Source organism: Dipodomys merriami, unplaced genomic scaffold, assembly GCF_024711535.1.
Source record: "Dipodomys merriami isolate MVZ:Mamm:240054 unplaced genomic scaffold, mDipMer1.0.p SCAF_11, whole genome shotgun sequence".
NCBI classification, from domain to species: domain Eukaryota; kingdom Metazoa; phylum Chordata; class Mammalia; order Rodentia; family Heteromyidae; genus Dipodomys; species Dipodomys merriami.
In genome coordinates this window covers 39,008,892-39,141,604 of record NW_027202382.1, presented here as the reverse complement: position 1 = coordinate 39,141,604, position 132,713 = coordinate 39,008,892, and the positions used below count along the sequence as shown (strand labels likewise).

General features: G+C 40.2%; 1 protein-coding gene across 5 annotated transcripts; it reads left to right on the top strand.

Annotated features, from left to right (window-relative positions):
• The first annotated feature begins 17,007 nt into the window (after nucleotides 1-17,007).
• On the top strand, nucleotides 17,008-131,846 carry Strbp (spermatid perinuclear RNA binding protein). 5 transcript variants are annotated; one of them, XM_070013236.1, is made up of 18 exons: nucleotides 17,008-17,024; nucleotides 64,864-65,033; nucleotides 70,736-70,956; nucleotides 78,120-78,285; nucleotides 80,470-80,614; nucleotides 90,786-90,877; nucleotides 91,396-91,491; nucleotides 92,551-92,662; nucleotides 93,264-93,361; nucleotides 93,545-93,656; nucleotides 104,150-104,242; nucleotides 105,380-105,579; nucleotides 111,833-111,991; nucleotides 115,922-116,056; nucleotides 116,249-116,389; nucleotides 120,972-121,095; nucleotides 125,167-125,211; nucleotides 130,710-131,553. In XM_070013236.1, the coding sequence occupies exons 2-18, from the start codon at nucleotides 65,031-65,033 to the stop codon at nucleotides 130,802-130,804; spliced, it is 2,037 nt and encodes a 678-aa protein (XP_069869337.1). In that variant the 5' UTR covers nucleotides 17,008-17,024; nucleotides 64,864-65,030; the 3' UTR covers nucleotides 130,805-131,553. The 5 variants fall into 5 exon arrangements, with proteins under 5 accessions (XP_069869337.1, XP_069869336.1, XP_069869345.1 ...); XM_070013235.1 differs by lacking the exon at nucleotides 17,008-17,024 and adding an exon at nucleotides 17,437-17,580; XM_070013244.1 differs by lacking the exons at nucleotides 17,008-17,024; nucleotides 130,710-131,553 and adding exons at nucleotides 17,438-17,580; nucleotides 131,568-131,846.
• The last annotated feature ends 867 nt before the right edge of the window (nucleotides 131,847-132,713 follow it).

The window sequence follows — 132,713 nt, the reverse complement described above, 5'->3', positions numbered from 1 at the left end:
GTCTGGCTTTGAACTGTGATCTTGCAGGTCTCAGCTTCTTGAATAGCTAACATTACAGGTGTGAACCACTGGTGTCTGGTTGCTTTTAGTGTTTTCCATTCCTCAGAGCTTCAGACTCTCCACCTGCATGCAGGAATAATAATCTTTTTATTATTAGGGTTTCTTAGTTACAGACAACCAAACTTTCCTCTGGTTTGTGAGTAAAAAAGGCAGTTTATTGGAATTGTAGATGTTAATTGTATTGTAGATGACTGAACTTGAGGGGAGGACCAGACTCAGTAAGAAAAGGCCCAAAGGGCAAAATCTGAAGGAAATATAACTGGGGAGCTGTGTAGAGACTGAGGAAATCTGTGATCCCTCCAAGTCAGGTTGCCTGGTTTTGAAATGAAGCCAGCTCTGCCCATCAAAGCCATGCAACTTCACTTGATTGGCTCAATTTACCCATGTATTAGACCGGGAAGATGAGCATTTTATCAGCCACTACTTCATAGGGTTATTGTAAAGAGTGCTATTGTGAAGAGTAGTTGGAGGAATATTTTTACAGTTTTTTGTTGTTGGTGGTGGTTGTGGGGCTTGAACTTAGGGCCCGGGCGCTGTGGTGAAGTAGAGATAAGAGTCTCATGGACTTTCCTACTTGGGCTAGCTTCAAACCTTGAGATCCTCAGATCTTAGCCTCCTGGATAGCAGGATTACAGGCTTGAGCCACCAGCAACCGGCTTATTTACAGCTTTTATCACAGTGCCTCTCAACATTGAATTTTGCTTGCTTCTGAGATGAGTCAAGTCTAGTCATTTTTTTCTCACCATCCATGGCTGTGTTCAAGATGCAAATCCCTACCAAGTGATGCCAGAGGATATGGCATAGTGCATTCATTGCCTGGCATGCATAAGGTATTGGTTGGTATGTAGCACCGTGGGGCAAGACAGTATCCCTAATGAGTATGGGGGACCAGGCAAGGGACCTTCAACCATGGCCCAGGGTAGAGGCGGGGAAGAGCACCTTCACTGACAGTCCTGCTAAGACCCCATGGAAAGAACTTGTAAGAAGAGGAGGAGTGGTTGGCAGCACTAGCTCAGCCTCTCTAAGATCAAAGATTCTGTGAGCACACAGTGGGTCCTCAGCTTTCTCTATTAAGAACTCTGGGTTTTGCAGGAACATTGCAAGATAGATTTAGAAGGACTACAAAGGATATTGAACATCTTATGAAGGTGTCTGAACTTCATTCTGAGAAATGAGCAGGGAGACCATCTCCTAGCAAGTCAAGTCTATGCCAACTCCTCAAACCTTGCAGCTGTGCAACAAGTTAACACCTCCAGGCCTCAGTTTCCCCAGGCATAAAACATACATTTTGTGTTGCTGTAGAGGCTTACATGAGATGGTATTTGCAAAGAAGGAAGAGCAGTGGTAAATTCTCAATAAATGGTAGCAGTTATCACGTAGAAAATGAAGCTTCAAGGCTCTACTCACCAGGTTGATGGGAGATCAATTGGGATCAAAGAGGAAAGAGCACTTTGCACACATTGAAAAAAAAAATGCCACGTCCCATAGAGATCTCCCCCGTCCCCTTGTGGTCACAGCTGGCAACCAAGCCACCTTTCATCCAGTTACCATTCTGTTATGAAATTAAACAACATTAAAGGCACACACTTTAATGATCAGATAAGCCTGGTCTAAAAAAAGAAACATTAAAAATATGGAAAGGGTGATTCTTAGAACTGAGGAAATAAAATATTGCTAAATTTAATGTTTCAAATAATGAAGATTATCTCATAGAGAGTATCACCAATTTCCCAAAACTTAGCACGCAATATCATGGACTTAATGTGAAGAGGGCACTAAGGAGAATTTAATCTTTCCTTGAAGCTTTAGAATTTCCTTGAAGGCAAGATCAGCAATTTTCAAATATACTTTAGCTGAATGGTTCCTAACTCTGGCTATGCATTAGCATCCACTTGGGAGCTTTAAAAAATATTTTTCTTTTTTTGCCCGGGTCCCATTTCAAACCAATTAAGTCTAAGTCTCTAGGGGAGGAGCCTGAGCACTGGAATTTTTTGAAATTCCCTGGGGCGGGGGGGGGGGGGGGGGGAAGGGGGGGCGGCGCGGGGTTGAGGTGCAGAAAATGTTTGAGAGCTGCTCTGCTCAGCAGAGGCCTAACCCACACAGGATGCCAACTATATGTAGAGGGGAGGCCTGAGAGGTCACAGGAGCCCTGAAAGGTTCCCCCCCCCTTTTTTTGTTGTTGTTGTTGCTGGTTGTGGGCTTGAACTCAGGACCTAGGTACCGTCCTGTCCCTGAGCTCTTTTGCTCAAGGTTAGTGCTCTACCACTTTGAGCCACAACTTCACTTCCAGTTTTTGAGTGGTCAATTGGAGTTAAGAGTCTCATGGAGACTTTTCTGCCTAGATTGGCTTTCAACCATGATCCTCAGATCTCAGCCTCCTGAGTAGCTAGATTATAGCCACTGGCACCTGGCTAGGAGTTTAGATTTTATTTCAGTCATAAAGGGAGAAGCCATTGGAAGACTGTATGCCTGACTGACCCTGATCTTGAATTTCAAAAAGCTTATTCTAATCTCAGGTGTTGGTGGCCTATGTATGTACTCCTATAGTACAAGCTCCTTAAGAGGCTGAGATCTGGAGGATAATGGTTCAAAGTCAGTCCAGGCAGAAAAGTCCTCTAGATTTCATATTCAAAACTAACCACCATCAAAGCCAGCACAGGCAGGAAAGTCTGTGAAACTCTTAGCTCCAACTGGCAACCAGAAAAACCAGAAGTGGAGCTGTGGCTCAAAGTATAGAGTGCTAGCCTTGAGCAAAAAGAGCTCAGGGACAGTGACCAGGCCCTGAGTTCAAGCCCCAGAATTGACAAAAACAAAAACAATGCAAAACAGCTGGGCTGGAGGCATGGCTCAAGTGATAGAGCATCAGCTGAGCAAGCAAGCACAAGGCCTGAGTTCAAACCCTTCTACTAGAAAAATGGAAAAGAACAAAAAAGCTCATTCTAAGTGTTGGGATGTAAAAGATTGAAAGCAGAGAGACCAATTACAAGGTTATTGCTAATTTCCTGCTGTATTTGTAGCAGTGAAAATGATAATTAAGAGTCAGATTATAGGTATATTTTGAAAGCAGAATGAATAGAGTTTCTTGAATTATTGGGTGTGTTACATGGTGAGGAGACAAAGGAGAGATCCAATGCTCTTGTCCTGAGCAACTGGGTGAACTGAGGTGCCCTTTACTAAGATAGGGGAGACACTGAGGAAAGAGTAGATAAGTAGGGGAAATCACAAGCTTGGGTTTTGAATATCATAAATTTGAGATGCCTGCTAGACCTGTAAGTGAAGACACAGAGCAGGCAGTTAGCCATAGAGTCTGGAGTTAGGTTTGGTGTGGATAGAAATTTGAGTGTTATCAATGATTACATCAAATCACGAGGCTGGGTGGATCACTCTGGGAGTGAGTTTGATACTGAAAGGGTCTGAAGTCTGAACCTGGGGCCCTCTGACAGGCAGAGGTAAGGAGGAGGAAGAAAATCTAGCTCAGGCTTGAAGAGGGGCCAGCAAAGCAGGAAGGCAGGCCTTCGTGCCTGGAAAAAGAGAGAGGGTTCATGGAAGTAAATAGTGCTGCCTCTGCTGAGGCATTCAATAAGCTGAGACATACACAGAAGAGATCATTTTGAAGTGGCAACATAGTGACCTTGACAAGATGAGACAGAGCAAAGTGAGCGGGACACAGTGGCTTGTGGCTGTCCTCCCAGTTAGTTAAGACAGAAATTGGGAGGATCATAGAATCCAGTTAGGCAAAAAAGTTAGTGAGCTTCCCCCATCTTGATCACCAAGTCAGGCAGTGTAGTGTGTGCCTGTTATCCAAGCTATATGGAAAGGCAGTAGGTAGGAAGCTGGCCTCCAGAAAAAAACACAAGGCCCTACCTTAAAAATAACTAAAGCAGGGGCTGGGAAGGTGGCTCAGTGGTAGAGCGCTTGCCTTGCATGCATGAGGCCCTGGGTTCGATTCCTCAGCACCACATAAGCAAAAAGAAAAAAGCCAGAAGTGGCGCTGTGGCTCAAGTGGTAGAGCGCTAGCCTTGAGCTGAAGAGCTGAGGGACAGCGCCCAGGCCCAGAGTTCAGGCCCATGACCGGACCCAAAAAAATAAAATAACTAAAGCAGCTAGGTGCTGGTGGCTCATGCCTGTAATCCTAGCTACTCAGGAGGCTGAGATCTGAGGACTGTGGTTCAAAGCCAGCCCAGGCAGGGAAGTCTGTGAGACTCTTATCTCCAGTTAAGCACCAGAAATCCAGAAGTGCTGTGGCTTAAAGTGGTAGAGTGCTAGCCTTGAGCAAAAGAGCTCAGGAACAGCCCAGGCCCCAAGTTCAAGCCCCAAAACTGACAAAAACAAAATAAAACAAAACAAAAAAACAAGAAAGAAAGAAAAAGCTGAGGATGTGACTCAAGTGGTAGAACACTTGTCTAGAAGTGCAAGACCTAGAAGTCTAAACCTAAGTTTAGACCCTAGTACTGCCAAGGAAGGAAGGAAGGAGAGAAAGAAAGAAAGAAAGAAAGAAAGAAAGAAAGAAAGAAAGAAAGAAAGAAAGAAAGAAAGAAAGGAAAGAAAGAAAGAAAGAAAGAAAGGAAAGAAAGAAAGAAAGGAAAGAAAGAAAGAAAGGAAAGAAAGGAAAGAAAGAAGAAAGAACGGAGGGAGGCAAAGGGTGAACAAATGTAGCAGTGGTACTCACTAGACACCATGTTGTAAATTAACTATCCAACTTATAGTTGGGAATGGGAGGGAAAAGCTGGGAGAGAATGAGGAAGGGATGATAGTGTTCAAAAAAGAAATATGCTGGGGGCCGGTAGCTCACACCTGTAAATCCTAAATACTCAGGAGGCTGAGATCTGAGGATCATAGTTTGAAGCCATCCCAGGCAGAAAAGGCCACGAGACTCTTTTTTTTTTTTTGGGTCCGGTCGTGGGGCCTGAACTCTGGGCCTGGGCACTGTCCCTCAGCTCTTCAGCTCAAGGCTAGCGCTCTACCACTTGAACCACAGTGCCACTTCCGGCTTTTTTCTTTTTGCTTATGTGGTGCTAGGAATCAAACCCAGGGCCTCAGGCATGCAAGGCAAGTGCTCTACCACTGAGCCACCTTTCCAGCCCCAGCCATGAGACTTTTACCTCCTATTAACCACCAGAAAAATGGAAGTGATGCCATGGCTTAAAGTGGTAGAGCCCTAGCCTTGAGCAAAAAAAGCTCAGGAACAGCACTCAGGCCCTGGGGTCAAGCTGCATGACCAAAAAAAAGGCCCAGGCCCAGAGTTCAGGTCCTATGACCGACATAAAAAAAAAAAAAAAAGGAGGGAGGGAGAAAGAAATTTGATTGGTTGTGAGAATAGTTTACAAGAAAGGGAAAATTATCAGCTATACAGGAGAAAGAGTGAGGGATAACTTCCTGAACTAAAGACCTGAACCCCCAGGACAGAAGATGGGAAGTTAGGGGGCAGAGAGGGCAGTACTCATTGTCTGTGAGTGGAGGCTGAGTGTATAGGATCAGATGCCAGGAGATTGAGGATTTGGCAGTAGAAAAGGATGGAGAGTTAGGAGCCATTTGGAAAGTAAAGCGATTAGGATTAAAGTAGTTACTTCAGTGTTTAAGCAACTCGTGGGAGCCTGGAGACCATTCCTTATCCACATGCCCTTCCAGCACCTGCTCAAAGCCAGGCAGAAGGAATTGCAGGTGATTCACCCACTGTCGCTGCAGATGAGAAGGGCGCAGTCGAGGAAGGGAGACAGACCTATAAAGTAGCAATGTGCTAATCATGAAGATGTGTACCAAGTGTTTTGAGAACAAAGAGTGTGAAAAACTGTGCCTGGAGGGTTCAGAGCAGTCTGTACACAGGTGACATGGAAACTTCAAGAGGGACCAGAACAGGACCTGGCCTGCTACTGAGGAAGGTCATTCAAGGTGGGAGGACTAGCATGTGAAAGCCACACAGATGGGAAAGGGTGCTTTTCTCTTTGTTCCACCTGCCTCTTTTCTTCCTGCTGCTCCCCCCACCCCACCCCGCCCCTTCCCAGGCTGTCATCTCTCCCGCTTCTTTAGTTCAAGAGGAAACATTTTCTTTTTGGAAAGTTTAATAAACTTCCGTTCAGCCTGTACTGAGTCATGACAAAGGTGTGTTTCACACTTAAACAAACGTCTCAGATGTTATTTTTTGCACTTGAAGAACGAGCTATTTTTAAAGAAATTCAAGCTTGCTGGGACTCAGCAAGGACGAGTCTGTGACCTGTTTTGAAGAGGCGAGCTTTGCAAAGGAACATTGTGAGCAGGGGTGGCAGAACCTGAGGACCTGGCAAATCTTTCTTTTAAATGTTTCAGTGAGCCAGTGAGCAGTTTCATCTTACTCACTTGATCATTTGATCTTTGCTATCTGGTCTTCCGGAAAATTTTCGGGGAGTGTGCAACAACTAGCCAGTGTCAGAATGCGGGGAGTTAAGGGCCTATTTTCCCAGAGGTGGACAAAGATAATGGCAGAAGAGATGGAAAGCAAGGGATGGGTGTGAGAGACACTTAAAAGATGCAGTAGAGCTGGTGTGTAGCTCAGTGGCAGAGCATTTGCCTAGCATGCGCAAGACCTTAAGTTACATATCCAATACCATATTTTAAAAGCAAGGGATGGGGAGGAGGGCATAACCGGGTACTGGTAACTCATGCCTGTAATCCTAGCTAATCAGGAGACTGAGATCTGAGGATTTAGGCTTGAAGTCAGCCCAGGCAGGAAAATCCATGAGAAGCTTATTTCCAATTAAACACCAAAAATCCAGAAGTGGAGCTGTAAGCTCAAGTGATAGAGCACTAGCTTTGAGCACAAAAAGCTCAAGAACAGTGTCTAGGACTAGGACCAGCACACACACACACACACACACACACACACACACACACACACACACACACACACACACACGATGGGGCAGGAATAAAGCAAAAGGAAAAGGCATTTCTCAGTGCTTACACACACACACACACACACACACACACACACACACACACACGATGGGGCAGGAATAAAGCAAAAGGAAAAGGCATTTCTCAGTGCTTACACACACACACACACACACACACACACACACACACACACACACACACACACACGATGGGGCAGGAATAAAGCAAAAGGAAAAGGCATTTCTCAGTGCTTCCAAAATTGTCATGGTCCCTGTCTGTGGAGCTTGTCTCCTCTCAGTATGGGCATAAGTTTTTTCCCTCCATTGGGCATCCCCACTGGGTCTGTTCTTCCATTCCCATTCAATCTGAGCTGCCTGGTGACTACTTTGACCAAGGGAACATGGAAGTGATGATAGGCAGTCCTAGGACTAGTTGTTAAGAGATTAAGAGGCGTGGTAGCTCTGGCTGGGAGAAGCCCCAGACATCAGAAGAGGCCACCTGGAGGTAATCCACTTGGCATTTCAGCTATATTTCTTTGCAATATGGTTCTTAATGGGCAGCTGAGTACTCAACTTTTTTTTTTCCTTTTAGAATATTCTCTATTTTTTAAATCAAATTTCTGAGACAGGATTAAACACCTTTTTCCAGAGCAGCTACCTTGCCCATTTAGTGACCCTCAAAGTGGAGGCAAAGTCTCTCTGCCCTGGGTCTTATGAAGTTACGCTATAAAAGGGGTTTTTACTTTGTAAACTGTACAGCGTTGAAAAAAGCCACTGGTATTAAAATGCTTTCCCCCATTAATGCTTATCCCCTGTGTGAGTGAGAGACAAGAGACAGACAGACAGACAGACAGACAGATGGGGGTGGGGTGCATGGTGAGAGCCAGAAAGAGTGAGAAAATGGCAAGAGGGAGAGCAAGAAGCGTAGGAGAGGCTATATATTCAATCCCAAACCTTGTACGTTCTAGACAAGCACTTTGCCACTGAACCACAACCCCAGTCCTCTCAGTCCCTGGGGCTGGAACTCAGGGCCTGGCCACTGTCCCTGTTCAAGACTAGCACTGTACCACTTTGAGCCACAGCTCCACTTCCAGTTTTCTGGTGGTTAATTGGAGATAAGAGTTTCTTGAACTTTCCTGCCCAAGTTAGCTTTGAACCTTGATCCTTAGATCTCAGCCTCTTGAGTAGCTAGTATCATAGGCATGAACTACCAGTGCCCAGCTGATTAACTCTTCAGTAATCAATTTTTAGAAAAACAAGTTGGTGCCTTAGAAGCTCCCAGTGGTACCTAGGGGATAATTTTATCTCTTCCCTTTAAAACAACAACAGAATCATGATGAGTCTATGACTATGCCTATATTCAAGGTTTTTTCATTATGGTTTGTACTTATTCTTTGTGAGGACCCCATTGCCTGGTCTTTGTCAGGTGAGAGCCATCCTTAAACTGACTTTCAGTGTGTCCTAATTTAGCACCTGAGGGCTTCCTTACTTTCTGTGGAAAACATGTCCCAGGTTAATCTTGTACATTTCTGATTGTGATTAGTGGCATGAACTGTGTCTCTAAAGAGTCCTGGCCCATTTCAGGATAGAACTTTTTTTCTTGTATGGTCATATTCTGATCCTCATGTAAAGCTTTGTTCATGTTTTTATTTTAGGGATTATTTAAAATTCATAAGATTTAATGATTTCAATATTTGCATGAATCATTTATGTGGGTTCGAAGTCAAAGCTATCTTTGACTTCATCTCATTCAGAGAAGCCTCATTTGCAATTCTTTCTCCTCCACACTATGGGTTATGCTGCTAGAAACCCTTTGAAAGTCTGGTTTCTTAGCTATTATTAACTTTTCAGGCCACAATATTCTTTGGTCTGGGAAGCTGTTGCATTGTAGTATGAGTAGCAGCACCCTTGGTTTCTTCCTATTAGATGGCAGGTGTATAACTAAAAAGCATCTAGATATTATCTAAAGAAGTGGAGGAGGCACAAAGTCACACCTGTTTGAGAATCACTTTTTTGGGGGGGAAAGGGGCTGGGCCTGGGTGCTGTCACTGAGCTTTTATGCTCAAGGTAGATGCTTTGCCACTTGTGCTCCACTTCTAGCCTTTTGTGGTTAATTGAAGGTAAGAGTCTCACAGAATTTCCTTCCTGTACTGGCGTTGACCTGTGATCTTCAAATCTCAGCCTCAAGTAGCTAGGATTATAGGTGTGAGCCACCTGCACCTGGTGAGATCACTGTTTCAAAGGAAACTACTGCTTGGTGACCCCTGAGAATGTGACCTCCAGTTTAGCATAACTATACTTGATGCCATACACTGTCGCTCAGTACCAACACAATCACTGAATTTTGGATGCCAGGAGTAATATGGTATTTTTTTCTGGTGACTTAGAATCTGGTCATGTCATCATTATTTGTAAGTGAAACCAAGAAACACACAGAAGATTCTCTTAGAACGTGTGGGCCCCTGAAAATATACCCATTCACAGATCTACAGATATTTTAGCATTTCCCCTGTTTTGTGAAATACTAGGGTTAGGGGATTTCTTTGAGCTTTCTTTGTTGTCTGAAGCCCTTTCTGTGCTGAAATTCTAGGAGCTTGTCTTTCAAACTGGAATAAGCAGTAAGTACAGTGATTGAGAGCATTGGGTTGAATCCTAGGTCTTCCATTTATCTTCACAGAGCCTTGGTCTCCTCATCTATAAATTAATAATAAATTGTACCTACTTCATAGTAGTGTTGAAAGGATAAGAGACGCATATTAGGGCTGGGGTATAGCCCAGGGCAGAGTGCTTATTTTGTGGATGTCTGGTTGTATGTGTGTGTGCTTGTACTGAATATTGAACTGAGGCCCTGAGTACTGTCTCTGAGCTTTTTCATTCAAGGATACTAGCACTCTACCACTTGAGCTACAGCTCCACTTCTGTTTTTGTTTTTGTTTTTATTTTTTTACTAATTAATTAACTCTCATGGACTTTTTTTTTTTTTTTTTTTTTGCCTAAGCTAGCTTTGAACTTCAGTCCTCAGATCTCAGCCCCCTGAGTAGCTAGGATTACAGGTGTGAGCCACGGGCACTTGGCATTTTCTGGGTTTGGATTGAGCATATGTGTGTTACTGCACCTCCCCCCCCCATATAATGTACACTGTCTTGTACTTAGTAGATGCTTAATAAATGTTAGCTGTTACTATCATTACCAAAAGGGATAGATTGGCCAGGAAACAATAAAAGTCACAGGGTAAGTGTGGAATGTAAGATATTCCAGAAATATCTTTGATGAGCTGGGAAAACAAGCTTTGCTTCCCCGCTCCTAAAATGTAGTGATTAACATTATTATCATGTTAAAATGATCATGGGAATAGAAAGTAAAACTTTGTATGGCTCTGTGTGTGTGTGTGTGTGTGTGTGTGTGTGTGTGTAGGGGGGTCCTGGTGTTTGAGCTTAGTGCCTAGTACTGTCCCTGAGCCTTTGTGTTCAAGGCTAGTGCTCTACTACTTGAGCCACAACTCAGCTTTTAAGGGTTAATTGGAGAGTCTCATGGACTTTCCTGCCTGGGCTAGCTTCTCGCCGCAATCCTCAGATCTCAGCCTCCTGAGTAGCTACTAGCATTACAGGTGAGCCACCAGCCCCTGGCTTTGTATGACTCTTAAAGTTAAAAAATGAGATATCAAACAAGTTTTATGCTCGAGTCTGATGACTTAGGCCCTCATCCTCAGACCTCCAGGGAGGCTAATTGACCCTTCTGCCTGGACAGTACTTTGTTGGGGAAGGGTAAGCAGTAGCTGTGTTGTTTTGTATGTTGGACTGATAGAAGTATCTGGAACACGAGAAGAAATTCTGAAAGGAGTGGGGGATCCCTAATCACTAGTCTTTACTTTCTTCTTGTAGATTCCTCCCCTACTAAATAACTTTGGGACTTGTTACAGATATTTCTTACATGAATACTCTATGCCTGGCAGTAATAGCTCTAAGAGATACAAAAACAACAACAACAAAAACTTGTCCACATAGAATCCACAGTGTACTAATTAGTTAGTGCCCATAGCTACTAAAACCTGCAGGGGGAACTGAAATGGGGAACAACAGGGAAACAGTTTGGAGTTTTTAGAGGGAAGATCAGGAAGTTGTGGACAGTTGTGCAAATGAAACATCCAAACCAATCCAAATCAGGCCACTGAATGAGAATCTAGAACCATGATTCTCAGTGGGAGCTTTTAGACATTTGTGGTAGAGTTGGGCAGTAATAATAGTTTTTTCTTTCTTTTTTTTCTTTTTGGTTGGTTGTAGGGCTTGAAATCTGGGCCTGGGCGCTGTCCCTGAGCTCTTCAGTTCAAGATTAGCGCTCTACCACTTGAGTCATAGCACCACTTCCAATTTCTGGTGGTTTATTGGAGATAAGAATCTCACAGACTTTCCTGCCGGTGTTGGCTTTGAACTGTGATCCTCAGATCTCACCTCCTGAGTAGCTGGGATTACAGGTGCTATTATGCTGGGTGCCAGTGGCTCACGCCTGTAATCCTAGCTACTCAGGAGGCTGAGATGTGAGGATCACAGTTGAAAGTCAGCCTGGGTAGGAAAGTCATGAGACTCTTATTTCCCATTAAACACCAAAAAGCCAAGAAGTAGAGCTGTGCCTCAACTGGTAGAGCATGATCCTTGAGCAAAAGAGCTCAGAGGACAGTGCCCAGACCATGAGTTCAAGTACACATAACAACAACAACAATAATAATAGCACTTTTTTAAGTGGGAGAAGGCCAGAGGTGCTGTACGTTCTGTACCACATGGATAATATTGTGTGACTCCTGAATGTCCCACTGGTCACTACTATAGGTGAAAATTCTGTACCCAATTGTCCAACAAGTCCATTTTTCATACAAACACAAATTCTATTCTAATATGATTTTACTATTCCAGGGAGGTAAATACTATGCAAAGTGAATAAAGATTATACCTTGTTTTGTTCAGACTGTACTAAGGGTTATTCACCATTTCAGGGCATCTTGTCAGCAACAGTAATTCTACTGTGGTATTGGAGACTCTGATTGGCATCTGGAGCTGTTGAATTTGGGTCAATGCTTCTCAAACCCTAGGGTGCACGTGAGTCACCTGGGGATCTTGTTTCATTTTTTTTTTTTTTTTAAACAATGGAAGGGACTGTTTGGGTAATAGTGGCAAAGATCCAATGGTGAGAGACTGAGCATATCAAAGAAGGACAAGCTAAGGAGTGACTTCTCTTAGAGGGCAGGAAAGGAGGGCATCTGGGCGTCAGGAAAGAACCTGGCCTTTGTTAAGAACAGCTAGTTTTGTGAAAGGAGGGAAGGAAGACAGAATGGCTTGAGATGCAGGGCGATTTAGAATGTCACATTCCCCATATCCTTCCCCTCACCTACAACATAACTAGACACTTTTCTGTCTTCAGCTTTTTTCTTTAGAACTGGCCTGGAGTTGTGGGGAAGGGTGGAAAAAGAGAAGAATGGAGGAGGTCAGGACAGGGCCTTTGGAAAATAATATGTAAGTAAAGTACTGCTGTTACCATTACTGCTGTTATTATTGTTCCTCTGGGTCAGTGCTGACCAATAGGACTTCTGCAGTAATGGAAATGTTTTCTATCAGTGTCATTCTATATGATGGCCACTAGCCATATGTGGTTATGGAGCCCTTTTAGCTGTGCCTAGTGCATCTGAATTTAAAATTTTATTTAATTTTAAATAAATTTAAATAACCACATTTGTTTTTATGTGGAGATGAGCTCTAGGTTTACATCTTCTGTCAGTGTGGCTTTTCAGAATATAACTTTGTAAGCTTGCTGCCAGTGCCTTATGTCTATAATCCTAGCTATGCAGGAGATCTACTAGAACCTAGCTACTGGGATCTGATAATTGCAGTACAAAGCCATCCCAGGTGGACAAAAAGCAAGACATAGATACTAATTCTCTAATTAAATTTATTTTATTTTTTTGTCGGTCATAGGGCTTGAACTCTGGGACTAGGCGCTGTCTCTCAGCTCTTCAGCTCAAGGCTAGCATTCTACCACTTGAGCCACAGTGCCACTTCTGGTTTTCTGGTGGTTTATTGGAGATAAGAATCTCATGGACTTTCCTGCCTGGGCTGGCTTTGAACTGTGATCTTCAGATCTCAGCCTCCTGAGCAGCTAGGATTACGGGCGAGAGCCACACTGGTGCCTGGTGTTTGAATTAAAATTCTTAATTCTTGAATTGAAAAAGCCAGACTGTTGGTGTGGCTCATGTGGTAGAGCATCAGCCTTGAGAAAAAAAGCAAAAGTTAAGGAACACCACCAAGACCATGTGTTCTAGCTCCAGTACTGGCACACACACACACTCCCTCTCTCTCTCTCTCTCTCTCTCTCTTTCCTATACACTGTCTTTTCCTATCAAAAGCTTTGGACCAGGGTCTATCTTCAGGTGTGCCCTTTCCTGGCTGTATGACCTTGAACAATGAAGCTCCTTTTCTGGAACTCAAGGTTTTGTGTTTCCTTCTCTGAGAAGGGAGATGAAAAGTGTCAAATAGACTTAAAGGTGTGAAGGCAGCAGGAATTGTGAAGGGCTGAACAATGTTATCAAATGAGAGACAGCCCATCTCTCCTTACCAGCTGCCCTTATCAGAATGGCTCAGTGCTAGGCCAAAGACTTGTGCTCCAGATGTGCCTTCTGAACAGCCTGTGAGGACCTGGTCCTTCCCCTTCTGTGTGAGTGGCCCCTGCCCTCATTGTGGGCCATTTAATGTAATTAATTGATATATTTTCCTAACCCCTGAGGGTAGGAACAGTGTGCTGGCTAGGTGCTTTTGCATCCCTGGGGACTTCTGAATTCCTCGGTATTCATCTAATATTTGTGCAATTAGTGGGTAAAATGGGGTGCTGGCCTTTGAAATTAAGGGTGATTACAAAGTATTTTGAGCTCAATAGCTTTACAAGATCCATTACCTTTTCTTTTTTATAATAATGCAAAAATACTGGAAAGGACCAAAATGCCATAGAAAGCTTGGTGTAAATGATTACTTTTTGTTGTTGTTGTTGGTTGTGGGGCTAGCCCCTGAGCTCTTTTGTTCAAGGCTAGAACTCTATCACTTTGAGCCACAGCACCACTTCCAGTTTTCTGATGATTACTTGGAAACAAGAGTCTCATAGACTTTCTTGCCCAGGCTGGCTCTGAACCATGATTCTCAGATCTCAGCCTCCTGAGTAGCTAAGATTACAGGTGTGAGTCACCAGCACCCAGCTGATTAAATGATTCTTTTTTTTTTTTTTTCCAGTCCTGGGGCTTGAACTCAGGGCCTGGGCACTGTCCCTGAGAGTCTTTTGCTCAAGGCTAGCACTCTACCACTTGAGCCACAGTGGCACTTCCAGCTATTTCTGTTTATACAGTACTGAGGAATCGAACCCAGGGCTTCATGCATGAGAGGCAAGCACTGTACCAGTAAGCCACATTCCCAGCCCTAAATGATTCTTAAGGTACATTATTCAGAGGAGTACAAAGAAGAGTAAAAGCACAAAGAGATCTTTTTACTTTGTATTAAGTAAAAAAAAAAAAAGAAAGCTGAAGGTATCTAATGATCTAATGGTGAAGAGATATATAAATGAATGTATATGTATATATATATATATATATGCATGGAAAAAGACAGGGACAATTCCACATGTACAAAGAACAGTAAAACTACTAGGTGAGATACATTTTTCTCTTTCTAAAAGGTCCATTTAATTAAAAATGTATTAAACATTTCTAGGAAAAGCAAAAATGGAGACAAAGCACTGAGGGTGTGAATGGAGAGGAACAGTAAAATGTCATTTATGAACGGAGGTTCATAAAATATTCAAAACTGATTCATGTTGATGTAGTACTTGGTAAAAATTACTATTAAAATCATTAAGTTGTACATTTGAAATACACACTTATATGTTTGTATCTTTAAAAAATAAAGCATAAGTATTTAGTCTTCGTGTGTGTTGGTCGTGGGGCTTGAACTCAGGGCCTTGGGTGCTATCCCTGAGCTCTTCAGCTGAAGGGGAGCGCTTACCACTTGAGCCACAGCACCACTTCCCATTTTCTGGTAGTTAATTGGAGATTAGAATTTCACAGACTTTCCTGCCCCAGCTGACTTCAAACCATGATCCTCAGATCTTAGCCTCCTAAGTAGCTAGGATTACAGGGGTGAGCCACCAGCGCTAAAGTCTTTTGTTGTAACACCCAATTCTACTTTCCAGGTGCTATTTGGTCTTTCTTTCTGGCTTGTTTCTATTCAGAACTCAACATTATTATAGATACATCCTTTTTGTAACTTTCTTCTTTCTGTGAGTAGGTCATAAGGGCCATGAAAATGTAACTTATCTGCTGTGGGAATGAGATTGGGGTAGAAGGAGTTGTAATGGGGCAAAGAGGTGGAGGGACACTTTTTTTTTTTTACATTTACTTTACTTTTGTGTCTTTTTTTGTCATGAGTGTTTAGAGTTGTAAACAATGAAGATTTCAAAATATGAGATACTATGGAATCCTTAATGCCATGAAATCTTCCTATTCTAATTAAAATTGTTTACCCAGTGCAGGATACCATGCTTGAGTCCTCCTCAATCTTTTTTTTTTGGGGGGGGGTCCGGTCGTGGGGCCTGAACTCTGGGCCTGGGCGCTGTCCTTCAGCTCTTCAGCTCAAGGCTAGCGCTCTACCCCTTAAGCCACAGCGCCACTTCTGGCTTTTTTTCTTTTTGCTTATGTGGTGCTGGGGAATCGAACCCAGGGCCTCATGGCATGCAAGGCAAGCGCTCTACCACTGAGGCACCTTCCCAGCCCCTCCTCCTCAATCTTTGTGACACTTCGTGTCACACACAGATCTTTGTGGCAATACTACCTCTTCCATGGCAGATGAGTACACTAAGACCTAGATTTGCCTGAATCCCACTGCTAAGTGCGTACTGAATCAGGATCCTCGCACCGCGTCTTTTCCCTTGATGGCCTTGTGTTCATACGACAAAACCAAACTTTTAACACTCTTATCTCCTGGGCACAGAGAGTCTTGTCCAGCCTACTCAAGTACAAAAATGCCCCAGGTGTGGTGCCACAAATGTAGATCAGTGTTTCAGGCAACCGAGGAGCTCCAGAGAGTGTGCTCTGAGTTGAAGAAGGTGATGAAGATGATGAATAGATGAGGTGGGAATCTGGTGCCCAGCACCCACCTCAGGAGGCTCCCAAGTTACAGACGATGGAAAGGACAGTTTTGTAGATCCGTGTGCGTGAGGGTCAAGCTGGTCTGAAGGACAAAGGGGAAGAGGCGTGCCTTGAAGCTGAAGGCCAGATGGTCAAAGCCTTCTTCTCACTGGAGTGTTCACTCTTCTTTTTCTTCGGTCAGGAAACGGAGCTGTTGGAAGAGTCGAGCTTCCTAGGTCCCTCCTTGGCCTGGCCCCGGAATTGGACGGTCAGATCCGTGGCCTCAGGCTGGGACTTGCTTTGGGGTAAGGACCTGGTGCCTCTCACCAGTGAACCCCAGAACCCTGCCCTGTGCCTGGCACACGGGGCAGACTCAGCAGGGCCTGAAGGATGCTGGGCACCAAGAAGGTGCCTGCCACCAACCGTACAATAAAAGGTGAACCTTTACTGACTTGGCGACAGGCCTCAGGAACAATACCCCGTCGGTGCTCAGACCCAACCCTACGGAGGAAAATAAGTCCCGGGCCCAAACTGCACGTCTGGGAGCTCCACCAAGGGCGCAGACGACGCTGACTTCGGTTAGGCGCCAGGAGAATTCACACCTATTGTTTCCTGCCTTCTTCCCGACCGCTGCTACGTTACAATCGCAACTGTCCCAGTTTCTCCGACGTGGAAACTGAGGCTCAGAGTGGCTCCGTAACTTGGTCAAGGTCACACAGCTCGCGAGTGGGCGGGGAGCAGAGGCTGGCGAGGCGGATCCGGTAACCAGTCAGAGCACGGGGCCGCCCCTCCTCCACCCGGGAGGCCTGGCGGCGCCTCCCCCCCCCCCCCCCGCCCCAACCCCCTCCTTCGGCGAGGCGGCCGGGGCAGCGACGCGTGCCGCACTGGAGCGCGAGGTTTGGGGAGGCCCGCACGCCATCGCCACGGCCGCCAGCCGCTCCCAGGTTCGGAACTTACGAAGTTTCCGTACACTTCGTTCGCCTCCCAGCGCAACTCGAGGGCGCTCCCTTGGCGGTTACGCCGCCAGCGCAGCGGGGCTCAGGTGCTGCGGCGGGCGGGGGCCTAGCTCTGGGAGGGAGGCTGGGACGCAATGTACGTAAGGGTCCGCTTACAGGTGCATGCGGCCGCCGCCAGCGTGAGCTTCCTGCGCGCCCCAAGGTGCGCAGTTGGCGCAGGCGGCGGCGGGCGCTGGCCGGCTCTCTCAGGTGCGGCAGTGCGCGCGTGGAGGGGGCGCGCGGCGAGCGAGGGGCGGGCTTTCCGTTCCCCAGCAGCCGCGGGGCCCGCCCCTCGACCTGGCCAATGGGCGTGCTCGGCGGCGTCACGTGCTCACCGCCGCCGCTGCCGCCGCCGGAGCGAAGACCGGAGCCGCGAGCGCCACCAGGGCAGCAGCCGCCGCAGCCGCCGCCGCTGGGCAGAGGAGCCGGAGACGCGGACGGTCGAGGTGGCGGCGGCGGCGGAGCAGGAGCGGGGACTGGGCGCGGGCCGAGCGCGGCGGCGCGGGTAGGCTGCGGCGGGGAGCTGGCGCCTGCGCGGCGGGCCGTCCCGGGCGGGCGGCGGTTGAGGCGGCGGTTGAGGCGGTTGGCGGAGCCGGCCCGGGCCCCGCATTGTTTGTTGTGCGTCCTTAGCAGCGGCGGCGGCTGAGGCGGAGAGCCGGGCGCAATCCCGGCCCCGCGGCTCCGGCTTTGTGGCCGCCGCCGCCGCCGCCGCCGAGGTGCCCGGACCGCTTCGGGCAAGGACAGCGGGCCGCCTCCCTCACCTTGGGGGCGCCGGGTCCCGGTCCCCAGCCGCGGGAGGGCGTGGGCAGCGTGCGGGGCGCGCGCCGCCGGCCTCGGGCGGGCTGTGGGGCCGGGGGCTCCGGGCAGGTGTTGGAGGACGTTGAGGGCAGGAGCTGGCGGGGCGCGGGGGGGGGGAGTGGGCTGCGTGTAGGGCGGGCAGAGGGCGTGGGCAGAATTGGGGAGATTGGAGGGTGAGGAGGCTCAGGCCCGGAGGAGGAGGAGAAGCAGGATCTCCCGGCAGGTCTGGGGGAACCCCTGGGGGCCAGGGCGTGAGCCGGAGAGATGGAGGGCATTCCGGTGAGAAGGGGGACAGCGTGCTGGGTTTCCGAAGGGTGTGAGGGGACTTTGGGGGAGGGAGGGGGGAAACACAAGGGCAAGTGGGATGGGCACGGAGGGAGAAGACGGGGGACTCGAGGCAGACATGGCAGGAGCTGATGCCCTGGTTAGCACTGCGCGTGGGGAGGGGCAGGGAGTGGGGCGGCCACGGGACGCGTGGAGGGGGATGGTGGAGGAGGCGGTCGGCAGGGCCAAGTGGGGAAGTGTGGCAGGCGGGCTGAACACCCTGAGGGCCGGGAGGTGTTTGAGGGTCTCTGGAGTGATGCTGAAGGAGATGAAGGGTGTTCAGGCAGGAGATGTTGGGGGGGCGGGTAGGCCCAGGACTCCCGGAGTCCTAGGGAGAGATGTTTGGTCAGAAGGTGGAGGTGTGGAGGGAACTCGAAGGGGGTTGACTTGGGAGGGGAGAATGGCAGGTACCCGTCCTGTTAGTGCTCTGGGGACAGAGGTGTAGGGTGGAAGGGGGAGGGAGGGTTATTGCAGCAGAAATACCCTGGTGATGGAGGACTTTGGGAGAGAAATGGGGACAAGGAGGTAAGGCGATTTGAATGGATAGAAGGCGTCAGGTTAGGAGGTGAGTGTGGGGCGGTAAATAGGCAGCAGTGAATGAAATGGCGGGTAGGCGTGTGGGAAATATATAGATGAAGGCGTGGGGAGCAGGGGAGGGAACTTTGAAGTTGGGAGGACACTGGAGGGGAAAGATGTGGGGCTGGATGGAGAGTGTGAGGTGTGGGCTACCAGGGGTGGAGGGGAAGTAGAGAAATGATCTTGGAGTGGCAGATGAAATGTGAGAACAGAGGGAAGGAAAGGTGTCTGGGGCAGGAAGTGTGGAGAGAAGTTGGGGAGGAGGAAGAAGATGGAGGGTGTGTGTGGATGTGTAAAGGTGTACTGATATGGAGTACCATATGTGGAAGGAGGGGGCACTGTGTGGAAAAGGGACTAAGTAGTGGACATAGGGAAGGCAGTGGGAGAGATGGGATATTTTGGGGTAGAATCAGTAAAGGAATGCACAGTACTTATACTGGGTAAGGGTATATGAAGGCAGACATGTGTGGTCATATCTGTAACTAGAGTGGGAGGGTGGGGGGAGTAAGAAGCCCAGGTTTAGTCCAGGAAATTACTATTACAGTTGTAGGGAGTATGGGGCTTCCAAGTATGGAAATGTGGAGAGACTGGGACATTTAGAAATGTTTAGGTCACTGAAAGTATAAGGAAGGGTATAGTGCAGAAATTGGAGGGAAAACTGAAGAGAGGTAGTGAATTCTAGACTTACAGTAATTGCAGATTGGATGCAAGTGAACAGGGCTGGTAGATCCTGGAATGATGAAAGTGGAGGATATTCAACTGTACTACATCAGAAAGTTTTATGCTAATAGGATCAGAGATAACAAAGCCTGATTTTTAGCTCTGGAATCAGTGAATGGGAAAGGATAAGCAAGCGCTGTGTGCTCACTCTGAAGTTGGTAAGAGGTGTGTGGTACAAGTCCTTGTAGCATAACTATCTGATGAGCGAACACTTTATAAGAGCCATACAGGGACATGAGGAGTGAACCAAAAGAATGGAAATGGCATTATAGCAGGTGCAGGACAGATGTCTTTGTGAATCTGCAAGACAGCAGGGCCTAGCGGCCAGTAGCGTTCAAGGACTGTGTGTAGGAGAGGGAGGAAGGGATACCTTGGTGCAGTGTTTCAGATACCCTGGTGCTTTCTGGGTAATGGGGCATTATTCAGGCATTGGATGATGTAATATCTGAATGCCATGTTACAGGCTGACAGAAATGTACACCTGGCTCCTAAAAGTAGCAGACATAGAGCTTTTGGATTTTCAAAATTCTTTACAAGTATGACTAACTGATACTGGGCTGTTGAGGTTCCCCCCCCCCCCCCCAATACATGTAGGTTTTTGGTGGAGATTTTCTGGTATTTTGATCTGCGTTGAAATGTGTGATTTTTTTTTTTTATTGAGGAAAGACAATTTTGGGGTTGGGTTGACATATGGTCATGAGCTTACCAGACATATGGAAAATAACCTTTAGGAGTTTGAACATAGACATTTCAATGCCTGTCTCATTCAGTGGTTTGTGTTAGATTCTTTGGGATTTGGAAGGATTAAGCAAACTATACTTTGAAACAGCTTCAGTAAAGCAGGGTTTCCTACAGTCTTGGAAAATGATTTCCCTTTTGCCAGTTGAAAATTTAGTTTTGTCAAATGTTGCTAAAAATTAAATTTTATTATATTAACAGAAGTAACCTCATGGGGCTAGGGAGGTGGTTCAGTGGTAGAGTGCTTGTCTTGCATGCATGCATGAGGCCCTGGGTTCGATTCCTCAGCACCACATAAGCAAAAAGAAAAAAGCCGGAAGTGGCCCTGTGGCTCAAGTGGTAGAGCACTAGCCTTGAGCTGAAGAGCTGAGGGACAGCGCCCAGGCCCAGAGTTCAGGCCCCAAGACCAAAAAAAAAAAAAAAAAAAGTAACCTCATATATTATCTTTCTGTTGACTTAATTGGCTTAATTAGTGTGTAGTCTGGTATCTTACTACTATTTCAAAAAGAAGTTCTGCCTAGGAAACTTGGGGGTTTTCTTCTTTTGTCAGTTTAGGAAGTATCTTAATGCACACCCATTCTATATTCAAATAGTACATTTGGGTGGGAAGTGGAAATCTTGCCTAAACATAATGAGGACTGAAGAGAATACTAAATTTTAAGTAGTCTGAGTGTAAATATAAATATTTAAAAAATAAACTGGAAGCTAATGTTTTCAAAATCCATATTTAAATTGCCAAGCGGGCGCAAAATAATGCCCAGAAGGAATTGCTACAAGATTTTATTTTTGGAGGGAAAGATTTTAAAGTACAAAAGATCCTCCTCCCCCCCCCGCCCCCCCCCTTTTTTTTTTTTTTTTGGGTACTTGTCCTGGCGCTTGAACTCAGGGCCTGGCTGTCCCTGAGCTCTTTTACGCTAGTGCCTTTGAGCCACAGCTCTACTTCACAATTTCCTGCTCAGACTGGTTTCAGATCTCATTCCTCATATCTCATCCTCCTGAGTAGCTAGGATTACAGGCATGAGCCACTAAAGGCAGGCTGCCAGATTCCTTTGATTGAGGCTCTTGGAATATTTTGTGATATGATGTATATAACAACATACCTATAAGGGGCATATCTGGCCCCCTTTTGCTAATGCAGAGAATTCCAGCAGTAGAATATAAGGTAAATATGAAATTCTCTCAGAATGGCCATTGCTTTCTTATATTTTTAAAACCTTTTGTATTATTATAAAGGGGATGTGTGTGTGTGGCAGGGTTTACAGTTATGTTTCCTTACATTTTCAAAAGTCTATTAATTTGGGTAAGCAGAACTTTCTTCCTCAGAATACTAAATTATGACACATTGTGTAGTGGTCGGATACATTGTCCCATGAAGTTCTATAGTTTAAGTAACTTCAAGGCATTTTAAAATAAGAAGTTTGTGAGTCAAAGAAGGCAGGTTATTTAGACTTTGTCATCTGAATAATTGAATTCTGGTTTTGTTTTTGCTGGTCACTTGCTTGAAAAGATACTTTATCCCTTTGTGTTTGTTTCTCTTTCAGAAACTTGACTCTTTATCTGCCTTGCATGAGTATTGAGATGGTTTCTATAAAACAAGTTTAAATCTTTTGGAAAACTATGAATATAGAATGTAGAATAGATGTATATATATATATATATATATATATATATATATATATATATATATATATATATACATATCTCCCTCCCTCCCTCCCTCCCTCCCTCCCTCCCTCCCTCCTTCCCTCCCTCCCTTTTTTGTTGGTTGTGGGGCTTGAACTCTGGGCTCAAGGGGAGCATTCTACCATTTGACCACAGTGCCACTTTTGGTTTTCTAGTGGTTAATTGGAGATAAGAGTCTTATGGACTTTACTGTTGGGGCTGGCTTTGAACAGGGATCCTCAGATCTCAGCTTCCTGAGTAGGTAGGATTACAGGCATGAGCCACTGACACCCGGTTTCGTGACAGTCTTATCTCCAATAAACTACTCAGAAAAAAACTGTGAGTGGTTCTGTGGGCTTAACTGGTAGAGTGCTAGCCTTGAGCACAAGAGGCTCAGGGACAGCACCCAGGCCCTGAGTTCAAGCCCAGGACAGGAAAAAAACCAGCCAAACAATAAAAAAAATGTTTGCATATGTATATTAGTGCCATTGAACTTTCTGCTCCTGATTGATTGGAGATTCCCATTTTTTTTTGTTGTTGTTGTTGTTGTTGGCCATGGATCTTGAACTCTAGGCCTGGGCGATGTCCCTGAGCTCTTCAGCTCAAGGCTAGTACTGTACCACTTGAGCCACAGCACCATTTATGGCTTTTTTCTGTTTATGTGGTGCTGAGGAATTGAACCCAGGGCCTTTTGCATGTGAGGCAAGCACTCTACCACTGAGCCACCTTCCCAGCCCACTTTTTTTTTTTTCCTTTTTAAGGTTTTGGTTATCAAAAAATTACCTATCATGGTATATCTTTAAGTCCATTGACATGCATGTGGCTTGTTTGAGAGGTGATAAATTGTAAGTCCCTTTACAACATTGTATTTGATTTTCTAGTTGTAAAGAGCCCCTAGATGCCTAGTCATGACTGGAAAGAAAAATGTAAGTGGCAAGTTACTTATGAGACATTAACTTGTTTCAGCTTGGTAAACCCCATCTTTGATAGTAGTCTTGCTGTGCTATCTAACTACTCTTACTAGTTTACTGTCTTATATAATGTGTTTGGGCATTATAACCTATCTTACTACTCTTCTGTTTTCATTTGTATAGCATAAATCCTTTTATTAAAAGGTTGGTCTATCAATTTGTTTAGCTATACAAAAACTTTCTGGCAGGTAACTATGAGTGGTGTCATATCTTAATTTTAGAAATTAGATTTACATTTCAGTTCAAACAAATAATGACAGATTGATGATGATAGAATTTAAGTATTTGAACTTCATTAGTTAATCTCTAATCTAGCTTTTAGTTCTGTTCTTTTTTTTTGGTTGTGGGGCTTGAACTCTGGGCTTGGGCGCTGTCCCTGTGCTCTTCAGCTCAAGGCAAGTGCTCTACCGTTTGAGCCACAGCTCCACTTCCTTTCTTCTTCTTCTTCTTCTTTTTTTTTTTTGGCCAGTCCTGGTGCTTGAACTCAGGGCCTGGGCACTGTCTCTGAGCTTCTTTTGCTCAAGGCTCTACCACAGCTCCACTTCTGACTGTTTCTGTTCATGTGGAACTGAGGAATTGAACTCTAGGCTTTATGCATACTAGGCAAGCACTTTACCACTAAGCCACATTCCCAGACTTTTTAGTTCTTATATTGAACAATGAGATGATGAAATGGCCTGAATTGTCACTTTCAAACCTAATTTGACGGGCGCTGGTGGCTCACGCCTGTAATCCTAGCTACTCAGGAGGCTGAGATCTGAGGATCTCGGTTCAAAGCCAGCCCGGGCAGGAGAGACCGTGAGACTCCTATCTCCAATAAACCACCAGAAAAAAAACCGGAAGTGGCGCTGTAGCTCAAGTGGTAGAGCGCTCGCCTTGAGCTGAAGAGCTGAGGGACAGCGCCCAGGCCCAGAGTTCAAGCCCCACGACCGACAAAAAAAAAAAAAAAAATTTTGGAAGTGGCGCTGTAGCTCCAGTGGTAGAGCGCTCGCCTTGAGCTGAAGAGCTGAGGGACAGCGCCCAGGCCCAGAGTTCAAGCCCCACGACCGATTAAAAAAAAAAACAAAAAACAAAAAACAAAAAAAAAACCTAATTTGAGTAATTTTTTTCAAAAATTTTTTGGCAGTACTAAGGTTTGAGGTTGGGTCCTCAAGCTTGCTAGGCAGATATTTTTAATGCTGAGCCACACATCCAGCTTTGAGCCTTGTGTTTTTTTGTTTTTTGTTTTTGTCAGTCGTGGGGCTTGAACTTGGCCTGAGAGCTGTCCCTTAGCTCTTCAGCTCAAGGCTAGTGCTCTACCACTTGACCTACAGCACCACTTCCGGTTTTCTGATGGTTTATTGGAGATAAGAGTTTCATGGAGTTTCCTGCCTGGGCTGGCTTTGAACCATGATCCTCAGATCTCAGCCTCCTGAGTAGATAGGATTACAGGCATGAGCCACCAGCGGCCAGGCTTGTGGGTTATTTTTGAGATACAGTCTTGCTTCCTCTCTGGGATTAGCCTGGGTGTAGGCTTCCACAGTAGCTAGAATAACAGGTACTGAATCTAGCTCTTCATTGAGAAATGGGGTGTTGAGAAGTTTTCTGCTTGGACCAACCTTGAATCATGATCCTCCCAGGATTATAGGTGTGAGCTACAGGTACCAGCTTTGAATTTCTTGTCTGATATGTCTTTCAAGGACATAGGTACTGTCCCTGAGCTTTTATGTTCAAGGGAGCGCTCTACTATTTGAGCCATTGCTCCACTTTCAATTTTTTAATGGTTAATTGGAGGCAAGAGTCTCATGAACTTTCCTGCTCTGGCTGGCTTCTAACCGCAGTTCTCAGATCTCCTGAGTAGCTAGGATTATAGGAGCAAGCCACCAGGTGCCAAGTGAGAAGTCAAGTGCCTACTTTACAAAAGACTTCCCATATTTGAGTGACTTCCCATATTTGAGTGTGATTGAGGAAAGGAAGCAGCTGTAAATCTTAGCTATTTGATACTGAAATTCTCCTAACTTCTGACATAACTAACAGTATGTAAAACATTTGCTTTCTTTGGTTAACTTTTCACAACTTGAAAGGGCACAGTTGATTATAGCAACAATAAAATCACAGCATTGCATTTTGTGTGACTTCATGGCTCATTTCCATTTGAAAAGTGAAAATTCTGCAGCAGGTTGTGTAATAAATTCTGAGGTGTTTCTGGGTCATGGATAGGATATAGTTTGTTACTGCACCTGCAGAATTTCCTGTATGCAGTTTTCCAGGTGCTAAGGTTTTTTACAGTGTCCTTTTGTGCACATAAGCGTTTTATGAATTTGCTGTACTGTTGATATATAGTAACTAGTAATTGTCCTAAAAGGAGTTTTATCTAGGACTTAAAAAAATTTATCCTGGTTTAGTATGCCATTACTAAGCCTGTTTTGCAAGTTTGATTCAGTAAGCATGCATTGATGTTTACGAGAGGAATGTTTTGTGCCAGACCTAATATTGTTTTGAATAAGAATAGATCCTTCCATAGGTAGATTGACCCTTAAGGTGAAAATAGAATCTGTGATTATCATTTGATATTCATCAAACATTGCATCAGATCATAAGCCTTCTGTACAGCTTAGCCAACCTACATTATAACCTAATGAAGTTTTTGATACTGGCTAGCTCATGAGTTAAATGATTGGATAACTTAGTATTAGCAAAGCTAGTTGACTAGAAGGAAAGGTATTGCAGTTTTTGTGGGTATGTTAGCAGATGGAAAGAATAAAGACTTTAAGGCTTTTTTTTTTTTTTTTTGGTGCTGGTCCTGGAGCTTGAACTCAGGACCTGGGTGCTGTCCCTGAGCTTTTGTGCTCAAGGCTGGAGCTTTACTGTTTGATCTACCTGTCTACTTCTGGCTTTTTGGGTGCTTAATTGGAGATAAGAGTCTTTCTGCTTTCTGGCCTGGCTGGCTTTGAGCCATGATCCTCAGATCTCAGCCTCCTGAACAGCTAGGATTTCAAGCCTGAGCCACCGGTGTCTGGTTGTGTCTGCTGTTTTCTGAGTCAAGGTTTGTGTGGAAGAACAGATAACAAACAATAGGAATGAGGGTTTTAAAAAGATGGTATCTTCTTTTCTTTTGAAAGATTTTTTTTGAAATTTTTATTTTTTAAAATTGTTTTAGAGGTCATATACAGCAGGATTATCTTTACACATATGAGTGGTAAGTGCATTTCTTTCCTTTTTCTTAGTATCAGCTGTTCCCCCCTCTCTCATTCCCTCCCTACCTCCCATCTCCACCCATGAGTTGCTTAGTTCACTTTCTTCAATGTCCACTGCAGCTGATGGGCCCTGCTCCTGCACTTTTCACCCACTTTCCACTGATTCTGTGCCCTTCTCCCACCTTCTCTCAGATGTGCACATGTATACACTGTATGTGAGTTAAAGGATACAGAGTCCTCTAAAAAGAATAAGACAAAAAGAGGTCCTTTGTTTCCTTATACAAGATGGTATCTTAAAAGTAACTATTAGCTGTGGTTGGTTCTCATCCCCCAGCTATGTGGTAAATGTGGAATTATATAGAGTAGAATTTTGAAACTGGTCAGTTTTATGTTTAGTGGTGTGCTTTTACTTCTGTAGCTCAGAATTCAAATATTTGTAGCCAGCCTCTGGTGGCTCATACCTGTAATCCTAGCTACTCTGGAGGCTGAGATCTGAGGATTAAAGTTGAAAGCCTGTCTAGACAGGAAGTCTATGGATTCTTATCTCCAAGGAATCACCAGAAAATGGAAAGTGGTGCTTTGACCCAAAATGGTAGAGCTTTAGACTGGAGCAAAAGAACTCAGGGACCGCAGCCAAGCCCCATGACTGACCCCCCCCCCCACTCCACCCCTAAAACTTTTTTTACACACTTGGACTTTGGTCCCTCTGCTCTGTGTAAAAATGTAGAACAACAACACTATATTACATTTGGAGAAATGAAGGCACAAGCAGTTGATTCTAGAGCAGAGGGAGGCAAACTTTTAGGTCATCCTTCAGAAACTGGATATTACATTCCTCTTAGTCCTGAATTTGTTAAAGGTGGTTTGATGAATTGAACAAATTTGAAAACTTTTTTTCAGTTAAGCCACTGTGTACAGTGATTCTATTGACAGCATGGGATAATACTTAGTCATTTTAGGAAGTTCAGGGTCCCAGGGTTATAGAAATAGTAATGGATGTGAGAAAAAGGGCTAGTAAATTCTTTTTTTTTTTAAAATAATGTTTTGGGGTTTTTTTGGATCCTGTCGTGGGGCCTGAACTCTGGGCCTGGGCATTGTCCCTCAGCTCTTCAGCTCAAGGCTAGCACTCTACCACTTGAGCCACAGCGCCACTTCCGGCTTTTTTATTTTTTCTGCTTATATGGTCCTGAGGAATCGAACCCAGGGCCTCATGCATGCAAGGCAAGCGCTCTACCACTGAGCCACCTTCCCAGGGCTAGTAAATTCTTAAGGGTTTTCCCAGCATCCTGTGTGCAACCTCAGTTGATGTGTTAGAACAATGTTTTTGACACTGGAAGACAAGACTGAGGTCAGATTTAGTGATTTACTGTTGTAGATCTTCTTGTTTAAAATTAAACACAACTAATTTTCAGGCTTACAGTGAAGATTAAGAAAATAAAATTAGCCAGGTGCTGGGGCTCATGCTTGTAATCCTATCTACTCAGGAGGTTGAGATCTGAGGATCATGGTTCAAAGCCAGCCCAGGCAGGAAAGTCTGTGAAACTCACCAGAAAACCGGAAGTGGCGCTGTAGGTCAAGTGCTAGAGCACTAGCCTTGAGCTGAAGAGCTGAGGGACAGTTCTCAGGCCCAGAGTTTAAGCCCTACTACCGACAAAAAAATTAAAATAAAATGAAATTATAAACTGAGTAGCACAATTGATATTTTGGTGGTACTGAGTCTGAACTTGTGCTTTGCATTTCTCAGCTTACTTCCAGCTGGCACTCTACTACTTGAGCCACATTTTTCTGCCCTATTTTTTATTTTTATTTTTGCCAGTCTTAGGTCTTGAACTCAGGGCCTGGGCACTGTCCCCAAGCTGCTTTTGGTCAAGGCTAGCATGCTAGCACTTGAGCCACAGCACCACTTCTACCTGTTTTTGTTTGTTTATGTGGTACTGAGGAATCAAACCCAGGGAGGGCTTCATGCATGCTAGGCAAACACTCTACCACTAAGCCACAGTCTTAGCTCTTAGCCCTATTTTTTTTGCTGGTAACTTTGGAAGGAGTCTCATGGACTATTCTGCTCCAGCTGACTTTCAGCCATGATTCTCTGAATCTTAGCCTCCTGAGTTGACTGGATTATAAGTGTGAACCATCAGTGCCTTGTATAACCTTTTGTTTTTAAAGGAATGTAATAATTTGACTCAGAAAGTCATAAAATGTACATAAAAAAACAGGAGAGTGAACTTGTACATACTCATTAACCAACCAGCTTCATGAATTAGCAGCAATTGGTTGACTTTTCACAATTATATTTTGTTGTTGTTTTTGGGTATTTATATCAAATATTGGATATCATATACTTTCATCCTTCAGTACCTCAGTATGTATTTCTAAATGATAAAAATTTAGCAAAAAACATAACCACAAAACCATTTAAACTCTCTACATTGACTCTCTCTCTCTCTTTTTTTTTTTTTTGGTCAGTCACGGGGCTTGAACTCTGGGCCTGGGCACTCTCCCTTAAGGCGAGTGCTTTACCACTTGAGCCACAGAGCCACTTCCAGTTTTCTAGAGGTTTATTGGAGATAAGAGTCTCACGGACTTTTCTGCCTAGGCTGGCTTTGAACCTCAGATTCCAGCTTCCTGAGTAGATAGGATTATAGGCGTGAGCCCCCAGCACCCAGTTTACATGGACTCCTATGTTTGGAAGGATCTGCATTTGAAACATAGCCCTCCCATTGTGCTTTGTGTGTTAAACATATTATTTGCACTCTCTGAACTTCTGGTTCCTTATCTCTTACTTAGAGATAAAGCATTTTGAAGTTATTTTAAGCTTGAAAGAAACTACAAACAAAATTCCCAACACTGTGTGGTTCTTTGTAAGTGGCCCAACCTGTCTTATGAGCCTCCTCTGACACGTGAATTTCCCTTCCTTAGTATTCTAATATAGCATTCTGGAATGATTGCCCAGTGAAGTTTCTCCTTTACTGGGGTATTTGACTCTTGTGGTAAAATTCCGAAACAGTTGAAATGATGTCTTTTTTCCTCTCTTCTGCAACATTATTTCCTTGTCTACTGGCACACTCACACTGTGTCATTGCTATGTATATTTTTAACAACTGTATCTTGATTATATTGTATCCCTTCTAGCTACTATCCAATTTCTGTGCTGCTCTTTGAAGCAAAATTTACTGAATAAGTTGTTTCTACTAATCTTCAGTTTGCCTCTCCTCTCTCGGACTGAGGCTTGAACTCAAGGCCTCCTGCTCTTGCTTGTGTTTTTCACTGAAGGCCCAAGTTCTACCACTCAAGCCTCAGCTCCACTTCAAGCTTTTGCTGGATAATTGGAGAATTTGTCTGCCTGGGTTGGCTTTGAACCATCCTCAGCAGCCTCTTGAGTATCTAGTTACAGGTGTAAGCCAGTAGTGCCTAGCTTCCTGTTCTCTCACTCTAGTGAGACTTGCACTGTATTGAAACTTCTTGTAAAAACTACCAAGTTTAATTCTTACTTGACCAAATAAGCATTGGCACAGTGGATGCCTGCTTTCTTAAAACTTTGTAGTTTCTTGGATACCACACTCTGCTCATTTTTTCTCAATCTCCTTGGCCTCAGACTCCTTAATATTGGACCATTTCATGAAGTCTTGGTTGCTGTTTTTGAGCTGCTTTTTGCTCCAGGGGAGCCTCTACTACTTGAGTCACAGTGCCACTTTCAGATTTTTTTTTTTTGGAGTAGTTTATTGGAGATGAGTCTCATGGACTTTCCTGGCCAGGCTGACTTTGAACTGAAATCCTCAGATCTCAGACTCCTGAGTAGCTTGGATTACAGGCATGAACCACTGGTGTCTAGTGAGGTCTCTGGTTTTTTTTTTTTTTTTTTTTTTTCTTGTTTTTTGTTTTTCTTCTTTGTTGGTGTTCTCATCCATTTTCATGGCATTATTTTTTTTAATTTTTATTTTGTCAGTTGTGGGGCTTGAACTCTGGGACTGGGTGCTGTCCCTCAGCTCTTCAGCTTAAGGTGAGCACTCTACCACTTGAGCCATAGCACCACTTCCGGTTTTCTGGTGGCTTATTGGAGATAGGAGTCTCACAGACTTTCTTGCCCTAGCTGGCTTTGAACGGTGATCCTCAGATGTCAGCTTCCTGAGTAGCTAGGATTACTGGCTTGAGCCACTGGTGCCGGGCTCAGTTTCATGGCTTTAAAAACCAAGTGTGTGCTGAATGACCCTACAGTTTTTTTAGTCTAGAACTCCCAAGTTGTGTATCCTACAGCCATAATGTCATTTCCGTCTTACATATTTTATTGGTATCTCACATTGAACTTGTCCCAACTTAAACTCCTGATCTTTGTCATTCTCTATTCTTCCTGCCCCTTTTATAGTCTCAATAAGTAGAGCTCCTCCATCTTTCCATTTGGTCAGACTAAAACTTGAGTCATCTTGATTCTTCACTACATATCACATTTGATTCATCAAGAAATCTTTCCGGCACTATCTTCAAAGTATATACTACTCAGATTTCTCATGAAATCTCTTGATTTCTCATTGTCTGAATTATCGCGGTAGCCTTTTTTTTTTTTTGCTTATGCCATATTGCAGCTGGAAAGTAAGCTAGATTTTGTCACCTCTAGTTAAAACTGTCTGTCTGATCTTGTTTAGAATAAAAGGCCAAACCCTTTTTTTTTTTTTTTTTTTTTTTTGTCGGTTGTAGGGCTTGAACTCTGGGCTTGGGCGCTGTCCCTGCACTCTTTAGGTCAAGGCCAGCGCTCTACCGCTTGAGCACAGTGCCACTTCGTTTTCTAGTGGTTTATTGGAGATAAGAGTCTCATGGACTTTCCTGCCCGGGCTGGCTTTGAACTGCCATCCTTAGATCTCAGTCTCCTGAGTAGCTAGGATTACAGGAGTGAGCCATTGGCGCCGGCTAAAAGGCCAAGTCTTTTTTTTTTTTTTTGGGGTCCGGTCATGGGGCCTGAACTCTGGGCCTGGGCTCTGTCCCTCAGCTCTTCAGCTCAAGGCTAGCGCTCTACCACTTCAGCCACAGCGCCACTTCTGGCTTTTTTCTTTTTGCTTATGTGGTCCTGAGGAATCAAACCCAGGGCCTCAGGCATGCAAGGCAAGCGCTCTACCACTGAGCCACCATCCCAGCCTGGCTAAGTCTTTTTTTAGAGGGATTTTTTTTTTGGGTCCGGTCATGGGGCCTGAACTCTGGGCCTGGGCGCTGTCCCTCAGCTCTTCAGCTCAAGGCTAACACTCTACCACTTGAGCCACAGCGCCACTTCTGGCTTTTTTTCTGCTTATGTGGTGCTGAGGAATTGAACCCAGGGCCTCATGCATGCAAGGCAAGCGATCTACCACTGAGCCACCTTCCCAGCCCCACCTTGACATTTTTTTTTTAATTTTTTTTGCCGGTCATGGGACCTGAACTCTGGGCCTGGATGCTGTCCCTCAGCTCTTCAGCTCAAGGCTAGTGCTCTACCGCTGGAGCCACAGCGCCACTTCCAGCTTTTTCTGTTTATGTGGTGCTGAGGAATTGAACCCAGGGCCTCATGCTTGCAAGGCATGCACTCTACCGCTGGGCTACCTTCCCAGTCCCCACCTTGCCATTTTTGAGCATGGTAAAAGCACCTGCCATACTACAGAGCAACAACAAACTAAAGGACTGCTCTGAAGAAGCAAATACATCATCATTACCTTGTGTAGCATGATCTATTCTTTGAAGTAAATTTATAATTATCAATGGGTGAATTTGCCAAGTATTTCTGAGGAAAAAACATGGCAAAGGAAATAATAGTAACCCATGTCACTTTCACATACACACATACAAATACAAACTGAGAAGAAGTGGATTGACTGTAGGCCAATGTTCAGATAAAGTCTTACTAATTTGTATTACATTGATATCATTTAGTCTATAAATTTTAGGCTATATGTATTATATATAAAATAGCTATAATTTGAAGTCAATTTACTATGTACCAGATACTGAGCTGAGCACTTAAAAACCTCATGTTTAATCCTACTCTGAGGAGTTGTGAAGTATCATACCTTTATTTCATATTTATTTTAAAAGACATACAGTCACATAGCTAGTAAGTATTAAAAAAAAGACTTAAAAATAAATCTAACCAAGACTAAAGCCTGTATACAGTTTGGTTCCAAAGAGAATGAAACTTCATTTCTTTTTTTTTTTTCTTTTGGGTCCGGTCATGGGGCCTGAACTCCAGGCCTGGGCGCTGTCCCTCAGCTCTTCAGCTCAAGGCTAGTGCTCTACCACTTGAGCCACAGCGCCACTTCTGGCTTTTTTCTTTTTGCTTATGTGGTGCTGAGGAATCGAACCCAGGGCCTCATGCATGCAAGGCAAGTGCTCTACCACTGAGCCACCTTCCCAGTCCTGAAACTTCATTTCTAAGACAAATAAAAAAAAGTGTTAATATTTGAGCCAAGATATAAGGGCATTTTAAATTTTTAAATGAAGTTTTTGCAAGATGGAAATCCAATTTTTGGAAGTACCTAGGGCTTAGATAATTAGCAAAAGTCACAAGGTCACTGTCAAAAATCTATACTTCTTTGGATAAACTATCAATACACTAAGGATATTTCTACTTTGCTGCTGTTGCTGTAGCTTTTATTCTTTTTCCTTTTGGCCGTCCTGGGGGTCGTGGGGCATGAACTCTGGGCCTGGGTGCTGTCCCTCAGCTCAAGGCTAGCGTTCTACCACTTGAGCCACAGAGCCACTTCCGGCTTTTTCTGCTTATGTGTTGCTAAGGAATCGAACCCAGGGCCTCAGGAATGAGAGGCAAGAACTCTACCACTGAGTCACCTTCCCAACCCTAGCTTTTATTCTGTTATCAAACCTTTGCTTCAAAAAAGAAATCTCAGCCAGATACCGGTGGCTCATGCTTGTAAGCCAGCTACTCAGGATGCTGAGATCTGAGGATTGTAGTTCAAAGGCAGTCCAGGCAGGAATAGTCTGTAAGACTCTAATCTCTAATAAACCACCAGAAAACCAGAAGTGGTGCTGTGGCTCAAGTGGTAGAGCCCTAGCCTTGAGCGTAAGAGCTGAGGGACAGTGCCCAGGTCTAAAATTCAAGCACCACGATCAACAAAAAAGAAATCTCTGGGGGCTGGGAAAGTGGCTCAGTGGTAGAGTGCTTGCCTTGCATGCCTGAGGCCCTGGGTTCGATTCCTCAGCACCACATAAGCAGAAAAAGCTGGAAGTGGGGCTGACGCTCAAGTGGTAGAGTGCGTCTTCAGCTGAACTGCTGAGGGACAGTGTCCAGGCCAAGTTCAGGCCCCACGACAAAAAAAAAAAAAAGAACAAAAACAAAAAGAAATCTTTGGCCAGGTATCAGTGGCTCATGCCTGTAATCTTACCTACTCACAGGCTGATATCTGAAGATCACAGTTCAAAGTCAGCTTTGGCAGGAAAATCTGTAAGATTCTTATCTCCAATTAACCAACAAAAAGTCAAAAAAGCGGAGAGTGGGGCTCAAGTGGTAGAGTAAGAGCCTTGAGCAAAAAGCTTAGGGACAGCACCCAGGCCCTGAGTTCAAACCCCAGGATCCAATCAAAGAAACAAAGGAACAACAATGACAAATCTGTCCAAATCAAGAAGTTATATTTTACATATCATTCTTTTATCCAAAATGGTGCACATTAAAGCATAAACCTATGCTTACTTCTGAGGAGAAAAGTAATAAGGTTTATATGATACCCTATCAATAATTTCAGAGAAATGTCTGGAAACTGGCCTATAAGAAAGTATCTTCAGGAAGTGGCGCTGTAGCTCAAGTGGTAGAGCACTCGCTTTGAGCTGAAGAGCTGAGGGACAGCGCCCAGGCCCAGAGTTCAAGCCCCATGGCCGAAAAAAAAAAAAAAAAAAAAAAAAGAAAGTATTTTCAAACTTACAAAAAAGACTAAACAAGATTTGTTTTTTTTTTTTTGTTTGTTTGTTTTGGTTTGGTTTTTGTCAGTTGTGGGGCTTGAATTCTTGGTCTGGGGGCTGTCCCTGAGCTCTTCAGCTCAAGGCTAGCGCTCTACCACTTGAGCCACAGTGCCACTTCTGGTTTTCTGGTTGTTTATTGGAGATAAGAGGCTTACAGACTTTCCTGCCCGGATTGTCTTTGAACCACCATCCTCAGATCTCAGTCTCCTGAGTAGCCAGGATCACAGGCATGAGCCACTGGCTGCAACATTGGTTTTTTTTTTTTTTTTTTTTTTGGGTGGTTTGGTTTTTAAATAGGGATAACAGTGTAATTTTAATCTTTCAACACATACAGTTTTGAATTATTATTGATAAAAACTACCAGTTTCTAAAAGTGTCTTAAATGGAGCAAGAATCTTAAAGTGGCCCATACTTGTAATCCTAAGTAATTGGGAAGCTGAGATCAGGGGGATCAGAGCTTAAGGCCAAGTTCATGAGGTCCCCTTACTCAACCAAAGGCTAGGTGTACTGAGACACACACACCTGTCATCCCAGGTACTCAGGAGGCTAAACTGATCAGGATAATCTTTTTCTTTTGAGAAAACCTGGGCATGGTGGTTAGCTTCCTAGCTGCCAAATATAGAGGAAGAGCATAATCCATGCCAGCCTGAGTAAAAGATGAGATTCCATCTCAAAATAACTAGAACAGGGGTGGGAAATATAGCTTAGTGGTAGAGTGCTTGCCTACCATGCATGAAGCACTGGGTTAAATTCCTCAGTAGCACATAAACAGAAAAAGCTGGAAGTGGCGCTGTGGCTTAAGTGGTAGAATGCTAGCCTTGAGCAAAAGAAGCTCAGGGACAGTGCCTAGATCAAGGACTGGCAACAAAAATTAAGTAAACTATAATAATTAGAAAGAAAAGGCTGGAGGTGTGACTCTGACAGAATACCTACATAGCAAACATGGAAAACCTAACTTCAAACACCAGTATACCCACACCCCTCCCCCCCAAAAAATCTTAAAATGGGAGTGCATCTAAGACTAATTAGTATTTTTAACTACATAAACAAAAAAATTGGGAATTTTTAAAATTTTTATTAACTTTCTTGTTGTTATAAAGGTGGTGTACAGAGGGGTTACGGTTCCATAAAGTCAGGTAAAAAGTACAATTCACCCAGTGCCAGTGGCTCATGCCTATAAACTTATACTAAGAAGGCTAGGATCCGAGGATGGTGGTTCAAAGCCAGCCCAGGCAGGGAAGTCTGTGAGACTCTTTTCTCCAATTAACCACCAGAAAGCTGGAAGTGGCAGTCACTCAAGTGGTAGAGGGCTCACCTTGAGCTGAAACCACAACTTACCAAAAAAAAAAAACCCAAAACAAAACAAAAAAAGCCATTTCTTTTGGACAATGTCACTCCTTTGCTCACTCTTTCCCAATAATTTATGAGTCTTAAATAACATATTCCCCCAAAATAAATAGGAAAAACAGTGTTTCTTTTTTTTTTTTTTGGTCCGGTTGAATGTGCCTAGAAGCTAAATCCTTCTGATTTTTTTGGAGGGGGAGAGGTTGGCTGTGGGGCTTGAACTGTGGGCGTGGTGCTGTCCCTGAGCTCTTCAGCTCAAAGGGAGTGCTCTACCACTTGAGCCACAGGGCCACTTCTGGTTTTCTGGTGCTTCATTGAAGTCTCATGGACTTTCTTGCCGGGGCTGGTTTTGAACTATGATCCTCAGATCTTAGCCTCCTGAGTAGCTAGGATTACAGGTGTGAGCCACTGGCACCCAGCTCTTCTGATATTTTATAGAAATGTTTCGGCAACAAATAACTACCATTAACTAGGTTAGACTATGTCCAGTCTCAAGGTGTCTCTCCCCTCAAGGGCTTTAAAGGGGGAGTATAGCATAATCATGCAAACCCTTTAACTCAAATAAGCTAGAGAGAACAAGAAAGAACTAGAAATTGAGAGGCTGCCCTTTTATAGGGCAGTAGGAAAATGCCTCATTGGGAATGTAAAGTAAGATGGAATCAAGCAAAAACCTGAGAAAAAAAGCACTTGAGGCAGATTAAACATCAAGTCCAACAGAGGAGACAGATGTGCCTGACGTGTTAAAGGAACATCAAGAAGGCTATAAGTGGAGTAAGGAAAAAGAATAAGAGAAGATGAAGTCAGGACTAGAGATGTAATTCAGTGGCAGAGTGTATATGAGGCCCTTGGTTCACTCTCCATCTCTGGAAGAGAGCAGAGAGTAAGAGACAAAAGAGAAAAGATAAGGTCAGAAAGCAAAGAAAGGACAAGATAGATCACTTAAAAGAACTGAGTAGCTAGGGTTACAGGCACCTACCTAAATGATATGTTCTCTCTCTCTTTCTCTTTGTCTCTTTCTGTCTCCTCCCCCCCCCCCCCCCCCCGTGTGCTGGTCCTGGGGCTTGAACTCAGGGCCTGGACACTGTCTATTGAGCTGCTGCCCTTTTTTTTTTGGTTGGTTGTGGGTCTTGAAGTCTGGGCCTGGGTGCTGTCCCTCAGCTATTCAGCTCAGGGCTGGCACTCTACCACTCACAGTGGTTTTCTGGTGGTTAATGGGAGGTAAGAATCTCAGATGTTCCTTTCTGGGCTGGCTTTGAACCATGATCCTCAGAGCTCAGCCTCCTGAGTAGCTGGGATTACAGGTCTGAGCCACCAGTGCCCAGCTTGCCTTTTTTTTTTTTTTTAAATTGGTACTCTGTGTGTGTGTGCGTGCGCGCGCACGTGTGTGCGCACGCGCGCACAATGGAATTCTATGCCTCCATCAGAAAGAATGACATTGCCCCATTTGTTAGGAAATGGAAAGACTTGGAAAAATTATATTAAGTGAAGTAAGCCAGGCCCAAAGAAACATAGGTCCTATGGTTTCCCTTATTTGCAATAACTAGTATATGTCTGAGTCAAACAGAAAAGGTCAGATAAGTTGATGTTAGTGGAATGAACCCCAAGATAAGTATTCAAAAATTTTTTTCCTTTCATGCAATTGTTTCTATCATATTTATAAGATCATTTCTATGTTGCTTTGTATGTCCCTCCCCCACAGTATAACCCATACTTTCACTGTATTTGGTATAATTTGTGGAGGGGAAGGGAAAAAAAACAAATCATTTAACTAGGGATACAGGTGGACCCATTGCAACAATGAGATGTACAAGTCGTTTTGTCAAAAAACGAACCTAACAACTTTGGTGGGGGTGGGGGGAGGACTGGGTGGGGGGAGAGGAGGAGTATTGGAAGAAAATTAGTTTTTGCTTTGTATTTTTGCATTTTTTTAATGTCTAGTTTATTAGGAAACTGTTGGATTCTGACATCTACTTCTGCATTTAGTCTATTATAGTTAAATTTTTGTTGAAGTATATGAAAAAATGATTTTGTTCCCTCCCTCCCCACCCTCAGATAATTGTAGGCATTTTTCTTTGATACTACATCAAAACTTGACAAATGGTAGTATTTAGTGGAATTTAAGGCCAAATCTGAAACCAGATCAGTGGCTGTTTCATATTCAGTTATATTAAAATCCATTGGTTTCTCTTGCAAGTTGATTAGAACTTTTATCCATGCATGTTTTTTTTGAAAATGTTCCTTACTGAATTTAGTTGATCTTCATTATATAGCCATTGAAAAACTATATTATGAAAATAAGAAAATTAGTATCAGTCTACCAGACCTCTGGTAGGCTTTTGAGGATCTCTAGGGATCCTTGGACTACACTTAGAGATTTGCAGAATTAGATAAATGGTAAAATTGAATAGCGTGATTAGATTAGTAGACTACAGCTTTAGTAACTAGATGATTTGGAAATTCTTGTCGAGTGGATTACTATATAAACTTTAGAAACCATCTTATTACTGGAAACAAAGGATAGCCAAAATTTAAAATGTGGTAAATTGGCCATGAAATATTTGAATGCTTTTTAAAATAGATAAAGGCATTGCATTAGATACTTCCAGAGATATGAGTTATTTAAAAGGGCTTCTTAAGTTTATAGTGGAGGTAAGACATAGAATCTTTGTTTTTGTCAGTCATGGGCCTTGAACTCTGGGACTGGGCACTGTCCTTCAGCTCTTCAGCTCAGGTTGAGCGCAGTGCCACTTCTGGTTCTCTGGTGGTTTATTGAGGATAAGGGTCTCATGGACTTGCCTGCCCTGGGCTGGCTTTGAACCCCAACCCTCATATCACAGGCCTGAGCCACCGGTGATCAGCAAGACATATAATCCTGAGAAAAGATGGACTAATCAGTGTTCTCTATCACAAATGTGATATGCAAGGAGAAAAAGAGAGTGTTCTTTTTTATGAGAGTGTAGTATTTGTTCATATTCATTCTGTCACTTAGGTTAGATTGAAGAGTTTATATAAAATAATTAGAGTGGTTATATTGGAGTTTATTATGTTTGTGCCAGTATTGGGACTTAAATTCAGGGCTTGGGTGCCATCCTTTAGGAGTTTTCCTCTACCATTTGAGTCACAGCTCCACTTCCAGCTTTTTGTTGGTTAATTGAAGACTCTCATGGACTTGCTTGTCTGGCTGACTTTGAAATGTGATCCTTAGATCCTAGCCACCTGGGTAGCTAAGGCTTACAGAAGTGAACTGTTGGAACCTGGCATAGTTCATATTCTTTTTGCCCTCACATTGTTATACCCTGTGCGTGTGTATGTATGTGTGTGTGTGTATACACATGTTTGTACAATTTCTAATATTTTACAAGTTATTTGCCTTTTAAAAATTAATAATAAAAGATTACTATGCCATTGCTGTTTGAAAGATAAGAAACAAGATTATGTTAAGATTACATATGCAAAATAAACATTTCAATGTAAGATTTCTTAGAAATGCAGCTTTTTCAATACTTTCATAAAGTTCCTTGTGCTTAGTTACTCCTTTACTGAATTAGTAGTTTAAAAAAATATAAAGTACCTAGCATTTTAAGGCATTTATATAGCAGTATTTTTCTTGTTTTTGTTACATTTTTCATTTTTTCTCAGTATTTTTGTATTTAGTTTTTAAAGTGTATTTTTATTGTAAAGCTGTTATACAGAGGGGGTACAGTTACATAAGTAAGGTAATGAGTACATTTCTTGTCAAACACTGATACCCCCTCTCTCATTTTTCTCCCACTTTCTCTCCCCCCAACTCCCTCTTCCCCAAGCTGTACAGTTCACTTCCAGCATAGTGTCTTATGAATATTACTGTTATATTGGTTTACCCTTTGTGCTTTCTCACCATTTTGTTATTCCCCTTTTCTTCCCCAAATCAGATAAATGTATATGCAAGACATTGGTACCAAAGTAAAAAACAGTGTTATAGATTTTTCAACACAGAGTTACTCTGATTTACTAGTTCCACAAGACATTTAACTTTCTAATATTTCAAATATTTCTGATTTCTCTGTTGAAGGTAATAATCTATCCTGGCTTCTCTTCTGGAAGAGATGCTTTGCATTGTTAGGTCCTTAAAACAGTCTCACCATGGGGCTGGGAAGGTGGCTCAGTGGTAGAGCGCTTGCCTTGCATGCCTGAGGCCCTGGGTTCGATTCCTCAGCACCACATAAGCAAAAAGAAAAAAAGCCAGAAGTGGCGCTGTGGCTTAAGGGGTAGAGCGCTAGCCTTGCTGAAGAGCTGAAGGACAGTGCCCAGGCCCAGAGTTCAGGCCCCACGACCGGACCCCCAAAAAAACAAAACCAGTCTCACCATGATGTGACTATAATGTTTCTGTTTAATAAATAACAAAACCAAGGCCTGGAATAATTAGTTGCCTACGGTACTTAGAACTAAGTATTACAGCTGGGATTTCATCCTATATCACTTTGTCTCCTAGGGGGTATCTTTTACCTTTTCACTTGGGCCACTAAGTTGAAGGAAATGTTTTTGGGTTTTAGAAGAACTTTTACTGTTTTTCAGAGGACAGCTGTTTGAGGGGAGGTGTTGGGTGGTGACTTTAAAAAAATGTATTGGCTTAGTTGTAGAGTGCTTGCCTAGCATGCATGAAGCTCTGGGTTCAGTTCCTCGTACCACATAAAGAGTAAAAGCTGAAAGTGGCACTGTGGCTCAAGTGGTAGAGTGCTAGCCTCGAGCAAAAGAAATACCCAGGTCCCAAGTTTAAGTTCTAGGACTGGCAAAAAAAAAAATTACCATTGATTTCTAGAGTTGAATTTATTTTTGTTTTGGTTCCATAGGTTGAACTCAGGGCCTTGTGATCTTGTTTGGCTTATTTGCTCATGGCTGGGTCTCTACCACTTGAGCTATATCTCCAACCTAAGGCTACATTAAAAAAAATAATTGACAGGGGCTGGGTAGGTGGTTCAGTGGTAGCGCTTGCCTTGCATGCCTGAGGCCCTGGGCTCGATTCCTCAGTACCACATAAGCAAAAAAAGAAAAAAAGCCGGAAGTGGTGCTGTGGCTCAAGTGGTAGAGTGCTGGCCTTGAGCTGAAGAGCTGAGGGACAGCGCCTAGGCCCAGAGTTCAGGCCCCACAACCGGACCCCCCCAAAAAAATTGACAATTGCTTAATTATGCAAAATAGTAATGAATTAATAATTTCCAGGTCTCTTTTTTTCAACGTGACATCTTCCTGTATTGGTGAGCAGTGGTTCATGGGCTTTTATGTCTTGGTTTTATTTTAATGTCAAGAATTGACTTACCTTTACCACCTAGTAACATTACTCCATGATTGAATAATAAGGTTATAGTCACTTTTTTGAAAGAGTATTGTGGCTTACAAGCTTGAGAAGAAAATTCCTTTAGACTGGCAGTCAGCCAATAGTTTATAAGCTGCAATTTTCTTTTGAATGGCTGGTGGTTTGTAGCTCCATAATTTGTGGTTCTTCTGAACTTGTAAAAAGATTACACATATTTAAAAATGACCTTATCACTTTAATGCTTTAAGGAACATATAACTGTCAAAATTTGTTATGTTATTCTAATTGTTTTACTTAATTTTCCTGTACTGAGAATGTTTTAGTCAATTTATACAGCATAATTAGACATCCCCTTCAATAAAATTAGAAACAACCTATGACCCCCAAACTCCTCAAGTCTCAGGCACTATATTAGTCTGCAAAACCTTTCAGTATCCATCCTTTTTCATAACTTGTCCACTGCAGTCTGGATGTATTATATATAAATTATTTTATAGTATGTGGGTTTGATTATATTTACTATTACATGACATTTATTTTCAGATCAGGTTTTGTGTGTGTGTGTGTGAGTGATATGCTTCTGCAATTTTTTTTTTAAAATGCCAGTCCCAGGGCTTGAACATAGGGCCTGGGTGCTGTCCCTGACGTTTTGAGCTCAAGGCTAGAACTCTTACCACTTGAGCCACAGTTCCACTTCTGGCTTTTTGATGGTTTGTTGAAGGTAAGTGTTTCATGGACTTTTCCTGTCTAGGCCAGCTTCAAAGCAAGATCCTCAGATCTCAGCATCCTGAGTAGCTAGAATTACAAGTGTGAGTCACCAGTACCTGGCCAGCTTCTGCTCTTGTGTTTCCTGTACAGGTGGAAAAGAACACTCCATTTGGAATGCTTTGGGTCTTATACCTTGTCTTGTGTAAGTAGTTAAATTTGTGAAAGTCATGAAATTATTTAAAATTCCTCCTTTTGATTAAATCCTAAATGGGATTATCATAGCCTTTTTGTTTTAGTGAATTTGGAAAGGCAGATTAATAATAGTTCTATTTTTATATCCTTGGAAGTTTCCTGGATAAAACTGTGCTTCCCATTCAACTCCTGACTTACGCTCTGTTGCTAAGTAGGAAAATTATTTTAAAATATATCATAGTGAGCTAGGTGCCAGTGGCTCATGCCTATAATCCTAGCTACTCAGGAGGCTGAATCTGAGGATTGTGGTTCAAAGCCAGCCTGGGCAGGAAAGTCTATGAGACTCTTATCTCCATTTAATCACATGACAAGAAGTGACACTGTGGCTCAAAGTGGTAAGAGCAAAAAGAGCTCAAGGACAATGCCCAAGTCCTGAGTTGAAGACTCATATCCTGACACACAAACACAAAAAATATATCATAATGAACTTACTGTCTTTTTTGCCACTTCCATTTTTCTGGTGGTTTATTGGAGATAAGTCTATCAGACTTTCTGCCCAGGAAGGCTTTGAATCTCGATCCTCAGATCTCAGCCTCCTGAGTCGCTAGGATTACAGGTGTGAGCTTAAAGTTCTTTTGAATTTCTATTTCATGGCAGACAGAAATACAATCAGTTGATACTTAGTATATGTATGTATATAGCCCTTTTTCATGTCAGCCAATTCATTGCTACATTTTTTCCATATTATGAAAAGTTTTACATGCAAAAGTAGAATTGTAAAGTGAGCACCCGTATTCTACAATTAATGTGACATAGATTCTGTGATTTACCTTTCATTTCCTTTTTTTTTTTTTTTTGGGGTCCAGTCGTGGGGCCTGAACTCTGGGCCTGAGCGCTGTCCCTCAGCTCTTCAGCTCAAGGCTAGCGCTCTACCGCTTGAACCACAGCACCACTTTCGGCTTTTTTCTTTTTGCTTATGTGGTGCTGAGGAATCGAACCCAGGGCCTCAGGCATGCAAGGCAAGTGCTCTACCACTGAGCCACCTTCCCAGCCCCTCATTTCTTTTATCTCACATTTATCCATACTATCCATCTATAAATCCATTTTATTTTTTGATGCATTTCAAAATAACCTGTTACTTGTAAATACATATTTCAATCTATTTGCAGTTAGCTAGAGTTTCTTGCTTACATTCTCTTACTGATAAAATATATAAAATATATGTGTTAAATGCACAGGTCATTTTTGCAGGGGGGGGGGCAGTCTGGGGCTTAACTCAGGGCCTGGCACTGTCCTTGAACCTCTTTATGCTCAAGGATAGCACTCTACTGCTTGAGCCACAGTGCCACCTCTCCCTTTTCCTGAATAGTTTATTAGAGATAAGGCTGGCTTTGAACCGATATCCTCAGATCTCAGCTTGCACAGCTCTTAAGTGTGCAAAGGATAGCACTTATTAATTGGGTAGTTAACATTTTTCTAGTCTTGCAGATACAGAAATGAGTAAAACAGGGTAAGTATCTTCATAGTACTAGTACAGTTAGGAGAAATATGTAAGAAAGGAAATTCAGTACAATGGTGTTTTATTTGAAACTTTTGGTTACAAATCATAGAAGCTGGCTGTGTTTTTAAAGATGTGAGTCTTGTTTATAGAAGCTGAGAGGCTTTGAGTAGGGCTAGAACAAAGAACTTCAAGGCCTTCAGGAGTGTTTTTCTAAATTTTATTTTTGGTAGTACTGGGGTTAAAACTTAAGGCCTTGCCCTTGCTAGGCCTCTGCCACCAAGCTATGTGTGACTCAAGCCTTCTTTTGCACTGGTTATTTTTGAGATAGGGTCTTGCTTCCTGCCCAGTTGTGCCCCTGGAGCATAATCCTTCTATTTTGTCTTTCTACTATAGCTTCTTTTGTTGTGCTAGAGTCTTATTTACTTATCTTTCTGGGCTGGCCTAGAACCATAGTCCTGATCTCAGCCTCCCATGTAGCTAAAGATTATAGAGATGAGTCACCACCAGTGCTTGGCCAAAACCCCTTCATTTCCCTCCCCTTCTTCCCCCTCCCCTCCCCTCCCCTTTTTGTAACTCTGATTCTGCCCATCCATCATCTGTGTCATTCTTTTCTCTTTAAGATCTGTTTTCTCCCATTTTAGTGCATATAGGTATGGCTTCCACCTACTGACTTGGTTTCCATCTAATAATTCTCAGGTATATAGAAATGTGCCAGCTTTCTCTCTTAATTTCGTTTCCACATTTTAGTATCTGATTGGCCCATTTCTAGCTCATCTATGCTTGAGGGGAAAATGTTGCAATATGTATCTCCTGTTGAAAGCCTGCTTTTGAGAATGGAGTAAAGTAGGGAGTGGGGTAGAAGAGACAATTACCAGAGTAAGGTTGGGGCTATAATAAAGTTGGGTCTAGGCTGCCATTGAAAACTTTCTAACTACAAGTGTGATAAATAATACTATAGAAAAACAGTACAGAGACAGTATAGAAAGGAAAGATTACATGTTTGAGCCACTGACTTCTGTATGCCAGATAAACTGTGCTTTTTTTTTTTTTTTTGGTCCTAGCAGAGGCCAGAGGGAGGGAGATCAGTCTAGAGAGATCAGGGTGAACTTAGACTGCTAAGATATGAGCAGCCAGGGAAGGTGAATGACAATCAGATTTAAAAAAAAAAAAATCTTTATTGAACAGAAGGGTTACAGTTACGTAAATCAGGCAAGGAGTACATTTCCTTTTGGACAGTGTGACTCCTTTCCTCCCAGTTTTTCTCTCCCATCCCACCCACAAGTCTTAGATAGTTTATTTTCAACATGGTGTCCAGTGAGTATCATTGTAGTTATTTTCCCTTTGTCCCTCCATTTCTGTGCCTCCCCTTACACTCCCAAAGATATATACAAAGACAAACAAACACACACAAAAAGAAAGCAAAAGCAGCAAAAAACCTCTTGTTTCCTTTATCTGGAATTTATTTTGATAAATATCAGATGTTTCTTTAAGAGATCATTTCATTGAATGAACTGGAAACAACCGAATCAGTGACAAAATCTTTCAGTGCTTTCACCAACTAAATGGCAGTGAAAAAAGAGGGTTGATATTTGACAATATATTCTTCAGTACTTGGGATTAATTTGATGTCAGAGGTGAACACCAATTCTTTTTTTTTTTTTTTTGGGTCCAGTCGTGGGGCCTGAACTCTGGGCCTGGGCGCTGTCCCTCAGCTCTTCAGCTCAAGGCTAGCGCTCTACCACTTGAGCCACAGCGCCACTTCTGGCTTTTTTCTTTTTGCTTATGTGGTGCTGAAGAATCGAACCCAGGGCCTCGAGCATGCAAGGCAAGTGCTCTACCACTGAGCCACCTTCCCAGCCCCTGAACACCAATTCTTAAGTTGATGCTCCCTAGTCTTCTGACCATGGTGAGTGAATGAATTGGGGTGCAACCAAGATAAGAAATATAGACTGAAAGCCGGGCGCTGGTGGCTCACGCCTGTAATCCTAGATACTCAGGAGGCTGAGATCTGAGGATCGTGGTTCAAAGCCAGCCCGGGCAGGAGAGACCGTGAGACTCCTATCTCCAATAAACCACCAGAAAACCGGAAGTGGCGCTCTAGCTCAAGTGGTAGAGCGCTCGCCTTGTGCTGAAGAGCTGAGGGACAGCGCCCAGGCCCAGAGTTCAAGCCCCACGACCGACCAAAAAAAAAAAAAAAAAAAGAAAAAAGAAATATAGACCGAGCTGCTGACAGTTTCTTGACCTGGCTGATAATTATGGTATTTTTTTTTAGGGCTATTAACTTGTGCTTATATATTTTATTTTTCTATTTGTAAGTTAGTTTTTTGTTTTTGTTTTGTTTTTGGTCGTGATGCTTGAACTCTGGTCCTGGGTGCTGTCCCTCAACTCTTCAGGTTAAGGCTAGTACTCTACCACTTGAGCCACAGTGCCACACCACCACTTCTAGCCTTTTCTGTGATTAGCTGGAGATAAGAGTCTCACAGACTTAATTTTCCAGGCTTGCTGTGAACTGTGATGCTTAGATGGCAGTCTCCTGAATAGCTAGGGTTACAGGCCTGAGCTATTGGCACCCTGTTGTAGGTTACATTTTAAATCTAAAATCTTAATGAACAAAATAAGTTTGAAAAAAGATGTTGACTTTAGAGTTGGATCTTTTTTTTTTTCTCAGCAGTACTGGGGGGTTGAACCTTGGGTTCTTGACTTGCTAAGCAAGTATTCTACTATATTAGCCCTGTGTCCTTGTGCTTTTTGCCCGGGCCAGCTTGGTCAAGATCTTCCTATCTACACGTCCCTCACAGCTGGGATTGCAGGCATCATTATGCCTAGCTGGTTTGTTGAGATGGGTCTCGTTAACTTTTTTTGCCAGGTCTGGTCTCACTGTGATTCTCCCAATTTCTGCCTTTGTAGTAACTGAGATTATAGGCCTGTACCAACATGTCTACTCTAGGATTGGACATTTTCATTTGGAGTGTTTTGGCAGCTCCACATGGAGATGCATGGAAAGCAATAGGATATGAAATTTGAAGTATAGTTCAAAGGTTTGAACTGCCAAAAGAAGTTAGATCTATACTTTTCATACCTGTCTATAAACTAGAATCTTCTGTAGAGTTAAAAACATACTAATAACCCAGCCCTAACCACAAACAAAACTAAATTCATCTCTGGAGTAAGGGATATATGATCTAGCTTAAGGGCCTCCCCATGCTTTTCTAATGCACAGGGAACCACTAGTTTACAGGAAGATCACTTATTTCATTCTGTGACTAAAGAGTAGACTTCTGCCAGGCTGGTGGCTCACACCTGTAATCCTAGGGAGGCTGAGATCTGAGGATTGTGGTTTAAAGCCAGCCTGAGCCGGGCGCTGGTGGCTCACGCCTGTAATCCTAGCTACTCAGGAGGCTGAGATCTGAGGATCGCGGTTCAAAGCCAGCCCGGGCAGGAGAGACCGTGAGACTCCTATCTCCAATAAAACCACCAGAAAACCAGAAGTGGCGCTGTAGCTCAAGTGGTAGAGCGCTCGCTTTGAGCTGAAGAGCTGAGGGACAGCGCCCAGGCCCAGAGTTCAAGCCCCACGACCAACAACAACAACAACAAAAAGCCAGCCTGGGCAGGAGTATTCGTTGAGACCCTTATCTCCAGTTAACCACTAGAAAACTGGAAGTGGTGCTGTGGCTCAAGTGGTAGAGTGCTAACCTTTTGCTGAAGAGCTAAAGGATAGCACCCAGGCCTAGAGTTCAAGCCCCATGACCAACCCCCCCCCCAAAAAAAAAAAAAAAAAGAGTAGACTTCTACAAAGAAGCTTTATAATGCTTTTAATACTTTATAGGACAAATGTAAAACTATGCCTTTTATTAAAATGATTGGGTACTTATATTCTTGAAGATAAAATGTAGAAAATGCAGCTGTTTTAGTTAAAATAGTAATAAGCAGAAACTTTTCCTTTGAATAATTAAGGTGGCTTTGTCTTCTCTAGTTTCAGTTAGTAATAGTATATGGTCTTTGGAGCCAAATAGAAAATTAGCTCATCAGATGCAGTGTCTGTATAGTAAATCTGAAGGATAATAATTGGTAAATTAATTGTGTGATGAATAGTGAAAAATTGTTTCTGATAGGTGATACAAAAAAGAAGTTTCTTACCCATTGGCTTTCTTTTTCTTCTGTTTTCTTTTTCTTATGACATGGTTTCACTGTATAGGCCAGAATGGCCTCAAACTTAGGATCCCCTTTCCTCAGCCTCCTCTGAGTATTGGCATTACAGGGGTATACCACTACACCTGTAATCTGCCCTTTTCATTCTTCCGTACATCGCTTTATGATCCATCAGGGTCCTCCTGTATCCACCTGCCATGTGCCCAGAAGTATGTTTGTGAAAGTCACTAAATAAATAGCTGGATAAAATTGATAAAAATGCCTGGGACTTGGACTAGGTTTGCCACTGTTTGATTTGGGAATGGCTTATAAATGACAAATGTCAAATATGTGGTAACTATTAGAATAAGTTGCCATTCAGGGACTACAGTGGCTTCTTGGACTTAGCATTTAGGAATGATGTCTTACCTATAGATGATTCTTTTAACATGGACCTCCTTCAGTATCTTGTTCCCTATGGACTTCCATCAGACCATGGATGGATCTTCAGATCCATTAATCTGACTTTTCATTGTGATAATGTTCTTATTCTATTCCTCACTCAGTTTAAATACCATAATCAGTCATTATACTAACTTGCTCTTCATATACTCTTTTTCTGGTATAGTTAGTATAATACATTTCTGTGTTATAACTCCTTTGCATGTGCTTTTATCACCTATACTTATGTGTGTGTATGTGAAAATGTCCTAGAGCTTGACCTCAAGGTCTAGGTGCTGTCCCTGACCTTTTTTCTAGTTAGCATAATACCACTTGAGCCACAGTGCCTCTTTTAGCCTTTTCATGTAGTTTATTGGAGATAAGACTCTCATGGACTTTCCTGCCCAGGTGAGCTTTGAACTGTGATCCTATTTCAGCCTCCTGATTAGCTAGGATTATAGGCATGAGCCACCAGTGCTTCATTTCACCTGTGCTTTTATCATAATCACGATGAAATTCTGACTCGTACTCTGCACCTGTACCCCTGCATCTGAATAAGTTGCAAAGCACATGCCTGTTTGTACACACATGTACACAAAATACATGTGCCTGTGCATGCACACACAAAATTATGCTGATTGATCAAATTTTAAAATTGATGACCTTGAACTTTAAGTGGATCCTTAATGCTTCAAGGCAATCACAGATACCTAGTCCATTTGTTCTGTTAATTTTCTAGATAGCATTTTGGTTATACTCATATTCCCCCTTTCCATTTTTGTTTTTGTTTTGTCTTTTATTTTTTTGGTGCTGGGAATTGAACACAAGATATTTGTTAGGCAAGTGTTTTGCCTCTGAGCTACATCCCAGCTGTCACTCCTTTTTTTTTTTTTTTTTTTTGAGACAGGGTCTCATTGTGTAATCCAAGCTGGCCTTGAAGTCACAATCTGCCTTAGTTTTCCATGTACTGGGATTATAGTATGTACCTACAAGCCTGTATTCATTTTTGTTTTGGTACAAAGGTGTTTCACTTTAACATGTTCATTTAGGGCCTGGGAAGGTGGCTCAGTGGTAGAGAGCTTGCCTTGCATGCATGAAGCCCTGGGTTTGATTCCTCAGCACCACATAAGCAGAAAAAATGGAAGTGGCACTGTGGCTAGCCTTGAGCTGTGGTCCCACAACCAACAAAAAAAAAACAAAAAACAAAGCATGTTCATTTATTCTCTGTGTGTACAATGCATAGTGAGAGTCAGCCCTTCCATCATTCTCCCTGTAACTATCCTATCCTAGTTTAGTTTTCATATATGAACATTGACTACTATGACTGAATATGCCCACCATTCAGTTCTCTTTCCATTTGTCTCCCTTCTCCTAGTCACCACCTTCCTCCCCAAGGCGTATTTCAGCTTCCTGTGTAAACTGCCGGTTAATTGTTCAAAGGGATTATGGAATCATTCCTTTTCCTTTCTTTCTTTTTTTTTTTTTTTTTTTTGGCTAGTCCTGGGGCTTGATGAACTCAGGGCCTAGGCACTGTCCCTGAGCTTCTTTTTGCTCAAGGCTAGTACTCCACCACTTGAGCTACAGTGCCACCTCTGGCATTGTGGTATTGAGGAATCAAACCCAGGGCTTCATGCATGCTAGGCAAGCACTCTACCATGAAGTCACATTCCCAGCCCTCATTCCTTTTCCTTTTAAACCCATAACACCTTCCTTTCTATTGATGATGACAATACTTTTTACTTCTCTATGAAAACTGCAGTGCCTGTAAATTTAGCTCTTGTTCCTCTTACCATAGAACCACTTGTACTTTTATTTATTAAGGGCTTAAAGATAAGCCCTTCACTTGCATGCTAGTTATCCCTTCTCAGTTACTCAAGAATATTGCTTTAGGGGGCTGGGAAGGTGGCTCAGTGGTAGAGCGCTTGCCTTGCAAGCATGAGGCCCTGGGTTCGATTCCTCAGCACCACATAAGCAAAAAGAAAAAAAAAGCCGGAAGTGGTGCTGTGGCTCAAGTGGTAGAGTGCTAGCCTTGAGCTGAAGAGCTGAGGGACAGCGCCCAAGCCCAGAGTTCAGGCCCCACAACCGGACCCCCCCCCAAAAAAAAATAAAGAATATTGCTTTAGGAATCTCCCTTTCTTAATGTTCTTACCTCACTAATACTTTTTCTTTTTAGCATATACTTGTTTTCCCTACCTTAAAAAGACTTTACTGTGGTTTAACTGCTAGCTACTCTTCCATTTTTGGGCCTCCTTTGTAGTAAATGCTAGAATATTTGTTTAACTTTCTTTCCATTTTTTCTTTTTCTTTTTTTTTGTTGGTCTTGTGGCTTGATCTCTGGGCCTGGGTGCTGTCCCTCAGCTCTTCAGCTCAAGGTGAGTGCTCTACCACTTGAGCTACAGTGCCACTTCTGGTTTTCTGGTGTTTAATTGGAGATAAGAGTCTTATGGACTTTCCTGCCCGGGCTGGCTTTGACCTGCTATCCTCAGATCTCAGCCTCCTGAGTAGCTAAGATTACAGGCATAAGGGCTGGGAAGGTGGCTCAGTGGTAGAGTGCTTGCCTTGCATGCCTGAGGCCCTGGTTCGATTCCTCAGCACCACATAAGCAAAAAGAAAAAAAGCCGGAAGTGGCACTGTGGCTCAAGTGGTAGAGCGCTAGCCTTGAGCTGAAGAGCTGAGGGATAGTGCCCAGGCCCAGAGTTCAGTCCCCACGACCAGACCCAAAAGATTACAGGCATAAGCCACTGGCGCCCAGCTTTCTTATATTTTTTTTATTAAGATATAATTCATCTAATATGACATTCATCATGCAAGTGTACAATCCAGTGATTTTTTGGTATATTCCCAAAGTTATAAGTCTATCATTACTTACAGAACATTTTCATCACCCCCCTCTGACCCCGAACCCTTAAAAGTCACTTTATTTCCTCTTTCCCTCAGTTCCTAAAACCACATCTAGTTTCCATCTTTTTAGGATTTGCCTGTTTTGAACATTTTATAAAAGTAGAATTATGCAATATGTGATCTTTTGTCTCTGATTTCTTTGCTCAAGTAGATATATATTCCCCCCTCCCCCAAGGCTCATCTGTTGGAGCTTGTGTCAATATTCATTTCTTTTTTATGGTCAAGTAATATTCCATTGTGTAGATGTACAACATTTGCTTATTTAGTCATCAATTAATGGACATTTGAATTATTTCCACATTTTGTGTATTGTGAAAAACGCTACTATAAATATTTTTGTGTTCATAATATTCTGGTCCTAGAGCTTGAACTCTTAGCTTGGGTACTGTTCTGAACTGCTTTTTGCTCTACTGCATTGCTCTACCGCAGTGCCACCTCTAGCTTTTTTGAGTAATACATCGGAAATAAAGAGTCTCTGAGAGTTTTTCTGCCCCGACTGTCTTCGAACTGTAATCCTCAGATCATAGATCCCAAGTAGCTAGGATTACAGGTGTGAACCACTGGCACCCAGCTGACTCACAGTCTTTATGTGAATCTTTTCTCCTGAGTGTTATGGTAACCTTATGTTTAACATTTTGAGAAACTGCCAAAGCTGTTTTCCAAAAATGCCTGCACAGTTTAACATTTCCACAGGCAGTGTTAGGATGGTTTCAGTCTGTCCATCTTATTTTCTGTTTAGCCCACATCAGTCAGGCCTTTTTCTGCTTCTCGGCTGAAAGTGTCCTTGGTAGGGTATCAGCAACACCAGTGTGTCTAAATTCTGTAAGCAACTCACAGTCTTTGTTTAGTTTGACCTGAAAGCAGCTTTTGACATGTGATTACTCATTCCTTCTTGATATACTTTTTACTCCTGGCTTGCAGAATAGTGCATTGTCCCCTGCCTACCTCATTCCATTTCACTAGTGAGTCCTTAGTGATTTATTGTTTCCTCCTTTCTCCTCTACTTGTTTTTTAAAGGTGTCCATTTAAAACATCTAGATTTATGTATTTTCAAGTACTATTTTTATACTGGCTTCTAAATTAGTATCCCTAGCTGAGATACATTTGGCCTTTGTAGCAATCTATTCAGCTGTCTAATCATCAGTATATTATCTAATAGTCATTTGGGGGAATGGGTCATGTTAAATACTGGTTTCTTTCTGAGATTTCTTCTTTTTGAAATACACTCCACCCATAGGACTTACCATCTCTGATGAAGCAATGTCATCCACCAGTTGTTCAGGACAGTAACCTTGGAGTTAATCTTCACTCCTCTTTTCTCATAACCTACATTTAATCTGCTAGGAATTGTTGCTCTAACCTCAAAATGTATGCAGTGACATATGCTTCTTACCATCTCCTCTCTTGTCATTACTCTAGTCTGATCATTTTTCACTTGGATTATTATAATGGATTCCTACTCAGATCCTCTGCTGTACCTTTGCCTCTGACAGTCGAGCTCAATATAATGACCCACATAATTCTTTAGACATGTGTCAGATCACATTCATTTTCTGCTCAAAACTCTGCATTGCCTCTTAATAGTCAAGCAAGGCCCTTCCTTTATCTTGGCTTATTACTCTCTCTGGTTTCATCTACTCTTGGTCTCCCCTGGCACACTCCATTCTTCTCATTGCTGTTCTTCAAACATGACAACGATCCTTTAGTTTTGGGGCTTCACATACTTACTTCTTCCTGAAATGTCCTTCACCCCTTTCAGATCTGCTCAGAACTTATCCATTAAGGTTACTCTAATTATTTTAAATTCTGCAGCCTTTTGCTCCCTTTCATTTGGCCATATTTTCCCTTTTTTTTGTTTTTTTTGCCAATACCAACTCAGAGCCCTTGTACTTGCTTGACTTGCTTGCTCACAGCTAGCACTTTACTATTTAAGACATACCTCCAGCCTGGCTTTTTGCTGGCTAATTGGCAAGCATTCTGCCACTGGGCTACATCTTAACTCCTTATAGATGAGTTTGACATTAAAAAACAAAAACTTTAGCTAGGCACTGATAGCTCATGGCTGTAATCCTAGCTACTCAAGCAACTGAGGTCTAGTTTTTTGATTTGAAGCTAGCCCAGGCAGGAAAAAAAAAATTTGCAAACAGGGCAAAGGCTGGTGTACATAGCTGCAATCCCAGCACTTGAGAAGCTTAGACAGAAATTGTAGAAACGTACACATGCACATGAATACACAGAATTGACTTGTTTTCATTTTATATACCAGTGTCAGCATTGTAGCTGAAAATTGTGAGATTGTGGTGGTAGCTGAGCAAAAAGGAAGACAGCAGTTTTAACTATATGAAATCAGGTTGACAAACAATTTAGGTTATACCAGTGTATATATAATTACACATCTCACATCCCCAGCCTCCTCCCTTCCCTTGCCAGTAGAAAATAAGCTTTTGTTAAAAGTTGGATTCACATCTGGAAATTGAGTTCAGGGCATCTCATGTGCTAGACAGAACAGTTTACCACTGAGCTATGTTTGCAATCCTCGTATTTGGTTTCTGAACTTTACTAGTTGAGTTAGGATCATACTATACTAACACATTTTCCTTGAACTCTACTCATCCTATATATTTCTTGGATGCTTTCTTTAATTTTTGTTTTGAGCATTATTATATTTCTTTTTCCCTCCTCCTCCTCCTCCTCCATCTTCCTCCATCCTCCTTCATCCTTTTTCTTTTTCTTCTTCCTTCTTTCTTTTTGCCAGTCTGGGGCTTAAACTTAGGGCCTGGGCACTCCTTTTTGCTCAAGGTTAGCACTCTACCACTTGAGCCATAGCCCCACTCTGGGCTTTTTCTGTTTATGTGGTACTGAGGAATTGAACCTAGGGCTTCATGCATGCTAGGCAAGCACTCTACTGTTAAGCCACATTCCTAGCCTATTTTATTTTTTAAAATGAAATGGGTATGATCTTGCAGTCCACCTAGGTAGGTTTTTTTTGTTGTTGTTTTTGTTGTTTGTTTTGTTTTGGTGCTCGTCCTGTGGTTTGAACTCAGGGCATAGATGATGTTGCTAAACTTTTATTCTCAAGACTAGTGCTCTATTACTTGAGCCACAGTTCCACTTTGTCTTTTTGGTGATTAATTGGACATAAGAAACTCACAGACTTTCTTGCCCGTGCTAGCTTTGAACCATGATTCTCAGATCTCAGCCTCTACAATACCTAGGATTGTAGGTATGAGCCATTGTTGCCTGGCTCATCTAGATAATTATATATATATATATATTTATATATATATATATTTTTTTGGGGGGGGGGTCCGGTCATGGGGCCTGAACTCTGGGCCTGGGTGCTGTCCCTCAGCTCTTCAGCTCAAGGCTAGCGCTCTACCACTTGAGCCACAGCGCCACTTCCGGCTTTTTTCTTTTTGCTTATGTGGTGCTGAGGAATGGAACCCAGGGCCTCATGCATGCCAGGCAAGTGCTGTACCACTGAGCCACCTTCCCAGCCCCTAGATAATTTTTTAAAAAGGATGTTACATGAATGTATTATTTATATTAGAAATTATTAATTTTTGTGTGGTTCTGACATTTAAACTCAGGGCTTAGACATTGTCCCTGAACCTTTTGCTCAAGGCTGGTACTCTACTACTTGAGCCACAGCTCCATTTCCAGTTTTTGGGCATTAATTGGTGATAACTGTTTCATGGACTTTCTGTCCCTAGGCTGGCTTTGAATCTTGATCCTCAGATCTTAGCCTCCTTAGTAGCTAGGATTACAGACATGAACCACTGGTGCCCTGATTAGAAATAATTTCTATTGTTGAACTTTTTTTTATTTTTTTGATGCTGGTTCTAGGGCTTGAACTCAAGGCCTTGGTGTGCTGTCCCTGAGCTTTTTTTTTTTTTTTTCCTTTCTCATTCAAGGCTAGCACTCTGCCACATGCGTTACAGCTCTACTTCTGGCTTTTTTTTTTGGTAGTTAATTGGAGATAAAAGTTTCTTAGACTTTCCTGCCTGGGCTGGCTTTGAGCAGCCTAAGTAGCTAGGATTACAGGTGTGAGCCACCAGAACCTACTATGGCCCATGTTTTTAGTTCTAGCTATCAGGAGGTTAAGATCTGAGAACTGCAGTTCAGAGGCAGCATGAGGAAGACAAATCCTGGAGACTCTTAACTCCAAAACATCAAAAGTCAGAACTGGGAGGTGTGGTTCAACAGTGAGTTCAAGACTGCAGCCCCAACACATATGCATATATGTTACACAATCCACATGGTCTTCCTAATAGTTCATCAGTTGTCTGAAATGTCTTTCAGTTTGTGGCTAGGCCATGGCTTCAGCCTCCTCTACTCTCTACCTCTATTATCGCTGAACCACTGCAGCAAAGTCATCTAATGATCCCCCCAAATGGAAAGCCTCAGCCCTCTGCCAAGAATTCACAAGGGAACCCACCTACAAACATTTAGGAGTCACTCCTATGTGATTCTTCTTCTTTGATGCCCTGATTAAAGATGTTAGCTCAATTGCCAAGTTCTGCCTCCTTAGCAAGGTTAGGTAACCATGCTCTGTTTGGATTCTAGCTCAGCAAATAGTTACAGAGCAGGAGCAATCACAGAACTCATTTCCCGAATTCAAGGTTACTTTTGTGCCACTAATTGCCCAAAGCCTGAAAGTTACCAAATATATTTTGTCCGGTTGTTCATAGCAAAAAGCCTAGTGTAGAACCAATTACTCCATCATACCCAGAAGTGGAAGTCCTTACTATTAAGCACTCTGATTTCTTATATAGATCAAGTCTTCCCCTGGAGCACAGTTAAGGATATGGTAATCAAGAGTATGAGGTGAGAATAAGTACCCACTCCCACATTGATGTAGCCAACCAGGCCCTGTCCTGAGCTCTTCAGCTTAAAGCAAGTGGTCTACCACTTGAGCCACAGCATCACTTGCAGTTTTCTTGTGATTAATTGGAGATGAGTCCCATGGACTTTACTGCCCTGGCTGGCTTTGAACCACCATCCTCAGATCTCAGCCTCCTGAGTAGCTAGGATTACAGGCATGAGCCACCAGCGCCTGGCTATTAGTTTTCTTGATAGTAGCCATTCTAACTGGTGAGATAGAGGAAGTTCATTGTTGTTTTGATTTGCATTTGTTTTATGGTTAGAGATGTTGAACATCTCATTGTGTGTCTATTGGCCATTCTTATTTCTTCTTTGGCGAAGTTTTCCTTTAAGTCTTTAGCCCATTGTTAACAGGGTTGTTGTTTCTTTGAGGATTTGTTTTTGGGAGGTTTAGTATTTTGGGCTCTAAGTATATTTTAGATATGATAACCCATGTTAACACAACCTAAAATGAGGTTATTACCTGCTCTGATAATCATATAGGTTCAAATATGAGAACATGAGTATAACAGCTCTTGATAAAGTGCTACATAAATATGTTAGTTTTGTAACTTAGTTTCACCTGTTCATTTGTAAATTGTCTGTGACTGCTTTTACCTTAGGTTTCACAAGGTTACAATATTTGCTCTTGGCACTTTAAGAAACAGTTTGTAGACATATACTCTAAAGTTTACTTAGACTCAAAATTATAACCATTTTTTGCAAAGTCTAAAATTGAGTCATAGGACCATAGAGACATCTTTGGATTCCCATAAGACCTGTCCTAACAAAAGTGTTACTGGACTTGATACTTTAGAATTAGAATGTTTCTGGACAGTTTTACCTTCAGTTGTTCCTTGTGGCCTTCATTACAGAAACAGCTACTGTTACTCTCTGATATATTGGCTGACTTTGGTTACTCCCCTAGATAATATGAAATATGTCTCATTCTGTTTCAAACAAACATGAGAGAACTTTCTTGTATCAATACCAATATTTAGTTTACACTGAATAGTTATGTTGTTAATACCTGAAGACTAAAACAGAAGTTCAAGTTAGTTCTGTGCTAAAGAAGACTGTTTCCTTTGTGAATATTTTGTATGAGGACATAAATTTTAATACTTTGAAGTTACGTTGTTTAAAGCACATGAACAAAATAGAATGTGATAAACTTAACTATTCACTGCACGTAGCTTTTCTATATCTTAATGTTTTGCTAAACATGCTTTAGATTACCCCCCGCCCCGCGCCATAAAGAAAACAAACCAGTAGCTAGGATATGTACAACATATGTATTCTTTCCTTAACCTGTTCTTTCTTTCCCTAGAAATAAAACTGTTGAGCCAGGCGCCAGTGGCTTACACCTATAATCCTAACTATTCAAGAGCTGAGATCTGAGGATCACAGTTCAAAGCTGGTCTGGGTAGGAAAGTCCATGAGATTTTTTATCTCCAGTTAACCTTCAGAAGACAGGAAGTGATGCTGTGGTTCAAAGTGGAAGAGTACTAATCTTCAGCGGAAAAAGCTCAGGGACAGAGCCTAAACCCTGATTTTAAGCCCTGTCACTGACAAAAAAACCAAAACGAAACAAAACAAAAAAAAAAGCTACTAGGCTGAATTGTTTTATTACCTCGAATGTTTTTATATAAAAGAGGTGCGCATGCACGTATATGTGTGTGTATGTCTGTGTCTGTGTATGTCTGTGTCTGTGTCTGTAAATTTTTTTTTTTTTGCTGGTCCTTGTGCTTGAACTCTGGCACTTGAATTCTGGGCCTGAGTGCTGAGCTAAGGACAGCTGTCCTTAGATCAAAGCTAACTTTCTACCACTTGAACCATACTCTCACATCCAGTTTTTTTTTCTTTTTTTCTTTCTTTTTTTTTTTTTTTTTTTGGTCAGTCGTGGGGCTTGAACTCTGGATCTGGGCCCTCTCCCTGAGCTCTTCAGCTCAAGGCAAGTGCTTTACCACTTGAGCCACAGCACCATTTCTAGTTTTCTGGTGCTTTATTGGAGATAAGAGTCCCTGAGTTTTCTGCCTGGGCTGGCTTTGAACCGTGATCCTCAGATCTCAGTCTCCTGAGTCAGGATTACAGGCGTGAGCCACTGGTTCCTGGAACTCATATTTTTACCAGTAAGTTATGTGAATATTTATGGATTTTTCAAGCTTCCATAAAAGGCATCACTTTGTACGCTATTCTGCAGTTACCTTTATCACTTAGTATTGTTTTTCAGTTTAAAGACAATGAAGTGAATCAGTCATAAACCACTCAATTTATTATCTTCTCTTTTAACAGGCATTTCCGCAACAATACTGTACAGTGACAGCATTGATGTTATCAGTCTTACTGAATAGAGTTTTATGTGTTGCAATTTCTGTAGCTGCCCTAACCAGAAACAATATTGCTGTAGAGACTCAGATCTTTGACTTTGTTAATCACATTGCTCTGTAATTTTTTTTTTTTTTTTTGCCAGTTGTAGGGCTTGAACTCTGGGCCTGGGTACTATCAGCTCTTCAGCTCAAGTTGAGTGTTCTACCACTTGAGCCTTAGCCCACTTCTGGTTTTCTGGTGGTTAATTGGAGATAAGAATCTCACGGCCTTTCTGCCTAGGCTGGCTTTGAACTGTAATCCTCAGATCTCAGCCTCCTGAATAGCACTAATTTGTTTTTTTCTTTTTAAAAATAATTTATGGTCTTATGTAGTTATACATGATAGATTGTCTAAAATAGAGAGGTTGTGCTCTAAAAAGTAGCTCAAGTGGTAGAGCGCTCGCCTTGAGTTGAAGAGCTGAGGGACAACGCCCAGGCCCAGAGTTCATGCCCCACGACCAACAAAAAAAAAAAAAGAAGAAAAAATATGGCATATAAAATAACCTATTTTACTAGGCATTACTTAAGACTTGATAAATTTCTTATGTTCTTGATAAATGTTTCATTTTAAACCATTGTTCCCTACATTTTTTTTTTTTTTTTTGGTTGGTTGTGGGGCTTGAACTCTGGGCTTGGGCACTATCCCTCAGCTCTTCAGCTCAAGGCGAGCGCTCTACCGCTTGAGCCACAGTGCCACTTCCGGTTTTCTACTGAACTATGTACTCTCAGCTTAGACATCTTCTTTGCAAATGTTCAAACATATACAAATTTGAGATAACTCTTGTGAACTATAAGGAGCAACCCTATCTTCCATTTAAAGTACTTATCAACATATGGCCAGTGTAATTTGTATTTACTCTCCTACATACTCAGCTAATTTATTTTAAAGAAAATCTCACATTTTCATGTAAGTTCATATATGTAAAATACTTTAGTATATATTTCTGAAATATATGAGCACCTCACAGAACCCAGACAGTACCAATTTCACATTCTAGATACAATTCAAAAATGGTGACCATTTTGTGTTCAAACTTCAATTTTTTTATACTTACAATATATAAAATATAATTATAAAATCATAGATGTTAATCCATCCCATATGAAATGAACTGGAGTACTTATTTATTAGCAAATCATATTTAACCAGATAGTACCTAAAAGGTAATTTAGAGGTAGTCTTTTTACTTTATAAACAAAAGAATTGAGGTTCACAGAGGTTGAGTTTCGTTCATAATTACCACCTTGTCACTAACATATATATATACATATATATATATATACACATATATATGTACACACACACACACACACACACACACACACACACACAGCTGGAACTAGAATGCAGATCTTCAGATCCTATATTCATTGCTTTTACAATAATCACAGTGTATAGCCTGTCTCATGCTTTTTTTCCCTTTTGCTCATTTTGTTTGTCAAGTTTCATTTAAATGTTCTTTTTCCATTCTTTTTTTTTTTCCTCAAAAGTACTAGTAGTACTAATCTTGTGATTGAAAGGAATTTGTGAAAAGGTTGAATTATAATAACATTTGAGCCAAATATATTGAACTGTTCTGAAAAGCTATTTGTGTTTTCTGACCTACATACACAGTTTCCAAAGCTTTGGTGCCAAAAATAAGAGAATGAGTGTTGGCAAAACTTTGGAATTAAATTATTACTGAGGGCCCCCCCCCCTTTTTTGTGTAATACAAGAAAAATTTCTTATGTTGATGTAAAACTTTTTTGTCTATTTTTTTTTTAGGCAAACACCTACATATTTTGTAAGGGTGAAAACAAAAGTACGTCTGTTTGCTTTAACATTTTTTTAAACAGTTTTAACATTACTGATAGTTTACAATTAGATTCCAATTTCTTAGATCATTTTGCAAACCTGCTTAATTAAATATTTGTGTTCATTCTGTCTCCACATGTTTTCTTTTCCATACTCTATTCTGTAGAATGGAAACAGATTTCTTTTTTTTTTTTTTTTTTTTGGTGGTTAGGGGCCTGAACTCTGGGCCTGGGCACTGTCCCTCAGCTCTTGACAGCTCAAGGCTAGCACTCTACCACTTGAGCCACAGTGCCACTTCTGGCTTTTTCTGCTTATGTGGTGCTGAGGAATCGAACCCAGGGCCTCATGCATGCAAAGCAGGCACTCTACTACTGAGTCACCTTCCCAGCCCAGCAACAGATACTCTTTTTGGAATCAAAGTCCTGGAAGGTTGTTTACCAAGCAGGGCCAGTTAATCTTTTAGGGTTAAGTGTGCTGCAGTGGATGCAGGAGGACAGAGTATGCGAATATTTAACTGTTTCTTGGTACATTGCCCTTATTTCCTTTTGGTCAGAATTGTTACAAGATCTGTAAATTCTAAAGACATTCTAATAACCTCTATCACAGCCTTTTAGAAGAAAATAGCTACTTTGGTATGTATAGTTTTGGTGCTGTTCCATGTTTGATCATGGTTTAAAGCAATAGATGTCAAGTGGAACTTTTAACGATCACTCTGTAGAAAGACAGTGATGTGAATTAAAAAGTTGTTGGAGACCCTAGTTCTTGGGTTGTCTCTGCCAATACTTCACTTTGTATGATTATAGACAAATAATTTCATACAATGAATTTATACATGTTTTATTTTCACTACTTCTCAGGCAGCATTGACTGCAGTGCTGTATGAAAAAGTATTTTGTGTATGTGTTTGTGTGTGTTCTGGGGCTTGAACTCAGGATCTTAGCCCTGTCCTTGAGCTTTTATACTATCCTTCTACCTCTTGAGCCACAGCTCTACTCCTGGCTTTTTTTTGTAGTTTAATTGGAGATAAAGAGTCGCACAGATTTTCCTGACATGGCTGGCTTTGAACTGTGATCTTCAGATCTCAGCCTCCTAAATAGCTAGGATTAAAGGTGTGAGCCGCCAGTACCCAGCTAAGGGATTCAGGTTTCTCCTTTGTACCGGTTTCTGTTCTAGGTGTATCATACAGAAAATAAACAAAGTAGAGCTATCATATACCAGTGATAAATCCTTTGGAGAGTAATAGAACAGATGTGCTTTGGGATGAGTTTCTTGTGTATGTGTGTATACTGCTATTTTAAATACAATGATCAGGAATGAGCTCATGATAAGGTGACATTTGAGTACATACCTTGAAAAGTGAAGGAAGGAGGTGGATAGCAGTAAACTAGAAAGTGTAGAGGGCCTGGGGTTGAAGCCTTATTTAGCAAGGATACCAGTATGGGTGGAACATGGTGAGTGAGGAGGACAGTACATGGGGTAAGAACCCAAGAAGTTAGTGAAATCAGATTATTAGGGCTTTATTATGAAATACTCAGAGCTGACCTAGTTGAAACATCTTGGATACTGTTGTTAAGGGAAAAAAGAAGCAACAACAAGAACAAAAGCCCAAACCCTTTGTGTGGAGAAGGAAGATAACTAGTTGGAACCACTGGTATGATTCAAGTGAATAATGTTGGTAGCTTAGACCAGGGCATTACAATGAAGGATAAGATTGGTCAGATTTTAGGTAGAGTTACAAGGTAAAGATGAAAGGATGTGATGATGGATCAGATGTCTGGAGTGTGAGAGGAAAAGAAGTGTCAAGGTTAACACTGTTTTTAACATGAACAGTGGAGGGATGAAGTAATTTGCCTTCTCTTGAGAGGAAAGACTAAGAAGAACAAGCTCTGTGTGTGTATATGTATGTGTGCTGGGGGTGTATGTCAGGAGTTGATTGAAGAGACGTTAAGTTGAAGATATTTACTAGACACTCAGGTTTATATGTTGATAATGTATTTGAGTTTGAGTCTGGAACTTCAGTAGATAATAATAGAGGCATCTTCAGCATATTGATGGTATTTATTTTTAGTTTTAAAGATTATCAAGGTGATGTACAGAGAGGTTACAGTTATATAAGTCAAGTAAAGGTATTGATAATATTCTTAATGGAATTGGCATGGGAGGATGGGTACAATGGTAAAGAGATGAAGTCTAGAGATTGAGGCATTACTGCACTTAGGAGTTAAAGGAGACAGTGGAGTAATTTATAAAGTAGAGAATAAAGAGTGGTGTCTTGTGTGGAAGTCAGGGGAAGTAAAGTGTAGTTAGGAAGCATCTACTTTCACCCATCGCTGAATTGAGAGGTCAACGAAGAGGAAGACTGAGAATCATTCCCAGCACTAAATACCATGGAAATCCTATAAGGCCTTGACAAACAGTTTCTATGGAGCTTTGGGGTGAGAGGGCTGATTGAGGTAGATGTAAGAGAATATGGAAAGAGAGGAAATGGAAGCAAAAAGAATTCTGCCCTGCAAGGGAGCAGAGCTTGTATCTATTGTGAAGCAAGAGGTCAAGTAAAATTTTACATTCTTTTCTTTAAAGAAGGGTGCTATTATAAGATGCAGAAGAGGGAGAAAACTGACGATGCCGAAGACAAATGCTTGAGTGGGCAAAAAGGAATAGGATCTAGTATGGTTTGAATTCAGGGATTTGTTTTAGGTAGGAATAGGGATGATTTATTCTCGCGTGTGTGCGTGCGTGCATGCGTGTGTGTGTGTGTGTGTGTGTGTGTGTGTGTGTGTGTGTGTATGTGTATGTGTATGTATGTGCATGCGCATGCGCTATTCCTTGGGCTTGAACTCAGGGCCTGGGTGCTGTCCCTGAGCTTATTCTGCTCAAGGCTAACATTCTACTACGTAAGCCACAGCTCTTACTTCTAGCATTTTTAATTTATTGAGATATGACTTTTCCTGGCTTTGAACTGTGATCCTCAGATCTTATCCCCCAGTTGCAGACATTTATTCTTTTTTAAAAAGATATAACTTTATTGTTGTTATTAAGGTGTTGGGGTTACCATTTCATAAGTCAAGTACATTTTTTTTTCTTTGACAACAATCACCGGTTCCTTCACTTTCCTCTAGTTTGCCCCCTCTCATCCTTGCCTAGAGACAATTCATTCTTTAAAATAAAAAATGAGTGGCGCTGTAGCTCAAGTGGTAGAGCACTCGCCTTGAGCTGAAGAGCTGAGGGACAGCGCCCAGGCCCAGAGTTCAAGCCCCACAACAGACAAAAAACAAAAAAACAAAAAAACAAAAAAAAACCTACTTCTAAAATAAAAAAAATTTTTTTTTTTTTCCATTTGTGGGGCTTGAACTGAGGGCCTGGGTGCTGTCCCTCAGCTTTTCCGCTCATGGCTAGTGCTCTACCACTTTGAGCTACAGTGCTGCTTCTCATGGTTAATTGGAGATAAAAGCCTCATGGACTTTTCTGCCCAGGCTGGCTTTGAATTGTGATCCTCAGATCTCAGCCTCCTAAGTAGCTAGGATCCATAGGCATGAGCCACTGGTGCCTGGCAATGATCGATTCTTTATTTTTTTTTTTTATTTTTTATTTTGTCTGTCTTGCGGCTTTAACTCGGGGGTTTGGACATTGTCCCTGAGACATCTTTGTGCCCAAGGCTAGCACTCTACCACTTGACCCACAGCACCACTTCCAGCTTTTTTTTTTGTCCATCATGGGGCTTGAACTCTGGGCCTGGGCCCTGTCCCTGTGCTCTTTAGCTCAAGGCAAGCACTCTACCGCTTGAGCTTGAGCCACAGTGCCACTTCTGGTTTTTAGTGGTTTATTGGAGATAAGAGTCTCAAGGACTTTCCTCCCCGGGGTTGGCTTTGAACCTCGATCCTCAGATCTCAGCCTCCTGAGTAGCTAGGATTATAGGTGTGAGCCACCAGCTCCCGGCTACTTCCAGCTTTTTTGAGTAGTTTATTGGAGAAAAGAGTCTCATGGATTTTTCTGCCCTGCTTGGCTTCTACCCATGATCCTCAGATTTCAGCTTCCTGAGTAGCTAGGATTATAGGCATGAGCCACTGGCTCCCAGCTGACAAATTCCTTCTTAATAGCAGGAAGGAAGGAAAAATACATTAGTAAGGATGAAGCAGTGTTGACATGTTGCATGAAATAGGAATTAGAGTGACCAGTGGAATGTGAGGACATGGAAGAGAAGCAGTGAAGTAATCATTAAGAGAGTGAAAAAGTTACTGAATATTTAATTTTTTTTTTTCAATTGGAGGTTCTTGTTTGTGTTTTAACTGGGGCAGTTCTAGAACATTGACAGCAGATTTACTATCCCATATTTGCTGATAACTGCCAGGGAAGCTGGGAATCCAGACACCCAAGATTAGCTACCTAATTCATTGTGACCACCAAAAACCTCCTATATTTTCAAATTTTCCCTGGGGTCCAATACCACCACTGTTGGAATTATTATTATTATTATTATTTGGGGGTTACTGATAATTAAAAGTATTATAACATGATTTTATATTTTTCCCCTCTTGGTATCCACATTCAGTTATTCAAGGTTACTGATGTGGTTATAACCAGAGTTGGGTTTAATTTGGGATTGAGGTTTAGCTAGTAGAGGATAACAAGAAGAATTGCTGGTTATGGATAAGAACAGAAGTGAAGATATGAAAAGAGAGGACTGTAAAAACCTGGGAGCCATAGCAGATTATAAATTCTGGTAGTGAGGATGTATCTAAAATAGGAAAGAAGGTAAGAGCATTGTAGGAAAGGAATACCAGGGAGTAAGTAGTCGAATTTTAGAAGGGTCATATATATGATTATTAAAATTGTAAGACTCACACAAGAAATACAGTGTGTGTCAGTGGAATAAATATCCTGAAGGAATAGAAAAAGCTTTGAGAGGTCATTCCAAGGTAGCTGCAGTAAATGAAATAAATAATGGAATTTATGCATATGCAGGAAGGGCCAAAAGCTCCCTGAAGTCATTGGGATGATGACTTTCCTGGAATTAGATGAAAAGATGCGATGGATACTTTTTACATCAATAAGACACTTTATTTTTTTGTGCCGGTCCTAGGGTTTGAACTCAGGGTCTGAGTGCTGTCCACTAGATTTCTTAGTCAAGGCTGGCACTCTTTTTTGAGCCACAGCTCCATTTCTGGCTTTTTGTTTAATTGGATATGAGTCTCATGAACTTTCCTGTCCAGGCTGTCTTTGAATCATGATCCTTCTTTCTCAGTCACCTGAGTAAGTAGGATTATAGGAATGAGTGCTTCGCTCATTATTAGCATGTTTATGGACTCTATACACATTTTAAGCTAATTGTACATAAGTTGAAAAGTATTCTTTCCCTCTTCTCTTGCAGGTGTATTTCAGAGAACAACTCTTCAAGCATCTTTGCTATATTTGACACTGAGCTGTCAGGGGACTCAGGCTTATGAGGAAGTACTGTCACACAAAACAGTGTCTAGTGAAGAAGACCAGAAAGAGAGGAAAGGACCGGAAAAAGAAGCTCAAGTACTACAGAAAACCATGGTAGGTGATGATGTTTTTAAAAAATTGCCTATTTACAAAGAGTACATAGGATAAAATTAGAACTGTTAAATAGTAAGGGCAGTTAAGAACAGTGGCTATAGGGAATCAGACAAAGATGACTCAGATAAAGACCATGCTAGTCATGGTGGCATATAACTGTATCCCCAATACTGGAGAAACAAGTAGGATCATGAGTGAGGCCAACCTGGGGTATATAATAGCAAGATACTACCTAAAATCAAGAGCAAAGCCAGGTGCCATTGGCTACTCAGGAGGATCCCAGTTCAAAGCCATCCCAAACAGGAAAGTCCAGTTAACCACCAGAAAACCGGAATTGGTGCTGTGGCTTAAAGTAGTAGAGTGCTGGTCTTGAGGATAAAAGCTTAAAGACAGTACTCAGGACCTGAGTACCCACAACCAAAAGCCAACCAACCAAACAACAACAACAACAAAAGTAAAGCACTGTGGTGTGGGTATTTTTTTTTTTTTTTTTGTCATGGTCCTGTAGCTTGAACTTTGTTGTCTCTGAGGCACTCTATGACTTGAGACACAGCTCCATTTCATGCTTTTTGGTGGTTAATTAGATAATAATCTCATGGACTTTCCTGACTTGGACTTTCCTGCCTCCTGAGTCGCTATGATTACAGATCTGTACCATTGCTGCCAGCTAACATGCTTCTCAGGTTCCTCCCCTCACTCCCCCGTCCTGGGCCTGGGCACTGTCCTTGAGCTTCTTTTGCTCAAGGCTAGTGTTCTACCACTTGGGCCACAGTGCCATTTCTGGCTTTTTCTGTGGTACTGAGGCATCAAACCCAGGCCTTCATGCATTTGGAGGCAAGCACTCCCACCACTAAGGGCATATTCCCGGTCCCTAGCAGCTATTTTTAAGTGAAGAAATGGAGCTCAGATTGATTACTAGCCCATCTAAACCTTAGGATGAAGTCATTGTGCCTTCAGGACATAAACATTTAAATAGAAAGGGAAAGAATGCTTATAAATAATATTACCTAGTAAAGTAAGCTTTAGTAAACCAGTAATATTGCCATGGGGCCTTGAATTTAAAATTAAGTATCTTTTATGTAGCTTTCAAACTGCTGGGTTTTTTCCCCTCAAAAAAGATTCTGATATAGTCCTTTGATTGGTGACATATGAGTGTTATATGAGTTTATAATGTTAGAAATGTTTAATTCAAAAAGTCTCATTTTAGTCTGGGAGTTGAGTGGTGGCTCGAGCTAAACATCCCAGCTACTCAGGAGGCAGAGATGAGGAGGATTATGGTTTGAAGCCAAAATAACCAGCAAAACATAGAGCCAGAAGTTAGCAAGACGCCATCTTAACCAACAGTACTTGGTGGCACGGGCCTACCATCCCACAAGCATAAATAGAGTCTGGGCAAAAAATATGAGGACTCTATCATCAAAATAACTAAAGCAAGAAGGGCTGGGGTCTTGGTTCAAATGAAAGTGGTATAGCACTTATCTAGCAAGCATGAGATCAAACCTGATACTTGGGAAAAAAAAAAGTTACCTCTCGTATCCTTTTTTTTTTCTGTCAGTCGTGGGGCTTGAACTCTGGGCTTGGGTGCTGTTCTTGCTCTCTTCAGCTCAAGGCGAGTGCTCTACCACTTGAGCCACAGTGCCACTTTCATTTTCTAGTGGTTTATTGGAGATAAGATTCTCACAGACTTTCCTGCCCGGGCTGGCTTTGAACTGTGATCCTCAGATCTCAGCCTCCTGAGTAGCTAGGATTACAGGTGTGAGCCACTGGTGCCCAGCTTATCTTTTTTTTTTTTTTTTTTTGTGTGTGTGTGTGCTTATCCTGAGGCTTGAACTTACAGGCCTGAGCCATCAGTGCTTGGCTCATGTCATTTTTCTTTTTGACTGGTCTTGGGGCTTGAACTGAGAGCTTGGGCATTATCCCCGCGCCTCCCTGTGCTCAAGGCTAGCATTTTACAACTAGAGTCACAGCACAACGTCTGGCCTTTTCTGAATAGTCTAATGGACTTTTCTGCCCTGACTGTCTTTGAATTGTGATCCTCAGATCTCAGCCTTCTGAGTAGCTAGGATTATAGGCCACTAGATACTAGGTATTAGGTACTACGATTATTGGTTAGCTACCACCTGTGTCTTACCATACCCTTTTTATATATTTGAGTCAAGTGTTAGTATATTAGGGATGCTGAACCTGAATATTAAGGAAGCCTTGCTTTTTATGGAGAGTTTAAATTTAAATTTATTTATATTTAATTATTTTTGCTACCTAGTATAAGTTGGTAAGAGGCCATTATTTTTGCTACCTAGTATAAGTTGGTAAAATGTGCTAAATTTCTTCCCTTAGTATTTTGGTTTGGAAGGATATTGTATTGTATTTTTTTTTTTTTTACCTAAGTGTAAATGAGAGAAAGTTTAAAAGAGACACTGTAAAGGAAAAAAAAACCCACAAAATACAGAATATGGTGTTTAGCTAATCTGATGGTACTTATTAATTTTTTGTTAGCATACATTGTATAGAATGAGGGATTTCATTTTAATATTTGTGTACATATATATGTTTATATATAATGTACTTTCATCATTTTACCCCCTCTATTCTTTTAATTGTGTAAAGGGTATTTTAATCCAACATGTCAGTTTATAAGCATAGTGCTTCTTGATCAGTTATTTTCTTATTCCCCTTCTCCCTTATCTGTTTTTGCAGATCTTTTAAATGAGTCTTATGTCATTTTTGTATGGGTCTCATGTCTTTTTCATATGAGCATATTTTGATCATATTCTCCTGTATCCTCTGTTTTTCTCCTCCTACTGATTCTACCCCATATCCCCTTTAATGTTGATGTGTGTTTTCTTTTATTCTTTTAGATGTAGATTCCACATTAAAAAAATGCAGTATTTGTCCGAGTCTGTTTTTTTTGTTTGTGATGGTATTGGGTTTGAATTCAGGGCCTGCTGCTTGCTAGGCAAGTGCTCTACTATTTTTTGCTTTATTTTTCATATAGGGTCTGTCTTTGCACATACCTGTCCTCAGTCCCTGATTCTATTATCTTTGGTCCCCACATAGCTGGGATTAGAAACATAAGCCACCTTGGGTGGCTTGTTTTTGAGGTATAAGGTTTTGCTTTATACCTTGAGAGGCACTACATTGGCCTCAAGCTATGATTCTTCCATCTCCAGCCCTTGTGTAGCTGGCATGCCCTACTGTGCCTATGTAATCTGCCCTATTTTACTTAATAGGATAATCTCTACCTCCATCCAGTTCCTTTTTTCATTTTCCAAATTATGCAATTTCATTCTTTATGGCTGAATTGTGTGTGTGTGTGTGTGTGTGTGTGTGTGTGTGTGTGTGTGTGTGTGCGTGTGTGTGTGTGTGTGTGTGCGTGTGTGTGTGTGTGTGTGCGTGTGTGCGTGTGTGCGTGTGTGCGTGCGTGCGTGCGTGCGTGCGTGCGTGCGTGCGTGCGCGCGCGCGCGCGCGCGCGCTTGAGCTCAGGGTCTGAGTGCTATCCCAGAACTTTTTTGCTCAAGGCTAGTGCTTTTCCACTTAAGCCAAAACTCCCCATCCAGCTTTTTTTGTGGTTAATTGGAGATTAGAGTCTTATGGACTTTCCTGCTTAGGCTGCCTTCAAACTGTCTCAGGTTTCAGCTTCCTGAGTAGCTAGCATTATAGGTATTAGCCCCTAGTGCCCAGTTTTGTTTTGTTTTTTGCCAGTCCTGTGGCTTTAACTCAGGACCTGGGTACTGTACCTGAGCTTCTTTGTGCTCAAGGCTAGCGCTCTACCACTTGAGCCACAGTGCCACTTCTGGCTTTTTCAGAGTGGTTTATTAGAGATAAGTGTCTCAAGAACTTTTCTGCTTGGACTAACCTTGAACTTCTATCCTTAGATCTCAGCTCCCTGAGTAGCTAGGATTATAGACGAGAGACACCAGCATCTAGCTCCTGCTTTATTTTTTGATGGTGTTTCTTTAAATTTTTGGACCAAGACTTACAGTGAGGAAATTCTAATATCTTAGATATGACTAGTGGGGAAAATGTTTTCTGGGGATTTTCCCTTTCTCTTAATTTGATGTTGAAATGTAGAAACACTATACTGTGACTTATGTTGCTTCTCATATGAGTTATTTGTCTCTTCTGATCATTTCCCTCCCACCTTCACCCCTTTCCCCCAGGATTACTGGTGTGAGCAACTGGTCCTGGGGCTGAGGTTTGAACTCAGGGCCTGGGTGCTATCCCTGAACTCTTTTTGCTCAAAGCTTAGTGCTGTACCATTTGAGCCATAGCTCTACTTTTGGCTTTTTTGTGTGTGTGTGTGTCTGGTCCTGGGGCCTGAACTCTGGGCCTGGGTGCTGTCCCTTAGCTCTTAGCTGACGGCTAGCATTCTACCACTTGAGCCACAGCGCCACTTCCGGCATTTTTCTTTTTGCTTATGTGGTGCTGAGGAATCGAACCCAGAGCCTCATGCATGCAAGGCAAGTGCTGTACCACGGAGCCACCTTCCCAGCCCCTCTGCTTCTGGCTTTTTGAAGGTTAATTGAAGATGAGAGTCTTGTGGACTTTTCCTGTCCTGGCTGGCTTTGAACTGAGATCCTCAGATGCCAGCCTCCTGAGTAGCTGGGATTACAAGCATGAACCACCAACATCTGGCTTTTTTTTTTTTTTTTTAATTGTAATGGTTCTAGTCTTCCATTTCTTTGTTGATTTTATTTTAGGTAAGCTTTGAAATGGTTTTAATTTGGCTGGGAATGTTGATGGGTGGTAAAATACTTTTCCAGCATGTGTGAGACTCTTGAGTTTCATCCCAGCCCCTTAACAAAAAAAAGTTTAGGTTTAATTAAATTAAAGATTTTGATTGAGAATATAGTATATATGTAACCTTAAAAAATTAGTTTACATGGAAGTGGCGCTGTGGCTCCAGTGGTAGAGCCCTAGCCTTGAGCTCTGAGGATCTGAGGGAGCACCTAGGCCCAGAGTTCAGGCCCCATGACCGGCAAAAAAAAAAAAAAAAAAAAATTAGTTTACTGCCAGGTGCCAGTGGCTCCCGCCTGTAATCCTAGCTTCTCAGGAGACTGAGATCTGAGGATCATGGTCTGGTAAGGAAAGGCTGTGAGACTCTTATCTCCAATAGCCCCACGACCGACAAAAAATAAAAACTAAAAAAAAATGGGTTTGCATTGCTGTTTATATTTCCCCCCTTCTGGAATTTGGAATGTCTTGCTAATTTATTTTAAAAATTAAAACCATGCGCCAAAGGTTGAATGTCAAATATTAAATAGTATTTCAATACTCTATATGTAACTTTGTATTTTATATTACTATTATATTACCTCATCTCAATTATTTGAGTCTTTAGCAATTTGGAAGGGAATGTGACCATTACATATTTCTTCAAATCCTCTTGAAGCTGAAAGTATATTTCTTGCAGATGTTATGTGATATGGGTGACTTTCTTTTGTAGGAATGGTCAGGAGGCAAAGGTTCAACTGAACGATAATGTATGGACAATGCCAAGAATGACCTAGGTGATTCCCTCCCAAAACAAGGAGTGAAGACCTCTAATTTTCTGTTGTGTGGAGATCAACAAAATAGAGTTTGCTCTTTCATGAGTAATTTTTTCTCATCTGAACATTAACTGTTTCATAATGATTGACAATTCTTCCTTTTCAGGTAACATTACTTTTGTTGAGTAATTGTTTTCTTTTTCCTTCTGACAGAGATCTATTCGCTCTTTTGCCAATGATGATCGCCATGTCATGGTGAAACATTCAACAATTTATCCATCTCCAGAGGAACTTGAAGCTGTTCAGAATATGGTGTCTACTGTTGAATGTGCGCTTAAACATGTCTCAGATTGGTTGGATGAAACAAATAAAGGCACAAAAACAGAGGGCGAGACAGAAGTGAAGAAAGATGAGGCTGTAGAAAACTATTCCAAGTGAGTATGGATTGGCCTTTGTGATGCTTTGCTGCGGTAGACAGAAAAGCTCAAGGTTCCAGGCCTTGAGTTTGAACCACAGTACCAAGAAAAAAAAGGCAGAAAAAAAAAAAGCTGGAGGATCCTCTGGCTATATGCTATTCTTTATATATGAATATAACCTAGGAAGTAGATGTTATGTGGAATTTTTCTGAATAAAGTATTTTTATGATCTGAGAACCAGACAATCCATTGAGGCATGGTTAAATGTGACAAAAAAAATTTATTTACACTATTTACACCAGAAAAGGGGCCTGCGACTACCTTGTCCTGGGTTAGCTATCCAGAACCAAGAGCAGCCTCCACTACCAAACTTTCAAAGCTTCCATTGTGTAGCCCTGACCTGTATTCTACCCAGAACTAAGAGCACCCTTGGCCACCAAACTTCCAAGCCTCCAATACTCCAAACCTCCAAAAGGAAGGCTTTTCTTTTTCCTTCCAATACTCCAAACCTCCAAAAGGAAGGCTTTTCTTTTTCCTTCCTTCCTTCCTCCTCTTCAGGCCTCTCCACACGCCTCTTTGCATGCTTCTCTGCAGGCCTCAGGCCTCTCCATAGGCCTGCCCAGCGTTGTTCTGGTAGGCGCCTTTTGCTGTCTTTCTCCTGTCTCTCTCTCCACCACCTGCTCCTTGGAACACACAGCCTATATATAGGCTGTGCCTCTTCCCCACTCAAACAGGTCTAACGGTTTCAACCCCAGCTCATGCCCCTCCTCCAAGCTGCCCACTGTCCAACTACTTCTTGACATCTCTTGACCACTCTTGACAGGCCACCCTCTCCAGTGGGCTGGACTGTGGCCCTGCTGTTACTACAGTGTGAAAGAAAGCAAGAAGGAGTAATGATTAGAGCAGAAGATTATGTTTCCTTTTCAGAGTAGCAAGTCCTTTAAAACCCTTTACATTTGAAGGTTATGAGATGCCATCTTTTTGCTATGTTGGTTCAACCTTTTAAATTCTGAAATAGGGAAAATTTCTAAAATACTGTTTGTATTAGACATATAAAAATCTAGTGTTAGAAGAAGGTTATAGCATTGTGTCTTACATGTCATATATGTTCATTTTGTATTTGTGGAATGAAAGCAGTTCTAATGGGAACCAGCCCCTGCAATGGTCACAGTGCAGTGTTGTAAATATTGTAGCAATAGTGACAATGGTGACAGCAGTCCCATCGTGAGACGATGGTATACTAAGCTTAAAGTTACTGCTTTGAGCCTGGCGCTGGTGGCTCACGCCTGTAATCCTAGCTACTCAGGAGGCTGAGATCTGAGGATCATGGTTCAGTTCAAAGCCAGCCCTGGCAGGAAAGTCCGTGAGACTCCTTTTTTTGGGGGGGCGAGGGGGAGGTCTAGTCGTGGGGCCTGAACTCTGGGCCTGCGCTGTCCCTCAGCTCTTCAGCTCAAGGGTAGCACTCTATCACTTGAGCCACAGCGCCACTTCCGGCTTTTTTCTTTTTTGCTTATGTGGTGCTGAGGAATCGAACCTAGGGCCTCATGCATACAAGGCAAGTGCTCTACCACTGAGCCACCTTCCCAGCCCCTGTGAGACTCTTATCTCCAGATAATCACCAGAAAATTAGAATTGGCACTGTGGCTCAAGTGGTAGAGCACTTGACCTGGGCTGAAGAGCTTAGGGACAGTGCCCAGCCCAGAGTTCAAGCCCCATAACGGACACCCCCCCATTCCCCACACCTGAAAAAAAAAAGTTACTGCTTTGAGCAGTGTCACTATAATTGGATTAATATATAACTTATTTGGAAAGATAAAGTTTATTTGATTATACCATATTAATAGGTTTAGAAACATTGCTTTCTATAAAACTTTTCTAAATGGAAGATGGATTTCAGAATTTTTCCAGCTTTCAATTCTATGTTAAGATAAGTAGATAAAGATTCATGGGAAGTCATTGGTAAATCTTACTCAAAGAGGGTATGTTATTTACTTTTTAGTTGAAAGATGATAAATGTTAGTTTAGTGTTGAAGAGCATAATTGCTTTACTTTGTTCACTGTTTATAAGTAGTTGTACATCATATAGGTAGTGGGCGCAGTGTATCTGTTATCAGTTTGTAGAGTCTTGGGATTTGATTTTTCTCATATGTGATAGTTGAAAAATGAGATTGTCTAATTTGACTTCATGTTAATTAGTACCATTGTCAAGTGATTGTATTTGTAATACTCTTTGATACCTGGCTCTGTATATGTTCTTGTACCACTTCTCCAGATTCAGATTTTACTTTCATCTGTGTTTGTTGTTTTTTCCAAATTAAAAAAAAATTGTAGTCCATGTATGCATATATACACACAGTCATACATGCGTAAATTTGTTCTTTTTATTTTTGGCTGTATGGGAGCTTGAACTCAGGCCCTCCAGCTCTTAGCCTTTTTGCCAAATGCTGGCTTTCTACCACTTGAACCACACCTCCATTTTTTGGCTTTTTGCTGGCTTCAAACCTCCATCCTCAAATCTTAGCCTCCTGAGTAGCTAGGATTTCTGTTGTGTACCTCTGGAGTCTGGCTAAATTTGTCATTTTTATAATTTCAAAGCATAGTTTCTCCTTTATTATTTCATTAGTTTGGGTTAAAAAAAAATATACCTTCTAGCTAGGTATCAGTGGCTCATGCCTGTAATCCTAGCTACTCACAAAGCTGAGATTTGAGGATCCTGGTTCAAAGTCAACCTTGGGGAAGAAAGTCCATGAGAGTCTTATCTCTGAAATGGCCAGAAATGTATCTGTGGCTCAAAGTGGTAGAGTACTTGCCATTAGCACAAAAACTCAGGAACAGTGCCCAGTCCCTGAATTCAAACCCAGGACAGGCACCAAAAATAAAACACAACAAAATACACCTTCTAATATTTTTTTCTTAAAATTGGCATACTTTTGATAAAATGCTTCTAGAGATAGGCTTTTGCTTACCTGGATGAAGAGATTGTGCTTCAGTTTCTGGTGGGTAAATTCTGAAAGCTTAGAACAGGCTGAGTTGATATATGGATCTAGAAATTAGAAAATGCTTTACCAGGGAAGTAGCATTTGAGATAGGTGCAGAAGATGAGGTCAGGATTTGGGAAGTAGTGAAAGAAGAACTAAAATCTCAACAAAGCTCAAAGCTTAGGTATGAGAAAAGTCTAGGGACTGTTTAAGAAATAAAAGCTATTTATTGAACTATTGAACTATGCTGAGCTCTGGCAGTTTATTAAATAAATTACATTGTATTTTCAGTATCACTGTATGAGAAAAGAATAATAATAATGTTATTATTATTATTATTTTGGGTCAGTTGTGGGGCTTGAACTCTGGGCCTGGGCGCTGTCCTGCAGCTCTTCAGCTCAAGGCTAGCGCTCTGCCACTTGAGCTACAGCACCACTTCTGATTTTCTGGTTGTTAATTGGAGATGAGGGTCTCACAGACTTTACTGCTCTGGCTGGCTTTGAACCATGATCCTCAGCCTCCTGAGTAGCTAGGATTACAGGCGTGAGCTACCGGTACTTGGCACAAATTATTTTGTTTTATAAATGAAGAAGTAAAAGTAAGCTCAAAAGAGTCAAGTATATGTACTTTGTTCATTGTCAGCAAAGTGACAGAGCCAGGATTCAGAGGGAATCATGCTGCCTTCTAAATGCCTTCCAATATTGAGTGTCCATGTGTTGAGTTGAATGTCAAGGAAAATAAGAGGTGGAGTGTCATCCAAGTCATAACTTTGGGAGCTTATTCCAGTAAGGTCTTTGAGGAGGGAATTATTCAGGTAATCTGCTTGAGAAGTAATAAGAACTTAGACTAGTGTGAAGGCAAGGCTTGACAGTTATTATGGAGGAGGAATGTATAAACCATTATTAGATTAATGAGGAGAGAATGAGATGACAGGAGTACATAAGTAACAATCAAAGCTGACTATCTACCTACACTTGGGTCACTTGTTTTCCAACATTTACTTTTGGCTCAGGTGCACACCTGTAATTCCATCTACTCTGGGCAGTGAGTTAGGAGAGCATGGTTTAAGGTCAGCCCCTGAAAAAAGTTAGCAAGACCCTGTTTCAAAAATAGCTGTATGTGGCAGTGTACACCTTTGGTTTCAGCTACTTTGGAGGCAGAAGTAGGAAGATTGAGATCTGAAGCCGGACTTGGCAGAGACACTACCTGAAAAATAAAGTAAAAAAAAGCAAAAGGACTCGGGGGAGCAGGGGAGCACTTGTCTAACAAGCTTAAGGCCCTGAGTTCAAGCTACAGAATTACAAGACAAAACAAAACCAACACAAAAGACCACATATTTCCTCTGTACTTGTTCCACCTTTATAGTTTTTCATTGATTTAATATATATTGTATCTATAAGGTATATAGGGAGTGAATCAGTAGCTGAGTTATTTATAACTTCCTGTCTAGTTTCCACTGCCACAATTATTTATTTATTTATTTTTGTCTGTTGTGGGCCCTGAACTCTGGGCCTGGACACCGTCCCTCAGCTCTTCAGCTGACGGCTAACACTCTACCACTTGAGCCACAGTGCCACTTCTGGCTTTTTATGCTTATGTGGTGCTGAGGAATCGAACCCAGGGCCTCATGCATGCAAGGCAAGCACTCTACCACTGAACCACCTTTCTAGCCCCCATTGCCACAATTTTTTTCCCTTCTTCATTTCATTCTCAACTCCACTATCTTGCCCCACTGCTCATCTTTGCTTCTATCTGGAATGATCTTTCTTCCATCTAAGTCAAGACTATCTAAGTCAAACTCTCAGATTGCTTTGCTTGACCTCTTTAATTAATTAACTAATAATTAATTTTTTGTTGGTCATGGGGCTTGAACTCTGGGCCTGAGGGCTGTCCCTCAGCTCTTCAGCTCAAGGCTAGCGCTCTACCACTTGAGCCACAGAGCCACTCCCGGTTTTCTGGTCATTAATTGGAGATAAGTGTTTCATGGCCTTTCCTGCCTGGGCTGGCTATGAACCTCGATCCTCAGATTTCAGCCTCCTGAGTAGCTAGGATTATAGGTGTGATCTGTAGGCGCCTGGCTTTGACCTCTTTAATTTTAACCTCTCTCTTTTTGAACTTGAGAAGCAACCGTGTAATATGAAGGTGTGATCAAGCCATCCTTGGTTTGAATCTGGGCTTTGCCACTTTACCCTCTGTGAATTGGAATGCAGTTCTTTTCTTTTTCTTTTTTTGGGGACCAGTCATGGGGCCTGAACTCTGGGCCTGGGCACTGTCCCTCAGCTCTTCAGCTCAAGGCTAGTGCTCTACCACTTGAGGCACAGCCCCACTTCTGACTTTTTTTCTCTTTGCTTATGTGGTACTGAGGAATCGAACCCAGGGCCTCAGGTATGCAAGGCAAGTGCTCTACCACTGAGCCACCTTCCCAGTCCCGTGGAATGCAGTTATTTTCTTAAGGTTTGTATTATTTATCTTCCAGATGCAGTTCCTTCCCATATGTTGCTTTCTTTTCCCCTTTTAAGCATGGTACCTAATTTGTTAATGCTTTTGTTACTTAGCCATAGTGTACAACTTGGGAGCAGTAGAGACTGTATCTCCTTTTATATTTTCCATATTCAAACTTGGTTACTTGTTGAATGACTCTAATAAGCTTAATGAATGTTATTTTTTTTGATTAAAGAAAATGAACCAATATGGAGTTTTTCATACTAAAGCCCAAGATAAAAAAATTTTTTTCTAAAGTAATATTCATGATTTGATATTCTTTGAGTGTTTGCTCTTAGCTTAACTCTTAGATTTGGCATATAGTTGCTGACAGATTTCGTGTTCTTTCTTTCCTCAGCTCTGTACTTACCACATTTCTCAGTTTTTTTTTCATAAGTTTTTGTGGATTTCTACAATGATACAGCTAAGGGGAGGAGTTTAGCTCATAAAACCAGTGGCCATTTTACTATTGTAGATACGAGCAGACACAAACTGAATTTAGATGGTTTGCATTTCTACCCTGATACTTTTTTTCGGTATACCGTGGTATTGATGTTTCTCAAACATTCTTTAATTACTACTAAAAAAATTAAGAGGTTTAAACAGTTTTCTTAGTGTACCAATACTGGGACTTGAATTTATGGCTAGGGTACTGACCCTGAGCTTTTTAGCTCTAGGCTGGCACTCTACCACTTGAGCCACAGCTCCACTTCTGGCTTTTCGGTGGCTAATTGGAGATAAGAGGCTCATAGACTTTCCTGCCTGGGCTGGCTTCAAATCATAAAATTAGATACTGCTTCCTGAGTAGCTAGGATTATGGGCATGAGGCACGAAGGTCTGCCAAAAAAACCCAAAAAACAATTTGGAAAAACTTAAGGGAATATAGTATATTTTAGATTTCTTAAGCAGGGGCTGGGAAGGTGGCTCAGTGGTAGAGCCTTGTATGCCTGAGGCCCTGGGTTCGATTCCTCAGCACCACATAAGCAAAAAGAAAAAAAGCCGGAAGTGGCGCTGTGGCTCAAGTGGTAGAGCACTAGCCTTGAGCTGAAGATCTGAGGGACAGTGCCCAGGCCCAGAGAGTTCAGGCCCCACGACTGAACCAAAAAAAAAAAAAAAATTTTCTTAAGCAATAAAAATGAAATAAAAGACTTATATGAAACATGTGCTATTGAATCCTTTGGGAAGATAGATGCTATATTTGTCTTAACTCTGAGATCTGAAATGAGTGTGTGTGTGTGTGTGTGTGTGTGTGTGTGTGTGTGTGTGTGTGTGTGTGTGTGTGTGTGTGTGTGTGTGTGTGTGTGTGTGTGTGTGTGTGTGTGTGTGTGTGTGTGTGTGCGCGCGCGCGCGCGCGCGCGCGCGTTTATATGTTTGTGCTGGTTGTTGGGCCTGAATTCCATGGCCTGGGTGCGGTCCCTTAGCTGTGTTTAAGTACTTAAGTACAGTTCTACTTTTGGCTTAATTGGTGATTAAATGGAGATAAGATTCTCACAAACTTTCTAGCCTGGGGCTGGCTTTGAACTGAAATCTGTAGATCTCTGCCTCTGGAGTAGCTAGGATTACAGGCTTAAGCCACCAGCCTCTGACTGGTGTATAGATTTTTGAATGTCAATTGACATAATCCCTTATGAGTTTGTATGGACTTCCAGGAAGCCAAGAGATGATTGAGTTATATTTTGGGAAATGGTTGTAAAAGTGCATAACACAGAACTTTATGTTTAGGGACCAGCGAGGTCGGACCTTGTGTGGGGTAATGAGGATTGGACTGGTTGCAAAAGGCTTACTGATTAAGGATGATATGGACTTGGAGCTGGTTTTAATGTGCAAGGACAAACCCACAGAGACCCTGCTAACTACAGTGAGAGATAATCTTCCTGTACAGATTCAGGTGAGTATGGTTTAATTGCATCTTAACAGGAGAATTTAAAAACAAAAAAATCAGGCATTGGCCTTGATGAATTTATTAGGAAGAATTGATCAGGTGAGTAAGCACAGACAGAAAGAATGCTACTAGTGTGGGCCAATAGCTGATTAGTACTCGAAATATACTTACCAGATTACACAGTGGCTATTAAGGCACAGTCTTAAACATTTGAATTATACCTTACTGAAAGTCTTTTTCTTTGTTTCTTTCTTTCTTGCTTGCTTTCTCTCTCTTTCTCTCTCTTCCTCTTTCTCCCCTCCCCTCTTTTTTTCCCTCCCCTCCCCTTCCCTCTTCTCTCCTCCCCTTTCTTCCCCTCCCCACCCTTCCTCTCCCTTCCCCTCCCTTCTCCTCTGTAGTTCTCTGGTTTAAACTCAGGACCTCTATTGACAGGCAGGTCACTTGGACCCCACCCTTAAGACCAGAATCCGTTTTTTCCAAACTAGAGGTCTTGGCATTATCCATTATCCACTTCTTGGAAGAGTTGGTCCAGGTGCAAGAAAGAATTTAAATGTCAATGAGAGCCTATATTACTAGACTTTTAGACTTTACTTTCAAATTGAAGAGTCAATTGTCTGTTCGGTTCATAGAAAGTCTTTTTCTTTGCTTTAAATGTTTTTGGCTTTGCACTTCGAAAAATTTAGTATTGGTATGCTCTCTGGAGAATGCTACTGAAGGCTAAAAGCTCCTCAGGGCTAAAGGTAGGGTCTGGGGCTCAGGTCATCCCTGTCCTGCCAGCTAGCTTCAGGGGCAGTGTTCAACAGTGAATGGGAACTGGTAATCATCTTTCAGTTTTAGATGCATTAGATATATTTTATGTGATTGAATTATAGTGGTTCCTGTCACAGAGTTGTTAGCCTTGTGGTCCAAACCTTGAGTTGTTGAATGTTCCTGTTTGTTTTACACATTTTCCTGTACTTACCAAATGGACTTCAAAACTCTCTCTTCTGATAATATTTGGGACCCTTTTATTATTCTTTCTTAAATCTTAAGTGTTTTTTTTTTTAGAACTGGGGTTGGAACTTGGCCATGTTCTTGCTAGTAAAATTTGCTTTCCCTAAGTGAAAGAAGATACTTGGCTTTTCATTTTCAATTTCGATGAAGAAATGGTTCCTGATATTTCAGGAAATTATTTTAAGTGTGGCCTTCACATTTTCCCCTCTACTCTACTTGAATAGTGTTTGTGTGGAATAACAATCTCTGATATGACTTTTCAAAAAATAAAGGGCCTGGGAAGATGGCTCAGTGGTAGACTGCTTGCCTTGCATGCATGAGGCCTGGGTTCCATTCCTCAACACCACATAAACAAAGTGGTGCTGTGGCTTAAGTGGTAGAGCACTAGCTTTGAGCTGAAGAGCTGAGGGACCAGTGCCCAGGCCCATAGTTCAGACCACACAACTGTCAACAAACAAACCAAAAAAAAACGCAAGCTTTTTTCTGAACATTTACTATAGCAAAACTTCAGTTTTCTAAGTACTTTAATTGAAGTTTTAAACAAATGTACCTTTCAGTGATTCTAAAACTTCTTACTCAAAGGAGAATAAAATGACAAACCCCAAATCACTTAAAATTAGTCCACAACTCATACTTTGCCTGTTACTTTTGATGTATCTTATGGTGATCTGTGTGCATTACTAAAAATTGAGTTTGACTTATTCTCCAATAGATACCTTTTATGGCATTTTGCCGGCAAAGCGAATGTTAAGCAGTTTGCTGCTGCTGCTGGTTATGGTTCTTCATTCATCTGGCTGATTGGTCTAAATGATGTGTTTGTAAGGGAAGTGTAGAAAAGAAGTTACTTGTTTATACTCATCCGTTTTTGACTTTTGTCAAAAAAGCTATCATAGAGAGTATTCTGAGCTATTTGTTATTCTACCATAGTTGGCTATAATACTTTGAAGAGCATCATTGCATAATGGTGTTGCTGACATTTTTCTTAAATATTGGAAAGATTGGTTTTAAATATTGTTTCATCATTGTATGTGTGTTTGACATTGTAATTATTTTATTTAGAGGTAAAGAAAAGATTTGCTTATAAGTTGGGATTACAGAAATGTTATTCCCCCTTCCCCCAAGGTACAGAGCTAGTTAAGGACTTTAGGGATTTTAATCTAATTAATTGTATGTTTTTGAAATCTTGTTGACTTTCAGAAACTGACAGAAGAAAAATACCAAGTGGAACAATGTGTAAATGAGGCATCTATTATAATTCGGAACACAAAAGAGCCAACATTAACTCTGAAGGTGATACTTACTTCCCCTCTAATTAGGGACGAATTGGAGAAGAAGGATGGAGGTACACGTGTGTATATATATATATATGCATATATATACATATATATGTATTGTTTTGTTTTGTTCATCTAAGAATTCTCTTCAGTGCTATGTTAATATGCTTCATAGCTTTAGAAAATCATAGTTTCATTTGTTTTATGGCATTCATACTATTTTAAATAGTGTTTTTCTACATAATTAGTATTTCTCAAAAATGTGCAATATCAAAATATAAAATATGTTCATTAAAAAACTTGATCTTAACCATGTGAACCTAACCATTTGTTTTTCTATTTTACTGTATTTAACATTACATTAAGTAATTAGCCAATATTAGCCAAATATTAGCCATCTTAGTCTATGTATTTTGTCTGGGTCTCATTTTAGGATTAGATGTGGTCCAAATTAGAATTGTTTTCAAAGACACTCATTTCAAAATTACTTACATATTGCTATTGACTTCTAATAGCTATATTACTTGTGTAAATTTTCTGACTTACTTAATTACCCATGCTCAGATGTGTTATAATAGTGTAAAGGGTATGAACTGGGGATTCTTAAAACCTCTTAAAGAGTCTTGTAAGTATGCTATATGTTAGAATTATGAATTACATTTTCTTCTGAAGTTAAAAAGAACTTAGCATTTATATGACATTGTTATCCTCATAAAAGTAGAGTATGAAATCTTATTATTGGCAGTTTTGAGAAGTAATGATGGAATTGTGGTGAGCTTCTTTTCCTAATGCTTTTGGTAGCTTGTTTCTCAGTCCTGTACCAAGAAATTTGCCTTGTGATAATTTTTCCTGTGTAAAACCTTTGAACAACTGGTACTCTGTCATGACAGTTTTGAGGCACTCTGTGGGCAATTGTGAAAAGAAATAGTGATTAGCTTCATAGTTTAAGTTGGTGATAAGGGTCTAAAAAGATACATTTATTATATAAAGTTCTAAAGTTTTGATTTTTGGTTGGCATGATTTATAGAATCTTTCAACTAAAAATGATAGACCCTCAAAAACATTTATTTTTGTGCTGCTACTAGAGCTTGAACTCAGGGCCTTCTACTTTTTCTGCTCATGTCTGGTGTTCTACCACTTGAGCCATACCTCTGATTCAATACTTTAGTCTTTTTTGGGAGAATGATGGTATCTGCTGGTACTCAAGCTTGAACTCTGGTCTTCCTCTTGCTCAGCTTTTTCTACTCAGGACTGGTGCTCTACCACTTGAATCACTTCTCTAATCTTCATAGATTACTTTTAGAGAACCTTGTTTAGGGTTGACTAAAGTTACGGATTTTATATACAATGATATTATAAGCAAGATATATTTCTGACTCATACTTTAAGCAAAGTATATCTAATCTATAGTGGTTTTATGCTTAATACCGTTTTCTCCTAAATATAGTATCTATAGCACCTCTGAAGAGGTTCAGTACTAGATGCCAGTCCTAGGGCTTGAACGAAGGGCCTGGGCTAGCACTTGAACCACAGTTCTACCAAGAATCTTGCCATTTGATAACTAGCTTTTTGCTGGTTAATTGGAAATGAGAATCTCATGGACTTTCCTGCCTGGGCTGGCTTTGAGCTGTGGTCCTCAGATCTCAGCTTCCTGATTAGCTAGGATTATAGGCAGGAGCTACCAGTACCTGGTATAAATGAAATAACTTTTTTTTTTTTTAACAGCAGTTCTGATTTCTGATATGTCAGTGTTAATCTTGGTAAGCTGTATTCTTCTTGACCTATAATTTCTAAGTAGAATTATAATTAGAGGTCTTAATAGAAATCATTTGAGTATAGGAAGTTGGGAAAAAAACCAGGTTGTCAAAGACAAAGTTAATTATGTTTGCTTATGCCTACTGATATCCTTTCCAACCTCTTTGGATATAAGATGTCAGATCCCCTACCTGTGATTTTGTTGTACCTTTCAGTGATGCCTTTAAGCTTATATAGCTTGTTGTCATTCTAATCTTTCTTTTTTTTTTTGGCCAGTCCTGGGGCTTGAACTAAAGGCCTGGGCATTATCCCTGAGCTTTTGCTTAAGGCTAGCACTCTACCAATTGAGCCATAGCGCCATTTCTGGCTTTTTCTGTTTATGTGGTACTGAGGAATGGAACCCAGGGCTTCATGCATGCTAGACAAGCGCTCTGCAACTAAGCCACATTCTCAGCCCCTGTCCTTATAATCTTTTTTTTTTTTTTTTTTTTTTTGGTCGGTTGTGGGACTTGAACTCTGGGCTTGGGCGCTAACCTTCAGCTCTTCAGCTCAAGGTGAGCGCTCTACCGCTTGATCCACAGCACCACTTCCCTGTCCTTGTAATCTTAATTTTTGTTTTAGACAAGCTGAAAACAGATTTTTGGTGTTGAAATAGTATTTACTTACTATTACTACAAAGAGGTCTGTAATAAAGTAGAAGAGTTTAAGGCATTAGGTAGTAAGGATCCCAAGACTTCTATGAGCTGACTAATGTGTGAAATTAGGAAAGGCAAAGGAATCAGTTTGGATCTAATATTTTATACTTACTTCCTCTCCTTTTGCATGGCAACAAGATTTACTTTGCTATAGTCCTTCCCAGCCCTGTCTACTCTTCGTACAATTTACTCATTTTGTCTAATCTGGGTTTTGTCAAACACAGTTGTGTGTGTGTGTGTGTGTGTGTGTGTGTGTGTGTGTGTGTGTGTGTGTGTGTGTGTGTGTGTGTGTGTGACAGTTTGTGTGTGTGTGTGTGTGTGTGCACGCGTACATGCATGTGTGTGAGCGCACGTGCACGTGCGTGCACAAACACATGCCAGTATGCCAGTCCTGGGGCTTGAACTCAGGGACCCTTAGCATGTTTTGTTCACAAGGCTAACATTCTGCCACCTGAGCCAACTACTTTTGGCTTTTTGGTGGTTCATTGAAGATAAATGTCTCACAGACTTTTCTGCTCATGATCACCAGATTTCAGCCTCTTGAGTAGCTAGGATTATAGGAACGTGCCACTGGCACCAAGCCTAAACACAATCTTTATTCTTTGCTAGGTTTTGTGTTTGTTTTTTGTTTTTGACAATTGAATGAACATTTGAGTTCTGGGCTCTGAAGCTCTGTTTGCTCATTCTAGACACTCTTTTCAGCTGCATGAGATAAAAGTACAGGATGCATTTAGGTTCAGAGAATTTCTGGGATTGAAAGGTAGCTACCATCCCTGTCCTGTTTTTTTCTATACCTTTAAATAAGTTTTTACTCATTTTCTTTCTCAGAATAAACAGACATAAACTTTGTGGCATCTCTTATCCTTGTAGTATCTTATAGTATCTTGACTTTATTCAATTCACAATACATACCCTGTCACACAATCCTCCTCCTCCAATTATTGTCATATAACTGGGAAAATCTGAGAGAGAAAAACATAGCTGAGCTAGGTACTGGGATTCAAACCTGTAATCCCAGCTACTTGTGGTTATGGGTTGCTTATTTGGAGGATTTCTGTGAGCGGCTAGTCCCAGGCAATAATCTCTTTTTTATTATTAGAAGGTTTATTAGAGGACCATATTTGCCCCAGAGAGAGAGAGAGCGCACATGGCAGCCTCTATCTAGGTAGCAGCAGGGTCTGGGGGATAGGAAGTGAGGTAGATGGAAGTTCAGGTGAGTCTGGGTGGAAAGAGGGAGGGGCCAGCAGGTCTGGGTGAAGCTGAGGACCAAAGGTGGGCATAATGCTTACACTTGAACTCTAAGCCCTGGGTGATGTCCCACAGCTCTTCAGCTCAAGGCGAGTACTCCACCACTTGAACCACCTCTGGTTTTCTGGTGGTTTATTGGAGATAAGAGTCTCACGGACTTTCCTGGCCAGTCTGGCTTTGAACCGCGATCCTCAGATCTCAGTCTCCAGAGTAGCTCGGATTACAGGTGTGAGCCACCGGGGCCAGGCTCGCTTGGCTTTTTTTCTGTGGAAGGATGGCACTTGAACCACATGGCTCCACTTCCATGGCTAGGCTCCACTTCCATGGCTGGTTGTTTTTATAAGATGATCGAAACCACACACACACCCCTCACGACAACGTTTTTATAAGATGATCAAAACGACACACCCACACACACCCACACCCACACCCACACCCCCACACCCTCAGGCCCCGCCTCCGCGACTGAGCTCTCCCGCGGTGAGGGCGTGGTCTCGGGGACTGTACCATACTTGAGTGGCCTGTACCATACTTGAGTGGCCGTCAGAACCGAGCAAGGGAGGCTTATGCTTATGGTTGCCATGGGAGGAGTGGCTGAAGTCCCTCGCTTACGATTTTGAGTTGCACCATGCTGCCGTCGTCGTCGGTGCGCTACTCACTGTCCAGGCAATAATCTCTTAAGATCTCTATCTTTCAAAAAAGCTAGGTATAGTAGTGCATGCCACTAACCCCAGTTAGGTAGAAACCAAAAGTAGAACAATTATAACCCATGCTTGTATGTGAAACCCTGTGTGAAATAAAATGAGAGTAAAAAGGGTCTGGTTGTAGCTCAAGTAGTATAGTGCTTGCCAAGCAAGCATAGGGAGGGTCTTGAGTTCAAACTTTGGTACCACTGTTCCCTTCCTGCCTAAAAATGGAAAAAAAAAATGAAATGGAAAAGCATGATAGAGAGCAGCTAGAAACCAAAGAATCATCAAGTTTATCTTGGCATTGTCTGTGCAGAAGTAAATTGGAATCATAGTAACCACTTGTTCCAGATCACATTTTTTTACATGTCCATACTACACAATGATTATCTGTGGTATCTATGTTACCATCAATGTTCTGATCATTTGCCTGAAAGCCTTCTAGAATTACAAATTTCCCTGTATAGTATGTTTTCTTCTAAAGAAGGCATAGGAGATAAAAGCACAGACCTTGTATGTGGTAGTCTAGTGTACAGTTCTTAACTCCATTAGTTAGTATTGCCTTGTGAGTTTGGGCAAGTTTCTTTATTTTAAAATATGGATAATAAACACTTTACAAAGTTGTTCAAAGGTTGAGAGAATTTATATAATGTGAGTTGTATAACATTGTTATAAAATAGTTGCTTAGTAAATATTGGTAGTTAGTCACTTACTAAAGATTGAAGTGCAAAATCATTTACTCAGGCTGCCTTAACAATCAGAGTAAATGTGTATTGTAGGTTTAGAGACCTATACCTAAACATAGCTAACTCAAACACTCATTGAAGTATAGTATTAGATTCAGCATGCAGTGTTTTCTGTAGTGTTAATAATGATCTGTTTTATTTTTTAATGTACGATCCATTGATGATAGGAAAGTTTTCCTGTCCTTGTCCTTTATCCATAGCACCTAGAATGATAACCTAATTAAATTACCAAAAGAATACTACATCTAAGTCTATAGAGTGAATAGATATAGTCAGCATATAGTCTGATTAAGTAATACTGTCCAGTGTATAAGAAAGAAGCATTAAAATGGGCAGCACCTCATAAGTCAAGTACTATATTATTGAAGATCTAGTTTTGTTAATATATCTTATAACCTGTGTGTGACAAGAATTTCTCGTGTGTGATTTATTAAAAACAACAACAAACAAATCCTCACAACAGCCCTATAAGGTAGATATTGCCCTGTTTTATAAGTGAGAAAAAAATCTCACGTTTTGCCCAGTTCCTCTGACTCAAAGTCTGGTATGCAGTCCATTTTCCCATTCCTGTCTGGGGTCACTGCATGAACACTTTAGATAATCTAGTCATTCTGATTATCACACAGTCTCAGCTTCTTTTGGTGCTTGTGATTTCAAACCAGAAATGTATTTTCTGTTGGGAATAATAAATAGTATTTTTAAAAAATTAATTAGACTCCACATAGAAAACTAAAGACTCTTTTTGCTTAAGACAAACTTTGAAATTGACAGAGAAGTTGTCTTAGCATCCCTTTCCTCATATTGGTGCCAGTGTGTCTCTTCTTGGGAGTTCACTGGCATGTGACCTTTTAGAGTCAAGGTGTAGATTCCAGAAATCACAACTGGGATTCTGATAATATTGCAGACTTTGTTTTCCTACCCTACCCAACTAAGTGTGTGGCTTCCAGAGCATATTAGCATAATTTTAGCATAATTTGGCATAGCTATTAGCATAAATGATCAGAACCAAGCTCTGTGGTCTCTCTTATTGCTACATCTACCGACAGGTTGAATCCTACTACAGCATTGGATCCTAATGTTTTCCATGAACAGTGGCTTGGGGAATAATGTCTTCTTTCCAGAAAACTTCAAGGAATTGAATGTGAAGGGGCCACTAGGATATTCTTGAGGCTAACTTACAAGTTCTGTTAGCATGAACTTAGTAGCTCAGCATCATATTGTCTGGGAAGCTGTCATGAAATCCCAGCTCATTTGTTTTGCTATTGAAAAATATAATTCCTATTTAACACAGTCAACTTTGGCTTTTTGTTCACCCCATCTCTAGGCTAGTGTTTTTGTTAACAGAGGCATGTGGTTAGTTTGCATTTAAGGCACTGAGAGAAACTGACAAACATTTCTCGTATGGTGTGATTCTGTTCACTGATCTAACCTCTAATCAAATAAGCAGGTTTAGGCATATTAGACTACAGTGTTCCTTTTGTTCAGAATGTTGTATGTACCTTCATGCCCTGATGCCAGGTTACTGAGTAAGAGTGGGTTTTTTGGGGTGGGGTGGGGTGAGGGGAAGGGTTCTGGGCCTTGAACTCAGACTTGAGTGCTGTTCCTGAGCTTTTGTGCTCAAGGCTAGTATTTTACCATTTGAGCCACAGCTCCACTTCTGGTTTTTTGGTGGTTAATTGAAGATAAGAGTCTCATGGTCTTTCCTGCTGGGGCTGGCTTTGAACCACAATCCTCAGATCTCAGCCTCCTGAGTAGCTAGGATTACAGGTATGAGCCACTGGCCCCCTAAAACTTTTTCTTTGCTTTGGTATTTTTGTCAACATTCTATCCTAAACTCATATTCTTGCCTGTTTAACTGGTCATTGTAGGAAAAAAATGAAATCACTCACAGTTCTATTGTTTCCTACTAATGATTCTGAAATGTATTTTTTTTTATCAGAAAAGGTTAGCTCTGTAAAAAATTTTGAAATACCAAAAAAAGAAGAAACACCTTATATTGAAGTCCAAAAATGTTGTTGAGGTTCTGTTACCAGAAGTGGCAATGTTTTTCTAGCAACACTTCTCTGATTGTCAAGTTAATAAAAATTTTAAAAATCAATCAAAATATATAAAGCTATATATTAATCATATAATGAACTAGGGAAACTGGACATAACAGTAGCATTTGAATTTATATCATTTGATATAAAAACTTTGAAGATGAAATCAGTAGTTTTATCTCCTGCTGCTTCTCATGAGTATTGAAACAGTTTGGGTCTTTTGACTTTTTGACTATCAGAGCATGAAGAAACATGGCCATTCTGGTGGTGATGTAAAGGGAATCTGTTGGAAGACTTCTGTTTAGTGCCTGTCCCTTTCATCTCTTTTTGGTATAATCTGTTGTCTCCAAATGTTGACTGTCTGTAGCAAGCTGATGCCTTGATTTTATTTTTTTAAATAACAGTTTGTAATTCTGAGTTTGAGATAAATAATTCATCAAAATATTTTTCTATTGTTCCCAGTTACAAATTACCTGTGTTGCAATCAGAGTAAAATATTTATATGCTCTGACCACTGAATGAAACACTAGAAAATAAAAGAAGACTTTTGGCTTGCCTTGTCTTTTTCTGTCTAAACTTCCTGTACTTCATTTGCCTCTTCCCTTGTTTCCCTCTTCCTGACATTCCTACTTCTAAGATTGTAGACTGAAACTTGGCTTGCTTTACTGTTAATTTAAAAATTGGAATTACAAAAAATAAACAAGATTCATGCTTTTCATTTGAGTTATGCTACTTAAAGTCAGTCAACCTTTGACATGTTTAACTTTTAAGAGATTCTAATCATTTATAATACTTTGTTTTGTTATGAGCTTTACATCGATGCTTGTGTTGACAACAATTAACCATTTTGTCATTACAGCATTAAAATGAGTTGTGTGTCTTTGAAGACAAAATTGAGCAAGTGCAGGAGCTAAATTACCTATAATATCTATACCATAAATCCACATTAATAGTTCCATTTTATAAGCAGAAAGGGGCTGGTAATGGAATGAAGTACCATATAGTGATTTTTGTTTGAAGAGGTTAATGGGAAGCAATGCAAGTATCTGCTGTAGAGCTCACTTGGTCAGAAAATAAGTGTATAGCACTTGATCCTTTAGAGTATTGGAGTAAATAAAGAGAATCTACAGTTGTTTCTTAGTAGATTTGTTTTCCTTTGGGCATTATGCCTTCAGGTTTAGTTGGTGTTTTTTTGTTTTTTGTTTTTGTCCTTGATGGAGCTTAAACTCAGGGCCTGGGCACTGTCCTTGAACTTTTTGGCTCAAAGCTAGCACTCTACAGCTTTGAGCTATAGCACCATTTCTGGTTTTCTGGTGATAACTAAGAAAATAAAAGAAAATCAGTCTTCTTATGTGCCATCTCTTAAAAAATATGTCTTTTTCACCTAGCCCATACCAAATGTATTACAATAATACTGTGATGAGAATCCTGAAGGGAAATGTTGGTGTGCTCTTCTACATTTAGGAGAGGTCTAAAGAGAAAATGATATATCTGACTTAATTAGATTAGACAAAGTGTGTTGCTTCAGAAACCATTTGTGGGGCTGGGAAAGCGGCTCTGTAGTAGAGTGCTTGTCTTGCATGCTTGAGGCCCTGAGTTCGATTCCTCAGCACCACATAAGCGGAAAAAGCTGGAAGTGGTGCTGTGGCTCAAGTGGTAGAGTGCTAGCCTTGAGCTAAAGAGTTGAGAGACAGTGCCAAGGCCCAGAGTTCAGGCCCCACAACCTGAAAAAAAAAAAAAAAATCAGTCCGGCCATGTAAACACAGATTTAATGACATGTGACACTTGTGTATCAGGTATGGTTGTTATATGTTAGAATTTTTAATGCTGCCATGAGCCATGTAAACCAGGTTTAAATTGTTAAGGCAGTCAAACATTCTTTTAGTTACTGGGTTTTTGTTTTTTCTCTTCTCTTTTTCTTCTCTTCTCTTCTCTTTTTCTTTTCTTTTCTTTTTTTGTGCACCTGTCCTGGGGCTTGAACTCAAGGTCTAGGCATTGTCCCTGAGCTTTTCTGCTTAAGGCTAGTGCTCTACAATTTAAGTCACAGCTCCATTTCCAGCTTTTGGGTGTTTAATTGGAGAAAAGAGTTTCATGGACTTTCTTGCACCTGGCTGGCTTTGAACTCTTGGAGTAGCTAGGATAATAGGCATGAGTCACTGGTACCTGGCTTGTGTTAACTTGTGTGTGTCTGTGTGTGTGAGCCAGTCCTATGCCTTTAACTCAGAGCCTGGGCACTGTCCCTGACCTTTTTTGTTCAAGGGACTTGAGCTACAGCTCCACTTCAGCTTTTTTGATTAATTGGAGTTAAAAAAGTCTCACAGACTTTATTGCCTGGGCTGACTTCCAACTGCAAACCTCAGATTTCAGCCTTCTGAGTAGCTAGGGTTACAGATGTTAGTGAGCTACCAGTGCCCAGCTGAGTTATATTTTCTTTCTTTTTTCTTTTTTTTAAAGAATATGTAACTTGAAATGTATTTCAATCTAGATTTGTAGTTTTAATAATTTTGGCTCAGAAAAAGATTAATGAGAGAGCTTCAGGGCTACTCTTGAATTCTCATCAGTGGGTTTCTATTGGTGGTATCTTGTTGAATGAGTTTAGTAAGTTGCAAGTAAATTTCTTTTCGCATATTCAATATATCTTCAATATGTCTGAAATTGGTTATTATTTGAAAGTTTCAATTTTCCTTAAAAATTTATCAGTGATCAGAATGCCTTTGAAAAAGAGGATGTTACTTTATACTCTACCAAAGGAAAAAGTGCTATGTACTTATTTTGTGTGCTATGATGTTATACATGCTTATTAATAAGATCCCAGACTGTAAGAAACTGGTTACCTATTTTTTATCTAAATGAATACCTTCATACTCTCTTGTACTTATGCACAAATCCTGCTTTGATGACTTTAAATAATTGTGTACATAATTAAAAAAAACAAAGCTAAATTATGAAAATTTCTGGGAATCTTATTAGTTCACTCAGATCCTGTTCTTTTTATTTTTTATTGTTTGGTAATTTGAGAGGAATCCCTTTTCAAATTGTATCTGTCTCTCTTTATCCCATTTATTAATAGAAAATGTTTCGATGAAAGATCCTCCGGACTTATTGGACAGGCAAAAATGCCTGAACGCCTTGGCGTCTCTTCGACATGCCAAATGGTTTCAGGTTGGCCTTTTGTTATTATCTTACTATTATTCTAGCCTTGTGCAGGTTTCATTTGGAACACCTGCCACTTCCTAGTTTCTGTGTGCTATATAAAATGGGGATATTTTCTAGCTCATAGGGTTGTTGTTGGAATGAATGAATCAATTTAGGATCAAATGCCTAGTATAGCTTCTATTAAAGTTAATGATGTTTTATCACAATTCATTTGGCTTAGCACTCTGAACTTTGAGTTGTGGATTGTAAATAAAAACATAGAAAAGCTAAAAGTTAATATAGGCTGTTGTTTGGAATGGAGTAGCCATGAGGCTACAAGAATTTTTAAATTGCACTCCTTTCACTTGAACACCAGCATTTTTGGAACACAATTTACTATTTTGATTTCATTTTCTTGGTTTGCTTGAAAACCATTGAATGACTTACTAATTAGTGTTCACTGTAAACAACTTATCCATGATCAATGTGCTTAAAATGAAGAATGGATTTCAAAAGGGATATTGGAATCATTTTGTTTGTTTTAGGCAAGGGCAAATGGATTAAAATCATGTGTAATTGTCCTCCGAATTCTGCGTGATTTGTGCAACAGAGTCCCCACATGGGCACCACTGAAAGGATGGGTAAGTAGTTAAGTGTGGTTAAAGGCAAGTTCTGAAGCGATAGCAGTGTGGAAATCCTGTAAAAACGATATTACTATAATAAATGACATTAGCTAAGGGATGCGTTATGTGTTTTTTTTTTTTTTGCCCCAGAAAAAAATTATGCATCTTTTTATATGAATTGTATTTTTAACTAGTTTCTTCTACCTTCTTATATTCATGTTTCAGAACCTGAATTTTTTTTTTTCTGACAAAGAGGTTTTATAGCTTTTAGAAGTGTCTTTCTGTCCTCACCTCTGCACTGTGATAGTTGATTAACTATTGGGCAACTGGTTACCTACTGTCCATGAAAGTCTAATTAGCTGGCCCTTTCAGTGTATCTCTTATTACAGAGGATATTTATGTAATAGACTTGTATAAGGAACCTGTAATTTTATATTCTCTTTAAGTGGAGACACTTAAAAATAAGTTCATGTTAGTAATTAAAGTTATACAAAGAGTATACTTAACTAGATTATATCATTGACATTGACTTAATTGGGAAAGTATTATGCCTGACCAATCAATAAAGACTACAATTTAAGAATGTTGTGAAGCAATTGAAATAAAGCTGTCAAGAGTCATCTATAAAGTAATCAACATTTCTTTGTTTTGTGATATTCAATTTATTAGCTATGAAGATTGGTTCCTTTTTTTCTAATTGTAATACTTGGATCAGGCTGTCTGAAATTTTGTTCTTACATGATATATTTATAGTTTAAGTGTTTCTTAAGTTAAATGGGATTTAGGTAGCCTGGATTTGTACATTGGCTAGTTACTAGCTATTACTAACTTACATGAAGGCTTGGTCATAGTTTCTTTATAGAGTATTAATTTTTCTGTTGTTACAACAGTATCTTCAGAAAATGTCTCAAAAATACTTGACTTAAAAAATTGAGTTGGGTTAAAGATAGCAGGCCTTAAATGTTAAATTGTCTACGTTTTTGGCTTCCCTTATAGATAGAAATGTCAGCTCACATTTAACTGGAATCCCTTTTAACACTTGGTGCATGTACTAATTTGTAATTTAATATCTTCTAGCCACTAGAGCTTATATGTGAAAAGTCTATAGGTACTTGTAATAGACCTTTGGGCGCTGGGGAGGCCTTGAGACGAGTAATGGAGTGTTTGGCATCTGGAATACTACTTCCTGGTAAGGGTTTCAAACTCTGGAGGCAGAAGAATCAGAAAAACCTCATTTTAGTAAAATTGTCTACACATACATTAAATTTGTTCTCTGCATAGGAAAATGATGTCTAGGAGTTACTTTGCTTGGAATTTTAGCAACTAGAATGTTTGTGTGTTGGAAAGGTGAAATAAAACTTTTTCAATAATTATAATTTGTTTTATATATACTAACATAAAGGGTACTAATAGAGATTGTGTCTGCTATGAATTTGCCTTACCTAGAAGTCTGAATTTGAAAATGCTGATATTTGTTTAAAATGTATGAATTTAATTGTTTGCAGTCTGTGTTAAATTTGGAAAAGTTAAATTTGGTCTCATTTTCCATACGTAATCCTTTTAAAGAATGTGCTGTTTCTAAATTCTCAAAGTAAGATCCATTTTTGGTACTAGATAGACAAGAGACTTCCATTATAAGATAAGACCAATTAAATGTTAATATTGAAAATGAGAGTGAGCAGACTTTATTTAGCTCTTTGGTTTTTTTCCCCATTCTTTGTTGTATCACTTTGCTGAGTTCTAAACTCAGTTCTGACTGACATTTGTATTTTTCCTTGCCTTTGCTAAAGGAGGCCCTGGTCTTCATGATCCTTGTGAGCGAGACCCAACAGATGCTCTGAGCTATATGACTATCCAACAAAAAGAAGATATTACCCACAGTGCACAGGTAACAAGACTGAAAAACTACTGTGATTTTTAGAAAGATATCAAAATTTTTATTTTCAGAATCCTTCTTTTGCATGCTCTTAAGGATTTTTGCCATCATAATAGCAGCATTTAATGAATGTCTTTTTAGCTAGACTTATGAATGGCCATTGAAATTTGATTAAGAAAATGTTTTATTCTTTAGCATGCGCTTAGACTGTCAGCGTTTGGCCAGATTTATAAAGTGTTGGAGATGGACCCCCTTCCCTCTAGTAAGCCTTTTCAGAAGTATTCCTGGTCAGTTACTGATAAAGAAGGTGAGTGTGAAGGTTTTTATTTTGTTTGGGGGTTTGCCTTTTATTAGAACTTAAAGAACTTAAACCATTGTTTATCCAAGTCATCTTTAAGAAAATTGATTTGATTTTCTCCTGACCTTTTTGGCTTATAGCCCTATCAGTGGCATTAATTTTTTGTTTGTTACCTTTTTTTTTTTTTTTTTTACTACAAAGACAAAGGTACCATACTTTGAACTTTGATCTAAGAATAAATTATATAAGCTAGGAGGAGATACTGGTACTGTTGCTGATAGTTTTGGAAATATGTATATACATGCAACATAAAAACATACCTACATGCACATGTGTGTTTTGCTAGGGTTGGGTTTGAACTCTGCCTTGAGCTTTCCTCAGCTTGCTTGTTTGGCTGGCACCGTGCTACTTTAGCCATACCTTTATCCAGCTTTTTTCTGGTTATTTTGGAAATGGAGTCTTAATGAATTTTCTGTTTAGCTGGCTTTTAACTGAAGTCTTCCAGCTCTCAGCCTCCCGAGTAGTAAGGAGTACAGCTGTGAGCTGCCAGAGCCCAGCTCATGTGTGGAAGTATTACGTAACCACCAAAGAGAAAACAAATGTAAAAGAAGAGAAAAGCATATTATAAAATTCAGTACCATCTTCTATTGTCCTGGTTTGACTAAACTTACGAGTTTAACAGAAAGAGCATCAGAATGACCTGGACTCCAATTATGGCTTTACTACTTACTTAGTTTAGGTCTTGAGCAGTGAATTTTCCTCCTTCAGTAAGGATCTTGCCATTTTTCTTACTTATTGGCTGTTGGCAGCTTAAAATGTCTGACTCAGGGCCTTTAATATAGCAGATGCTCAAATGTGAATCTACTCATTCTCTACAATGTGTCACAGAAAACACTTTATTTTCCTCCCTCTTACTTTCTTTTTTTTTTTTCTTTTTTCTTTTTGGGTCCGGTCGTGGGGCCTGAACTCTGGGCCTGGGTACTGTCCCTCAGCTCTTCAGCTCAAGGCTAGCGCTCTACCACTTGAGCCACAGCGCCACTTCCGGCTTTTTTTCTTTTTGCTTATGTGGTGCTGAGGAATCGAACCCAGGGCCTTGAGCATGCAAGGCAAGCGCTCTACCACTGAGCCACCTTCCTAGCCCCTCCCTCTTACTTTCATGTTATATTAGAAGGTGGGGTATTTAATAGCAGATACTCTTTACCATGAGGTAATTTACCTCCCACAATTGAGACTGTTCTAAAAATTTGTGTGTAACAAAATTAGTGCGGTTGTGCAATCTGTTTAAACAGAATTATACTAGGTCTCTGGGCTTATTCTGGGAGATGAAACTTTCTTGTTTGACCAAAAAGATCAAAACTGTTTCATACCTGAAACAGTGGTGGTGCATACCTGTAATCTTAGGACTCAGAAGGCTGAAACAGGATGATTTAGAAGTTTGAGACCAGCCTGGGTTGCATAGCAAGACTCTAATCTCAAAATAAAAATCCTATTTCATGATATTAAGGCATTTGTCATTTTACTTACTTTTTTTGTTGGTTGTGGGGCTTAAACTCAGAGCCTGGGCAATCTTGCTGAGGTCTTTTGCTCAAGGCTACCACTCTACCACTCTGAGCCACAGCACCACATCCCATTTTCTGGTGGTTAATTGGAAATATGGTTGTCGTGGACTTTTCTACCCTGGCTGGCTTCAAACTGTAATCCTCAGATCTCAGCCTCCTGGGTAGCTAGGATTATAGATGTGAGCCACTGGTACTTAGCTTAATTATATTTTTATTATCTTTAACAATTTAGTTTTTAAGGGGAAGAGGGAAACTAGGATGAGAGCTAGGAGCTATCATCATGACAGGTCAGTTTTAGCTCCTACCTTTCTACATTCACTTGACTTCAAAACAGATTTTTTTTCTCTCTCAAACTCTGACATTCTAATTTCTTGACTACTTCTTCCACAAATAATTTTTACCACCTACCTCATCTCAGCTGCTTATTCTGTGGACATACCCCAGACCTGTCTTCAGCATTAATGGTATCAGATGTAACTTTCTATAATTGTATTTTAAGAGTTTCACATTTTAGCTTACCTTTGATTACTCTGTCTAATACTCTTATCCCTTAAACTCACCATTGATTTTAGTTACCTTAATTATTTCATGGTCTTCTAGCTTTCACACTGCTTTTGTTCTCTGGCTCATCATTATGATCCCTAAAATATACCTTTACTTTTGATATCATGTCTTCCTAATAAAGTATTCTAAGTAGCTGAAATCCATCTCTCAACCTGCAACAGGTTGCTGAGCAAAGTTTGGGAAAAACACTGATGAGTCATCTTCTGTGTTCTCCCTTTAAGTCTTTGGCACTACAACCTCACAGGGACTCTTTATGTTGTCTGGTAATTCTCTTATGTCAGTTTGAGAGTTCTTCTCTTTTCCTAAATAACTCTTTAACAACTCCTATTTCACATCGCTACCATTACCTCCTGCCACCTGATAACTTTGCTTGTTTTCTTTTTTGTCAGATTAATAGTTATTGGAGCTGGGTGCTGGTGGCTCATGCCTGTAATCCTTGCTACTCAGGAGGCTGAGATCTGAGGATCACAGTTCAAAACCAGCCTGTGCAGGAATGTCTGGGAGACGCTTATCTCCAATAAAACACTCAGAAAGCCAGAAGTGGCGCTGTGGCTCGAGTGTTAGAGCGTTAGCCTTGAGCTGAAGAGCTGAGGGACAGTGCCCAGGCCCAGAGTTCAAGCCCCATGACCGACATATTCTTACCACTTTATATATCAACCTTGTTGTATCTACTCATACTCTTTGCTTTCCCTCTCTTACCTGTAGAGAACTGTCCAACCTCTTATGTAAAAAAGACTAGCCTTTAAATACAAGATCATGTCATCTGCAAAGAGGGAGAGTTTTACTTCATCCTTTCCTATTTGGATCCCCTTTATGTCTGCGTCTTGTCTTATTGCTGTAGCTAGGCATTCTAATACTAGGTTGAAGAGGAGTGGGGACAGTGGACACCCTTGTCTTGTTCCTGAATTTAGAGGAAATGACTTTAACTTTTCTCTTTTAAGTATAACTCTGGCTGTAGGTTTATCATATATAGCCTTTATTATTGAGAAATGTTCCATGGATTCCTAGTTTTTCCAGAACCTTCATCATAAAGAGGTGCTGGATCTTGTCAAATGCTTTCTCTGCATCTATTGAGATAACCATGTGGTTCTTATCCTTGCTCTTGTTGGTGTGATGAATTATATTGTTTGTCTTTTTTTTTTTGGTTGGTCGTAAGTCCTGAACTCTGGGCCTGGGCGCTATCCCTCAGCTCATCAGCTCACGGCTAGCGCTCTACCACTTGAGCCACAGCACCCACTTCTGGCTTTTTCTGCTTAGGTGGTGCTGAAGAATCGAACCCAGGGCCTTATGCATGCAGGGTGAGCCCTCTACCACTGAGCCACCTTCCCAGCCCATGAATTATATTGTTTTGCGTATATTGAACCAGCTTTGCATCCCTGAAATGAGTCCTGTTTGATCGTGGTGTATGATTCTTTTGATGAGTTGTTGAAGGGAACCCTAGTGCATTGTTGGTAGGAGTGTAAACTTGTTCAACCACTCTGGAAAGCAGTTTGGAGGTTCCTCAAAAGACCTCATAGAGCTCCCTTATGACCCTGTGATCCCACTTTTGGGCATTTACCCAAACAGTCACAAACAAGGTCATACCAAAGTTACCAGCACAACCATGTTTATCGCAGCATTATTTACCATAGCTAAGATATGGAACCAACCCAGATGTCCCTCAGTAGATGAATGGGTCAAGAAAATGTAGTTTGTGTGTGTGTGTGTGTGTGTGTGTGTGTGTGTGTGTGTGTGTGTGTGTGTGTGTGTGTGTGTGTGTGTGTGTGTGTGTGTGTGTGTGTGTGTGTGTGTGTGTGTGTGTGTGTGTGTGTGTGTGTGTGTGTGTGTGTATTATATATATATAATATATATAATGGTGTATTATATATATAGTGGAATTCTATGTCTCCATCAGAAAGAATGACATTGCCTATTTCGTAAGGAAATGGAAAGACTTGGAAAAAATTATATTAAATGAAGTAAGCCAGGCCCAAAGAAACACAGGTCATGGTTTCCCTTATTTGCAGTGACTAGTACATGTCTAGGACAAGCAGAGAAGGTCAAAGGCTAGTATATATGAGCACATGAGATAATGTTAAACAAAATATACCCCAAGACAGGGACACAAGAGGTTTTTTTTTTTTTTTTTTTTTTTTTTTTTTTTTTTTTTTTTTTTTTTTTTGCTTGCTTGCTTGCTAGTGTTATTAATGCACTTAAAATGCACTATGTGATTCTTTTGTTTCTATTGTACATTCTTCCCTCATGGTATAACCCCTGTTTTCACTGGTTTTGATGCTGGTGCTCTGTACCTTGTATATATATTTTTGTAATTTGGGGAGGGGAAGGGATATTGCAGAACGCTTAAATGGGGATGCAGGCTGACCCATTGTACAGGATGAGATGTACAGGACACTATATTGAAAATGAACATTACAATGTGGGAGGGGCGGGACGAGTTGGGGAGGTGGGGAGGGAAGTGATGGTAGGGGAAAATAAAGGAGGAGGTAACAATGCTCGCTATGAAATGTGCTCATGTAACTAACCCCTCTGTACAACATTTTTACAATTAAAAAAAAAGACTAGCCTTTCTCCTTGTCCCATATATCAGATTACCTCTTGCCTATTAGTGGACATTATTCCATCAGTTATTTTGTCTCTTAAAACATACAGTTTCTCCTCATCTATGCTGTAACATCCCCTGTCTGAAGTAAACTCACCCTTAATTTTACAGCTGTTCCCAACAGTCCCATGTTTCAGCTCCCCTTTAGAGCAGGACTCTTGGAAAAAACAACTTTTATCTCACTTTCTGTTCTCTTTTGAACCTGTTATATCAGGCTTCCTTCCTTACCACTCTCCTGGCCTATCATCTATGTCTGTCTGTCTGTCTGTCTATCCTCTCTCTCTCTTTCTCTCTCTCTCTTTCTCCTCCCCCCAAGACTATCTCTAATCAATCTCTGTCTGTCTGTCTGTCTGTCTATCATCTATCTATCTATCTATCTATCTATCTATCTATCTATCTATCTATCTATCTATCTATCTATCTATCTATCTATCTATCTATCTATCTATCTATCTATCTCTATATAGGGCTTGAATGCAAGTCCTTTGGTACTGTCACTTAGCTATTTTGCTCAAAATTGATACTCTTACCACTTGACTCACAGCTCTACTCCTGGCCTTTTGGTGGTTAATTTAGCTGATTTTGAACCACAGTCTTCAGATCTCAACCTCCTGAATAGCTAGGATTATATGTGTGAGCCACTCATGCAACTACAGCAACTTTATTATTTTTATTTTTTAAATTTTTGTTGCTAGTCCTGGGGCTTTGAACCTCAGGGCCTGGGTGCTGTTCCTGTGCTTTCATTTTTGCTTAAGTCTAGTGCTCTAGCATTTGAGCCACAGCTTTCCTTCTGAATTTTTTTTTGTCAGTTGTGGGGCTTGAATTCTGGGCTTGGGTGCTGTTCAGCTCAAGGCTAGTGCTCTACCACTTGAGCCACACTGATACTTCCAGTTTTCTAGTGGTTTATCGGAGATAAGAATCTCATGGACTTGAACTGTGAACCTCGGATCTATTACTTTTTACTGTAGCGTTGTCTCTTTCTCCCTTGCAGGTCTGCCAGTTGAAAGCTTTATTTTTCAGTTGTAGAATTTTAGCTCGTTTATATTTCTGATTTTCTGCAATAAATTCTTTTTAATAGTTTTTTCTTTGGCATATTTTGGTTGCACAAAGCTGTTTTATTGTGATACATGCATTTAATTATAATATATAAAATATATTTGGATGAGATTTTTCCCTGTATTATTATTTTATTGCTCTTCCCAACTTATTTTTACAGAATTCTTTTTTCTTTTTGTTCCAGTACTGGGTCTTGAACTCAGAGCCTCTTGCTCTTGGCTTTTTTCACTCATGGCTTGCTGTCAACCACCTGACACAGCCTGCTTTTGGCTGATTATTTAGATTATAGTCTCCTGGATTTATCTGCTGAAGCTGACTCCAAACTTTGATTCTAAAATCTCAGTCTCCTGAATAGCTAAGATTATAAATATGAGGCACTGCTGCCCAATGTTATTTTAGTTTACAATTCTAATAGACTTCATTAACTACTTTTATAAGTGCCTATTTTCATACATACATATTTTGATCATTTACCACCTTATCCCCTCTTACTTTGCTTTCCTGTCTTCTGATAGTTCCTGCCCCAACTGTCTTCTTTTTTCCATTTGTGTCTTCTTTATTTTAGACCTAAAATTCCATAGCACGTTGGCTGATGCCATAGCTTTGCTATTGTGAATAGTGTTAGCATAAATATGATGTGCCTTTACCTCTATTTTGTACTGATTTACATCCCTTTGGACATATGTCCTCAGGCAGTATAGCAGGGGGTATTTTTTAGTATTTTGATGTACTTCTATACTGATTTCCATATTGGCTTGCTATTTTACATTTCTATTAGTAGTTTATAAGGCCCCTCCAATTCTCCCATTGACACTATCATTTTTTTTTTTTTTTGCCAGTTCTAGGGATTGAACTCAGGGTCTGGGTTCTGTCCCTGAGCTTCTTTTGCTCAAGGCTAGTATTCTACCATGTGAGCCACAGTGTCACTTCCGGCTTTTTCTGTTTAGGTGGTACTGAGGAATTAAACCCAGGAATTCATGCATGCTAAGCAAGCACTCTACCACTTAGCCACCTTCCCAGCCTGTTATTTGTTTTCTTGGTGACAGTCATGACAGGTGAGATGAAATCTCAGTATTGTACAGTATTGCATGACCTTTTATGGCTAATGATGTTGAACATTAAAAAAATGTATTAATTGGCCATTTACATGACCTTATTTACTCATTTATTACTTGGATTATTTGTTCTTTTGGGATTTAATTTTTTAAGCTCTTAAATATCCTGGATATTCTTTGTCTGATTAATAGCTGGCAAAGATTTTTTTGTCTTTTTGTAGACTATTTCTTCATTTTGACAATAGTTTCTTTTGATTTGTAGAAGGTTTTTTATTTCTACAATTCCATTGTAAATTCTTGCTCTTAGTTTCCGAACTTTTGGAGTCTTATTCAGAAAGTTTTTTCCTGTACTTATTTTTTCAGTTGTTTTTCCATAGTAATTTCAAAATTTTCCATCTTATGTTAAGGCCTTTGATCCACTTTTGAATTGATTTTTTTTGTACATGGTAAGAGATAGCAATCTAGTTTCAGACTTCTATATGTGGATACTCAGTTTTCCTAATGCCATTTGTTCATGAGGTTATCCAGCATATATTTTTAGTATCTTTGTTGAAAACCACCAGATGGCTATAGCTGTGCAGGTATATTTCTAAGTCTTCTTATTTCATTGGTGTACTTGTCTGTTTTTGTTCCTATCACTTTGAAATATAATTTGAAGTCAGGTATTATGATACCTCCAACATGGTATGGTGCTTTTTGCTCAGAATTGCCTTGCCTATCTGAGGTCTTTCATACTTTTAATAGTTTGTTTTGACAGGTCTTTTGGGATTGATTTCTGTTATCAGGCCTTTCTCTTCACAGCATTGTGTCTTCTCATCTGCCTTATTATTATGAATGCTGGAGATTTTAAGTGAAAAATTGTAGAAATTTTAAAGCTTAAAGTAATGTTGCCTTTTGGTGGGGGGCAGGTGGGGGGAGGCCTCAGTCTGGGGCTTGAACTCAGGGCCTGGACACTGTCCCTTAGATCCTTTTGCTCAAAGTTCTACCACAGAACCACTTCTGGTTTTCTGGTGGTTAATTGGAGATGAGTCTCACAGACTTTCCTGCCCAGGCTGGCTTTGAACCTTGATCCTCAGATCTCAGCTTCTTGAGTAGCTAAGATTACAGGCTTGAGCACCAGGCATGAGTGAGAGAGAGGCAGAGGGGAGGAGGAGAAAGAGGGGGAGAGAGAGAGAGAGAGAGAGAGAGAGAGAGAGAGAGAGAGAGAGAGAGAGAGAGAGAGAGAGAGAGAGAGAGAGAGATTAATTGGAAATTAGTGTCTCACAGACTTTCCTGCCTGGCCTGGCTTTGAACTGGGATCCTCAGATCTTAGCCTCTTGAGTAGCTAGGATCACAAGTGTGAGCAACTGGCACCTGGCAAGTCTAAGCTCTTTTATAACAAGATGATTGCTCTCTGGTAGATTTTTCAGTGCCTAAAATAGTTCTGTGCATAGTAAACACTGAATATGTGTTGTTGAATGAATTTATAACCAGCATGAAAAGGGCACTGACTTTCACAGTGTGCTTATAAGGATTAAGTAAGTTAATGCATATGAAGATGTGCCAGGCACATGGTAACACTCAAAATATTATTTAAGAAATTGTTGCTTCCAAATGAGCACGTCTCATTAGTACATACTATAAATGTTAAAACTCTCTGCTTTTTTTTTTTTAATAGCAAGATGATTTTTCCCCTAATTACTGTTATTACGTGCCCCAAACTTTTCACTCATTTTCCAGTGGCTGGGATGGTAGAATGAAGTTTATTCCATAAAATGCTATTCATGTAGGTGGTAGATTTAGATACTAGATGTGTACATTTATGATTTTCAGTCAGTCATGTAGTTTGCTTTTAATGTCACTTAATGAATGGGAAAAGATTAACTAGACATAATTCCTTTTCAACATTTAGCTTTTAAGGACTGTATTTTGGGAGATAGGCACACTCAATACTTGTGTATTGCAAATAAAACACAAGCCTAAGCAGATGTTAAGAGAACATCAATCAAGATTGAGTGACCCGAGTAGAAAATATTGACTCTAGCAAATGCCAAACTCAGTGTTTACCCTAGAGGACAATAAATCTTGTTGGTCAGTACATACATAACACATATATTACACACATACATTACAAATTCTCACTCACTAGGTATATTTGGAAATCTTGTGGCATGTATATCTTGGGCATAGCTTTCCCTAGACAGAATTATTTAACATACTTGGACAGGTTGATGAGCTTCTCTTTCCTCCTTGTCCTCTTAAACTTAGATAGCAACGCTTCTGCCTTATACTTTACATAGTCTGTGAATTTAATTAATTTGAGTTATTTTTTGTTCCTTAAATGTTGCTTTGTGTTGAAATTCCTTTTTTTTTTTTTTTTTTTTTTCTGGTCCTGGGACTTGAACTCAGGGACTGTGCTCTATCGCTGAGCTTCTTTGTGCTCAAGGCTAGCACTCTACCGTTTGAGCTACTGCACCTCTTTTGGCTTTTTCCGAGTAGTTTATTGGAGATAAGAGTTGCATGGACTTTCTTTCCTGCCTTAGCAGGCTTCAGATCATGATCCTCAGATCTCAGCCCTCCTGAGTAGCTAGGATTATAAGTGTGAGCCACCAAGACCTAGAAAAATTCTTTTTTTTTTTTTTTTTTTTGGGTCCGGTCGTGGGGCCTGAACTCTGGGCCTGGGCGCTGTCCCTCAGCTCTTCAGCTCAAGGCTAGCACTCTACCACTTGAGCCATAGCTCCACTTCCAGCTTTTTTCTTTTTAAAAGAGAAAATACCTTTGAACTTCAAAGAGCCTGAGTGCATGTATACAAAAATGCTTACATTTATATTCTATATTTTTGATACCATAGAAATTGTAATAAAGTTGATATGAGATAAAACTTCAGGCAAGATAAATATTTATAAAGAAAATCTTAGATGAGATTTGAGGTGATAGAAAAATCTTTTATGGTTTGATAATCAGATTTAACATATTAATATTTAAAATTTATGCAAATACTGTTTTTAAAATACTAGGAAAGATAAAAATAAATCCTACTAAAAGGTGACTACTTTAATATTTTGGTACACAGCTTTCCAGATTTTTTTTTTGTCATGTACATAACAGATGTGAATACATACTATTTTAGTCTGTTTGGGCTACTGTAATAAAATACTGAATAATTTATGAGTGACAGAATTTTGTTGCTCACAGTTCTAAACATTGGAAGTACTAGGTTAACTATAGGAGAGTTGATGTTCAGTGAGGGCCTGTTCTTTCAGATGGGGCCTGCTTTGTGTCCTTACTAGGTAAACTAGAAAAACTGCCTCTGGCCAAGTACATTAATACCTTTTAGAAGGGCTTTGCCCTAATGACTTCCTACATTACCCCTGTCCCAACACCATTGTATGAAGGATTAAATTTCAGCATATGAATTTTGGGAGGAGAGAAACATTCAGGCCTTAGTCTATATGTAGATATTTGTGTGTAAAAATGAATAAATGGGAAAATACATACTTACAAAGTATTAATATTAAATTGTTTCAATAAAAGTTTTTTTACATTTTTAGATTACAGATATGGCAGTTTAATTGGCCAATGAAAAGGTTGTGTGATCTTTGTTGTGCTTCCTGAAATTTTCCTAACTGAGCATATTAATAAGTAGGATCATTGTTTTGATTGACAATGAAGCTTTCATAAATTTTTTAGGTGCTGGGTCATCAGCTATAAAGAGGCCATTTGAAGATGGGTTAGGGGATGATAAAGATCCCAATAAGAAGATGAAACGAAACTTAAGAAAAAGTATGTAAAATCTTCAGTCATATCAATGTGAACTAGAAAGGATTAACAACCTTACAGAGCAAGATAGAAAATGAAGAATGTGACTTAATTTGGAGTTTTAAGAACGAGATCTTTTTTTTTTTTTCCTTTTGTCGGTTGTGGGGCTTGAACTCTGGGCTTGGACGCTGTCCTTGCACTCTTCAGCTCAAGACGAGTGCTCTACAGCTTGAGCCACAGTGCCACTTCTGGTTTTCTAGTGGCTTATTGGAGATAAGAGTCTCATGGACTTTTCTGCCTGGGCTGGCTTTGAACCGTGATCCTCAGATCTCAGCCTCCTGTGTAGCTAGGATTATAGGCGTGAGCCACCGGGCCCTCAGCTCAAGAATAAGATCTTAACAGAAATTGATCATTGAACACACTCTTCTTGTGATTGCGTGCTTCATGGGATAATAAATACTAATATTGGCAATATAATTATTACTATATCAGGTTTTTTTTGGGGGGGGCTCTGATTGTGGGGCCTGAACTCTGGGCCTGGGCGCTGTCCCTCAGCTCTTCAGCTCAAGGCTAGTGCTCTACCACTTGAGCCACAGCACCACTTCTGGCTTTTTTTCTTTTTGTTTATGTGGTGCTGGGGAATCGAACCCAGGGCCTGAGGCATGCAAGGCAAGCGCTCTACCACTGAGCCACCTTCCCAGCCCCACTATATCAGTGTTACAATTATATGAGCATAAGCAATTTTAGAAGTACTTAGAAAGTTAGTTTGTATGTATGTGTTTTGTTTTATTTTGTTTTTGGTCAGTTGTGGGGCTTGAACTTTGGGCCTGGGGCGCTGTCCCTCAGCTCTTCAGCTTAAGGCTAGCACTCTACCACTTGAGCCACAGCGCCACTTCTGGTTTTCTGAGTGGTTTATTGGAGATAAGAGTCTCATGGACTTTCTTGCCCAGGCTGGCTTTGAACTGTGATCCTCAGATGTCAGCCTCCTGAGTAGCTAGGATTACAGGTGTGAGCCACCAGCACCCGGCTTATGTGTGTTCTTTTGAAGTTTTCATTAAAAACAAAACAAAATTAGTGATTAAAAGGAGTCTATAAATGTATATCTTAAAAGCAGTTTGTTTTTTTTACATTTCTGATCTTATTTCTCTTTCTTTTAATTAGTCCTGGATAGTAAAGCAATAGACCTTATGAATGCATTAATGAGGCTAAATCAGATCAGACCTGGGCTTCAGTATAAGCTCTTGTCTCAGTCTGGCCCTGTCCATGCCCCAGTCTTCACAATGTCTGTAGATGTGGATGGCACAACTTATGAAGCCTCAGGACCATCCAAGAAAACAGCAAAACTTCACGTAGCAGTGAAGGTACTGTATTTCTTTTACTAACTAAATGCTTTGTTATTTTTATTTGATTAAAAAGTACTTATTTTCCTATAATTAACAATGTCTTCATACTTTTAATGAGAACAACTTTTGTTACTTCTGGATCACAAGATGATTTTTTGTTGTGAAATAATTTATTCTGGTTTCATGAAATTTAGAAAACCGAGAAAATGTTAAGTAAAAAAATCAGTTGTATATTTCCATGGCATAGTTCATTAATATTTATATGTAGTTTTGTTTCCAATCTTAATGTATTTTGTTTAACTTTTCAAGTTGAGCTTACAATGTCCATATATATAATTTTATGCTCTATAATTATTTCTGTTGATCTTTCATTAGTTTTATAAATAATTTTTAATGACTGTGATTAACATGATGAGAATACTCTATTACTTATTCAAATCTTTCCCTATCATTGGATATTTTGTAATTTCCATATTTTTCTGTCATAAATAAATTTGATAGTATCTTTGGACATGGTACTATTTTGTGCTTCAGAATCTTTCCATGGGGAATAATATTTTCTATTAGACCAATAAATCATGCATGTAGATTTATAGAAAAGTATCCCAAATGGAATGTCTCTACAGAGACATTTAACCTCTTGTCGGGTAATATCAACATATCAGTGATCCGATACACTGGAGATAAAATTTTCACTTAGGAAATGTCATGTTACAGAATGGTAGAAAAAGATCAATCAGTTTTGATTTGCAAGTATTATTAATGTAGATTAAATGCTGTTGTAACTGTCTTAGATATTAGGAATACAGTAATAAAATAAGGTCTGTACTTACAGAGTTTGCATTCTAATGAAGATATGGTGGAAAGACAAACAACATATATATATAAACAAATATGTAATTGTCATATATACAAACAAGTATATAATGTGTCAGATTAGAACAAGTCAGAAAAATAGTAACAAAGTGATATAAATACTAAATATTCTGTCTTGTTTACAAAAAAGGTGTCTAAATGATAATGAAACTATGAGTTTAAAATGAGTAGAAAAAAAATCCAGGATTAAAGTTAAAACTTACAATAATTGAGCTATACTGTACTCTTGATAATGTGTTACAAATTTTAGAGCTGAATTTTGTAGAAAATAGTCAATGAAATTTGTGAAGTAAACCACAGAGTCTGAAAGTCACAGCTGTTTTGATGTAAAGATCAGGTGAGCATTTCTCCTTGCCTGAATCTTCACAAAAAAAGGGTATCAGTGATAACTGTTAAAGTCTTTTACACTTTGATACATGTAGTCAATTGTAATTTGTAGGATTTTTTTTTTAGTAGAGGAATAAATTTTGCAAGTCTGGGCACTGTCCCTTAGGTTTACTGCTCAAGGTTTGTATTCTACCACTTGAGCCACTGCTCTTCTTCCAGCTTTTTGGTGGTTAATTGGAGATAAGACTCTCAAACTTCCCTGTGGGAACTGGCTTCTAACTGCCATCTTCCCATCTCAGCCTCTTCCTTAATAGCTAGGATTTGAAGTATAAACCACTGGCACCCAGTCTTTATTCTCTTTTATTTTATTTGTTTGTTTGTTTATTGTTGGTCCTGGGGTTTGAACTCGGCCTGGGTACTGTCCTTGAGCTCTTCAGCTCAAGGTAGCAATCTACCACTTGAACCACAGCACCACTTCCAGTTTTCTGGTGGTTAATTGTTGATAATAGTCTCACGAAGTTTCCTGCCCAGGCTGCTTTGAAACGCAATCCTCAGATCTCAAACTCCTGAGCAGCTATGATTACAAGTGTGAGTGACTGGTACCCAACCTTTATTCTTTTTTTAAACTTGTAAAATCCGAAAAGAATGAAGTGAAAAAATTTTCTTTAGTTTGATGCAAACTTGGAGTTGCTCTCATTGGGTGTACAACCTTAATCCAATCTTTTTATTTTTACATTTAGCATGAATCTTATGTATTTTTACGTACAACATGAGGGAGACCCACATCTTTCTTTGGCTCATCTAAAAACACGTTTTTTTAAAAAAATCAAGCTGCCATAAAGCAGTTGGTTTAGGTTTAGGTGTTTTTAGTTTTACAATCTTTTGTTTTGCAATCTTTTGATATTATTTATTGTCTCCTAAGATAAGTTCTAAAGGTAGACTTTGTAGGCCAAAAGGAAAGCATATTTTAATAATTCATTAATTTATTTAAAAAGTTACTGAAAATACTATGGTATTACCAAATTGCTATCCATAAAGGTTAATACAGTATATTACAAGTTCCACTTCAAAAGAGTTTCACATCCAGTGTGTTCATGAAAGTGAGTCCTCTAGATAAAACTCTTTACAGAGTTAGTAGTTTGATGGACCTGATAGAAAATTATACCAGAGAATCAGATCATAACTGTCAGAAATAGGTTCCTCCACATGAGCTTGGTCTGGCTACCTAACAGCTGGCATACCAGAGTGCTGGAAATTAGAGGCCAATTTGCTCCCTCCCTTCCGTAGAGTCTGGGCTCTGTCCCTGAGCTTCTTTTGCTCAAGGCTAACACTTTACCACTTGAGCCACAGCTGTACTTCCAGCTTGTTTTGGTAGTTTAGTAGAGATAAGAATCTTTCCTGCTTGTGCTTGCTGGCTTTAAACCTCCATCCTCAGATCTCAGCCTCCTTATCAGCTGTTCATTGAGACTGATTCTCGTGAATGTTTTGCTTGAGCTGCCTCAAACCATGACCCTCCTAGTGTCTGTCTCCAGAGTAGCTAAGATTATAGACGTGAGCTGCTAGTATCCTGATGAGACACTCATTAAGCACAGTTGGTAAAATGTCTAGTAGTAGGATTACAGGCCTGAGCCCCCAGTGCCTGACTGTTTTTTCATTTCTTTATCTTGGTATCCACCCTTCTCACAAAGGACACCTTTAGGGACATAATCAGCTATATTCTATGTAGAGAGCTTCAGTCCTTGTGGAAAAGGTTAGATTGGAGATAAGGCTCTTTAAGAGAGGTTTTTAGAGTCATCAGATGTCTGAGAATCTGATATCAAACCTCCATTCTACAGAAGCTGTGGATGTTAGCTTCTTTCTAGTAGAGAGCCATATGTAGAATTGCATGTATTTTCTTTTCACTCCTGACCCCTACTTTTTGAGAGCAGCCTTTCTCTGTGTTTGCTCTCTTTAAGGAAAAAAGATATCTCAGTTTCTTGTCTCCTGTCTCCTTTCTCTTGTCTCTCTGTCTCTTGTCTCTGTCTCTCTTTCATTCTGTATGTGTGTATACACACATGCAGTATTCATAAGCATACATGTATATGTACAACACATATGCAGTATACTCATGCATATGTTTATATACACAAGTATAAGTATAGATGCACATATACATATGTATATTATGTATATGTGCATATACATAATTTTTGGCATTTAGGTTTTAACTTTCAGCCTACATTGTCTGTGTTAATTTTGGACTGATAAACTGTCTGGTATCAGATTTCTCAGGGAGAACATAGTTGGAGGACTCTGCAGAGAAGGTGTTTTCTTTATAAAATTTTGATGAGGTTATAACCAAATGATGTAGTGTACTTAGTGTAAAACTTCAGAATTTAAGATATTACAAAAGTGTTCTTGGCTTTACTCCCCCCCAAAATACAAATTATTTATTTATGATTTAAATGCCAAGTTCCCCGTATATGAATTGGATGAATTAATTTCTAGTTCTCTTGGTACAGGGTTCCACTTAAGCCCTTTTTTATTGTAGTTTAGAATAACACTTTTATTCATATTGGCAAAATCCTTATCACATAATGCCATTGTTTCTCATTCATGTGGCTATGGCAGTTTTTTGAAACTGGGGTTGAGCACAGGGCTTTGTTCTTGCTATATAGGCAGTCTATACCTTGAACTATACCTCCAGCCCTTTTGCTCATATTATCTTTGAGCTAGGTCTCTAACTTTTTGCTCAGGTTAGTCTGGACCCTGATCCTTCTATGTATGGTTTTGACTGTATCTGGAAAGACAGATACACACCACCATATCCAGCTGTTCACTGAGATGGAGTCTTATGAATGTTTTGCTTGGGCTGCCCTCAAACCACTATCCTCCCAGTCTCTGTCTCCTGAGTAGCTATGATTTACAGTTGTGAGCTGCTGACATCCTGATGAGACACTTACTAAGCACAGCTGGTATAATAAAGAAATATGAAATATGGCATTGCTGCTGGGTGCTGGGTGGCTCATGCATGTAATCCTAGCTACTCAGGAGGCTGAGATCTGAGGATTGCAGTTCAAAGCCAGCCCAGGCAGGAAAGGCCATGAGACTTTTTTTTGTTGTTGTTGGTCGTGGGGCATGAACTCTGGGCCTTGACACTGTCCCTCAGCTCTTCAGCTCAAGGCTAGCACTCTACCACTTGAGCCACAGCACCACTTCCAGCTTTTTCTGCTTACGTGGTACTCATGCATGCAAGGCAAGCACTCTACCACTGAGCCGCCTTCCCAGCTGGATGTGAGACTCTTATCTCCAAGAAACTACTCAAAAAACCAGAAGTGGTGCTGTGGCTCAAGTGGTAGAGCACTAGCATTGAGTTGAAGAGCTGAGGGACAGGGCCCAGGCCCAGAGTTCAAGCCCCACGACCCTAGGGGGAAAAAAAAAGAAATATGTCATTGCTCTCCTTTTTTTCCCTCCAATTGTTGGGGTTGATCTTAGGACTTTGAACTTGCTAAGCAATGCTCTACTAATTGAGCCACACTGCCAGTCCTGTTTTTTTTTGTTTGTTTGTTTACTTTTTCTTTTTTTGGATAGGGTCTCTATCTAGGGTGACCTCAACATTCAGTTTCTCCTACCTATTCTTTTGACTTAATTGGGATTACATGTATGTGCCTCGATGCCAGGTTTATCTGTTGAGATCACAGGTAACTTTTTGTTTTAGCTAGCCTCAATCTGCTTTCGGAGTAGCAAAGATGACAGGTATGGACCCACTGTACTTAACTGGCTTTTACACTGTATCAATTTAAAACAGCTAAAAACTATAACATTCAAGGATCTTTGGGACCTGTCTCTGATTCCTCTGACATATTGTCTTATTGGCTGGTGATGTAGCTCAGCAGTGAGCAGGTGCATAGCATGTAAAGGCCTTGAGTTTAGTCTCCACTAGTACAGTAAGTTTTAATTAGTAACACATCAGCATCAACTTACTTTGAAGAAAATGTACTAATAAATGCATTTTCTTGTGGACACAGACACATTGCTCAACAAATTTTATTTCAGTAAAGTATGAGACATCTCAGGTATTGAATAGGAATTTTGAAGTTTGAACATTAGAGATAGCCATAAAGCTGTCAAGCCTTGAAGGGAAGGATGCAGATAGAAGCCACAAGTGTCCCTGGTTCACTTAGTATGATAAATAAACACAGATGCTGAATCTGAATTTTCAAGTATAATTTAAGTTGAAAGCATTGTTGGTAAGTACCATGCTTTAGATTTTATTTTGTAATTAACAGGCAAATTCTTGATTTCCCAATCTGGGCCAATTCCTTTAATGAGTTGAGAATAGAACTTAGAGGTTAGCTTACCTAGTTTCATGATTTGTCAATTAGAAATTTGAGGACCAGAGAACTATAGAATTCAACTCTGAGGTCTTTTCCTTCTTCGTCCAGTGTACTTTTTTCAGGTTCTCTTTAACTCTCCCCAACATTTCATTGTTTACACCTGTGTTCTTTATTTTCTCTATCATTTCCAAATTAAATGAACCAAATCAAATATAACATCAGGTTTGAATTTTTTTCTTTCTTCCTTTCTTCCTTTCCCTTCCTCCCTCCCTCCCTCCCTCCCTCCCTCCCTCCCTCCCTCTCTGCCTGTCTGTTATTTAGTTGGACATGGGGGCTGAATTCTGGCCTGAGTGCTGTCCCTCAGCTCTTCAGCTCAAGGCTAGTGCCCTACCACTTGAGCCACAGTGCTACTTCCAGCTTTTCTCTGCTTATGTGGTGCTGAGGAATTGAACCCAGGACCTCATGGGTGCGAGGAAAGCACTCTTAACACCAAGCCCACTTTCCAGCTCCGTCATCCTTATTTAAACATAATTACTTTGAGGAGGACTTCCTCATTTTTCATACAGTACTACTTTGATACTTAGCATATGTAACCAAGAATTTATAGAATTTTTAGCCCTATATTGCCCTTTCTTGGTGTTTTATGAATCTAAATGTTATAAATATGAAACTTCTGTTCTAAGTTTCCTCTCTGTGATCACTGGTATCTGAATAAAACTGAGTAAAATTATACCTTAATGTAATTTTCATAGGTTTTACAGGCAATGGGATACCCAACAGGCTTTGATGCAGATATTGAATGTATGAGTTCCGATGAAAAGTCAGACAATGAAAGCAAAAATGAAACAGTGTCTTCAAACTCAAGCAATAATACTGGAAATTCTACAACTGAAACCTCCAGTACCTTAGAGGTATACTTATCTGTTTTTTTCCCCTTAGGGGGGAGAATTGTGATATATGTTCATTGTAGAAGATTTGAGATGTCAAAAAGAGTAAAAAGTCAAGTATATATAAACCTGTATATTGTAGAGGCATACATTACTAACATTTTGCTTTATTTCCATCCAGATTTGTTTCATGAACATTTTATGTAGGCAGCCATATTTTCATGATGGTTTACATCTTGGTTTTATATAACTTAGTACTAGAAATATTTGTCAAAATAACTGCATATTGTACAACATTTGAGTAAATATACCCTAATTTTACTAGCATTTTCCTACCAATGGCCATGGAAACTGCTTCTGTAATTAGAATGTATTGTTTGTATCACCAATAACCAGAAGACAAAAGACTAAAAGATCTGGTGGAGGAAATTTGGAATTATTTGAAGTGTGTGCTAAACTAAATTTGTAGGAGACATAAGGCCATCATTTAGTTGGTTCAGCCTTGTTGGAAGACCTAGAATGTACCTCAGAATATGAGAAGTCCTGACCTTTGATTTTATCACTGCAGATAATTGATTGGATGAAATCCAATGTATTAGGAGGGCATTCCTGGAATCCTTGTTTATAGCATTATTTGTAAATAAAATTGACTCTAGAATTACTGCAAGAGCTTTTTTTTTTTTCCAAGTTCTTTTCACCTTGTTAGTTGTAATAGTAAATATGCATTAAGGACTCAATAGACTAATTCTTTTCAGTCCATAAATCCCTTTTGGTACCTGCTCAGCTTTAGGTGTTGTAGATGTTGTTGTTCCGGGCCTGAAAATGATGCTGGAAAAGAAGGCAAAAAGATACGTTTATAGAAACTCCTAATGTAATGTAACAAGCACTGTGATTCCAGAGTAATACAATGTGAAATCTCAAAGTAGACACTGTTTGTGTGACTGTCTCACATACGCACAGTTCTATAATGTCAGTGGTAGTACAGCAAGAGCATGGTTTTACATGATGAATTTTGCCATGTGGGGAAAGGAGTGAAACAAAAGCATTGTGGGGCTGAAAGACAATGAAGTATAATGACTGAAGGTTGAAAGTTCAAGTTTGTGAGGTGCCATGGAAGCTTGTTTGGAGAGCTGTTAGGGGCTGAAGCCTGAGGAGGAGGACATTCTAGACTCTCCTGCAATGGAGAAGAGAACAGGAGTGGCACTGGCTGTGGAGAATGCACTGCTTGTTCATAGGAGGTAGTTATAGCTCCAGAGGTGCTGTTTCACTGGTGGTGCATTTACCAAGGGAATGGAGGAGTCATGAATTCACATTGTACAAAGTACAAACGGAATAATTAGTAAGGGAGAGAGCAGAGAACAGTGTGAGCTGTACTAATAGCAGCCACATGAGTATATGGAGGTTTTAGTGGTGGCTATTTAATTCTGCATAATGTGATACTGAGATGGAGATCACTTAATTTTCATTTCTTTAAATAGCTTAATTGATTGAAATTCAAGGTGTTTGTGTGTGTGAGAGCACATATAGAAGTTTTAGTGGTGGCAGTTTAATGTATTTAGATGGAGAACCCTTAATTTTCATTTTTTAAGTTAAATAGCTTAAATAATTAAAATTTAAGATACGGATGTGCTTGTGTGTATGTGTCTCTATGTGTCTGTATATGTGAGTATTTGCACCCAGGGACATCCATACATCTGCTGAGCATGTACCCTGACACTGAGCTACATTCCCAGCTCTGAAGTTTTTAGATATTTTTAAGTCTGGAGGCATTAAAAAAAAAGTCATTTTAGTGAAAGAGTAGAGAGTGATTAGTATAGATTTGCCTTAAGAAATTTCTTATTACCCTTTTTTCTAGACTTTGGTGGCTCACTCCTGAAATCCTGGCTACATAGGAGGCTGAGATCTGAAGATTGCCATTCAAAGCCAGAAACCTGAAAGTGTAGTTGTGGCTCAAGCTGTAGAATGCTAGCCTTGAACATAAAAAAAGCTCACCCAGGCCCTCAGTTCAAGCCCTACTACTATGGCCATCCCCCCCTCCCCCCTGCAAAAAAACCCTAAAACACCCACAAACAAGCATTCTCGTTACCCTTTTGAAGATGATTAGAAATTTACCATGAAAAATTTCAAATATAAATGATGAAAATGGATCAAGAAAAGATGCTTTTTAATTGTAGGAGACTCAGGAGTGATGATCTTAGAATGGTTTCACTTCTGAGGCAGCAGCTTTAGAATGCTTCATTATGACAGTGCTAACTAAATGCATGTCATGGAACTTGAACTCAGGGCCTAGGTGTTGTCTGTGAGTTCTATTGCTCAAGGGTAGTGCTCTACTACTTGAGCCACACTGGTTTTTGGTGGTTAATTGGAGATAGGTCTCACAGACTTTCCTGCTCAGGTTGGTTTTGAACCTCGATCCTTAGATCTCAGCCTCCTGAGTAGCTAGAATTAGACGTGAGCTACCAGTGCCTGGCTATAATAACACTTTTGAACATTCATTTTGTTTGTCTACCATTTCTTGAGTAATTATTGTGATGAAATTACACACATTGGGCTTAAAAAGTACTCAACCTTTAGGACCTTCCCTTTTCAAAATTATATTTGTAATATTTGTGCCATTGTTTTATTTATTCTACCTCTCTACATTTGAACCTTGTTAGGCAAACCTGAATTGCTTCTTTTTTCTCTACTTATGTCCTATCCCCTTTAATCCATTTTCTACCACTGCTTGTGGTGTTTTTTTTTTTCTTCCAACACAGTTCTTTTCTAGGTTAGACTCTTTCTCTGGCACCCCATTATTCATGATTGTGTCAGAGCTAATTAGCTTGACACCCCAATTCCTAGTGATTTGAGCCCATTTAGAGTGTTTCCTAACAGGGTAATAATACACCACTTTCCTTTCCCACTCCCTTATGTCACCAAACTGCACTTTCTATGATTTCCAGACAAATGTTCTTGGCTTTTCTTGGGCCCTTTAAAAACAATTGGTTCTCCTTGGTGATGGTCAGGCAATTAGCCCCTTAAGGCCAGGCCCGTGTCTAGCTCCAAGACAATTGTCTGAATGCCCTAGAAATGGATTCCTTCTGGCTGGACATGGTGGCATATGTCCATAATTGGGAGGACAGTGGTTCATGGCTACCCTGGGGAGATACTCTCCCCCCCCCCCCATTTCAACCAATAAGCCTGCTGTGGTGACCTTGCTTATGTTGCCAGCTACTTGAGTCCAAGAAGAGCCCTAGACAGAAATGTAGAGCCTCTCTAAAAAATAACTAAGGCAAATGGGTTGGGGGCATGGCTCATGGGCTAGAGTACCTTTTTAGAGTACAGGGTCCTGAGTTCATCTTCTCATCTGTTCCTTCCCTCAAAAGTGATCTGTTTTACTGTGTTTCCATAATACACATCTGTCCTATAACATATATTGTCTATAATGATGGCATCGGTGGTTCCTGGAACATTCTGTCTCCCTGAGGACAAATAATTACCTTCATTGGTACTTAGTTTTAAAGTTCAGGATCCAAATAAAAAGCCACTGCTTTTTACTTTGGTGCCATTAAATCTGTTTAGAGAAACTAAGAAATTTAGGATTACTTCCTGGGAGCACATGTAAAGATGAGAAATATGGATCCTTAAGGCATTATTTGAATATTATTTCTTCTATGTTCTTCGCTAGTCATTTGCGGTTTGGTTAGGTTATGAACAGCACGGAATAGACTGTAGACCACCTGGGAGTGGCAAGGCCACATTGAGTCTTGAATACTGAACTGGCCAGTAGCTGATTGGTCAGATATGGTTGCAGCATTTACTACCTGTTGTTTTCATACTTTTGATGCTATGTTGCTATTAGTATAGAAGTAGCCTCATTTTAATTATTGACCTTCCTTTTTAACATAATTTGTATTACTACGTTTAGTATTCTAAACTTATGGATTAAGCCACCAGCTTCCCTATCTCTTTTAGGTAAGAACTCAGGGCCCTATCCTCACAGCAAGTGGCAAAAATCCTGTCATGGAGCTCAATGAAAAAAGAAGAGGTCTCAAGTATGAACTTATCTCAGAAACTGGTGGAAGCCATGATAAGCGCTTTGTAATGGAGGTGTGTTTCTAGACTCATGCAGCCTTATTTTCCTTTCACAGCTGTAGAGTATCTTGAACTGTTAGGTAAAAATGTTTTGCCATCAGTTCTTTGGGCACTGTTTGATTTCTGGTGTGTTCTATGTTATGTATGTAAATTAAAACTACTAGAGGATTGAATGGAATAATTGCAAAGTGGTGTTCTTGATTTCAGGTAGAAGTAGATGGGCAGAAATTCCGAGGCGCAGGTCCAAATAAGAAAGTGGCAAAGGCAAGTGCTGCGTTAGCTGCCCTGGAGAAGCTGTTTTCTGGCCCCAATGCAGCAAATAATAAGAAAAAGAAGATTATTCCTCAGGTATGAGTTAAGCTTAACTTTTGCAATACTTTTCAAAATGCTTTGAGAATTAAATTTCCTGCTTTTGTGTTACTTTAGCTTGTTTTTTTTTTTTTTTAATTATCTTGCTTTATGTAGTTCACTTTGGCATTTTGTAAAGTTGTTTCTTTTTTTTATTTTTTATTGTGAAAATACTGTACAGAGGGGTTACAATTACATGGGCAAGATAATGAATACATTTCTTACCAAGCATTGTAGCCTCCTCCTTTGTTCCCCCTTCCCCATCTTCCCCCCGCCCCCCCCCCCCACCCAGTCCTCCCTGCTAGCCCCCCACCCCCCACCCCCGGCCGGCTGCACCAAAGTTGTAAAGTTCGGGGCTGGGGGTTTAGCCCAGTGGAAGGGCGCCTGCCCGGCGCGCGCAAGGCTCTGGGTTCAATCCTCAGCCTGGAAAAAAAAAGAAAAAAAAAGCTACAAAAGACCAAAAAAAAAAAAAAACAAGGCAAAGTTGTCAAGTTCATTTTTCGACATAATGACTTGTACATCTCATTGTTGCAAAGGGTCCACCTGTATCCCTATTTAAACGATTTGTTTTTCCCCTTCCCCTCCACAAATTATAACATCAAATACAGTGAAAGCAGGGGTTATGCTGTGGGGGAGGGACATACAAAGCAATGTAAAGTTGTTTCTGTTTTTGTGAATTTAGCAGCTTTTCTTTCGGGTAGATAATGAATAATACACATCAAGACCAGGTTTACTGTTCTGTGGTGTGACTTTATTTTTTGCACAAAAACCTATATATTGACAGATGTATAAACTATATATTCATAATGCTTAAGCTAGCATTATTTGGAAGGCTGAGCCTATCCAGGATGAGATAAGATATGGAGGTAGTTTGTGCTTTCTGTAGTAAGAGCACTTGTGCAGCTCAGAGAACCTCCAAATTTCCTGGAGCTCTTTTTTCTCCAGGTCTGCAGCTGTTCTCTCACTTCTTTCCACACTGCTTTTGTATGATTTATTTGAGGTTTTCCTTTGTAGGCAGCACAGAATGTGTTAAAGTTGCTTTTGCAGATTACTGGCATTGGTGTGTCAGTGCCTGGAAGTCTAGAGTTTTCAGTAGGTATTTGGAAAAATTGGCTCCTAATACATGCCCTTCTTGTATATGAAGTTCTTCAACCCCTCCATTTATGCATCAAGAAATACTTTTTAGACAGGTACCATGTGTAATTATGAGAGAAAAAGAGATAGATGGGTAAATATAAGATACACTCTCAGTGTCATGAGGAGTGCTGGTGCAGGACTAATGCCTGAATAAATTATATGAGAAAAACAGATATTCAAAATGTTTAGATAAAAGAAGCATTGAGTATTTAAATTATTAAACTTCTTGTATTTAGATCCTTTTATATATGCTAAGTCTGCTGTAGAAGGGGTAGAACTTGATCTCATTTTACAGAAGAGGAAAGTGAAAAACATTAATTGATGATGAGGTTCCCTTTCAAATTGTCCGGAGACCCTGGATGTCCTACTGCATATTATATCCATCTGGACATTCATTCTATTTTACTTATGCTTCTTTTATCAACAATGATCAACACTTCTTAAATTCAAAATGTAAATGGAGATGGCTAACGTAAAAATTAGAGAAACTATAGCCAAGCGCTGGTGGCTCACGCCTGTAATTCTAGCAACTCAGGAGCTGAGATCTGAGGATCACGGTTCAAAGCCAGCCTGGGCAGGAAAGTCCATGAGACTCTATCTCCAATAAACCACTAGAAAACTGGAAGTGGCGCTGTGGCTCAAGCAGTAGAGTGCTAGTCTTGAGCTGAAGAACGCAAGGACAGTGTCCAAGCCCAGAGTTCAAGCCCCACGACCGACCAAAAAAAAAAAAAAAAAAGTAAAACTGAAATCTTTGTTACACATGTAAAATATTACATTTTCTAAAGTCTTTTTCAGTATCTAAAGACAAAATATATTCTAGATTATGTGGAAAAATTGTTATTACATTGGGGTTTTTAACCCTACATCTTGAATTTGATTAGAAGCTTTTGTACATAAAAAGCCTAGCTTCAATTATTTACCTTTCAGGGATGAAGAATCTCCAGCCAGCAGATCATATGAAACCTGCAGAAATCATTTTTACGTGAGAGGATAGACATACTTTTCATGGGCTGCCCACAGCTGTCTGCCTGCCTTTATAATTTTTTATGGCCCTTGAATGTTATAAATATCCAAATGGGCCTTGGCAGAGAAAGATTTCCTACTCCTGATTTATTATATAGTGAAGTTTGTTTCTGGAAACATGAGTTAGATCTCTCTGGAATTACTCTGTTCCTGCCAGTTTGTTGCTTCCTGGCTACTTTTAACTAAAGTGTGTTTTTTAAAGAAAGGGTTGAAATGTGAAATCCACTCATTTTCAGAAATTTTCCATACTAGAAACTGTGTTAAAACTCATGTGTTTAATGAGTTTGACAGCCAAGAAGTAGTCTATTTGAATGTATGGATTGGTTTATTTCTGTACAAAAGAAGAATGGCTATCCTTGTGAATTTCCTCTTGGACCTTGGAAGTGTCATAGGGGTAGTCAGATATGAGATAATGGCTATTGTGGAAATAAGAAAGTGTCAGGTTGGTTTTTTTTTGCATAAGACAAGTGTCTTCCTCCTCTGACTCTTTCAGCTTCATAAACACTGTTGACTTTCCCCTGATTCTCTTTGAAGCTCTGCACCACTTGCCTTGCACTTTGGCAAGTGTAGGGAATCATAATATTCTAGCTTGAATTTTTATTGCATTTTTACACTAAAAAACAAGTCTAGACACTGATTTTCTAGAGTATTCACTTAGAGAGAAAGGAGGTATTTTTGCAGAACTTTTTTACTTACCAGTTCAACTTTTTTTTTGGTTGTTTTTAATTTTTTTTTTTTTTTTTTTTTTTTTGGTCAGTCATGGGGCCTGAACTCTGGGCCTGGGCACTGTCCCTCAGCTCTTCAGCTTAAGGCTAGTGCTCTACCACTTGAGCCATAGCACCACTTCCAGCTTTTTTCTTTTTGCTTATGTGGTGCTGAGGAATCGAACCCAGGGCCTCAGGCATGCAAGGCAAGCACTCTACCACTGAGCCACCTTCCCAGCCCCTGTTTTTAAATTTTTTTTAATTTAAGTAGTTGTACAAACAAGTTCCCATTGTACAAAACAGTATATGTGTACAAAGTGTCTGACAACATTGTCACCCATCTCTCTTAACTCATCCTTTCTCTCACTTTTTTTTAATTGAGATTAGGTGATTACATAAATTTCACATATTTCACAGTATTGTGGAATAGTGATACTTAAGAGTCACAAACACATTTTAACTTTCACAAGGCAAATTGTCATTATCATGGTCTATACAGTTTGTGAATTCTATGTGCTTTGACAATACAAGTTATTTTTTCCACATCAGGTGATGTTTACATTTACAGTTCAACTTCTAAGAGTGTTCTCATGGCTATTCTTTGCTGTTTTTACTATAAAGGGAAGTGGTTCTTTTTTTGTTTTTGTTTCTTTTTTTTAATTTTAAAATGAGTTTTGTTATCTTCATTTTACAGTTAATGGGGAGACTTACAGAGAAAACTTATGTGACTTTACATAGCCATACCTAGCATTTCAAGCAAGAAAACCTTTTTGAGTTATTTAATGGTTGATACATGCAAATATGCTCAGAAGAAATAGGCTTAAAGAAATTCCATAACCAAAAAAAAAATTCCATAACCTTCTTGAGGTCATGCAAAAGAAACTGACTTTCTGGTCAATGAGCAGAAGTGGCTGTAGGTACCCTATTAGAGTCCCAGTTGCTGACCTAGAAAAAAAAAAAAAAGAAAAAGAAAAGAAACTGACCTTTTCATCTTCCACCTTCCTTCTGTCCTTTTTTCTTTTTTTAAAATTCACTCAGGTTTATAGCTATTTGTGGATATTTTGTTGCTGAGATGTTTTCTCCCTGTAGGTGGAAAATTCACTGGCTTTCTTGTTTTTTGTTTTTTTTTTTTTTTGTCGGTCGTGGGGCTTGAACTCTGGGCTTGGGTGCTGTCCCTGCACTCTTCAGCTCAAGGCGAGCACTCTACCGCTTGAGCCACAGCACTACTTCCGGTTTTTGTGTGGTTTATTGGAGATAAGAGTCTCATGGACTTTCTTGCCCGAGCCGGCTTTGAACCGTGATCCTCAGATCTCAGCCTCCAGAGCAGCTAGGATTACAGGCGTGAGCCACCAGCGCCTGGCTTCGCTGGCTTTCAAACCCAGATATCAGTTGTTTATATAATTAAATAAAAGTAATCCTCAGTCAGGCCTACAGTGATTTAAGTGTATTTTAAATACTTAATTTTTTAATTTAGAATGTGAACTCTTTCTGGATAAACTCTCTAGTGAAAAGTTACTTATGTGCTTTTATGTGCCTAGCATATGTTTTAAAATAGTTCTAAGGTGGTTATCATTTCTATTTTATAGGTGATACACTGAAGAGTCTAATCACTTGTTATGGTACCTGAGAGCCCAAATTTTCATGGTGATTTTGCATCAAAGAAATGAGAGGCTGATCATTTTTTTAGTGATAAAATGCGTTCTATATATTTTTCATAGGCAAAGGGTGTTGTGAATACAGCTGTATCTGCAGCAGTCCAGGCAGTTCGGGGCAGAGGAAGAGGAACTCTGACAAGGGGAGCCTTTGTTGGGGCTACGGCTGCTCCTGGCTACATAGCTCCAGGTTAGTACTGTATGAGATTATCTGCTTCTTTGGCACCTAGACCTTCATTTTCCAGGGTTATACAGGGTCCTTGGGATATAACACATAAAATTATTCAGAACTTCAAATGAAAAGAATGTATAGCCAGATGTTGGTGGTTCACGCCTGTGTGGTTCAAAGCCAGCCCAGGCAGCAAAGTCTGAGACTCTTATCTCCAGTAAACCACCAGAAAACTGGAAGTGGCACTGTGGCTCAAGTGGTAGAGTGCTCACCTTGAGTTAAAGAGCTAAGGGACAGTGACTAAGCCCAGAGTTCAACTCCCACAACTGACAAAAAAAAGAAAAAAAGAAAAAAAAAAAAAAGAAAAGAATGTACAGACTACCGTAGGCTTTTTGTTGTTGTTGTTGGTGGTGGTGGTGGTGGTGGTCATGGGGCTTGAACTCTGGGCCTGGGCACCGTCCCTCAGTAATTCAGCTCAAGGCTAGCACTTCTGCTTATGTGGTGCTGAAGAATTGAACCCGAGGCCCCATGCATGCAAGGCAAACACTCTTACCGCTGAGCTACCTTCCCAGCCCGCACCATAGGTTGTTTCCCTTGGGTTTCTTTTTCTTGGAGGAAGATGACAGATGAGCAATATTGGACTTGGTTTTCATTTTGAGAATGAGGAGAATCTATTTTGTGGGAACATAGAAATTGCGTTGTGTATATAAGAAGAGAAAAATTGTTAAGGGCCTTTTTAACATGGGTTGGGAGTGCATATAGGTGGGGAAGACTTTATTAGCATTTGTTTTTTTGGAAACCATCAAAGGAAAAAATAGTACAAATGATTTGCAAAACCGAATATATCCTGAACTTGCTTATTATACACTGGATGTTTTCATATAAATTATTTAACTTAATTGTGCTTTTAATATTCACCGTATTTTTCCTCAGGTAGAAATTAATTTCCAGATAATGAAAATAATATATAAAATTGAGTTCTAGGGAGATAAAGGTAACCAGCCTCAATGAAACAACTGCTAAACATCAATGTAAGGATTTGAAGTATATGTTTGTAGTTCCAAAGTTTGTGTTACTCTTTTCTGCCACGTGGCTTGAGGGATAGCTGCCTTCTTTGTGCTTTCCATCCAGATCCCTATGTGGTTTTAACCATGGGTTTCTGGTAATTTTGTTAAAATGAAGTTCTTAGCAATATTGGACTGAGGAAAATTTCCACATGACAAGCAAGCAAGACCCTTGTATTAATTGGTCAAGGTGAAACCTGTATAACTACTAGGTTTTAGCCAGGTGCCAGTGGCTTATGATTGTAATCCTAGCTACTTATAGGCTGAAATCTGAGGATCACAGTTTGAAGCCAGTAGTTGGGCAGGAAAGTTCTGAGACTCTAATCTCCATTAACTACCAAAAAGCCCAAAATGGAACTTGTGGCTCAAGTGGTAGAGTGCTAGCCTTGAGCAAAATAAGCTTAGGGATAATGTCCAGGCCCTGAGTTCCAGCCCCAGGGCTAGAACAACAACAAAAAGATTAGGTCTTAATTCAGTAAGATTTTTTAGGTAACATCCCTATAAATTCCCTTATAATTGTATGTTCTTCTAAGTAAAGTAGAATAGCTTATTTGGGAGTTTTATGAGTGATAGGGCTTTGGAAAGAGAACTCTAGAGGTTGATTCCATTTGTATTGCTCCAAGATATGTTCTCATAAATATGTGCTTTATCACATAGTAGATCTAGATTTTGTTCTCATGCAGATTACAGTTTGAGGGGGCAAGATGTGTTGACCAGGTAGTAGCAGTTACAGATTGAGGTGAGCAAGCATGGAGGAGATGATGCCATGAAAGCCTGTAACAGAGGACCCTGATGTAGTCTAGTTGGGTCTCTGAATGTTTCCCTAAAGAAGTGACACTGGAAGGGAGCATTGGAGATGACATTTTAAAAGTTTTTGAAGTTTTACAAAAAGATATTCTTTCGTGGCCTAGAGAAGATTCATTCAGTTTAGGTCAGTCTAGATAATGATTAAGTTTGTGCCATTTCTGGAGCATATTCTGTGTGACATGGATTATTAAAAGTATTTTTATATTGACACAGAGGCTAAGTGATGCCAAAAAATAGATATAACTGAAAATACCTTGCTCATAAGAGGCAGTATTAGATTCCCAATGGCCTGATCAGTAACCAGTTTCATAGTTGTACTTTCATCTGTTTTTAAGGAGCCACAGTGTCAAAACTGTAGCATAGGCAAAGTACTTATCAAATTTCCTGAAGTAGATTTTATATACAGACTTTTTTTTTTTTTTTGGTCAGTTGTGGGGCTTGAACTCTGGGCTTAATTTCACCTTTGGCCATTGCTGTCATGTCCTCATCCTACTGATTATTTCAGCTGCATTGTTAGTGGAGATGTGGCTCAAGTGATAGAGCACCAGCCTTAAGCAGAAACACCAAATGAGTAGTGAGGCCCTGAGTGCAAGCCCTGGTACCATCACCCCCAGAGAGATTATGTGTGTGGGGTGCATGTGGGAAGGATTTAGCTGCATTGTGTCCTGCTTAAATCTACAATTTAGTGAAGTACCCAGTTTAATATAATTCAAATATAGACTAACATGTCAAGAAACCAAGAACAAAACCTGCCACCCACTAGGAAATGTTTTGATTCAGGGCCTGAAAGCAGTTCACTTCTTTGGCATTCTTTTGAGTGCTTTATCTCAAACAGAAATTTTCAAAGTTAACTAAGATTCATTGAATGCTCAAATGGGGCAGGACAAACACTTGAATTTGGACTGTTCAGTATGAAGGCAGTGTAATATAGAATCAATAGCTGGGTGATTTCCTAGGAAAGGTGACATTTGATCTTGAACTTAAAGGATAAATTATAGTTGGTTATATAGAGGAGACAAAACAATGCATTTGAGCAGAAGAAATAGAAAAAGGAATAGGTGAAAAGGCTAGATTTGTTTTGGTGTAGAGATTTGTCTAGAGCCCATTTAGGTGTCATGGCTTTTTTCTGTTGTAGAAATTATTTTCCAGCTGGGCACCATTTACCTATCACCTGCAATCCTAGCTGATAAGGAGGCTGAGATCCAAGGATCATGGTTTGAAGCCAGCTGGGACAGAAGGAAAGTCCATGAGACTCTTAATTCCAATTAACCTTCAAAAAGTTGGAAGTAGAGCTGTGGCTCAGGAGGTAGAATGTTAGCTTTGAGCAGAAAAGCTCAAGGACAGCCAATGCTCCTGAGGTCAAGCCCCAGGACCAGCACCAAAAATTCCCCTCCTCCAAAAAAACAAAAATCCCAACACTTTCTGGAGACTTGATGAAGCAAGTTTGTATTTACATATTGGAAAATTAAAAACTGAAACTTCTATTAACATGGTGTTTCAATCCTTACACTATAAAGAAACATGGGAGCTTTTTTATTTTAAAAATGAGTAGACGGCAACTTAAACATTATTTATCCAAGTAAGGATGTATAAGAATTAGTGCCAGAACTAGTTTGCTAAAAAACATCTGTGTTCTTTGTACTGATTCTTGTTTAATAAAAGGAGCATTTTTTTAAATAGGAGCATTTTTAATAAATACCAGATGCTAATTTACTTAGAGACCTGGTGCTGGGCCAGTCATTTAGATATCAACAAGTCATGGACTTTGCCCCGGGCTCAGACTTGAGCCATGTGTTCCCTTAGATGGCAACTGGGGCCTCAACCTATTCTGTCAGTTTTCACAAATGAGATGGGGAAAGTGCTATTTCCAACTTAGAGAAATTAGTGATTTGAATGGTTCTAAGTATTCTTTGGTTTAACAGATGCTATATATTCTGCAAGGTGTAGATGATGTAAAAATGGGTAAGACTTGGCCTGTGTCACTCTAGTAAGAAACATGGACAAATGGCTAATTAAAATGCTGAATGGAAATGAAATGAAAGAGAGACATAGGATATTGTGGTGGGTTAGTGAGAGCCTTATGGGCACAGCGTGGCTAGACTATAACTACATTTGGGCATGATTCTCTGTTGTCTAGCTTCTGGCCTAGGTAGTTTGTGAATCAGGCCAATGCAGTTGCCTTTGGTTCTGAATTGATTTGCATTCTTCTTCTTCGTACCAGGCTATGGAACACCTTATGGTTACAGTACAGCTGCCCCTGCCTATGGTACGTACACAATCTAATTGATTCCTCCTTTAGCAAGTCTGTCAGAACAATCCAAAGCACAGTTTGTATCCAGAGTTTCAGTCAGTAAATGAATCAGGGGATCTCAGACCTAATTATTTTAGTGACACAACTTAAATTCCCTTTGGAAATGCCACAACCTTGTGGTTCTTGGTTTGGTTAGAGTTGCTCTTCTCTCTGCTTTGCCTGATTGAAGGACTGCTTGTTCTAATTGCCTGTTTCTGACCATATTGAAATTAAATATTTTAAGTAATCCTTCTTACAGCCAACTTACACTCCATTCAAAGGCTACTAAAGGGCCATGGTCAGTTTCTAGCCTGGTTGCCTGCCAGCTGTATAATCACATTAACATTTCTGGTTTGGTTTGTATCTGTGTGAACAATGGGTGATTTGAGTCAAAACTAGGAAACAGTTACTTCAAATTTGTAGCTATCATCCTTTTCTATCCATTTTGCTTTGGGGGCTGAGGTAAATGGTTATCATTGGTCCTAAAGAGGAACTGATGGTGGATTTACCAACATGTTCCATAAGTTCTTCTGCAAAAAGCCAGTTGTTTATTCTAGAAAATCAATAGCCTTCCCCCAACCCCAGTTAAAAAAATAACAGCAAATATGCAAATTAACTTCATTGGCCCTTTGGATAACTTTTGAATGAGGTTTATGTGGCAATGGAGGCAGTAGGTTTGGAGTCAGTGATATGCTCTTAGTTTCCCTAACTCAGGTGCTATATGTTATAGACTCAGCCATCTGCAGGATGTTTGTAATTGAGAGAAGAGATAACAAGAGAGTATGTGTGCGTGTGTGTGAGAATGTGTGTTGGCACAGCCCCAGGCTGGGTGTGCATGCACACAGAAAGCAGAAGCCCTTCATGTGTTGCTCTTTGTGACATGAATCCTCTACTTGAACATTTTCCTCTTCACATCAACTCTGCCATATTCATCTGGATGAAAATTATAGATCTTTAAGACATTGCTAAATCGAATCTTCATTTGATTTCATAATTGTAGAAATAAGTACAAAGTGAATAGTTTGACTTCTTTGCCCATTAAAATAGTTTATTATATCTTGAAAAGTTGTAGAGAACTGACAAGGGCCAAACATGTGGAACATTTTTTTTTTTTTTTTTTTGTCAGTCGTGGGGCCTGAACTCTGAGCTTGGGTGCTATCCCTCAGCTCTTCAGCTCAAGGTTAGCGCTCTACCACTTGAAAACCACAGTGCCACTTCTGGCTTTTTCTGCTTATGTGGTACTGAGGAATCCGAACCCAGACCCTCATGCATGCAATGTAAGCACTCTACCACTGAGTTACTTTCCCAGCCCTGGAACAAGTTTTGTTTAGGCAATATAAAGCCTGGACTTAAATCCTTTGCTTGATAGGTTTGAAGGTTCATGCTTGTAATACCAGCTGCATAGTAGGTAGAGAGAGGAAGGTGAGGTTTTTTGGTGAACAAAAGTTAGACCTTATTATCTCAGCAACCAAGCTGGGTGTAATACCTGTAGTTCCAGCTACATGAGAAACTTAAGTTGGAAGAGCATAGTCCAAGGTTGGCTCCGGGTAAAAATGTGAGACCTTGTCTGTAAAACAAATTAAAAAAAAAAACAAAAAAACTAAAGGTATAGCTCAACTGGTAGCATGCTTGACAAGCACAAAGCCCTGAGTCCAAACCCTAGTACTGCCCCCCTCCAAAAAACCACCTTAGCCTGTTTCCCCTCAGACATACCCAGGTATGGATGAGGGCTTCCCCCAGTTCTGAGCTAGAGTAACATTATGACAGTTGGGAATTGAGGACTAGTCCAGGTTTCCTTCTGAATTGAAACTAGCTCTTTTTGATTTGGCCATTGGCTTCTGCCCTTCATCAATTTCTGGATATATCCTTATTGCCACATCTTTCTCGATCTAGGTCTGATCCCTTTACCCTGATCTAGTACATTAGATTCATTTGCTTTATTATGTCTTACGTGAATTCTTTAGAGCCTGCCTTCCAGGGCAGATTTTTAAGTCTGTCTTTGTAATAGTCGCACAGTAGGTTTTTCAGATTCTTTAGTTCAGGTTTGCCAAAGACTGCTTGCTTTTTCCTTTTAAAGCAATTTGTATCTAGATTCTTAGGTTACATCCATGTTTTTCCTTAGTCTTTAATTTTCTCTCTTGGTCCTCTGTTTCCTCTTTTAACATTATACTGTCACTCTGTGGCCTCTGAGCCTCAGTTCAGAGGGCTCCTCTCTTCCATCTGCCATATAACTGACTTCCAAAACTGGTGAAGTTTGATGCCCCCATTTTTCACATAAAAGATTTGGTTTTTAAATGTTACTGTGATGCAAACCTACTAAAACGATGCTTTATTTTGGCTGTAAGGTAAATATGTCTTTTGGCCTTTGTAAAGCTGTTGCATGTGGGGTAATTTCCCTCTGATCATCTGGTGCTCTTGAATACCTGCTGTTGCTGCTTTGTGATTTCTCCGTAGGTTAAATATCAGAATAAGCATAGGAACAGATTTCAAATCCTGCTTGAGTATGCAGAAGTTTGTGAGGCCACAAGAACGTATTAATTACAAAATTTAGAAAGTAGTTAATCTTTCCAGATTTGCCATGCCAATATTGGCAGTAGCCATTAAGAAGATGAACCCAGAGGCAGTTCTCATTGTTTGAGGCCTGCCCAGAAAGCTATGCTGTATATCTTAACAATCCCTGTTTCTTCTTTAGTATGTGATGTGCCAAATTGAGAACCAATGTGGATTTCAAGAGTTACTTTAGAATATCAATATCAATCAGTAGCATTGCTTTTGATTTTTAAACTTCAAATGACAGCTCACTCAAAGTGTCATTTCTCAGTATCATTTTTTCCTATGATGTAGCCATCTCACTTTTGAGTAGAAAAATATCAGAAATACAAGAGTAATTTCAAAGTAGGAAATCTGAAAAAAAAAATTGGGCCTCTTCCAAATGGTTTATGTTGACTGACTAATCTGGAAAAGGTTAATGATAATTACTGTAAGACTTTTTTTTTTTTTTACTTGGAATTTTTATTCGAGTCCTCTTCATTTCTTTTCTCTGTAGGTTTGCCCAAGAGAATGGTTCTGTTACCCGTTATGAAATTCCCAACATATCCTGTTCCCCACTACTCATTCTTTTAGCAAATGACAGAAGCTCATTCCTATTGAACAACTATACAGTACAATGCAGAATGTTAGATTGAAAAAGCCTTTTTATCCTGCTTTCATTGAACACATACTTGATCAAAATTATTTGTAAAGAACATCTTTCCTACTTTTTGATTTTAACAAATACAAATTTAGTTCTCTAAAACTTGAAAACAGACAAACAAAAAGAAACCAGTTCTGTGAAACGGTACCTCATTTCTGGAAAATAATTTATACCAGCCCTTCTGTTTTAGGGAAATAAGTCTAGCAGTTCAAAGTTTAAGTTTTAAGAGAGTATCAGATTATGTAAAATTAAATTTGTGGAGGATGTATAGAGTCTCAGACACTGATCACAAATAAAATGCTTTGTTGTAACACAGAGTACTGCCTGGTTCCTGATCCAGTCACTGATGCTTAGCTGAGTGATATCTACTTGCCCCAGGGCACTTTAATTTGGGCTGTAGTTATTTTTTTTAAATACAATAGAGACTTTTCATTTAAACTTTAACTTTGTAAATATTGAAGTGTGTAATTAAAACCAATAAAACATGGGTTTGAATATTGTTTTAGCTTATTATTTTTGATATGTTTGGTATTAAATCATAGGGAATTGTGAACTAACAATAACTTAGCCCTAGAGACCCATTCATTTGTAAGGAAACTGCTAAAACAAAGCAAAGGTGATTGTTAGCTTGAGCCAGTGTACTTGCTTTGTAAGCTCTTGTACTCCGGATGTACAAGGGCATCCCTTTGATAAAGGTTACATTCTGTTATCTCAGAATTTCTGATTAAAATGATGGCACTACTCAGAGATGGGGAAGGAAGACTGTGATTATTTTAGTTTACAATTTCCAAGTTTTAAAAAATAAATTAATTAATCACCCTCTTTTGTTCTTGTGGCCTTCTTCACTCTGTAAGATACTGTGTTCACTCCCTGGCTTTTTACATGCAGATAGATTAGCAGTTTTTCTGGGATTCCTTGAAGGGTCTCTTTTCCTCTTCAATTACATCAGAATCTAAAGCAGCAACAGGCTCCCCATAAAAACTTGCTCTTCAATTGTCCCAGTTCTTGTTGAGTGCTGCTGTGGAAAGTGACAGGTTTCAGCCATGGGTCAGCATTTATTTTTAAGACACCTATGATGCTGGTGGAAACTGATGAGTTGGTTAACATTGTGCTGTTCTGTAAAGGGTGCAGACTGAAGCCCTCCACCTGCATTCTCACCTTGTTTGGAAAGCTGATGATATTACTAGAAGGTAATGGTTTCATTAAGGTACTCACCCCCATGAAGGCAACAGTACGGTCTCCTGTCAACATTTACAAGTCACTGTGACTTAACAGTATCTGTGGTTGGTGTGAACTAGCTTTCCTTTTTCCTATTAAATTCTGCTTTTCAAAACTGAACAATGCCCATCAGTGAAAGTGGGCTTTTCAAAGTTTAACAAATTGAGTGCCAGATTTCTTTGAGACCACTATGAAGGTGAAATGGGTAATAAAAACACAAATGTTAGCATCACTTCTTAGATGCATAGCACACAATAATTTACTTCTTCTCCTTGACCTTTTGTCTTTATTAGTGGTGGGTGATACTTTAATAAAACCGCATCACTTGCTGGAAATAGCTGTAATTTATCATTCTCATCCTGTGCATTAGTAGCTAGACATAAACAAGAGGGGCTCATTTCAGCTGGTAGTTGTCATGTTTCATTGATTCGTTTTGCTGACCTATGGATGAAACAGAGCCATCACTGAGAAGAAAAAGCATGGCTGGTAGTACCTAGTTTTTATTAATTAAATATTTACTATAGTCCTCTGTTTTTTGGAATACTGTTAATTGGCACTTGCAGTTATACTATTATTTGAAATTGATCATCAAATTTGGAATCTCCTTGGAGATTTTGCTTTAGAAAATTTCTTTGACTTACTTCATAACCCCTCTCTGATGGAAAAAAGGGAGCTGTGCTGTTTTCCAACATGATGGCAGTCATTTCAAATGGTTTCTACCAAGTCTCTCTCTTTTTTTTTTCAATTTTGTTGTTTGTTGAAAGTTACTAACCATGTTGTAAACCTGCCCAGTTGCTGCAAACTTTTACATTTCTCTGCTTTACTTAAAATAATTGAGCTGTCAGTCCTTTGTTAGAAGTGGTAACCATGCAAGTTCAACTGTTTAAACTCTGTAATGAAATAAGTGTCCCCCCTACCTTTTGCCCTTCCTACCCCTCCATTTTGTAATGAAAATTCCACTTACAGCTGAAAGAGCAGAGAAATCTAAATGAAGCTCTTGGCTTCACCAAATTGTGTGAAATTAACATCAAGTTTTGCTTCTCTGCTCTTTTTTCCACTGTAGGTGGTTTTTTCATTGACAGCCCCTATTGCCAGCCTCTGAGCGTCGCACCATTTATTATTCACTTGGGCCCTCAAGATTTCTTCTCTGACTTCTAGAACCATCAGGTTGTCTGGCTTGAAATGGCAATTTCTATGTCTTGAGGCTTTCCAGCTTTCAGATACACCACTCTTGACACCTTCTTTTTGAAAGCAATGACTGAGCATTTTAAAGAAGAGCAATACTTTGTCCAAAGCCACAGTGTCTGTTTTAAAACTTCCTTTGGAAACCTAGCAATATCTGTATTTAACCCCTTTAGCGTAGCTCTTGTCAGGGAGTTTACAGACCAATTAGAATTTAGAATTCGCCTGTGAGCTGTGCTATCTTCTGACACTTTTTAAACTTTTTTAGCACATAAGTCCAATAGTTACATTCCTGACTGTGTCAGCTAGCAGTATTATCATTTCTCCGAGATTGGGATCTTCCTTAAGCCATATCTTTCGGTGGGGGCTGGCGCCTCACCAGGGATGTGGCTAGCAGCCTGTGTCTCTTCAGGCTGTAGGAGTGCCCCATCTCTTGTGCCAGGTAAGGGTCCCATAGAATTCCAACATACCTCATGCTGACCAGGTAGATCACATAATCCTGCAAAGTAAGGAGTTGGGTTTACATAGTTCCTGATGTTGTTTGTTATCTCTCTTAAAATTGTTAACCTGGGGAACAAACCACTGATTAATTCTGCCAGTGTTAGCCTTTTCTTTTCCTCTTTTTAAAAATTGGATGAATGTTTGAAAATCATGAATCAGTCACCATTATTAAATGAAGAGCTGGGAATACCTCGTTAATGTATTTTAAAAACTGGTGTTGGACCTCTGTGTATTTCAGGTTAATACTTTTAAGCAGTTTTCAGCACGTTTATCTCACTTTATTCTCGTTCTCCTCGGACCTTCGTAGCCATATCACTTGTATAAAATAGGCTGAGATATAGTGACTGTAAGCTGTGATCTCAGTATACAAAGGTAAGCTCTTTTATTTTCTGATTAAAGAGAAAAATAACGCAGCCTGCATAAATGACAATCATATGATGTATTTGATCTTTTAGGTCTTATGTCATCACATTACTTAAAAAATTTTTTATGGTCTAAATAAAATGTAAAATAGTTATTTTCAGCATTTGTCTTAATACCCTTGTAAAATGCTTTTTATTCAAGAGATACATATCACATTCACTTAGAAGTGTATGTGTATAGAAACATAGAGTATAACATGTATGCAAATTACATGTACATGCAGATACTTGTTTAAATATAAACATCCAGTGGTAGAGCCAGATCACCTAACAAGTGATGAACAGGGCGGGCTCTTGGCCAAAGTGCTGAAATTTCAAAAGCAGCAAGATTGGTGACAGTGCTGTTGGATCCATATGTGTAGCTGCTACACAAGCTCAGAATCAAAGTGCCAATTTCTCAAGGAGAGAAACTTCTCTGAGAAATGAAAATCTCTGATCTGTGTTGTATGCCCAGTACAACAACAGCAAGAAGCCATATTTTTATTTAAAAACAAAAAGCAATAGAGAATGAAAAATCAGACAAATTAAAGAACCCAAACCATTAAGGTAACTATGGGAAATAAATGTAATTGATTGGGTTGAGCTAATTACTTGCAGAATCAACTTTGGCAAGATTCAGAAAAGTGAATACTGAGTCTGTGGAGTCAAATAGACAAGACTTTTCTAGGTTAGCAGCTAAAATACTTATATCCCACTTTGTTCAGTCATTATGGAGTTCATTTGAATGCTGTGAGGGCTAGGCCAAATATTTTAATAAGGATTTGCTTCATTCAGTGTGACCAAAATGCATTATGTACTAGATAATCTCTGCTAAGGCTGTATTTTACATACATATGTATGTATATATGTATACACGTATATACACATATATGTAGGGAGAGAGATTAAAATGAATTTCATGTTTTATATTTGTTTCTGAGCAGTTTATTACTAACTATAAGGTTGCTAGAACAACTTTTTCT

What these genes read in the sequence shown, in the direction of transcription:
- Strbp (XM_070013236.1), top strand. An exon ending in ATCTTCCTGTACAGATTCAG is followed by an intron (nt 78,286 to 80,469) that starts GTGAGTATGGTT and finishes GTTGACTTTCAG; the next exon opens with AAACTGACAGAAGAAAAATA. An exon ending in AAAAGAAGATTATTCCTCAG is followed by an intron (nt 116,390 to 120,971) that starts GTATGAGTTAAG and finishes TATTTTTCATAG; the next exon opens with GCAAAGGGTGTTGTGAATAC.